At 33.4% G+C, this 111,811-nt stretch overlaps 8 protein-coding genes across 12 annotated transcripts in view; 2 read left to right on the top strand and 6 right to left on the bottom strand.

Moving 5' to 3' along the window:
• The first annotated feature begins 11,557 nt into the window (after window positions 1–11,557).
• On the top strand, window positions 11,558–32,622 carry LOC134278019 (kynurenine--oxoglutarate transaminase 3-like). 2 transcript variants are annotated; one of them, XM_062760328.1, is made up of 22 exons: window positions 11,558–11,745; window positions 11,889–11,956; window positions 14,594–14,645; window positions 14,819–14,917; window positions 15,104–15,253; window positions 15,382–15,468; window positions 15,813–15,929; window positions 16,614–16,734; window positions 17,025–17,191; window positions 17,414–17,600; window positions 17,949–18,025; window positions 18,287–18,373; window positions 21,225–21,323; window positions 21,605–21,758; window positions 25,579–25,652; window positions 25,740–25,856; window positions 26,723–26,843; window positions 28,861–29,027; window positions 31,603–31,789; window positions 32,083–32,159; window positions 32,238–32,324; window positions 32,433–32,622. In XM_062760328.1, the coding sequence occupies exons 1-22, from the start codon at window positions 11,698–11,700 to the stop codon at window positions 32,523–32,525; spliced, it is 2,436 nt and encodes an 811-aa protein (XP_062616312.1). In that variant the 5' UTR covers window positions 11,558–11,697; the 3' UTR covers window positions 32,526–32,622. The 2 variants fall into 2 exon arrangements, with proteins under 2 accessions (XP_062616312.1, XP_062616311.1); XM_062760327.1 differs by lacking the exons at window positions 21,225–21,323; window positions 21,605–21,758; window positions 25,579–25,652; ... (5 more) ...; window positions 32,238–32,324; window positions 32,433–32,622 and adding an exon at window positions 18,589–18,874 and having other exon boundaries at window positions 11,569–11,745.
• A 1,249-nt stretch (window positions 32,623–33,871) lies between these two features.
• LOC134278020 (RNA-binding protein 1-like) lies at window positions 33,872–37,815 on the bottom strand. Of its 2 annotated transcripts, XM_062760329.1 has the most exons (6): window positions 37,743–37,815; window positions 37,293–37,514; window positions 37,050–37,178; window positions 34,875–34,940; window positions 34,448–34,509; window positions 33,872–34,206 (listed from the first exon to the last, which is right to left on the bottom strand). In XM_062760329.1, exons 2-5 carry the CDS (start codon window positions 37,502–37,504, stop codon window positions 34,464–34,466), a joined length of 453 nt encoding a protein of 150 aa, XP_062616313.1. In that variant the 5' UTR covers window positions 37,505–37,514; window positions 37,743–37,815; the 3' UTR covers window positions 33,872–34,206; window positions 34,448–34,463. The 2 variants fall into 2 exon arrangements, with proteins under 2 accessions (XP_062616313.1, XP_062616314.1); XM_062760330.1 differs by lacking the exons at window positions 33,872–34,206; window positions 34,448–34,509; window positions 34,875–34,940 and adding an exon at window positions 35,928–36,205.
• A 189-nt stretch (window positions 37,816–38,004) lies between these two features.
• Window positions 38,005–41,338, top strand: LOC134278012 (oxidoreductase HTATIP2-like). 2 transcript variants are annotated; one of them, XM_062760312.1, is made up of 6 exons: window positions 38,005–38,017; window positions 39,334–39,523; window positions 39,927–40,034; window positions 40,295–40,432; window positions 40,681–40,742; window positions 41,010–41,338. In XM_062760312.1, the coding sequence occupies exons 2-6, from the start codon at window positions 39,335–39,337 to the stop codon at window positions 41,287–41,289; spliced, it is 777 nt and encodes a 258-aa protein (XP_062616296.1). In that variant the 5' UTR covers window positions 38,005–38,017; window position 39,334; the 3' UTR covers window positions 41,290–41,338. The 2 variants fall into 2 exon arrangements, with proteins under 2 accessions (XP_062616296.1, XP_062616295.1); XM_062760311.1 differs by having other exon boundaries at window positions 38,006–38,162; window positions 41,010–41,337.
• A 1,517-nt stretch (window positions 41,339–42,855) lies between these two features.
• LOC134278011 (uncharacterized) lies at window positions 42,856–44,550 on the bottom strand. The gene has a single exon (XM_062760310.1). It carries the CDS (start codon window positions 44,439–44,441, stop codon window positions 43,197–43,199), a length of 1,245 nt encoding a protein of 414 aa, XP_062616294.1. The 5' UTR covers window positions 44,442–44,550; the 3' UTR covers window positions 42,856–43,196.
• Window positions 44,551–51,836: 7,286 nt separating this feature from the next.
• LOC134278017 (flavin-containing monooxygenase 5-like) lies at window positions 51,837–61,624 on the bottom strand. The gene is made up of 9 exons (XM_062760317.1): window positions 61,361–61,624; window positions 58,710–58,924; window positions 58,446–58,602; window positions 58,051–58,193; window positions 55,039–55,133; window positions 54,694–54,852; window positions 54,222–54,528; window positions 53,112–53,277; window positions 51,837–52,445 (listed from the first exon to the last, which is right to left on the bottom strand). Exons 1-9 carry the CDS (start codon window positions 61,470–61,472, stop codon window positions 52,183–52,185), a joined length of 1,617 nt encoding a protein of 538 aa, XP_062616301.1. The 5' UTR covers window positions 61,473–61,624; the 3' UTR covers window positions 51,837–52,182.
• A 9,917-nt stretch (window positions 61,625–71,541) lies between these two features.
• On the bottom strand, window positions 71,542–79,089 carry LOC134278009 (uncharacterized). Its single transcript, XM_062760309.1, has 7 exons — window positions 78,718–79,089; window positions 77,441–77,525; window positions 76,915–77,082; window positions 76,435–76,643; window positions 73,796–73,965; window positions 73,447–73,631; window positions 71,542–71,683 (listed from the first exon to the last, which is right to left on the bottom strand). The coding sequence occupies exons 1-7, from the start codon at window positions 79,021–79,023 to the stop codon at window positions 71,628–71,630; spliced, it is 1,179 nt and encodes a 392-aa protein (XP_062616293.1). The 5' UTR covers window positions 79,024–79,089; the 3' UTR covers window positions 71,542–71,627.
• Window positions 79,090–80,823: 1,734 nt separating this feature from the next.
• Window positions 80,824–94,112, bottom strand: LOC134278008 (uncharacterized). Its single transcript, XM_062760308.1, has 8 exons — window positions 93,810–94,112; window positions 91,266–91,350; window positions 88,058–88,225; window positions 87,672–87,880; window positions 87,303–87,472; window positions 84,100–84,284; window positions 82,471–82,548; window positions 80,824–81,366 (listed from the first exon to the last, which is right to left on the bottom strand). Exons 1-7 carry the CDS (start codon window positions 94,101–94,103, stop codon window positions 82,493–82,495), a joined length of 1,167 nt encoding a protein of 388 aa, XP_062616292.1. The 5' UTR covers window positions 94,104–94,112; the 3' UTR covers window positions 80,824–81,366; window positions 82,471–82,492.
• A 6,360-nt stretch (window positions 94,113–100,472) lies between these two features.
• LOC134278014 (uncharacterized) overlaps window positions 100,473–111,811 on the bottom strand; it is a 105,462-nt gene continuing 94,123 nt past the window's right edge. For both annotated transcript variants that reach the window (XM_062760314.1, XM_062760315.1), the window contains exons 39-53: window positions 111,574–111,752; window positions 110,747–110,893; window positions 110,301–110,472; window positions 109,985–110,114; window positions 109,615–109,736; window positions 109,386–109,525; window positions 108,605–108,752; window positions 106,885–107,091; window positions 106,362–106,583; window positions 105,479–106,264; window positions 104,890–105,108; window positions 102,960–103,055; window positions 102,387–102,718; window positions 101,931–102,138; window positions 100,473–101,402 (exon numbers count right to left, since the gene is read on the bottom strand). In XM_062760314.1, coding sequence (XP_062616298.1) covers window positions 101,113–101,402; window positions 101,931–102,138; window positions 102,387–102,718; window positions 102,960–103,055; window positions 104,890–105,108; window positions 105,479–106,264; window positions 106,362–106,583; window positions 106,885–107,091; window positions 108,605–108,752; window positions 109,386–109,525; window positions 109,615–109,736; window positions 109,985–110,114; window positions 110,301–110,472; window positions 110,747–110,893; window positions 111,574–111,752 — 3,398 coding nt within the window. In that variant the 3' untranslated portion in view covers window positions 100,473–101,112. The remainder of the gene's footprint in view (window positions 101,403–101,930; window positions 102,139–102,386; window positions 102,719–102,959; window positions 103,056–104,889; window positions 105,109–105,478; window positions 106,265–106,361; window positions 106,584–106,884; window positions 107,092–108,604; window positions 108,753–109,385; window positions 109,526–109,614; window positions 109,737–109,984; window positions 110,115–110,300; window positions 110,473–110,746; window positions 110,894–111,573; window positions 111,753–111,811) is intronic.

Below are 111,811 nucleotides of genomic sequence, written 5' to 3'. Positions count from 1 at the left end.
CTCGTTTCTCTCAGTACACAATTTATAACTCAAGCACTACTTTATCCTCATATTACCCTTCGTTGATAATACTGCAAACAAAAAGGGGGGAGCCCCTGAACAATGAACATTTTCTATAGTAAAAAGTTTATGTCTGAAAAAAGGGGACTGTCCCCCATCTCCCCGATGAATCCAAAGCCTTTCTAACAGGCTTTCAAAACAATTTCCTCTTTTAAAACCTAAAATATCTTAAGTTACCTGATTTATTAACCTGACGGCCAATATTTTACTCATTCACCAATCCCACTCTAGATTATTATGTTTTTAATTTGGTAACTATAATAACATATATAGAGAATATTACAGTGTCCATATTTCAGTGAATCATTTCAGCCCTAATATATTGTATTTCAGGGCTATATATATGGATTTTAGTATGTAGTATTCTATTTATCATATATTTAAAGAACTTCATATGCGAGGTCACATATGATGGTTGAAGAATGTTTGTGCTTGTTAATTACAATTTTCTATAAAAATCTAATAAAGCCAAGTTTAGGTAACTAAAAAAAATTAAGACCGCAAATGCCATTAAAGTATTATTTTATATGAATATTTAAATAAAATTTAACTTTTAAACTTAATACAAACGTTACTTCCGTTTGATATGGATTTTCGGCTAAACCTAAGCTGATACGTGATATGACTTTTCGGACCTTTGCTTCCAGTATATGGGGTATTGTAAACATTTCACACCGTGCAGATGTATAAACTACTAAGTATATGATAATAACATTTATTACACACTTAGTAATAAATACAGGTTTTTTGCATATGCGATATGGAAAGCCAATAGCCGTTTAATCTCAGGGCTGATATGGATTTGCGGGGCTGATATCCGTATCAGCCCTGCAAACATATCAGCCCTGCAGGGCTGATACGAATTGTGACGTCAATATCACACCCTTAGTAAATAAAACCACAATAACAGTACTTGTACTCATACACAATTTTTGATTTTTCATATTCTCTTAATTTTAACTTTTTGAAATTAAAGTTAATCTTAATTTACAAATACATGTATATACTATAGAATATTTTCAAATTACGGATCAAGTGCATTGAAATAGAAATAGAAACAAACCCAAATCTTATGAGACATTAGACTATGTATACATGTATGTAAGAAGTCCATGCATGATTATTTACTTATTTTCTTCTCAACTGTATTTTATTACTAAGTATGTAATAAATATAATAAAACATACCCTTTTCCACATCACATCATGTAGCCCTATATCCAATGGCCTTTTTTTTGTTGTCTGGGCTGATACAGGATGTGATATGGAAAAGGGTATGTATTATTCTCTATATATTATACCCTTATCACCAGCAAATGGATTACAGTTGAATCGCCACGCACGACCATGCTCTTCGTATAAACAATTTCTAAGACGAGACATGCAAGCTATTGACGAACAAGTCGATGAAACAAAGATATTATCAGTCTCATATTATATCAGCTTTTCACAACAATGACTGCCAGCAAAAACAGTCTATCATTAAGTCGATTGCTGACATTTACATATACTAGTTAATTGTCTAGCTACAAATTTACGCACTTAATTTTCTATTGATTATTCAGTTTGCCAATTCAATCTATTCACTCAAAACCTGTAAATGGTACATGAGGTACAAAAACATACAAAACATATATACATATAATACAGTGGGTCAAGCAGAAGGTGATAACTAAGGAAAATAGACAATACTATTAATTTAGAAAGAAATGTACGTAATTATTTCAAAGAATCAACACGATTCCCAATGACACGAAGCATGCACACGGCGCGTGTGACTGACGACAGGGAATACTTAATTACTTCATTACACGTACTGATCCCAAGCTGAACCAGGTGACAATACTGATTATTATAGCGAGCGCAGCGAGGCGGCGCGAAGCGCCGCTCGCGTAGCGAGCTCAATAGACTAACGTGTACGAACGGAGGAAATTCGGGTTGAAATCTGCACATTGTTCCAAGAAATTTTTATCTCACCGCGTGAAAAAATTCCAAACTCCCAATAATCCTTTGCGGTGCATAGCAACATGGTGGCTTAAACATAGCAACAACTTACTTGAAAAAAAAATTACAAACAACGATTTAATGTAATCTCCATGCTACAAAACTATCGTTTGCGTTCTAACATGTCTAAGTCAACAGAACTTTTTATTTGACGTCATACTTTCGTCACTTAAACGACTCGGGGATTTCCGATTTTGACGGAAACTTCCCAAAAGTTCGGAATCTCGATCCCGATGCCTGGGAAGTGATTTCTTTTTATTCTTTTCTTCTTTTTTATTTTTAATGAACTGAGGATAGGCAGTGCAATTGAAAGCTGTGTAAAGGTTTTAGTAAATAACTGCGCTCGCCCCAACGGTCGCACCGTAGAACATATTATAGTCTATTTATATTCCCTATATAATCTATACAAACGCAAACAGTTCATAACACTACATATTCACCGGATTTTAGGCCGTATTCACCAGAGGGGCAATGCGCGTGGAACGGCATTGTGACGTCACAATCAAAATATCAAACAACGTTGTAAACAATGGTTGCAACAGCCGCAGCGAGCTACGTATCTGAGCAGGAAAACAATTATTCAAACCTATTTCAGGATTATTTTTTGACATTTAGACTGAGTTACGCATAGCGAAACTCAGAAAGGAAAACACGGAGGTTAGAAACAGTAATATGGACAATTTTCAACAATATACGTAAATTAAAGTGGCGTCGTCATTCAGCATTCAATGTCTTATCTATTCGAATTCGGACTATATAATAAAACAATTATGGAATTTTTGGTGTTGAATATGGTTTGTTATTCACCAGAAAAATGCACACGACCTCGGCTTCGCCTCGGTCAATATGAATATTTTTCTGGTGAATAACAAACCATATTCAACACCAAAAGAGTCCATAATTGTATAATAATGACTGATCTCCAAAACTTTACAAACAATACACAGATATAAACATGGCATAAAACACGACCCCCTGGAATCCCAGAAGTAGGTTCAGGTTTCTAGGACGAGTAAGCATCCCCTGTCGATTTGTCAAACCTACTAAGTCGTACACGTATGTACTGATAAGGTAAGCAAAATCCTTTACAATTGGTGTTAAATACGGCAGCCAAAATACGATCCAATCGTAGATTATATTTGCTAACAACGTCAACGTAACGACCATAGAATGGGGATATTGAAACCCCTGCCAGTAGCTGCCAGTAGCCTGTCTCGCTTTAAAAATATACCATTTTCGAAACATGCATGATGTTTACATAATAAATTTGGAAGCATGAACAATATATGCAATGATAATAAATATTAGTACACTGAATAAGGAAAGCTGATAATGGAAAACCTGTAGTCTTCTCGTAACAGTTTAGTTGTTAGTTATTTCCTTGTCTGTATAGTCAGTAAAATATCCAAATTTGAAAAGGATGATGTGGTGTCATTATGAAGTGTCTTTATTTTCGAGTTCACTAATATATATTGAACCAAAGCATGAAATAACTATTATTAATAATTGATAAAACGTGGTCAATAATCTAATGTTGAGTTGAAGATCCCCCAATAAGTATTTTTTTTCGTCTTAAACTTGAATGTAGAAGTTTTATTTAAATAAATGCAGCTTGATAAGAACACACCGGGGCATATAATAAAGGAGCACAATTAGTGACCACGGTAGTTCCAACAGTCTGTTGAAAGACAATATGACAATTTCTTAACAAAATACCAGTATGATACTTGTTTAGTTACCTCTTTCATGTTTTATCCTATCAATAACCACAACAGTTACTATCAGTCAACTAACTCAATATGTGCTATTATTCAAAGGACAAATTCAAGTCAAAGACCACAGAGAATACCACGAGTACACCTCTCTCTTTTATGTTTCAAGACCCGCGAACATTCTATCTCAGATGCACTAATACAATGAATATAGTCCAGGTAATATTAGTCCCCTGTCAGTGAAACCAGAGGGGACTATAAATTTCCTATGCGCCTGTCCCACTGTCCGTCAGTCTGTCCTACTGGGGTTTCGGCATTTTTTTTATAAACGCTTGCAGATATATTGCCAGGAACACGTTAAGTTCCAAGACAGTACCGTTGTCAGAAACATTTAAAGTTAAGCACTAAAAATGGCTCGTTGTCATGAAAATACAGCAAGCATGTTTACAAACTTTCCTAAGATTGTTCATAAGAAATTTCCTAAGATATATTTTTTTAGAAATAATTTCAACCATGTCTGAAATTGCAATAAGATTATCCCCTTTTGGTGTTTTTCAAATTTCTATCTTAAAATGATAAAAGAGGATCCGTAAGCTAAATGTATGTGTGAATTCATTATGACATAAAATTTATATTTATTACGTAAAATTTTCAAAATTGTTTTTATTTTTGCTATATATAATGCTAAACGTTATTTTACATGTGTTAGGAAAACCTATTTAAAAGAGTGAAAAATTTAAAAAAAAAACATTTGAGTTTTTTTTTCTAATTTATGATATATATAATTATATATTTTTGATTATCAATTTCAATTTGTTAAAGTGAAAATTCGGGCTGGTTTTACACTGTAATATTACGTATATAACAAAAATTATCAAATGTATATGTGCTCTTAAGAAAGAGAAAGCATATTACAGAAAATTTTGAATCTGAAGAGTGTGCCAATTTACACGAGTGATATACGGAATGCAGCTTACCATTCTCTGATGTTTTTTAATCTATAGAGTGCAAACGTAAATCAATTCCTGAAATATTATCCAGTAAAACAAAAATAAAATATTGGAATAATTGGTTAAAAATACAAAATTTTTAATACGTATTAAATTATTGACAAACAAGTTGCTGAAAAACCCATATCAAAAGTCTCTCTTAGAAAGTCATAATTTCAAAAGTTCCTTGGTCCAAGCAATCATCTTGTCAGCAAATACTCTCTCTCTCTTTCTCTCTCTCTTTTTAATAGTAATGATTAGGCCATTTTTTACACATTGACGAATTTTTCACTCATTTCCCGACAAGACAAGGGAACATATGTGTAAACGGCAGACAGAGGATGTTCACTCCTAATTAACAATTTTTTAAATTATGTAAAGAAATTTATTCAAAATGAAGAGAAATATGAACCAATGACTAGAACTTTTACTTATAATATAAGCTCTTAAATTAACGTTTGCATAAAATCTTATATTTCCACAATGATAAAAATAATATAATATATATAATAACAGATAATATAATATTTGAAAACATACTGTTTTTCCTTAATGCCAAGTTATAATTTTCAAAAGTTAACATACCCGAAGGATTTAATATTTTTTTAAATTTGTATAATTTTTCTTAATAATTATGTAAAAACATCTCTGATAACTATAAAAATTTGGTAGAACTTTTGTTTTTCACAAAATAAATCAACACTTTCTGAAAAAACCTTCCGTGAAACAAAAATTTTTTTTTACATTTTGTTCAAAAATTCAAAAAACCTTTTTGTGTTTCATTAATTCCCGTAAAACGACAAAAACAGTACTATCATAGATATGTCAGCACTTTCCAAAAAAAAAAAAATTAAAAGAACTTTATGCCGCTATGAGAAACAAAAATTAAATTTAAAGTGTGCGGATAGTTTGAACTTTTGAAAAAAATCTTTGTTTTTGTTACGAATTTCTGTTACCCTGTTAGTGCGATGGAAAAAACCCTCCCCCATTAATTTTATGGGAAAATTTTTGTATTATTTTGCATTCCTTATTCAAAATTTATTTTTCCATATGAATCACACGTGATATTCAATTGTATATGCTTCCAAGGATTAACTCATGTTATATTTTGTGTATGATTACATGTAAACTGATACATGTATTTTCACTTTCAATTTCTCTGCTACGTACATGTATCAACAGTTTTTGAAAGTGGGGGGGCACGGGTTTTTTTTTTATTTACTTACCTGAAAAAGTTGACAAGAGACCCAAAAAAAACAAAATTCTGTTTATTATGCCTCTGCATATTTTGATTAATTTTTTCAAAGCCAACTTACTATCGATTATAAGATTTTTTTTATCCTTGCTATCACTTCACGTCATATAGCTCCTATCAATGAACATTTACTATAGTAAAGGCAAGTGGAATATTTGGTTGTAACCTTTACCTACCTGCGGAGACGCCACCACTTGCCGGTGGAGAGCTACAAATTTTGTCCTATTCTCGACACTTAGGGCCATTGAGCAATAACTATCTTTCACTCCACCACCAACTGCGACACATCTGTAGCCAATATGTATATTCTATCCACCTCCGAAGGATTTATAGTCTCCATGTCCCTAAACTGTGAAGTGAATTTTCAGCAATCTAACAAATAATTTTAATCAAGGATCAACTCCTTACTCCGCGACTCTCTCAGGTTAAGTGAGATTAAATTTTACTCTGTTAACACGTTACATCTTACTATATGTTGTGCTTCTGCGTGAGGCACTGAATGTCATAAGAATTCTAACCATGGGTATTCTTATGGTCAAAGTAGATATACAGGCACGTAATTTAACATGTTGGGGAAGGGGGTCCAGACATACTATTTACATTATACCATTCAAAATGTTTATTGAAAGATTTCATCACCTCCCCCATGTTTTATCTTGTTTTGTTTAATATCAGTTTGTTATAATTTTACTTGATGCCATTCAAAATGAATGAAATAATCGACAAAACTGCATATCTGTGTTTGGTTATTTTTTACTGTACTGTCAGGCTGATATTTAAATGCTTATTTTTTTCACCAATTTCGGCATTTACAACTGAAACATTACATTTTATTTACATTTATTCTTATAATTTCTTTGTCGAAAAATACCCCTATACTAAAAATTTAATTATTATTAGGTATTTCAAAATATGGTGATCTTTCAATGTAAAACAAAGTAACGTAAGTGCTTGTGGATAATTCACTATATATTTTTCTGGTATCAAAACATTTCATCAATTACCAAGTTTTTCTTTTTAATGTAAGAACTTTTTTATGCTAAATTGCCATTAATATTAAACAAAATAAGTTCAAAATCGATGCTGTGTCCGTGTCATATGTACTTTGAAATTAGTTTTCTATAACTGTGTAAAAGGCTGAAGCCCATATGTATGACAAACAAAAGCTGATATATACAAATATAAAAAAAATCCGTGAATTTTTATGACTAATTAGTTTGAGGCTTTAAAGGTGTTTGAAATATATCAAAGCATTAAAAAAAAAAATAAAATCTCCTTTCATACTGAAATACGTGCGTAATATCATTAATCAGTCAAACTGTATTACATTTGTTTTGATCATGACAACACATAAATTAAAAATTATTTCAGTTTTAATTTGTTTCATTTTGTTCCCGTAAATGCTATATATTTGATAGTGGTACATGTATATATATTTTTACAAAAAATATAACATCTTAGAAGGAAAATGTATGAAATCCACGTCTGATTTCAATTATTCCTATATCTTTTATTACTTCATCACGTCTGATACGACAATTTCGTCGAGCCAGCAATTTCAACATTGGTTGAAATTATTTCTACTTAAAAAATGAAAAACTGCTCACGATATGTCTTCTAAAGTAGTGAAGCTGTCGTAACTTTACCTGTATTTTCATGACAACGAGGCATTTTTAGTGCTTAACTTTAAATGTTTCTGAAAATTAATAATTGTTCCTGGCCGTGAGATATATTGAGCTTATGTTTGGTATGTGATAGCTTCGTAAACATGCCTGCAGGTTTGAATTTCATTCTGCTTCAATGATTTTAGGAAAAATCTTACTTGTTAATTTTTAATGGGAATACATGTAATATATTTTGTAACTTTATAAATCATATATATCGATCATAGAAAAGTTTACGACACTATATGAAGACATATTATTCACAATCCAGCGTCATTTAACTAAGTCTTTTTTCTTTTTCTTTTTCATAAGATTGAACCCTCTGGCCTCCCATCTTTTTCTCTATATCTGTCGAACATACGCGAAAAAAAAATTAATTCGACGAAAAAGACGAAACTTCCCATGCTGGTTGTTGAGAGAGAGAGAGAGAAAGAGAGAGAGAGAACTGCAATTGAACATAAAACATACGATCTTTAGCATGATAATTATTGAATCCATTTTTGATTTGGAATAAAAAACGTCAAGATATTTTTATGTAAATAATTGCACAATAAATTTCTGAAAAAAAAAACCAAAAGCTGAGATAGTGGGGGGTAATTTAAAGGTATTTTTACACTGAAGAAAAATTATGCACATCTTTTTAAATAAATATTGTGAGTTACTTGTACAAACGGTGGTTGACAAAAAAGCCCCCCACCCCTCCCCCTTACAATGAATACAAGAGCCGTTTTACTACGGCGTGTAAAGGAACGGCTTATTCACGCTTCCTCCTTTCCTACGTTTTGAAAATTATTATTTCATAAATAAAACAGAAGGGTATTTATATAAAGACACAATAAAAACTGGTGAAAACAATGCTTCCTCTGATGTCGGAGTAGAGACCTACCCTGCTTTGTATCGATAAGTGAACATAATACACAGACTGTGTATTTTAGCCTTGACGTCGGTGGAGAAACATAAGACTAAAGTAAGTATATAATTTCCCCACTTTAGTATGGAAAAGGGATTTACATTTGTGTTAGATCATTTCATTTTCCCCTTCTCTCAAAAGTTTTAATTCTTACCCAAAATTTTCGAATGACCTTTCTTATCGGGCCAGCGAAAAGGTTTCGATTATCTCAAGGAATAAACAACTCTTAAAATTTAATTCAAACAAAAATATGTTCATTGGTTCATAGGACATATATGCTCGTTCTGGGATTAATTTGTAATGAAACACGAACATTTGTAATTAGTGCATAAAACTTGAAGAACATTAAGTCTTTAAATGGTTTCTTCCGATTTGTATTGTCTGGATGGACTTTTGAGCTTGATCGCTGTTCGTTATCTCCATATTTCTTTTGATGTAAAATATCTTGATTTGTCTCTTTTAATTAAGCTAAACACATCTGAGGTCAATGTCAAGGGAAAAGTCAAGGTTAAAAATATTTATGAAAAAAAAAAATATGAAAAGCACTCATCAATATGCTTAAATTTTTATAGTATATAATAATTTAAAATAACTTGGATAATTTTTCTTTAATTAATTAAAAGATAAATGCAAAGAAGAAAAGATCAAAGGAAAAGTCAGGTCATTTTTTATGCAGTTGTAAGCTTTCACCAAGATATATCAGCATATTAGGTTTGATTAAATAGAAAGAAAAGATCATGGTAAAAAGGTAAAGTAAATCAAGCTGAAAATGGTGATGTAGTTGAACAGCTCTCTTCAGTACATGTTCATATTTAGGTTTCTTTTAAATTGATATGATCACGTATTTAAGAAAAAGTGAGGCCATTTAAAAAGGAGGGTCAGGGTTTAAAAAAAGAAGGTACATGTATATTCAGTTGATTAGTTCTCATCAATATGTTTCAGTAAATGATTTGATAAAATTTCTTTGAAAGGTCGGGGGACGGACATGAAAAACACTATAACTAGTATTCATGGCGGAGCATAAACATTTCATGACACTTGTATATCATCTTTGGTGTGGTCACAAGGGTCAGTGACATAATCTCATCTGCTTGATTTATACATGCAAAAATTTGTATTTGTACATAAAACATATTAATCAAGCGAAGTATGTTACTGGCCTTCCCGAGCCTTGTTGAAATCTTATATCCATAACTCAATGAGAAAATTAATTAATACCTATAGAATGCTTCAAATAGCAAAGAAAATATAGCCAAACATATAGTTTTGTTTAAACAGCTGACCGGCCGTGAACCTACAGGGGTGAGAATCTATTACGTTTAAATGAGGATCGAAATATATTCCGGCACGTGACAACTCACCTAAATTTAGACCCACTTATCAATCCAACATGCTGATATCAAGGATTTTAGAAGTATAACTTGAAATGGGAAAGAAAACTCAAAATGGGGGGAAAAGAGCTCAAAATGGGTAAGAAAATCGGGGGTCTTTGTGCAAATTACGAAGCTTCCATACAATAAAAGGTCTTTCACTTATATTGTCACATTTACATTAATTACTTTTAACAAAATATTTTTTCTATCAGAAGGGGTCTTGGCAATTGGCAATAAGTAAGGTCTTATTTGAAGTAAAAATAATTTTAGAAAGTCTATCATTGAATCCTTATTTGGGAATTTTAAAATCTAAACACCCAGTTTAAAATATTTCTTGTATCTTGATCTTTTCGGAAAATGCGGTTAAAATGTCTCTTGTCAAGCTTTTTACAACGTATAGGGCCTAGAGCTAATCGGTAAGGATAAATAAATAAATAAACAAATAAATAAATAAATAAAATTATAAACAAAGTTATAGCTAGATATGTTGATTCAGAGGTGTGGGTCAAATTTTTCAGTTTCAAACGACAAATAAGTTTAATTTCATCTCGACTTTACCGATTAAGCTGTAATTTTTGACAAAATATGTCAGAGAAAAAAGGTGTAAAATTATTTCTAAAAATAGCATATGATACCTTGATTAAATATTCCTATTTATAACTTGAAAATTTCCGTGTGTAAAAATATGTAGGACTGAGGTTCCAATACACTGAATAAAATTTATTACTTAGATTTTAAATGTTCTTCTGTCGCAGGTAAATTTCAGCTGATTTTGTGGGCGGTTTTTAAAGTTGAATGTTGTTTGATTTGAATAAAAATATTTAAATTATTTTGATATTGTAAGCTCTGGCCATGCAAGTTTTTCTTAAAAGATGACGAGAAACATAGCTTAAAACACATCTATATAAAAATATAATTTAGCATAATAAATAAGCATTACTTGTTTGTGTTGAACCTATTTCTTATACATCTTCGAGAGAGAAATCGAATTATATTATTCACCTTTAACGGCCATTATTAGCATACATTTTATATATGTACATGCACAGCCCAGCTCCCATTGACCAGCAGGGGATTGGTAAGAAGGGGGGGGGGGCACTTATTTAGTGCTGGGGTGTGCATTAAACCAACAAACTTTAGAATACATGTAATTCAGTCAACTTTAAATGGTAAACCTGTCAATACATTGAATAAAATAAAATATCAGGCAATGTAATTAAAATTTATGTGTATTTCATCAGTTTTTAACAAGTCATTTGAATTATTCTACATCTGTATTAAATCGAACGAACATAATACAGCAACTGTGCTTGAGTATGCGGTTTTCCTGTAAAGTATACTTTGTGGAAGAATATATAACCTCACCTTGTAGTTTTGTATTTTAAATCGGAAATTCCACATATATAACACAAAAAGAAATAAAATAGAAAAAAAGACCAACTGTTCAAAGGGCACGCCATTGCTATAATTTTGTTGATGTACTACATCATGTAAATGTATACGCATACAAGGTGTGTCTATATTACCCCCCCCCCCTCTTTTTCTTTTTAGTGAAAAAAAAATCAATAGGAAGTTATCAAACACATGTTCTGTTTTTTCTACCTTATATAATTATATAGATAAAATTTCATATGTTTTTCTTAAGTAAAAAGCGTGAGATAGCTGGTTGGTCACATGATCGTAGTATTTAAAACAAGGTCGAGCGATATTTTTATTCCGGGATAGCCTTGGATGCATCATATTGTGCTAGTACTTTCAGAAGGAAGGAAGCTTAAAATCGTAAGTACAGCTTCTTTTAATAATAAAAAGTACTTTGCAATAAATATGTTTATATTTATGTTTTTTTTAAATCTATATTCATATGGTAGGTTTCTTGCAATGATCTGAGTATTTGACTACATGGCTTTTATTTTTTTTTTTAGGGGAAAATGAATTCCACGAAACATAAATTTTCCAACAGGATAAGAAATGAACAGAAGAGTAATATATGGTAGGTATTTTCTCTCTCTCTCTCTCTCCTTTTTTTTCATACTATAATCATATGGATATATATGCATGTAAACATTTTCATTGATTTTTTTAAACCCCTGAATCTGTAAGTTTCTAATGCGTTTGTAATAAAATAGTAGATCTTTTTTTATAAGAATAATATTGGGTTAACTACCTGAACAAAATTATTATTCTTTCTTTTTTTTTTTTTTGCACAATGTTTTGACAAATTATAAGGTTTTTGGAATCATAAGCATGTTGAAATTAACTGCCTTTAATTTAAGGCTATTTAAAAGTATCGATGGTTTGTGAGCCGCAATATAAAAACATCGCATAAATGTTATCGTTTTCTTTTTAACCAGATTTTATGGAAATATAATGTTTCAAAATTTACATCCATAAAAATTCACTGATCTGGAGACTGAGAAGAGCGGATCTAAAAGGGGAGGGGGTCTGGATCCATCTGAAGTACTAAATGTACATAACACAGTAACTAAAAATGACCCTGAACCCCCACCTTATTAGGAAACTTGGACCATATCAACCGTACATATGGTGTTTGAAGCTTTAGAAAAGCGGCTCTAATTATTATGATTAAACATTTGTTTAAATATTGCTCATAAAAATTCTTGGTTGAATTTATTGGGATTCTCCTCTCCCTCCCGAAAAAAAAGAATTCCTAGATCTGCGTCTGATTAATGTATGGAAATTCATGAAATTGCCATCGTAAATGACAAATATATATATAACGGTTGTTCAGCTGTTTGATGTGGGCATACTTTTTGAGCCCGCGGCAACCATATAACAGTACGTTCGTTGCATTTGTTCTTAATTACTAGTACATGTATTCAGATAAGACAGTTAGGCCAGTTTACAAATTGCATTGACTTCATGTTCACGAAATTTAGCTCGCATTACTTTACTTCGCTCTGATTACCTCATTTGAGCATTCGCGCGAAGAAACCATAAATATGAAACAAGCATTCGTTTGAAAAGTGCATTAAAATGTGCACTCAACAATATACTGCATACACGGCTTCGGCACAACTGCGTGCTAAACGCTGATCTTTATAGATGTAATATAATATTTAAAGTCCACTATGCTCCTGTGGTAGAAGATAGTTCAAGATACACATCATTATTTTTTCTCATGCCCTAACTACAACGAGGCCAGGAAAGAGTTTTTCGATAAGTTCTTGAGATTTAATAAAGTCCATATTGTTGACATTCAGACTTTACTCTGGGGGATACATCACTCAGTATTGCTGAAAATGAATATCTAGAACTTGTGCCCAATCCCATTGTATATATTTAGTGCAATAAAATATGTTCAAATCAAATCATGTGCACGCCCCACCACAACCACTACCACCACCCATTTCTCGAGGAGTTGAAACAGTGAAACCCGAATCAGTAATCAAGCATTAAGTAGAACAATTTTCGGTTTACGGTGCAAGTGCAACATATCAGAAAATTTATAAGTGAACTTTTAATATATTTTTTTCTACAAAGTAATCAAAATTGGAACTTAAATCTACGTTCTTTCAAGTCTGTCATTTCTGTAGTGATTTTATTTTTGTCGCGTTTGAACATTATGATGTTTAATATTTACTGACACATTGTTAAGTTTTGGTAAAGATAAAATACATTGAAAAGTGTTTCACTGACGGATTCCGAAATTGAAAAAAAAAATCAGTTTGCTCTTCTTTAACATGTCTCAGTGGTTTGTTTTTTGAAAAGAAAGCATCCATCCCTGACATGTTTATATTTCTTTATACTGACTTGACATAGCTCTCTCGGATTTGGGAACTTCATAAATGTTTAGATCCTCATCCCTGAAAATGTGCATGACAATCAGATTGTGAATTCAGAAGTCGGTATTAATTCATAAAAAAAATTATGTCATCAGGGTATGGTTGATATAGCTCTCGTTTTCTGGAGGTTGCGCTTGTACTTAAGAAGTGCCTATAAATATACCATTAACATGCTTGGCATGAGAATTCTAAGGCGAGTCAATTTAAGAATTCGTTTCGATTGAATCAACAAACTAATTTACCATTGTATCTTGTACTAGCTAGTCAAACAAGCAAAAATTATCATAGTGCTAATATAGTGGTAAATATCTACCACTTTAAATGCAAAATAAATCATAGTCAACATGCGAGAAAAATACTATGTCGACATGCGACTTATTTTTGTCAATATGCCAGTTATTTATATTAACATGCAAAATATTTATGTCAATATGCATGATTGTAAGTTGCATGTCGACATTATTTTATATCTCGCAAGTTGACGTAATTAAGTCGCATGTCAACTTAGGGACAATTTCCACTTTAGCTGGGACTTTCAGTAAGGCGTGGCATTTTCGACGTTACATAATTAGCTTCTGAAATTAACGCAGCTTTCCTTCACTGTTGAAATTATACATGGGATAAAATTTCTTAACCAATGAGAATCTGTTCGCCATTTGAAGTAGCACCGAGAATGCCACGCCTTACTGAAAGTCCAAACTTACCTGGAAATGGTTCTAATTATCTCACATTTTGACATAAATAAAAAGCATGTTAATATGAACATGTCACATTGCTGGGAAGCTTTGTAAATTTTCTTTAAATTCAGTTTTTTTCGTTTACAGGGAAGAAATTTTACAATTATCGGCCAAATGTGGAGCTCTAAATTTAGCACTGGTGAGTAGAACTAATACCTTCTTAAAGTGCACGTGGTTTTATGGAATACGTTTGCCTGACTTTAACAACACTTAAATACAACATTAAGATTTTTGTTTAATTTGAGATACTTCATGATCCTTATATTGTTCAACTAGTTATACATAAATACCAAAGGATTTGTTTCTTTTTAGGGTTTTCCAGACTTTGCTCCACCAAAGCATATACGTAACGCACTTGAACACGTGACCAATCAATCAAATCACATGATACATCATTACACAAGGACGCTGGTGAGTTACTTTATTTTTTATTTAAAAAAAATTATACTCTCGATTAAGCCTATAGGTTTTATAAAAGTAAACAGACATAACTACAAGAACGCAAAATTCGCTAGAAATTTAACGTTTATTTTTACATGTTCAACGGGTCCTGTTCAACAAAAGTTTAATTGCTATATCAATTTATGATATTATTAGGGTCATCCCCGACTGGTAAAAATTCTGGCCAAACTCTACAGCCGAGAACTTCAGCAGACCTTGGACCCTATGAAGAATGTGGTGACCACCATCGGGGCCTACGAGGCGATGTATGCAGCTTTCCAGGCCTTGGTCAATCCCGGAGACGAGGTCGGTGCTTATATCATACTGCAGATTTAGGCGCATGATAAAACAATACCGACCTTTTGATGTATCTTCAAAATTTGCTGAGAATTTGTGTAGCCTTGATACTTGTAAACGTACCTTTTATTCTATAGGTTATCCTCTTGGAGCCTTGCTACGAACCATATAAAGTTGTGGCCGGGTTGGCGGGGGCAACAGTGCGCTATGTTCCACTAATTCCGGTATGTTCTTTAGTCACATTTTTTGTTGCTTCAAGTTTGGATTTTGGTTTCTAAAAAATCTGAGACCACAGACACTGATTTATTTGTTATTATACATTTTACTCTGCCTTCGATATTATATATCTACCTACAAGTGTGTGTTTTCCATTAATCACGAGAAAAGAAAAATTAGTTGAACACACTTTAACTATTTACATGTATATGTATTACTTGTGGAACATCAAGAAATGCAATTAAGATAAGTTTTTATAGTAACGAAATATGCATGAACCCATTTCTATAGGCATAAAAAAATAAATAATTCTTGTATTTTTGAATCAACAAAATCAATTTCTTAAAAACAGAAAGAAGGCTCTAATGAAAGTGATGACTGGACATACGACCTAGAAACCTTGAAGAGGGCATTTAACGACAAAACCAAAGCCATTGTTGTTAACAACCCCATGAACCCTCTGGGAAAGGTGAGTACATCAAATCTTCGTCCAGGTATGGACAATTAAATTCTAAAGGGAGCATGGTGCACCAACTTAACACATATAAAATAATTGAAAATTTCCATTATATAAAGATGTCGTCAATTCATTTGTTACATACAAAATCAAACAAGGTAGAGCATCTCCTCGCAAAGAGCATACATAAATTAAGGCCGTACTCGATATCGGTCCCGACGTCACTTCGGTTTCGCACAGGGACAAACTAATACACACACACCCCACACACTTTATCCCTTCCAAATCCGTTTCCAGCGGATAATAAAACTAATTTCAGTTTGCTCCATTTACTACGCTTATTAGTTCAATTGTTGATTGCATTTTATATTAAATTGCTAAATCTAGATTTGTTATTACTCACTTAAGGTTGTCTTGCAATGGTAAAACACACTTTTGACACCGATTATTATACAATTTAAACAAGTAAATAGCACTAAAATATTATTAAGTGCTTTCATCTGCGTTTCTTGAAAGTTTTAGATTTGATTATTTTCATAATGACACCATTGCGTTGATGAATAAACATGTACATTAAATTATACCCAAAGTACTTTGTGAATTCAGATACGTTTTTCAATGACTTACCGGTTGATTTTCAGAACCTGAGGAGTGGCGGATCTTAAATAATTATCGTGTATTTTATATTGTGTTCAGGTGTTTACAAGAGAAGAACTACAGGAGATTGCAGACTTGTGTGTACAATATGACGTGCTTTGTTTCTCTGACGAAGTCTACGAATGGTTGATATACGGGAAAAGACAGCTTGTTCGAATGGGTAAGCCTCTTGTCTTATTTCAGTCAGTTACGCATAAAATGTTCAATCGCCCATGTGGTGCAGTAGTTCCAGCATTTGCTCTAGAGCCTCGGGGTAAGGAATACCCGGTAGTTCTGTACGCTGAAGGTTCGATCCCATTGTGGGACATGGAGACCGATCTTTTGGTTGAAACCATATAAGAAGCCCCGTATCGGGGCACAAAGCATGTGCAGAATGCAGTTCTCATAATTTTTGGCGGTAAACTCCCATGTATCTGTTTCCATATTACACACATGTCCTCTCTATTTTAGCAACCCTAAATGGAATGGCTGACAGAACGATAACAATGGGGAGTGCGGGTAAAACCTTCAGCGTCACAGGGTGGAAGATCGGGTGGGCAGTCGGCCCCGCCCATCTCATCTCCGCCATGCATTTATTCCACCATCTTGCCGTCAGGGGAACGCCCTCAGTTCTACAGGTTCGATTTCTCACTTTCAGATAACGATTTGCCGTTCAATATTCAACTCATACATACTTAACATGGAGTAATTCCAAATCTTGGCCAGTTTTTCAATATTGCGATAACAAAATCAAGAAATGCTCAATTTGAATATGTGAAACGGTTTATTGATTACAGAATACAGGTATTGGTGTAGTCTAGACTTATCAAAACATTATTTGTGAAATCTTTATACTGTAGGAAGCCTTGGCAATAGCATTTGAGACAGAGGAGAGTCGCCTCGGAAACCCTGATTGCTACTTTACACTGCTGTCCAAACAAATGGAACAAAAACGTAACGAGATGTCCACGTACCTTAAAGACGCGGGCCTACAGCCCATCACCCCCGGGGGAGGCTACTTCATCGTGGCCAACATCTCCTCCATAGGTAGATATCACAAATTACCACATCAGAAAATATAGTTCTCTATTGAAGTTCAGAAAGGGCTTACATTTGTCTTCATTTCCGTATGAAATATGTATATTGGTTGAAATAACCAGTGGAAAAAAACTGAAAGAAAAGAAAGGATTATAGAGTTTCTTTGATAACCTCTTGTAAGAAGAGTAGTGTATATTTATTTTAAATTACAAAAACAAGAGTTTTTTCACTCTTTATTTTCCAAAAATTAAGTTTGTTATTATACACTAAAAACGATACATTCTTGTAAATGTAAATTCATAATAATGTTTCGTTTTTAAAATTGAAGATTCTAGTTTATATCTTTATTTCCTTCAGACACAGAAGATGGAATCGATCTCAGCAGCCAGGAGGCTTACGATTCTCAGTTTGTCAAATGGGCCATCAAGGAAAAGGTGTGTTAGAATTATAGTGAGCGGGAAATTAGAATGCTAACAGCGTACATAAAAATTAATTTTATCTTTAGAATATATTTCACTGTTCATGTAAAATTACAAACTGAAAATTCAAAGTAAATCAATAAGCAAGCGAAATTAGAAAGCTTTGAAATAGACATTATTTCGCCAGAAAAAAAAATGAATTTGAGCACATTAATTCTTTAAAGCGGTTCTGTGATCTGATTTATTCTAACGATTTTGTCTTCTCTTTTTCTCCAGAAACTCACCTTCATTCCATTATCTATATTCTACAGTGAAGAACATAGGCACTTTGGAGATAAATTTGTCCGAATTTGCTTTGCAAAGGTTTGATATTAATTTTTTTTTAGGTTATTTTAAATCAAATTCATCAAGTTTAAGATAACAAGGCTTGACTGCTTATTACTCCCATCAATGAGTCTGTGTTAATTTTGTTGTTTTATAAAGGTAGCTTTATCAGCTTATCAATACATTTCCGTGCATATAATGGCTGAGTTGTTTTAAAGTGTAGACTTCTTGTACAGATATAAACTTATTTTCAGACTGAAGATACTCTACAGCAGGCCAGAGGGATGCTGAAAGCCTGGAGTGGTCATCAAGAAAACGGCCTGACTAATGGACATATCGGAGTACTTAATGGCCATGGCGTGAAATAACAAGAATCTCTATAGAATCACATTGTTCATAAACATTGGATTTCTTATTAATGGTTTTCATATGATTTAATATGTAGATAGATGTTACTAATGTTTTTCTTTTTCATATACACCATTGTTGATTTATTTATTGTTTGATGTGATTAAACAGATTTACACTGTATATAATTGTTACATGATTACATATAACTGAGATATAAATAAGATAAGGCACGTCTTATGTTTTTTCGTGCTTCTCTAATGAATTAAAAAAGGATATTAACATATAATGTGTTCAAGTGTATATTTCTGGGCAAGACAACTTATTCGATACTCAACAGCACACTCCCAGTACAAACAATTTTCAAACGGAGGCAAGCTACTGACTGATAAGTTGATGTTACAGGGTATACAGCATTTTCTTTGAAGTTTGCATTTTGTAAATGTTGTAGTTGTTATAAGGACCTTGTTATTTATAACCTAGCCATGGATAGTATTTTGGCTGAGTGTTTTTTTTAGCTGACTTCTTAAAAATTTGTATTGTTTATTTTTATTTGTAATAAAAGTGAAATTCCAATTGATAATTTTGATATACGGGGATCTGACCACAATCTTCTCAAAAGCTGATGAATGATATATCCTAAGAAGCCTTAAGAAATTTCTTCTCATAGCAAAAGAAAATATACTAGTATGTTAAATGAAGCAAACAAGACTTAGGGTAAATATTATATAAATATTGCATGAAGTTGAGTGTAACATTGAAAAATTTCACCCTAAGAAAACCATTATCAACCGATGCGCAGCCGAGAAAACCATTTTCAACCGAGGCACAGCCAACAATAGTTTTCTTAGGGGGAAATTTCTCAACTACATGCAATGTTTTAACAGTGAAACGTGCGCGCAGAAATTCTGCGCGGTCACTATTTTTTGGAATAACCCCTTCGTCAAGCAATGTTGACTGTTGCTACGTTGGAAGGTGCTGCTTCATTATTCAGCGGGTAATAGTGTTTTTTAACAAATGTTTCTCGACGCATCAGATTCAACTTATATGCATGAAAAAATGATATAATATTATACAGTGTATTTAAAGTGTTCAATGGTGATCCTAACAATGTAAATTGCGTTGCAAATATTTGTGTGGCGTTTTAGGTGTTTTAAAATGTTATAGTATTCTCTCAAAACCAATTTAGCTTCGAAAATAAGATGTCCTTGTGAAACACTTATGCCCCAGTATGGCAGCTTGTGGCAAAGGTTCAAGTTTTTTTTACATACAGGTCAAGATCATTAATCACAAAAGTTTCCATCCCAAAAAAAGGACCTGTATCAATAATTATACATGTGAAATTATAAAAGCCCAACCACAAAACATTCAAAAGTTCAAAAGTTATACATGTAGCTAAGATCATTTTTTAAATGTGGGTCAAACTCAAAGGTTAAGGTCAAAGGGTCAAATTATTGAATTGATTTTTGCAAAAGTGGGTCAAAGTCCAATGTCAAATTCATGTATGTTGGTACCCAAAGAAGGTATAGTCTCAAAAATACTCATGTAAAATATGAAAGTCGTAGCTCCAACCAATTTAAAGTTATGGTCAAGGTTAAAGTTTTTTGTGGAAAGCACACAAACAGATAGACGGACGGACAGGGTAAAAAAAACTATAAACCCCGAATCTTCAATTACGGGGTAAAAAAAAATTGAAAAGACCTAAATATATGTTCTTGAAATTGAAATCTTCTCAAAACTATGGACCCTTGATGATATAACTTGTAGTGTGACTTTTCCTTTTTATACCCAGGGGCATCTACAAGCAATGCTTAGTAAATGATTGATTAATTTCGGAGTTGTTTTTTTTCATAGTTATAGACGGAATATTTTGATCTTTTTACTAAAAAAAATCAAAAAGTCAAGTTGTTTAGTTTTACCAGTTTTATAAAGGAAAAAAAAATTCACTACTTATTTTTCTCTTTCAGAAACTTCAAAAGATATCGGTTCAAACATCAAATGTCAGTGTTTTCAAAGGCGTAAATGGGAAAAAAAATCACATGACACTGCATCCAAAACTTTAAGGAAAGTCATTGTGTGTTTTAAGTAACTGAGAGTCATTATAATACTGGTACAACAAAAGTACAGAATGTCGAGTCCGACCAGGCATATCAATATGGAGAGAGTATACGGAGGGAGGAAATGTGGAAATATCTGGTGAGTATGATTAAGGAATTCAATTTTGTTAATTAGTTACATTTAAGATACCATCATTGACTTTGTAAACAATAATTTAAATACTTCATTAAGGGAGGATATCATCGTCCTATCGGCTAAAAATGAAGCACTTAACCTGGCCTTGGTAAGTTTTAAATCATTCTATTATTATTTCATTAGTAAAATACAGTTTAGCTATGCTTTCCCGAATTTTGATATCTCGAATACCAGAGAAGTGATTTGGTGTTATAAATTGTGCATTTTCTCTTATGTTTCTCCTCTTTTGGCAAACTGTCTTTTGCTGTTCCCCTATCGTTTTGATCATCTGCTTTGGGGGACTTTGCAGGGTTTTCCCGACTTTGCGCCATCAGATCACGTGGTTAAGGCTCTAGAGGAAGTGGCTACTTATTCTGATCATATGATCCACCACTATACCAGGGCAGCGGTGAGATATCAGTCAGAATTATATCATATAATATAGGGAGATTTACTTTATTGTTCAACAAATCTGTTTTGCATTGCTGAATTTTTACATGAGACTTGATGTATATAAAATAATTCTTCAGTCTTAAAATGATAAAAACTTATACTGAATGGTATTAAAAAAATGCATATTTGCAAAAAACGTCAGTAACTTGCATATGAAATTAACACAAAAGTTTTTACTATGCCATAAATAAAGGTGGGTTTAATTTCTAAATGATGCAAATGAATACTAATATCAAGGGTCACAAACGCCTAGTGAAAGTCTTGTCCAAGGTATACTGCAGGCTGTTAGAGAGGAATATTGACTCAATGACCGACATTATGACATCAACAGGTGCTTATGACGCTCTGTACACAACCTTCCAGGCACTGGTCTGTCCCGGAGACGAGGCAAGTTGTATAAACTGATGAGTATGAAAGGAAAAATCGGCATGCCCTTTGATCTTGGCATTCATGTGATACTGTAAACCAACAATTATTCGCGTCATCTTTTATTCGCGATGCGTTCGTTTGAAAACAATTCGCGACGATTAATTTTCGCGACCAAGGAAACATTCTCTACAAATACTAAGCAAAATTATTGCTTCACGGCGATTAATATTCGCGACAGGGTTAAAGTCGGTCGCGGAACTCGCGAATATTAATTACATGCCAATAAAAGTTGGTTTACAGTATACATGTACATAAGTATCTAACATAACATCAAGCATCTGTTGCAGCATTAATTAAAACATAATTACATGTATATGTTGAATGTTTTAACAAAATAGATATACTGGTGTCAGAGTTGTTTGTGAATTAGGTCGTGTATATAGGCTTTGCTTTGTTTCGAGTCCTTTGATAAATAAAAGAATAGCAAAGTCATTATTTATCCTATTGGTTGAATGTGTAGATAAAGTCATCCTCGCATGGCAGGGGTCCTGAGTCAACACGTTGGCTGTCCAACGTCTTACCTCAGGATTCCAACAGCAACGTGTTGACTTAGGATTCTACAAAGTCTACTCAGGACTCCAACGGCAACGTTTTGACCAAGGATTCCAACGACAACGTGTTGACTGAGGATTCCGCAACGTCCTAACTAAGGACTCCAACGGAAACGTGTTGACTCATCACTCCAACAGCAAAGTGTTGACTCGGGATTCCAACGGCAACGTGTTCACTCATGATTCCATCGGCAACGTGTTGACTCAGCACTCCTACAGCAAAGTGTTGACTCGGGATTCCAACGGCAACGTGTTCACTCAGGATTCCATCGGCAATGTGTTGACTCAGGATTCTGCAACGTCTTAATTCAGGACTCCAACTGCAAAATTTTGTCTCAAAATTCTAACGGCAACGTGTTGACTCGAGATTCCTTAACGTCTTAACTCAGGACTCCAACGGCAATGTGTTGTCTCCAAAGGCAACCTGTTGACTTAGGATTCCAACGGCAACGTGTTGACTCAGGATTCCGCAATGTCTAAGCTCAGGATTCCAACGGAAACATTTTGACGCTGGATTTCAACGTCAACGTCTTAAGTCAGGACCCCAGCGGCAACGCCAACGGCAACGTGTTGATTAAAGATTCCTTAACGTCTTAACTCAGGACTCCAACGGCAATGTGTTGGCGTAGTAATTCCAACGGTACCATGTTGACTCAGAACTCCAACGGCAACCTGTTGACTTAAGATTCCAACGGCAACGTGTTGACTCAGGATTCCGCAATGTCTAAGGTCAGGATTCCAACGGAAACGTTTTGACGCTGGATTTCAACGTCAGCGTCTTAAGTCAGGACCCCAGCGGCAACGTGTTGACTCAGGATTCCAGCGGCAAAGTGTTGACTCAGAAATCCGACAGCAACATGTTGACTTAGGATTCTGCAACGTCTTAACTCAGGACTCCAACTGCAACGTGTTGACTCAGGATTCCGCAACCTCTAAACTCAGGACTCCAACAGCAATGTGTTGACTCAGGACTACAACGGCAACATGTTGACTCAGGATTCCAACGGGAACCTGTTGCCTCCGTAACGTCTTAGCTCAGAACTCAAACGGCAACGTGTTGACTCAGGATTCCAACGGCGACGTGTTGACTCAAGATTCCTAAACGTCTTAACTCAGGACTCTAACGGCGACGTGTTGACTCAAGATTCCTTAACGTCTTAACTCAGGACTCCAACGACAACGTGTTGGCTTAGGATCCATACGGTAACGTGACTCAGAACTCCAATGGCAACCTGTTGACTCAGGATTCCAACGGCAACATGTTGACTCAGGATTCCAATGGTAAAGTGTTGACTCAGGATTTCGCAATGTCTAAACTCAGGCTTCCAACGGCACTGTGTTGACTCAGAACTCGAACGGCAACGTGTTGATTCAAGATTCCTTAACGTCTTAACCCAGGACTCCAACGGCAATGTCTTGGCTTAGTAATTCCAACGGCAACGTGTTGACTCAGGATTTCGCAATGTCTAAACGCAGGACTCCAACGGAAACGTGTTGATGCAGGATTTCAACGTCAACGTCTTAAGTCAGGACTTGATTCAAGATTCCTTAACGTCTTAACTCAGGACTCCAACGGCAATGTGTTGGCATTAGTAATTCCAACAGTAACGTGTTGACTCAGAACTCCAACGGCAACCTGTTGACTTAGGATTCCAACGGCAACGTGTTGATTTAGAATTCCAACAGCAATGTGTTGACTTAGGATTCTGCAACGTCTTAACTCAGGACTCCAACTGCAACGTCTTAACTCAGGACTCCAACGGCAACGTGTTGACTCAGGATTCCGCAACCTCTAAACTCAGGACTCCAACAGCAATGTGTTGACTCAGGACTACAACGGCAACATGTTGACTCAGGATTCCAACGGGATCCTGTTGCCTCCGCAACGTCTTAGCTCAGAACTCAAACGGCAACATGTAGACTGAGGATTCCAACGGCGACGTATTGACTCAAGATTCCTAAACATCTTAACACATGACTCCAACGACAATGTGTTGGCTTAGGATCCATACGGTAACGTGTTGACTCAGAACTCCAACGGCAACCTGTTGACTCAGGATTCCAACGGCAACGTGTTGACTCAGGATTCCAATGGTAAAGTGTTGACTCGGGATTCCGCAATGTCTAAACTCAGGACTCCAACGGTAACCTGTTGACTCAGGATTCCAACGGCAACGAGTTGACTCAGGAATCCGACGGTAACGTTTAACTTAGGACTCCAACGGCAACGTGTTGACTCAGGATTCTAACGGCAAAGTGTTGACTCAGGACTCCAACGGCAACGTGTTGATTCGGAATTCCAACGGCAACGTGTTGACTCAGGATTCCAAGAGCAACGTGTTGACTCAGGATTCTGCAACGTCTTAACTCAGGACTCCAACGGCAATGTGTTGGCTCAGGATTCCATAGGCAACTCGTTGACTCGGGATTCCAACGGCAATGTGTTAACTCAAGATTCCGCAACGTCGTAACTCAGGACTCTAACGGCAACGTGTTTGCTTAGGATTCGAACGGTAACGTGTTGACTCAGATCTCCAATGGCAACGTGTTGTCTCAGGATTCTGCAATGTCTTAACCCAGGACTCCAACGGCAATGTGTTGGATCAGAATTCCAACGGCAACGTGTTAACTCAAGATTCCACAACATCGTAACTCAGGACTCTAACGGCAACATGTTTGCTTAGGATTCCAACTGTAACGTGTTGACTAAGAACTCCAATGGCAACCTGTTGGCTCAGGATTCTGCAACGTCTTAATTCAGGACTCCAGCGGCACAACCTGTTGACACAGGAGTCCAGCGGCAACTTGTTGACTTAGGATTCCTTAACGTCTTAACTCAGGACTCCAACGGCAACGTGTTGACTATGAATTCCAATGTGAACGTGTTGATTCAGGATTCCAACGGCAACATGCTGACTCAGGATTCCAACGGCAACGTATTGTCTCAGGATTTTAACGGCAACGTGTTGACTCGGGTTCCAACGGCAACGTGTTGACTCAGAATTCCAATGGCCACGTGTTCACTCAGGATTCTACCGGCTAGGTGTTGATTCTGGATTCCAACGGCAACGTATTGACTCATGGACTCGTGGCTTGCAAAGATGACATAAAGTATTGTATACAAGAATATTTTAACGTTGTGGAAACTAACGAAAATAAATGTGGGTTCATTGAATAATTTACTACCGTTATCTTTTTATAACAATATTATTTTATAGGTAATTTTAATAGAACCGTGTTACGAACCTTACATTGAAATGGTCCGACTCGCTGGAGCGTCAGTTAAATACGTGCCTCTTATACCAGTACGTAAAGCTCAAAATTTGTAACATTTTTCAGTAAGATCATTTAATACAGCATGTCTTGCATTATATAAACTTTTCTCACCGTAGAAACCTGGATCAACAGACAGTGATGATTGGGTATTTGACTTGGTAGTATTGGAAACAGCGTTCAGTACAAAAACTAAAGCTATTGTTGTTAACACGCCGATGAATCCGTTGGGAAAAGTAAAAGTTTTATTCAAATTAATGGCAAATTTAATTTAGATGTCTCCATAATCAAAGATTTGGGAACATATAGTTTTTGTCCTGTCCATCTGTCTGTCTTTAGCTGGATGTTTATTCATTTCTTTGTCTGTCCGCAAAATTTCAACCTTGTCAATTTTTCAATGACTGGTGCTAGGGCTTTCATTTCACAAGGTGAATTTCTTGTGACGAGATCTTTCTTTGACCTCCAATCTATTTGACAATTTGTCCTTAGCCTCAAAGTTTGACCTACTTTTGCGCTATTTTTAAAAGCTTTAAACTTGGTCGTAACTTTTGCACTATTAAATGAGGGCTTTTTACATTTCATATAATTTATGTATTTCACATGAACAGACCTTTTCTTTGCTCTCAACTTTTTTTGATAATTTGACCTTGACCTCGTAATTAGAAAAAACTAACCTTGGTCACGCTATTTAAACGGTAAGAGCTACAGCTTTCATATCTCACATATAAATTTAATATCTCTTGTGACAAAACCTTTCGTTTGGTACCTGCATTTTTGACATATGACCATCACCTTGGAATGGGACCTAAATAAAAAAAAACCTTGTCCATAACTGTTATATGGTTTGAAATTTTGAAATCCGCCTTAGAGTTTATCCTTCCGTTTAAAAAAACTTCACTATGGCCTTAAGCCGCCATGTTTGGGCATCAGTGTTTCACAAATACAGTTTGTTTTCACATACATGTACTTTACTTTTGAATTTAATTTGTTTATAATCAACATTTTTTGTTCATCACGGTAAGAAAAAGATCGAAACTAATTAATATCAACAATGCTCTTTAAGAAGCTGTCGATAGGTAAAATGCATCTTTTATCTTATCAGGTCTTTAATAAAGATGAACTACAAGTCATTGCGAATCTCTGCATAAAGCACGATACTCTGTGTATCGCCGACGATGTGTACCAATGGCTTATCTACGAAAACAGAAGACATATCTATATGGGTATTTAAGCATACTTAAATAATAATGATTTCACGTAATTGTAGAAATATTGCTCCATTACAAAAGCGTATTAAAGCCACGTAATTGTAATTCTGGAATTCAAACTTTAAAAATCGGTAGTTCAAACTTTAGCACTACAATGTATCCCTTTGGAAAGGAGAAATGTTTTTTGTTAACTATCACAAGTGGACAATTTAACACAAATTCGCGTTAACCGGGGGTCTGCGTTTTCCTGGGGGGGGGGGTCCAAGGTAACTTTTTTTGTTTTAGTATATAAATTTGATAACCTTGGAAATTCCAATCCTGACCCCCCGACCCCCCTCTAGATCCGCGCATGTGAACGTTAACGCTCTTTGATGTCCGTCCTATTGTCCCCCGCTTGAAAAGTGGGGGATATTAATTTGGGTTTGTCCGTCCGTCCGTCCGTCTTTCTGTCTGTCTGTAACGCTTTAGTTTCCACACGATAACTCAAGAACCCTTTTGCAATGATTTTTTGCATAGCAACTCCCTATGGACTAAAGAAGAACCCTATTGATTTTAAGGTCAAAGGTCAAGGTCATACGTTTTCGCGCGATATCTCGAGAACCCTTTGAGCTTTTGCAATGAAATTTTATGCCCTGTTCACACGGAGAGTTTAATTCGAATTAAACGTAAAGTTACTGCGAATTAGCTTCGCTTAGCGTTTATACGGAGACTTTAATGCGAATTAATTTAATTCGAATTAATTTACTGCGCGTTAAATTACTTCACATTAGCTCCGTGTGAACGCTAAGCGAAGCTAATTCGAATTAAATTTTGACGCATGCGTAAGGCCATAATTAAGCCACAGGACACGTGATGGTGGTTATATAGAGGTATTTGTGCTATATTTGGTTCAAAAATTGAGGGAAAGTATGTTAATCACTAAAATCAATGAATACCTGTAGCCACTACATGATGTATCAAAGGATGGCTCGGCATACATGACGTGATTTACAAATGACGTCATAATAGACTTTCTGACGCCTGACTGTAGATGAAAAAATTTAATTCGCACTAGTTTACTTCGCATTAGCTGTCGTGTGAACGCAATTTAATTCGCATTAATTTGATTCGCATTAGTTTACAGCGAATTAGACTCGTCGTGTGAACAGGGTATTACATAACTCCCTGTGGCTTAAGGAAGACCTCTATTGATTTTGAGGTCAAAAGGTCAAAGTTCAAGGTCATAAATGTATACATTCTGTTTGTGTGTAACACTATCGTTTTCGGGCGATATTTCAAGAGGATTTTGAGCTTTTGCAATGTAATTTTATACCAAAAGTCCCTATGACCTCTCTCACCCCTCTCAAAGTTTCCCGACCCGTTTGTTGTATCAGTATTTATTGTAATACATGTCGCTATTTTTAGCACAGGGGCATGAAGGAGAGTTATTACGTATAAAACAGGTTCTCGACGGACTTTATATTCTTCTTACATCTATTAAAACTGTTTAATAAAGGTTAAATTAGACACCATGCATTGTGTAAAATTTTGACAATATATCGAACGTGAATATATGCATGTATGTGACTTCATGTTTGTATATAATTTTCGCCATATTACAGCGGCTCCGTGGTCTAGTAAAGATAAAAAAAAAATGTCTCTCGCTTCACATGTGAGAGGGTCAGGGTTCGTATCCCGGACGGTCCAATTTTTTTTTTATCGAAATACTTTTTTTTTTACTAAATGATAGTATTCAGCATGTGAAATGAACAGTTTATGAGGTCTGGCTTGTACAAACTCATAAAATCATCATTACAGTGTGATAAACATTCCATATAAAAAGGATCTTCTACACACATAATAAAGAATAATCAATCAAACCTTTATTTCCATACTGGCATATTTTATTTCCTTCAGTATACATTTAATAATTCTACAAATTCAGTCAAGGGGAGCCGAACACACACACCCCACCCCCGACCCCCGAACTGCGCATGGTTTACTTTTCCCCTGAGCGGGGGACACAAATTCTCTGAATTAGCTTGTTTTATAGCTACCTTGGATGGAATGGCGGATAGAACAATACATATAGGAAGTGCTGGGAAGACATTTAGCGCCACGGGGTGGAAAACTGGTTGGGCCGTGGGACCCGCCCATTTAATAGATGCTCTACAATGCTTCCATCATTTGTCTATTCGCGGAGGACCCTCGGTCTTGCAGGTGCTTAAATTTGAAATAATTTTTTTAGTACTTAATTAAGCCGAGTGAGAAGAATTGGTAGAATTTTGTGGATTATTGTTAACTTATAAAAAATAAGAGAATCTAAGTACAACATGTTAAATAATAGATTTTTATTTAATAAGATAACTCTCGGACAATTCAACATTATTAATTATCGTAATCAGAGATCAATATGGGCATATTGTTTTTGGTTCGCTGTTCATTTCTTGCGACACCATTCTTTGGGAACCAAACACTCTTAAAAATGTTTTACTTAGTAGTCATTTTTTACTTGAAATAACAAAGATAAGTAATAGATAATTACTAAGCATTTACTTAAAATTTTAAATCAATTACTGAAATATATGTCAATTACTAGATTCAAATGTTTTACTTGATTTTTGTATTTTAAAGAATTGTTTTACTTACACACTAAAAAGTTTTACTTAGTAATTTATATTTACTTAAATTTGTGTATATAAGTAATAACATTACTTGGTTTTTACTTACATTTTACCACTATTTACTATATAATTAATATTTTAATGCCCCCGTAAACGAAGTTTCGGGCGTATATGGTTTTTGTCGTGTCCGTCTGTCTGTCTAGCTGTCTCTCTGTTTGTCTGTTTATCCACAGAAACTTTAACCTTGTCCATAACTTTTGATTTAGCGGAGCTATGACTTTCATATTTCACACGTGTATTCCTTGTGACAAGACCTTTCTTTGAGTATCACCAAATTTGACCTTAACCTTGAAGTTTGACTCACTTATACACAAAAAATCCAAACTTATTCTTTATCCAAATCTTTTGAACAGTAAATACCAGGACATGTATACTTCACATATATATTTTTTGTTGAAAGAACTTTCATTGAATACCAACAACTATGAAATTTTGACCTTGACCTTGGAGATGTCCATCCTTGTGAAAAAAAACTTTAACCTTGACCATAACGTTTGAACGGTAAGGAATAGTGCTTTCATACTTACATATATGTAATCATTTTGAGAAGACCATTCATAGGATACCAAGAACTTTGACCCTTTGACCTTGACCTTGGAGTTTGACCCACTTTTAAAAAGCAAACCTTGACTGTAACTTTAAAAGGATTAGGGTTAGTGCATTCATACTTTACATAGTTCATCCTTGTGACAAGACCTTTCTTTGGGTATCACCAAATCTGTCCCTTTGTCTTTGACCTTGGCGTTTGACCTACATTTCAAAATTGGTAACCTTGACCATAACTTCTGAAGGGTTAAGGCAAGTGTTTCCATATTTCACATATGTATTTTTTTTTTGGCAAGACCTTTCATTAGATACCTATAACCTTGACCTTTTGACCTTGGAGATATCAAGAAATCCCAATAATTTTAATTTGTATATAAGAAAAGTTTAACCTTTGAAATATTGCCATACAGGGGCATAGGTGTTTCACAAACACATCTTGTTTGAATTGTATTTAATTGATTTACTTAAAACAAAAATTTATTTACTAAATCTAGGAGAATTCAGATCAGTAATTACTTAAATATGGTAGTCTAATCACTAATTGTCTGTGAGGAGGAGTTATCTTTCTTCTAAATATTCCTTCATGTGAAAAAAAAGTCACACTAATAAAAATGCGGTATTAAGTACTTGAAATGTTTAACCATTTTTAAAATGGTCCTTAAAAAGATACAACTTATTCAATTTTTAAGGCTTTCGAAGTTGGAATCAAATGTTTTATTGTTATATATAATAAAACAATTACAAAGAAATTGGCAAAAGAAATAGAAAGTATAATTGTTTCCATCATGAGTAGATTTCTTCTATTAAACTATTCAGAGGGCCCAATTAGGGAACTCTGATAAAGAAATCTGTGAGTAGTACTCACATGTCAGAGGGTCGGTACCTTGCATTGTTTCTGGTAAATAATGTCGATTTTAGTAAATATGATAAGTATTTCATTTACTTAGTATTCTTTTGAGTAATAATATTCTAGATTTTAATTAATTTCAGAATTACATTTACTTAGTAATAATTCATAAAATTTAGTAAATAGAAAGCATATTATCTCTAAATTAAGTAATAATAATTGAACAAAAATGAGTAGTTCATTTACTAACTTTAAGTAATACAATTCCTATAATTTAAGTAATTCTATTGATACTTAGTAAATCATTTTATAAGTAAATGAATTCATCCTTATTACTAATTATGTTTACAATTACTAACCATGATAGTCATTTACTTGCTATTCTGACTAAATGGATTACTAATAATTACTAGTTTTTCTTAATCTAATATCTTATTTTAAAAACAACAAGTAAAACTTTTTTTAGAGTGAACCTCATGACACTGACCTTGAGTTTGAACTTTTTCCGTTAAACTTTAACCCTTGACTGTAACTTTCTGCGATTGTACTACATATTTAGGGATTTCCTATTTTCGATAATATGTATATTCTTTCTTTGTTGACGGACGGAAAGACGAATGATACTTAATGACTTTTCAAACGTTCATTTCCAAGGTCAAAGTAAGCATCAACATAAAGTATAAGGTACACTTATTCAGCACTGAATTTACCTTTAAAGGAAGCAGTAGCGATAGCTTTTGAGAGAGAGGAACAAAGACTGGATAGTAAAGACTGCTATTTCAGAGTCTTGTGCGCGGAAATGGAAAGAAAGAGGGATCAGTTGGTTAACAGTCTCCGCCAGGCGGCGCTAAACCCCGTGATTCCAGGAGGTGGCTACTTTATAGTGGCAGATATCTCCAAACTAGGCAAGCGTCATATGCATCTGCTTCTGTATAGAAGAATTCATTTCATATAAAGATAAATTGTATAGAACTCTGGTATTTTCAAGCAAAAAAGCCGGTGAGTCCAAATGAAAATTTGTATTTATATTCTTGAGAGGTAAATTGGCAACATCTCTTGGTCAATCCTTGAGACCAAAAACAATCACGAATAATAAGTAATTTACAGCACTCGACCTATTATGATAAAAGAATAATATTACAGACTGTATCAATTAACACTCACTGACTCTTGTCATTTAAACTGGTTTCTTTTGTAGAGACCAACATCGACAGTGAAGAATCAAATGAGGAGGCGTTCGATATAAAATTCGTCAAATGGGCCATTAAAGAAAAGGTAAACTTGTTTTAACAGATTATGTATATGTCTGTCTTCTGAAAAGTTGTATTCTACCTTGGAGAATTTTATTTGCAGAAGTTCACCGTCATTCCCTTGTCCATATTTTACTGCCAGGAACACAAAAGTCTTGGAGATAAATATGTTCGTATTTGTTTTGCAAAGGTAAGAAAGAAATAAAACTGATGAACGAAAAAAACTTTTTTTGAGTAGGTCTTTACATGTAAATCCCTCTGTAACAAAATCTTCACATTACTATAACCTCCATTGCAGACTGAGGAGACACTGAAGAAAGCAGAGAACGTCCTGAAGAATTGGGGTGGAAGTAAACCCAACCTTCCCAACGCAGTGGAAGATGGAGTATGATGTAGCTGTAATTCTGATAAACTTTTTCGTTTCCGTTGTTGAGTATTTATTCTTAGCATCTAATAAACGATACTAATAAAATCTTGTCAAATGAGGATTTGTGTGTCATCTACAGGAGTACGTGGACAAGTCAGCAATACTTGGCTAACGTAAAGTACATAGTCGTATTTGTGGAGATATCTTTTAATTTTGATCGCTACATCCAACAATTATGCAAAATTTTTAGCTTTCTGACTACACAGAAAAGTTTTAGAAGAAAATATATTTGCCAGTGTTACCACTTTCCCCCTTTATAAAATGAAATATATAAAGATAACAAACAGAATCCAAACTCAAAAGTCCATTCAAAGCACACGAATCAGGAGCAGAGCAAATACGGACCTCTCTAATATCAGGGAGATTACTTACCATGGAGAAAAGAGCTGACTTGTCACGCCTGCTGTGTGCTCCATATTTCCAGCTTGCCCAATATCATCGTACTGTCTGTAAATAAGATAAGCTTGACAAGCTATGAACTACATGTATTTCATATTTCAGTAGTAGTAAGTACATGATCTAAAATTATTGCAACTTGTTCTGAGCACACCATTATGTTGCGACTTTATTGGCTAATGATCTCTTTTTGAACACTTATTAAACTTTATCTTTGACTACATTGATGAAACCCTAATTCTTTTGCCATACAACTTTATTCTGAACAATCAATGGCTCAGGTTTTCCTCAGCCTTCATATATGCAGGAGTAAAGGCATGTTCCACCTTGACAGATATTCTTCCATCATTTGATCTATAGCATGCAATTTGATCCACTTCAATGAAATATGTCATACTTAAAGCTGAACATGACTCATAAATAGCATATGCCATTTTCGATATCATTATTTTCCATACATCACCAGGGTATACTCTTCAGATCCGTCGAGTATCGGCGTGGAAATGGCGACCTGTGTTTGTGCTGGTTTTCTTGCATGACTTTTTTTTTTACATTTTATAGCAGTTACAAGTATCTGTGTTCACTTGTGTACTGCACTGACCTGTACAACAATAATTGTTAGTTTCTTTGGCATCTGACTTTCCTGCATTTGACGAAGTATGACATTATTGTCATTACCGAATGCTGTATAGCATACGTCCTTCTACACCAGTGTCAGCTGATTACACTGAGCAGTGATTAAGTCCTGGCTTTTATACAGGGGTTGCAGATGTATTGAGAATCCGAACAAAAATGGCAGAAACATTCCTTTTAGGAATTGTATTCAACTTTAATGGAAAACCATATGATATGATAGCGTTATTTAAAAAAATCTATGCATACGGTTATAGAAATATTGAAAAGTAAAATCCATATATATTAATTATTTTATTCAACAACATAAGGGGATATAAAACATCTATATAATATATATACACATTTCATTCTAATCTTTTCCTTAATAAAAAGGGGGGTGATTTAACCAATGATAGATGTCACATGAATATCAAGGACACATGTTAATGACAAGTTCTGTCACTTCATACGATAATCTTAATTCTTAAAATCATGATGAAAATTATGATTAAAAACATAAAACATCTTGTGTTTTACACCAATGAAATGATGTTAATTAAAATATATCGACATTAAACTTGAATGTGTTTTTCTTGCTTCATTTCAACAGTTCACACAGCTGGGAAATTGTATTCTGAAAATTAAGAAACACATTTAAAAAAAGTTTTGACAAAGAAACTTTCTTAAAAATAGTTTTAATTTTCAAAAAATATTTAACATTTTTATCTAACATATATTTCATACAAGATGGCCTACATAATACATTGTTTTGCAATATACCCAAATAAAACAGGCATCTCAATCTAAGTTGAGAGCCTACAATTATGTTTTTATATCCTCCAAAACTGCACCCCATCCCATGTAAAGAGACCTACCTGTCTGCAGTTGTTCCTATCGTCTGTCATAGGGAGATCTGGACCTTCTGTAGGACGGTGACCTGTAACATATCAAGGAGAAATTAACTCACCCTTATTTAAAGGCACATATTTTTATAAAGGCTAGCTGGTCATCTGAATCACTTTTGATTAGAAATATTTTATAACGGAACACTTTATCAAAAGGAGGAGGACATGTTTTAGCAAACCTCATGTTTGAATGAAATATGATTACAAGGTTTAAAGAGAGTAATCATGATCAAAAGGTAGCCACGACCTTCTGGCTGATACTTGTCTCAAATGTTGGTTATGATCTGGCAATGCAATATGTCCAAAAACAGTCAAGATCATCAAAACTGATCAGGAACCATAAAGGGGGTTGATGTTTTATAAATCTTATTTGACTATCATTAAACTCAGCCCATACCTAGAGCGACTTCTGCTCCTGCTTCTTCTCCTTGGTGAGGGACTTCTTCGTCTGGGTGAAAAAGATCTGGAAATCAAAAAAACAAATCTTAAAACATTGTAAGTTGCTTTCTTCACAGTCTCTGTTAAAAGATAAAAGGAAGCCTAACAAAAGAAAGCCTTTTGTTAGGTCAAATGACTACCTTAGTACTATTTTAATTCCATGGGAATATACAACATGGCACAATAACAATTCAGATGAAAGGTCTAGAGAAGATTAAAATAACATTTACATGTATATCTGATTAAAAAGTAAGCTCCTTTTATACTGATTTTTTTTAATCGAGAAACAGCTAGAAATAATAAACATAATGCTTCAACTATAAAACTAAAAACACTAAACAACAATTAGAAACAAAACATGGGTTTTAATATAAATTTCCCTTTTTCCAAAAAGGGTAGTTAACTGTTAAAAGCTAGCGCTCCCATGCACTTTGGAAATTTTCCTTGAAATCTTCGCAATTAACTGCAAGTATCAAAATACAATACCGAATTCAGTGATAACTTTTTTAAAAAAAAAAAAAATGAAAATATTGTGAAACTCATGGTTAGTATGAAGCATACAAGCAAACCAGTAGAAACTGGCTGTAACTGACAACCCTGTACCATTGTCAAGCTGCCGTCCGGACGATAAGAGGTGATAAAGTTGAAATGCTGATGCTGACCCACGGAGAATAGGGAAACTAACGTGATGTGTATGTATCGAAGAAAGGCGTTGGAAAATTGGAGGTGTGAAAAAATTTGGGCTGTTCAGACAATTCAACAAGTCTCCTTGAAAAATTCACTGTTTGCTTCTTAAAAATTTCTTTGTATGTTCAAAATGCTTTGAGTTCTAATGTATCTGATAGAAAAATTATGTCTGATTCTTGAACAGCACTCCAAAACAAAAATCCAAGACTTATCTTGCAACTAATTTTTTTTTGGCTAGATTTATTTTTTATAAATCTGTTAGATTATATGTCATGAGACTTTGACCAAATTTCAAAATTCTCTCAAATAAAATTTTAACATCATTTTCATAAATTTTAGAATCCAAACCCATAGAATGTTGAGTATGTCTGAACATGACTTAATTTTAGCTGATCTAGGTGAGAAGATATTGTTCCCCGTTTAAAGTACTGTTGTTGACGCTGATGGGCGTTGTGTTGTAGTGCTGATAAAACAGCTGCTGGTTGATATCAGCTGATAGAAAGTGGGGTGTTGATCAAGTTGATCAGCAATGTTGATTAGGGCAGACGTTGACCAGGGGAAAGAAACGATGACGCCGACTGGCTGGGGGCATAAAAGGCTAGCCTGTAAATGGGTTCATATCAGTCAAGGTTAATATGGCAAGACAGAAATTAATGTGCAGTTTTACAAAATTTTCCTATTAACTTTTAACTTTTCAAATTTTTTACTTTTTTTGCTACCATTTTAATATCAATTTCTAAATTGATTTGAAAAAAAAAAAATTGTGGAACAAAAAATCAAAAATAAAATGTTTGTAGTATATGCACAAGTTGATTTTTAATGAAGATGAAATGAATCTTAATGATGGCTTTATCTACCACAATAAAATGAAGGGACAACAAAGACACATAAAACTTTGATAGTAAGAAAAATTTAAATGTCACCTTTTGCTGAAACTCAATAAATAAATACAACCCCCTAAGAAAAATTCCAGATGAATGAAAACACTGTATTTTAATTTTTTTTCTTTTGGAAAATAAAGCGTCAAAGAACGGCTGGTGGTTCATTGCACACTTGTGCATAATATCATAGAAAAAAAATCTATTATCAAGTTTGATACAAAGACAAGGAGATCTGACATGTAATCCTTTAAGATGAACTTCACATTTCCTGAGATTTTTATTGCAGCAAGTGTTGGAACTTAATTTGCTTCTTCATCACAGATCGGTTTTCTCCAAACAAATACATATAATAAATTACAAAACTTAAATGACAAAAAGCACTTCGTGTGTTTAAAAGACTTAGAAAATCAATTTAGAACCAACAAAAATATTAAATTTTAAATACAATTGTCACTGAATGGTTTTTTCTTCTTTTTGATGATCAGAATATGTCTTATTTTTAATTCCACTGTATGTTGAATGCTAATGTATAAACTATCTAAATAAAATACAAAGAACCCAATCACCTTGATCTGCGTCGTTCGTCTCTGTAACTCCTCCCACCACCACCTCCACGGCGTGTGGGTGGTCCTCTCGAGCCCCAGCGGGATTTTCCTGATGACATTTCTACTCTCACTCTCCTGCCATTTATCCTCCTGCAAAATAAATTAAACCATAGTATATTTCTATTAAAAAAACTTCAGCACTATTATAGCATACATTCCATGATGTATAATGATTGCACTTAATGATAACATCAAGTTACTCACGTGCCGTCAAGAGCTTTTGTTGCATCCTCTGCATCTCTTGGGTCCTGAAACTCTACAAAGGCAAAACCTGGTGGGTTTCTGGCTACCCAGACATTCCTGATGGGGCCGTATCTTGAAAACAGGTCTTCCAGTTCCTGTTTGGCTGCACCATAACCAAGATCACCAATGTATACTTTACAGTCTAGTTTCCATTCTTTCATTCGATTGGCCATTGTGTTTGATCTACAACTAGAGAATATTCATAGTGAAAACGTTTCCGCCATTTTGGAATTTACATGCAAGCTTTACACAAAGTCGAAAGGAATTTTGTGACGCATAAATAATTTCGTTCACTAATAAAATTCTTCTTTTAAACTTAAAGTGCATCCTTCGGGATATAACATAATGATTTAACAGGTATTAAGACTTGCAAGCTAATATAATACCACAACAATTTCTTGACCTACTTACTTCCCTGCGTCGATCTAAGCGAGTTTCTTTACCAAAGGCACAGTTTCGTATTTTCACTCATACAAGACAAGTTGAATTTATTTCACTTGGAATTATGTTGCAATGATTACAAGATATTTTTCATTGATATTCCAAAATAATTTCCCATTAAAAACTATATATGGTAAAAGAATTTAAAATAAATTAATAAATACATAATTCCGGATACACAAGTACATCTCGGTTTAGTTCTGATTTTATCCATTCTACACAATTTTGTGACGTAAACAGCAGGGGTATGAGATTTTTAGGGTTCGACAAAGATTGTCGAGACTGTTTTGCTGGCGTTGCAATTGCGTTTGCAACTTTAGGCGTATTTTGGGCTTGTTTGATTAGTATTTATGATTTAGCCTCTGTGCATGACGCATATTTTATTTACAGGTAACATTATATTGGAAATATGTCTACCCATGAGGTCATTAATGAACAATGTAGTAAAAAGTTGCAATATTTCAGCTTACATAGTTCATATTATGGTAATAGTGCAAGTTTGAAAGCATGATTTTATACTCTTTAGATAACAAATAAAGATTGTTAAAATATGAAACAAAAAAAACCTATATCCATATTTACTTAGCTTTACAGATCAAGGGTCATCTTTACTGTCTATTCATTTATCTCGGTTATCTCATTCAAGACAATTGTGGTACATTTCTTTTGCGGGTCAAATTAATAATGGTTGGCAAAGTTTTTGTGGTAGTTAATTAAATGATATATGATATGTTGAGGGTGAGGCCCTTAAGACGAGTGCAGAGGCCTATCCAGTTATAATTTTAGATCTTTTTCTTCAAACTGCATGTGACATTCCACACATCTAGACTTTGATGTCACATGACGTCCAACCTAACCAAATTAAGCCTAAACAGTATTAATTTTAATATTAAAGAACATTTAATCGGAGAAGTAATTTCTGCAATAACCTTTAAATCTAGGAGAGTTTATTTGGTCAATGTTTTTTTATAACTGCAAGAACGGGATTTTTGGTAAAACGCAGTCCAAATTTCTCTTCGCCCAGGCATTGCTTTAAGAGCTCACTGTGGCAAGAGGCACTTTGCTTTGCGCTCCCCCTTGCAATTGCTATCAAACAGTGGTTATGATGTCAGGCATTTCACCAAAATTAATCATTTTGGCCTGCAAAAGAGCAGTATTGCAGATATTGTAGAACAGTTTATATGGGCAAGGAACCCATTAAAATAAATACTGATCAAAGTAATTTTAAATTTATTATAAAAAAGATAAAATTTCTTTGTTTAAATGACTTTCCTTATGGACACAGTTTGATGATCAGATTCTGTCTTTGGATGATAGCAACATAAACAGGACTGATGCAGATGCATGCAATACCAATCAACATGTATATTATTAACTCTGCAGAGAGTTATACGTCAATTAACCATTGAAAGTAAATTGATGAATTAATATACTTATTTTTGAGGCAGTTTAAAAATGATTTGACAAGTTGTCCATAGCTTGACACAAAATTTCATGTGAAAATAAGTAATATAAAAAATGAAACAGTTTTAAATAAAAATTTATTTTTCATTCCTTATAGCATGGCTTCTGAACGTGAGCAAAACTTAGAGAAGTTCAAAAACGAGGATCATTCTGCATTTGTTGTTGGGTACACAGGTGAAACTGGGAAAGAAATTGTGAAGGAGCTGAACGAATCCAAACCATTCAAGAGGGTGGTCCTAATTGGCAGAAGACAGACAAACATAACTGAGAAACTGGGAAAAGAATTTGTATGCTCATTTTGAAAATAATTATTTTGAAAAATTGTTGCGGTTGTTTTTTTTCTTCATATTTATGAGATGATATGATTACTTGTACTATCTATTATTCTAATAGATTGATTCTTCTTGCATGAAAGCAAACAGACTCAAAATGTCAGTAATGATCAAATTGTAAAAAAGAAAATATAAACATCTGAATTGATAATTAATCATTGAATAATGAATACCAGTAATTTGAAAAAAAAAGATTGTTTTGGAAATACCATATGTATTGTAATGAGTATGTTTATATTGATAAAACTAACTTGTTACATGTAATACAGTGTATATGTGAAGTATATTTACTGTTCATTAGCAAGTGTACAGTTTATATTTGTACATGTTGATTTTTAAGACTTTATGACATTTCCAGGAAGAGAGAGTAGTGGATTTTGACAATCTAGACCAGTATAAGGAAGCTTTTGAGGGATGTGATGTCGGTTTTAATGCCCTGGGAACAACAAGAGGAAAAAGTGGAGTTGTAAGTAGAAACTCACTCTGAAGGAGCTTTGCTTTAAATTTTTTGATTATCTAAAAGAAATACATTTTATAAGTAAATAATTTTATACATACTGGAATTCTTTGGCAGTTTGATTTATCCTTAAAATCAAAACACACTGAGATTATCTTTATTCTTTATTTTAAGATTTCTTTTATTTGTGACCATTTGCATTACAATATATTGAGGTACTAACCACATTACTGAGCACTGTTTTAATCAGTTGTGTTGATATCTATCAGGAAGGCTTTGTTAAAGTGGACAATGACTATGTGATGAAGACAGCAGAGATTGCCAAAACTAGTGGATGTAAACATTTCATCCACTCCTCCTCTCAGGGCACTGATAAAAACAGTTCCTTTCTCTATCCAAGAATAAAGGTAATTTTCTAACATTCAAAAGTAATTCAGGTAAAAAAGTAGAAAATTCAACTGTCACTGATAATCATTCATTTTGTTATTAAATCAGTAAATGTCACAATAAATTTAATATAAAAATGTTCACTGAAATCTGCATCTAAAGTTAATGTCTACTTTCAGTTTTAGAATCAACAATGATGCATTTTCAGGAATTTATACAGGTTAATTTACACATTTTTCTACTAATTCTTATGCCTTTTCTTTTTTAGGGTCAGGTTGAAGAAAGTTTAAAAGTATTACATTTTGAGAGACTGTCAATTTTCAGACCAGGGTATTAAAATATTCCTTTTTTTACAGCTATTTATTGAAATCAGCAATATGAATATTACTGATACATTTTAAAAGATAGAAGTCAGGTGTTTAAATATGAAGCAGTAAATTTTAGCTGATGAAGAAAGATATTCATAGATTCATATTCATAGTATTTGGGGTTTACTAAATGTGCATACATGCTTAAGAAAACCTATGTAGTGGGTTTAAAACTGCATTAACACTTTAGAATACATGTATTTTAAAATTTTTTTTTTAAATTTGCCAGGATATTGATTTGTGATAGAGAAGAGAGCAGGCCTGGAGAAACTGTGCTGCGTACTGTTCTGAAACCCATTTTTTACTTCTTCCCAACTGCAATATCTACCCCCACAGAGATGGTAGCCCGAGCAATGGTGAACAATGCAATCAGTGCCCCATCAGAGAACAAAACAGAATTATTTGAAAACAAAGCCATTCATATGTTAGCAGGCAACTTAAAACCAAAGCCCAGTGAGATGGTGAAACCAAAAAAGAAGACGGAGAGCCAGGATAATCAGGAACTATAACTGTCAAGAGCCCCCCCCCCCCCCCCCCCCCCCCTAAAGAGAGAGGTTAAATCAGGAAACTTTTATCATTTTATGTCTGACCTTGAAGTTATATGTGTATTGTAAACACTGTTAACTTAGTACTGCTGTGATGATCAAAGGATGCAAAAGTGATTTTCCATTTTTTTTAAAAAAGAAATCTTTATTATTTATGAGCTCAAAAATGTTATGTCCTGACCTTGAAGTTATAGGTGTATTGTTAACACTATTAACTTAGTAACTGATGGATACCCAAATATGATAATGTTCTCTTTAGACTTTATTGAGATTTTTGTAAAGGATGGAAATAATATGGAGAATCAGTTAATTTGGAATGTTTTATGTCAACTTTTTTATTTTATAGTGATATAATTAGTGTATGACACATTGAATATATGCCTTGATATCCAATTAATTGCCTAATACTTTTATTTAACCACATGCATGTATACTTTATGTTTGTAAGTTTGATCTTGTTATTTGAAAAGTAACCTTAAGTTATGTGTCTTAAATTAAAGAAATGTTTGCCCAATGTTTCCTGAATACCTATCAAATTAGAAACATTGTTAAATGGCACAGCTGATAAAAAATTGATTTCAGGTTTGGAAGTCAATATTTGTTTTAACTTTAAAAGAATCAGTATTTTGTATATATATATTTACTTTAATCAAATTTGAAATTTAATTAACATATGTGAGTCTAACTCTGGATGATGATGCACGGCAAATGTTGTCAGACAATTTGTTCAAAGTGTCTATCTGATATAAAATTTTTTGGCTTCCAAAGCATGATTAGCTTGACATATTCCTTTAGTTTATACAATCAACAGAACAAGATAGATTCTGTGTTTACTAATGCTTGCTTTCTAATATTTCATTTTATTAGTACTTTGAAAAGTGTATTATATGGTTGACATGATAATTTTGGTGTCTTTGCACTTAATATACACATACTGCAAGGCTATTAAATCAAAGAAACAATTAATATATTATGACGTTTTCCTAGGTAATGAATTGCGGCATAATGGCATAATAGAAAGATATTTGATAAAATTGAATACAACAAGACTTTTAAACATGTAAGTTAGATAATGAATTACCAATTTTGACGTTGCTCCGTGACATGTATATTACAGTGTCTTACAATGTCATCTTGAGTTTGAGCAAAAACATGATTTTCTTACCAAACAAAATTTTAAAAAAGTACCATGTGCTGTTAAATAAGTTTATATGTATTAGAAATATGTGCAATTAACTTTTAAAATGCTTTGCAGTATATGCATAGTAAAAACAATCATTAATAATAAGTGGGCATCTTTAAAGTTTGTGTATTTTGTATTTTTTAAAAACAATGATACAAATTGTCCTCATATCATCATACCTCTATATATTTATGCATTGACACTACCATTTCAATCATTTGTGTATATCATTGTACTTGTCAAACGTCATGATTGTAGATGTAACATTGCTGACCAAACTAAATAGCTTTTGCAATGAAAGGGTGCAGTGTATTTTGAAAACAAAGGAAATACTAAGTCAAGTGCAAATACTTTATTAATATAATTTGTAATGAAAATAACAATACTATTCTCCTCACTATTCCAAGTATTATGATTTCCAAAACATGCTTAACCCATAAATGATTTGTTTCATTTAATACTCTGTTGATAAATATGCAATTGATATCATATTCAGTCAATAATTTATTTTCCATGTATAATAAACCATGACTTTAAGCATGATCAGATTTGCTTATTATTATCTAATGCTTTTTGTCACCAGAGTTTTGAATATTCAACCTGGGGTCAATACTGATTTTAAATACAGAGTCTGGTTTTCAGTAAGATAAATTCATATAACGCAAGGCTCTGTGTCTGATGATAAATGTTACCGCAGATAGGACTTGAGTGATTTAGGTAAAGGTAGGTGCTCTATGTCTTCTGGCAAGACAAAGTCCACAATGACATTGTAGCAAAGTCGCTTTAGAGATTTTACAGAGTTTTGTTGGGATCTTGAATGTTCAATATTGTAGATTTTGCCTGCACAACAAGCTAATGTACCACTAGGAGAAATCACTGGTGCAAAATGTTGAAACTGTGAATGAGAAACATAAGAGAATGACCCAGTCCTCTGAAAACAATCTGGGTCCAAGACGTACACAGTCACAAAGTTATTTCGACATAAAATGGAAATTGTTCTTGTGGGGCTCACAGACCCTAGAACTGCCAAAACTATGGCCGAGCCATCTCGAAGGAATTGAAGATTAAGAAACTTTCCAGGCAATGCAGGAAAATCTTGATTTAGTAGTCCTGTAGTGCACAGAAATGAATCCCTGCTGGCTTTATAAAGTCCTATATGGCCTTTATAGATTTCTCTGTTTAATTTGTCAGGCATTTCACTTGTGTAAACAATCAAGTCACTATCTGTACGAGGGTCAAAGGTCATGGCCACCCTCCCAAGAGCAAGGGAGATAAAACTGTGCAGCAACTCGCATGGTTCCTCGGTGCAAGTCCCAATCTGTAGGTGAATGTTCAAAAGAATAACACTCTCCCCATCTTCTATGTTGCTGTTGTACAAACTCTGGTAAAGCTGGTTCTGTTTTAGCACCAAAAACATCCTATCAGGACTAATGTGACACTCGTACAATTTCAACTTGGACTGAGGTACATATTTATGAGTGTATTGCACTAAGCAGGTGTTCGTTGAAATATCACAGATCAAAAACTTTATCCCATCTTGACAAAAAATCTGGACCACAAGCCATTCATAATGTAGTCCTACGACATTGCAGATTTGTAAGTCTGTATACTGAAGTAACTTTTTAGGTAGAGGAATAATCTCATTTTGAGTCTGAATATCACATATTGTGTTGGTTTTTCTGTGAGTAATATCAATTACAGTCAAGAAAGCCGCTAAACCCTTTTTCTGGATACTGGCATGGAAATGTCTATCACCAATACAGGAAGATTGTAGTTTATAAGAAATACAACAGTTTTCACTGGATAAGTGACTTACTGTCTCCAGAAATGGAACGCATGCCCCCAAACTGGGAGCTATCAGATCACGGCTGTAAGAAGAATGTTGCGCAATGTTTTTGTATTCATTGTATTCTTTTGACAGCGGAACTCCCATACTCCAAATACAAATGAAAATAGAAAGATACTGGAAAGTGATGAATATAACCAAACGTTAACATTCCTTCACTGGTTTTTTTTCCATCACATTGTTTACATTCGTTACACTTTTGATTATATTGCACAAATATCCCGTTCAGAATTATTATTTCCGGATAGACTTCATCAACAGTAAATACCCGGTATAAATTGTGTTCATGAAAGTGAAGAAAAGAAATCTTAATTTTGTGGCAATATACTCATAGTAATCTTAACTGGTCTAAATTATATGATTACCTTCCTATCTAAAATAAAAGTCCTCGGAAATCTGCGCCTATATTATCTTCATAGGCGCTTGGTTTCAGGATGGTGTATTTTGTATATTATGTATTTTTCTATGTGTGTCTGAATGCCCTCATTAAAATAAAAATAAAATTTGCTGAAATTAGCACGTTTTTAAAAAATGAGGGTATTCAGACACACATGTCTACAAAATACACCATCTTGAAACCAAGCGCCTATATGATTCTCTTTAGAGAAGTGGACTGGCTTTCGCCTACATGCATGTGAATGTAGTGGATGTATAGTACGTAGGCCTGACCACTTCTCTAAAGAGAATAATCTGTGCCAAAATCAATAACATCAAAACGTACTTTTCAACGCTTTATACATCATCAATAGTCCTACATGCTTACTTACCTCGTCATAAAGCATTCTCTATCCAGAGTTGTCGTTCCCGCTACGCTCCCAGATACATAAGAATGGTCATAAAGGTCGCAAAACTATTTTGTTAAATTTCTGTTTCTTTATTGATTCACCAAACATGTTGGCATACAACCATGTGTTAAAAGAAATTCTGATTTTTCACACGAGTACTCTATAGTTGATTTAAAACAAGTGCTCTTAGACTAGTAACTGATTGAAAATATGACTTTCTATGTAGCTTTTGAAATAGAGTTTTCCAACAATCTTTCGAAATTCTCAGGGGGTACTACTGTCAAATCAGACATTTTCGTTGGGATTTAATTTTCGTAGTTTTTGAGGTCTGACGAGACCCACGAAGTCCATCATGAAATGTGAAATATTACATACATTGTATAAGTGATCATTATAATTCTTGATCCACGAAATCAAATCCCCACAAACCAAGATATGTTCCTCAAACCACGAAAATTTGAACCCATGAAAATATGTGACTTTATAGTAATTTTGTCCCATTATTAGCAGCCATATTTTTGTGTTCATATGACCCCCCCCCCCCCCCCCCCCCCCGAAAACTTCCGTGTGAAAAGAATTAAACATGTATCTTGCTGTGACCTTCAATTCAACATTTACATTTATCGACGACGTGTAATCTATGAAAAAAAATCATTCCAGCGCTTATTCTATATATTAACTATTAACATTAAATATTAAATATTAACATCTAGTAAAATAGGCGTTGGAACCGGTAGAGCTATAAGGGGGGGGGGGGGGGGTAGATAAACATACTACTATAATATAGGTATTGAAAATTGTTGCTCAGACACTTTTTTCGGTTGGTTTAAGTCCCGCCTTTCAGCTAGCTAGACTTTGCGGATGACCCGCGGCACACCTATTATATACTCAGGCACAAATGCAGGAGAAAATGACAACAGTGGCAGAAACATCAGCACAGACAGGACTCAATATCAATATCGCAAATACAAAATCCTAATGGCAAACACACCATCATATGCTCCATTAAAAACAAAGATCCTAATAATAGCAAACACACCATCACATGCTCCATTAAATATAGAAGGTCAGGAAGTAAAGGAAGTAGAACATTTCACCTACCTTGGCAGTATAGTGGACCAAAAAGGAAAAACAGAAGCTGACATAAAAGCAAGAATAGGAAAGGCCAGAGTAGCATTAATCTTGCAACTTGGAAACATTTGGAAGACCAAGGGAATAACAACATGCAACAGTTAGGCCTTTTAACACCTATATGTTAAGGCTGTGCTTCTCTATGTTTCCGAGACATGAAGGATGACCGTTGCCACAACAAACAGGATCCAGACATTTGTCAACTCTTGTCTGAGACGTATCCTCCAGATTAGATGGCCCGACAAAATAAGTAACACCAATCTGTGGCAAAGAACCAACCAAGCCCCAATAGAAGCAGAAATAATGCAGAGAAGGTGGAGGTGGATATGGCATACTCTACGCAAGCCACATAAGAACATCACAAGGCAAGCCCTATCCTGGAACCCCAAGGAAAACGTAAGAGAGGGAGGCCAAAGAACACCTGGCGGAGAGATTTGGAGGCAGACGTCAAAAGAATGGGGAAGAACTGGAAAGAGATAGAGAGCACTGCTCAGGATAGAGGGACCTGGAGGAATCTAGTAAGCGGCCTATGCCCCAGAAGGGATAGCAAGCATAAGTAAGTAAAAAATTCAACTAGCCCAACACTTTCAATTTGCTTCCGACGCTTATGAGTAAAATATTGAATGCCTTGTTTTTATTAAACATGATCATGCACAGGACAATATACAGATATATACAAAGAGATGGGATAAGTTAAATATAATTAATTCGCCCTATGCCATACACAAGGATATTGTCAAAGAGAAACTCCATCATCTTTTTATATCAACATCAGAATACTCGTAGTCATTTGACTTAATGATAAATACTATTTGCTGACAAGGCCATTGCATTGACCCTCGTTTAAGAAACTGTTCATACGCAGGGCATGCTCTTGCATTTCGAATCAACTGAGAGATATAAACCCCGTGTGCAGGTGTAAGGGAAGTTGACGATTTAAAAATTATATAGTCATCAATTTTTTCACAAAGCTTGGTAGATAGCCTGGACTTTAATTTATTGTGGACAATGGTTGTGTATAAAGTTGAAAAGTCGTATGATGTTGATTTTGATTAAATCTTGCGATTCCAAAATCTCCAACAATTCCTTGCAATTTGAAACCGAATCTTCAATTGTTAAAGTATGGGCTCCGAAGACATAAATGTTGTCAATGAGGAATTTTACTATCAGATTTGGAGTCTACAAAGTGATTTTAACAAAGTCATTTCGTTGATGACTAACCACAAGATAACAAAATTTCCATTTTATTCGAAAATACCCTTGTACATGTGTATGATTTCAAATACATTTTTTAATTCTTCATGAAGAATGGTTGAATAAATTTTGAAAATTTGTATTTAATGTTATTGACTTCTGAAAGATTTGGTGTTTTTAAATTTTCTACATGTTCTATTGAAAGCATTTGAGAACCAACATCTGATTTACACCACTGTTGCAACCACTATTGAAATAACGACCACTATTGAAATATATCAATAGTGGTTGAGAGTGCATTTCAATGGCAAACATAGTTAGTAACCACTATTGAAATAATTATATCAATAGTGGTTGAGAGTGCATTTCAATGGCAAACATAGTTAGTAACCACTATTGAAATACGACCACTATTGAAATAATTATATCAATAGTGGTTGAGAGTGCATTTCAATTACAAACATAGGTAATAACCACTATTGATATACGACCACTATTGAAATAATTATTTCAATAGTGGGTGAGATTCATTTCAATAACAAACATAGGTTGCAACCACTATTGAAATAATGTTCACTTTTGAAATAAAGATTTCAATATGGATAAAATTATTGATTTCAATAGTGCTTTGAACAATTAATCCAATATATATTGAATCAATTATTTCAAAAGTTGCTGACGTGGTGAAACTTTTCTTTCAATACTGGTCGTATTTCAAGATTGGTTGAAACCTATGGTTACTATATTGAAATGCACTCTCACCCACTATTAAATACTTATTTCAGTAGTGCTTGTATTTCAATAGTGATTGAAACCTATGGTTATTATATAGAAATGCACTCTCACCCACTATTAAATAATTATTTCAGTAGTGCTCGTATTTTGATAGTGGATGAAACCTATGTTTATTATATAGAAATGCACTCTCACCCACTATTGAAATAATTATTTCAATAGTGGTCGTATTTCAATAGTGGTTACTATTTATGTTTGTTATTGAAATGCACTCTCACCCACTATTGAACTAACTATTTCAATAGTGGTCGTATTTCAATAATGGTTACTAAATATGTCTGTTATTGAAATGCACTCTCAACCACTATTGATATAATTATTTCAATAGTGGTCGTATTTCAATAATCTTTACTAACTATGTTTGTTATTGAAATGCACTCTTAACCACTAGATCTGTTGATATAATTATTTCAACAGTGGTCGTTATTTCAATAGAATTGCAACACACTCACAGTTCATGTTCTAATAAAGAACTTCTTCAAAATCACACATCAGTTTTTAATACTTCTGGCATTACAGTCAACCAAGATGAGTTTGATCTACCCTACCTATAATGGGACTATTCCTAACCTGCATAAAAGTCCTTACTAACTAAAGAACATTGCAGTGACCAGAAAACACGCAATTTATCAAGATCCTATCAAAATACTCCTTACAAAAATATAAACTGCTATAAAGAAGAAACTTCAAACGAAATGATCTACAACATATTTTAGTGGTTGCAACAGTGAGTGTAAGTTTAATTTCCAGAAGTATAATTAAAAGAAGTTCTAAAATACAGTAACTGTTATGATAATGAACATTATAAATTATTACGATATTGTTACAAGCCTTGCATTACGCATTGTTCAAGTGGTTATTGTAATGCAATAAGTTTTATCACCTCCAAATTAGTGAAAACAGAAGTTTGCATATTGCCTTTGTGCTTTCTCAGTCTGTTTCAAAATACTGGTATATTTCTCTAAAACAACTAACCGATTCTGGCAAAATGTGCAGGTCAGGCTTTCATATTTAGAATAAAATCTGGCATTGTCTTCAACAGAATTCATGAAAGTAATAATTTTTGGCGTTTTGTTATGTTTTAAATATTAATAAAGTTCTGTCTTCCTGTACATGTAGTTAGGGCCTTTTAATATGATTACTCTTGGATTTTCCTGTTCAACTATATTAACATCAACAGTACTTAATGACATGTCCAGCGAGACTGTAGTTGGAAGAGGAAGAACAAGAATACTTGAGAGTATTTTTAATGTTCAATATCTAGGAATTGTAGGGTTTGTTAATAATTACCTCAGCTTGTAATATGGTGGAATGCAAGACTGGATTCTTTTATGATTATGAATGTTACTAATGTTCACAGCATATATTCCTTCTGTTTGAGCCAGAATTAGACAGAAAATTATATATCTTTAGACACACATGCTGGCCTAAAGAGTCTGTACTGGGCAACATCGATAATCACAACACTAGCATATATTTCTGCTATGTTTCACAATTCTATGGTCGATAAAACGACCTTGTCAGCAAATACAACATATAAAGTCAAATGGTGACGGATATTTTTTTTAACTAATTGTCAGGCCGTTATTTTCAGACGGAATTATCTTCGAATTTTTCTGTTTACTCAACCATGACAAGGAGCATACAGCGAGTTTGACCGATCGAACGAAAATGCTTACTCCCCTATAGCACGTAATCCCGCCTCTGATCAGGAGGTTCTAGAGGCCCGTGTTTACTCTGCTCTCAATTAGTACTGTTCAATGGACTTTTGAACTAATCACTGTTCGTTATCTCCATAGCTCATTAAAAAGGTAACTTTACTTATACAGAACAGTTTTTGTCATTGAAGTGTTGAGATTGTTGAAATCTTTTGAATTTTTTAAGTGATATAAAAATCAAATTAATTTAATGTGTTTTGAACGTAGTTTATTGATATCAATCAAAAGGATTGGAAACAAGTTCTAAATAACTTAGTGAATTCCTCTCCTTATATAATACAATATGTCATGCAAAAAGAAAAAAAAATCATACAATCGATACATGAATAAATAGATACAATATAATGTAATACATCATTTGGAGAATCTACATGTTTCGTCAATAAATTTATGAACAGCAGCAAAAATACTGTTATTTATCTGTAAAGGCAAATTAACATCATCACACAATAATACATTAATATCAATAGAAACCAAATCAAGCATGAACAAATGATTAAAAAGAGTACTTCTAGCATTGGAATAATTTGTGCATGCAAAAAAGTAATGATACACATCTTCATTTTTTCCACATAAACATAATGGACTACTTACAATATTTCGTTTATATAGATCATGGTTTAGTATACAGTAATGTCTTAACTTGGTATGAATGATATTTGTGTATCGTTTGCCAAAAGAAAAGTATGGTGGTGGAGTATCAATTTTTGTTGTCAAGTTTTTTCTAAATGTTTTGACTGAAACGGCTTCTCTCGTATCTGTTTTTAATAAATTCCATTGTTTTGTAGCGTCAGGTACGAATGAGTTTCTAAATAGTTCTAATCTACACCTAGGAACAATAAAATCTTGTTTGTTACGGGTATTATAGGTAGATACATGTTCACGCTTATTGGGAACAATATCTTTCAAATATTCCGGTGCTCGTCCCGTATGAATTATGTACAAAGTAGTCATTTTAGCAATATATCGTCTGTGTTTTAAAGTTTCCCACCCAGTTTCAGAATAAAGTGCATCTCTAGACACAAATATAGGAAGTCCGGTTACGATTCTAGCGGCGGTTAATTGTACTTTTTCAAGTTTTTCTGCATCATATTTCGAGCAGCCATCCCAAACGATCGAAGCGTATTCAAGCATAGGTCTGATGAATGTAATATACAGTTTTGGTAAATTTTTTCTACCCATTTTGAACTTTAACTTCTTTAGAAGGCCTAGTTTTTTTATTGGCACTATTTACAACTCCATCAATATATTCAGACCAACTAAGATTTTGCGACAATAGCAAACCCAAATGGCGATGGACTGGAACACACTCAAGTCTATCGCCTTTGAAAAATAACTTTGGCATAGCAGAAATATTTTTCTTGTTGAAATAAACTACCTTAGTTTTAGATGGATTGAATTTGAGTAGCCACTTATTTGACCAAATTTCCAATATGTGTAAATCATGATTCAATTTGTACTCTATATCTAATATATTGTATGATGATTGTTGGAGGGAATTATCATCTGCAAACAGTCTACACATTGAAATAATATTTTCAGCAACATCATTTATGTAAATAAGAAATAACAGTGGACCTAAAACAGAACCCTGAGGTACACCTGCAAAAATATCTTGTTTTGATGATAACAAATCTTTGTACATAACTTTTTGAGACCTTTGACTTAGATAACTGGAAAACCATTGGAGAATATCACCAGATATACCATAAGTTTGCAATTTAAATTTAATGTGTAACAGTCATATTAGTATTGGTCTGATGAAATAGAAAATTATGTTGAAGTTGATTTTACAAAGTTTTCTACCTTCAGTAGTCATCAAAACAAGACCAATTTGCTAAAAAAATGAAATTAAGACCGATGAAATTATGTTTATTATACAAGCCAATAAATATTTACAGCAATATTTCAAGTAAACAAAATTTAAAATATACACAATATTTGAAAGTACTCAATATATGAGAGAGAGAGAGAGAGAGAGAGAGAGAGAGAGAGAGAGAGAGAGAGAGAGAGAGAGAGAGAGAGAGAGAGAGAGAGAGAGTTATCTAATCACAGAAAAACAGAACTTTCAAAAAAGCATTATATTTAAAAATGATTTATGACATATCTTTAAGATTTCAGGAGTATGGGATAAAAATGTCTATCATATACATGTATATTCATTTATTTTTAATCAAAAATACAATTTTAATGGAATAAAAAAGCTCACGACCGCAGTAAGTAATTAGCCACCAGTGCTATGACTAAAATGATAAGACATAATTTCCAGATACTGCTCTTTTGACTTTTTGTTTCAGAGAAGCCGAGAGGTCTTGTGGCGAGCGGGTAATCATTTCTCTTCATCTGAGTGAGTATAGCCTGTCGAGCGCCGTCCCATTTCCCAGGTCCCATAACTCTGTACTGATAAGGCGTCACTGGACCAAAGAATACCATTGCTGCTAGCTTGGGATCAGTCAGCATTAGTTTTCCTGTCGAATGATAACGAATGTGAGTACAGCAACTACATAAACATATCCATTTTTGCTATTTGTTCTTTCTTAAAATCATCATTCTCCATGAACTTGTAACTATTATTTCAAATTGTGATGGCATAAAACATATACTGTTTTTTGCAAACTGATTTGCAAAAGAATATGTTCTTAATAAAATATATGGAGATAATGAACCGCATTCAAGCACAGAAGTCCATTAAACAATACAAAATAGGAGCAGAGCAAACACGGACCTCCAAAACATCAGAGATGGGATCAGATGCCATGGAGGAGTGAACATCCCTTGCCGACTGGTCACACCCGCCGTGTGCCCCTTGTCATGATCGGAAGATAACGGAATGATTGATTGATTTAATCGATTGATTATATGGAAGAAATTTAGAATTCAATTTATGACACTTTTTTTGGAATGAGTTGGAACATTTACTTTAAAATGTTTCAATTGTTACCATTTTAACAAGAACTTCTTAACGCTTAAAATGAAATTAAAACAATTTTATTTGAAAGCATAATGATAAAAATCATATTGTGTAAAATAGTTTAAAGCTGCAACTACAAATAATGGATGAGTATTAATTGCCTACATAAAAGCAAACTTAAAAAAGATGAAAAGTTGAAGAATGATGATTCCCAGTTTATTACCTAAATAGGGGTAATTTCCATTTAGCTTTGACAATTCGTCCATGAAGTTTATGTAATCTACTTGAATAGTGTGCCGTGGGCTATGAACAAATTGTTTTTGCATGGCATCGTGTTTCATTCGGATGTTATTCCACATCTCTTCTCTGCTTGGCAGAACAACGTCTCCCTAAAATGTTTATTAAAATATAAAATACATATATATAAAAAACAAACATAAAAAAATCACATTTGGTTATTAAAACAAGTTCTTTATTAATTTATTAATCTTTAAAAAATAAACAGAAGCAAAATGTTAATAATTAGTTTGAGAGAATTCATCAATGATATTTGTTTTCATATATATATATATATATATATATATATATATATATATATATATATATATATATATATATATATATAATGCGTTTTGGAATTATTAAAATTATTTCTTATAAAAGTACGAAATTTCTTTCCTACACTGTGCTGTATATTGTATAGTAAGGAAACTTTTAGAAATTATTCTTTATATTTGTTTTTCAAAAATATTAATTCATGTTCGTAACAGTTTAAATTTGATTTACCGTCACTAATTACTCCTGATAATCTTTCAAGTTTATCTGATCAAAAGGACTTTTAATTCACAACCAATAAATAAATAAAGCAGTATCCCTCGGGCGTTCTTTTATCACAGGTAATCAATGTCTGGACACACAGAAACTTCAGTGCTCATTGAAATCATTAAAGTGCCATTATGCCATGATATTGATTCTGTTCCTCTTTTGATTATTTGAGGTTTTAGGGACAGGGTAAAAATCTGACCATATGCTAGGACACAATTTTTATAACAAAGCTGGATTCTTGACTTTAATTTTGGATGTGCATTACATTAAATTTCCCTTCTGACTGTGCAGAGTTTTGTTTTTGTTTAATATTTGTTTTACTTTTTTTGAATTATTGAATAAAAATTGTGTGAAACAGTTTTAAAATTTATATCTGATTTCGGATATTCACTGTACCCTTACACAGAAATAAAACAATGTAGAAGTCGATAAGAAAAAGGAAAATCACTCTTTCTTGCGACACCCCCCCCCCACACACACACAGAAAACATAACAAAAAGTCTTTTACCTTGACGACTCTGGTGAAGAGCCTACATTGCTGTTCAGAAATGGGCATTATTGCTCCTAGCGGCTGTATGAATCCAATACAGGCCAATGTGGGCTTCTCCAGGTCAGGGGGAAACATGTACTTGTACAGGTCAACTTTGTTATTTTTGACTTCTACTACGGACTTGTCTAGGAATGGAAACCCAAATATGTATCCTGTTGCTAAAAACACAACATCAATATTATCTTCAAATGTCCCATCCTCGAATTCCACGCCCGTTTTAGTGAATTTCTTGACGTTGGGTTTGATGATAATGGAGCCGCTTATACTGTAAACCAACTTTTATTCGCGTGATCTTTATCGCGAATATTAATCGCCGCGAACCATTCATTTTGCTAAGGATTTGGGTTTGATGAAATTAATCGTCGTAGATTGATTTTAAACTGACGAATCGCGAATAAAAGATGACGCGAATAATAGTTGGTTTACAGTAATTCTGTTAGGGAGTTCATCGTGTACGGTCGGATGCTGGGCTAATGGAGGGTGATTTGGCTGCAGAGAGAACTTAGCGTGGTCAAATCGTTCATTCAGTCTGTTCGCTATTACATCGTTCACGTCTGTACCAAAATAACTCATCAAAACTCCGAAAGCTCTAAAATTGCAAAATGTCGGGATTCCATCAATGGTTTTTTACGCCAATATACATGTCCAGATTACGCTTAAAGAATAAAATAATGAACATAATAGATAAAAGGATGGGATATTTTAATGTTAACTGAAACTCTAGATAAAATATCAAAAATATATCTAAAAGTCTAGTAACGATTCAAAGAAATACCTTAGAGATCTTCTAAAAGCCACAAAATCTCCTGGGAGTCCGTGATCCGCCACTCGATTAAAGATCCAGGATCCTCTTCTTGTGCTCAGATATAACTAGAGTTAACAAAAATATATTATTTATAGGCATTGTGTTGTAAATAAAAAGAAGAGAATGTTAACCTTATACTTGGATTATAAGGAATTGGTTTGGGTTTAGTAGAATCTTAAGAAATAAACTGAGCATGGTACTAGTATATCCTTTCACTACATGTTAGTTATATAAACTATTTTACATTTATAGACATAAAAGTTTAACAAAAGATACCATATCTGTTTCATCATTTTTCATGTTTGGATATTTTACTTGAAAAAGACATTAATGGTAAGCTAACAACAAAGCTTTACGATACATGCGATGACTTAAATTTTCAATGGTTAACTTTCCTTATTTTTTAAGCAATAATTATGCTTTCATCGCCTGCATACGGAGTGGATTCTCTCAGCTGAGTCGATACGCAAGGACATGCTATACATATGAACAATTTCGAAAGCGAGGTAAGTTACTGACAAACAATTTGATGAAACAAGAATATCAACAGTCTCATATAAAATCATCATTTCGGAAGTTCTATTGTCGATACAATGACCATGACAGCAGCTTTTCATTACGTCAAATTATGACTGACGCTTTTCATACTAATTGTTACACAATATTTACACACTGAATTGTGGACAGATATTTCCGTTATTTCTCGATCATGACAAGGAGCACACAGCGGATGAGACCGGTCGGCAGGGGATGCTTACTCCTCGATGGATCTTGATCCTATCTCTGATGTTTTTGAAGTCCGTGATTGCTCTGTTCCATTTGGTTAAAGAACTCTTGAGCTTGAATACTTAAGCAATGAATCATTATTTTTTGATAGATATAGTTTCATAACTGCAACGGTGTGTGCAAACAAATTGAATAACGCGCGTTATGCTTACATTTACATTTTTTAACTGTCTATCTTAACTTCAAATGTGATTTCTGTTTAAAAACCTATTTATTATCCTTCGTGTAAGCTACATTTAATGGATCAGCCAACGTAACAGCTTCTGGTCAATTTGAACGTGATTTTTCGATTTTCGCTTGTGACGTTGCTCTTCCTCGGCGTTTAACGATTATGACGTCAAACTAAAATATTTACATTAGCTGTGTTTTTCTACTAAGCAAACAGTGAAATTGATTTGAATACCATTTTCGTGTATACTCACGCGTAGAAATATACACGGAGAAACGTGCGTTAATGAGACTGCAGCGACGTTAGTAAAAATGCAACGATATAGGGCAGCGAGAAATTTAAATAGTAAGTATATTTTAGTCGCTTCCAAACATGTAAAATGTAAATATAAGGTATGTTTTTACGGTGTGAATTATTGAGTGAGCACACAACTCTTCTATTGTTTTAATTTAGATCGGTGTGTCACAACCGCACGTGACATTTGGTGCATGTTTTAACCTCTGACGTCACATGACGTGTTATGGTGTTTTGACAATTATTTCCAAGATATAAAGCAAAATATATGTAATGAAAGTTAATAAAAAAAGTTATGTTTACAATATTGTTTCTTCAATCTCTCCCATTTAATCAAGGCGATCAACTGCTTTTTGTATAAACATTTGCCGCTCTACTACACCCGTGTAGAACAAGCTGTACTACACAAATTTTTCGTGTTGAGAAGTATATAAATGAAATGTTTCGAATGAGGAATAAAAATAAGTTTGTTATAATATTCGTTAGAAAAAAAAGAAATTCAGAATATTTAAAATTGCTGATTTATATCCTTAAAAATTAAATTTCGGTCAATGTATTTAATTGTATAATAAAACTTTTAAAAATTTTTTAAAAAACTGCATATTTTTATTTTTTCGTTTCATGCATATTTGTACAAAGAACGATGAACGATAACTCTTCACACTTGGGTACTATAAGGTTATGTATTTTTTCAAGAACGATTTCAGCTATTAAAAACAAATAGAAAAAATTAAAAAAAAATCATGGAAAAGCATTCTGGAGTAATAATCATTATAATAGCATTATCATTTTTCATCATTGTGTTAAATTATTGCGTCTAGCGCGCTTCATGAACGTTGATATGACGTCACAGCTGCATCAAAACAAAAATGTGTGATGACACACACCAGATAAATTGTGTTGGACACAAATACTTTATAAATTATTTGTGATTTATTAGATAAAAGGAGCATTGATCAGGTGTACTGATTTTAAAGCATGTTTTTCTTTAACCTCCTTATGTAAGTCAGGATTTCCTCTGTATTCTGTGTTATAAGTGTTTTGAATGCAATGGATTTCCATTCTTTTTATATAAACAAAATATATGTAATGTAAATATTGCTCGTTATCTCCATATATTTCACTTTAAAACTATAAAAGAAATCTATGGCGATATAAAATCACATGAATTTGAGGAAGGAATATACGATATCTTACTTAAAAAACGTTAACTGAATATGATTCGGTTTTTGAGTATAGTATGAAAGCTCTTAAAGTCGATCAAAAGTTAAAAAATATAATAAATAAAATTCAAAGCTGTAAACTTTTGTTGATTTTAATTCTAAGCCAATATATTTGGGTAAAATTATGAGAATTACGTTTTTACCAATTATTGCTTACATGAAATGAAAAACAATGTGAACAATGTAAATAGAATTTTATATCACGTTTATATGAAATTATCATTTTTTATTTTATCTTATAAAAGAGAAATGAGTAATTTTGACGCGAATTCATGATAATTTTAATGAAACATGTGGAGATAAGGAACAGTATTCAAGATAAAAAATCCATAAAACAATACAAAATAGGAGCAGAGCAAACATGGACCTAAAAGCATCAGAGGTTGGATCAGTTGCCATGGAGAAGTAAACATCCCCTACCGACCGGTCATACCCACCGTGTGCTCCTTGTCATGATCGGGAAATCAGAGAAAAATCCACCGACAATTCAGTGTATATTCCTAATTTTACCTGGCTTGCTACACGACTTAATTCCACGGCAGCGTCCACTCCGGAGTTTCCGATGCCGATGAGAACGATTCTCTTGTCTTCATATCCTTTTGTGTGTTTGTAATCATGACTGTGAATCACCTTGCCCTCAAAATCTTTTAAACCTGTCCAAGATGTCATCCAAAATTAAAAAAAAACTTTATCTCGAAATTAGTAATAGATTACATTTGTATACGATATGAAATTTAATTTTACAACTTGAAGATCATGTCATGAAAAAAGTGAACTTGAGATAACGATCGAACACTGATAGATCTCGTTTTTTTAAAAGTACAAATCTGTGAAGAGGGCGTAGATACGGACCTCTTTAAACGATAATTAAAATTAAGAAATTCTGATAAAGTGGAGTTAAATACCAGGAAAGTCTGGAATATTTTTGTCAGCATGATGACCAGTGCACACCATGACGGCATCAAACACGTGATCTTTGGTTTCTCCCGTCGTTAAATCTTTTGTTGTAACGTTCCACTGACCAGTTGTGTTAAAGTCTGAACCCCTACTTACTGATGTCACCTTTGAGAATTTTTTTACTACATTAAAATCTAATAATAACCAATCTGAATATTGAATTTATTGCTATCGGTTAGAAAAGGGAAGAAGATTAAATTCTAAGCTCATACCTCTGTTTTGAACGTTATGTATTTCTTAAGGTCAAATTTGTCGGCGTACATGTTGAAGTACTTGAGGACGTATTTGTTATGCATGTAGATGGGGTATTCCTTGGGAATGGGGAAGTCACTGTAGGTCATCATCTCCTTACTGGTGTTGATGATGGTGGATTTCATCACACAAGCCTGGCCATCTCTGGCGTCGTCTGTGTAGTACCACAGACCACCTTAAAAATAAAACTGAATTATAAATGTGTTTATAAGAGGGCTTTTCAATAGATAATCTCCTCGGTGCTCGGAAAGAAACAAAATACGTTTTCAATGATTTGGTCTTAATGATTTCGCTTAAATACTCTCTTTTAATTAAAACACATGTCCGTAACACTTTTATTTGATTTCTGATTGCTTTTAGAAAACATTTTTGAGTATGGCCCTTTGTATACTGGAAAGTGGCAAAACCTTTGATTTCCTGTACTTGTTTCTTCTTTCTGACAGGTGTTTTTTTTTCAAGTTTGGAAAATGAAACAAGTCAAAGGATGAAAGATCTGGCGAATATTGTTGGTGTGACAAAACATTATTTTTATTTTTTTGTTTATCCCCAAAACTCATTTACTCTTCATGGCGTGTGGGTTTGAACGCTGTCAGGAAGCAATTTTATGTAGTGATTTCCTGATTCTGGTTCCCTCCTCTCAAAAACCTTTCGATTTTTTTTGCAAAAAATTTGCTTTCTAGACTCCTCCAGAAATTATACTGCCTCCCCGAATAAGAATTTGAACAACAAGACCACTAACATTTAAGATACTGGCATATAAACCTGTCTTTTGCTCTTACAATTCTTTGCTCTTCTCAGACCTTTGCTGTTTTTGTCAAGTGTATCGTTTTGTAAATTTGTTTTGAGGGTTTAAAGCAATGGATTCAGTTTTAATTATCTGTTTAAATTGCAGAAAAACGTGGATAACTACAATTTTTGTTTTTTTTAATAATTGTTTTAATATTCTTACACCCTGTCGTTTTCTCTCGTTTTTCAAAATAAAGGGTGACCATTGAGTACTAAGCTTTTTTTACTGTCAAATGTTTCTTTAAAGCAGTGTGAACTATCCCCAAAATAATGCCTATTAAATTTGTTATGAGTCTTAAAGTAAATCAAACATCATCAGTGATAATTTGTTGAATTTTGGCCAAAAGTACATTGGTTGTTGTAAGTACTTGTCGTCAATTGGTTGTTGTAAGTACTCGTTGTCAAGGACGGTACCCATTTTGATGCCCATTATATCATTTTTGTTCATTGAAATCTACCTGTCCATGTGTCTATAAAACAAACATTGGTTGTTGAAAATTTCCCATATTTCAGTGAATATTTTTTTTCGGATTCTTAACAAGTTTTACAGCAGCTTTACATGAGCTTTTAATTTCACTCTATAGTTTACTGGTTCTTTACCATTCATTTTTATTGCAGTGTCTCGAATAGCCCTTGTTTTCCAGTTTCTCATCACAATGAATTTATGTGATGAAAAGTGGTCATATAAATTGTTATCAATTTATTAAAGATTCAATCATGAGAGAAAGTCAAGCTTAATGTCATATGAATTCTATTTTGTATGTCATAGAGCTCAGGACATTATTTATTGAACAACCTTCGTATGTATTTTTGAATGTATTTCATACATTACAACTGTGTATAATATGACAAAAATTCCATTATTTCGAAATTTACTTTAAACATTATATAAAAATCTAAGCAATGAACAATAATTTAGTAAAAAATAAAGCTAATTGTTAAAAAAGGTTTTTGCTTTGGTACATCATAAACCATCCTTTGAAGCACACTTAGTGTCTAGAATATTTATTTTCTTTAGTATTCCAAAGGGGAAAGTTGGAGTGAGAATTACTGCGGGAAAAATCAAACTTTACCGCCATGCTAAACTAATCAGTTCCAGCAAGGTATTTTAAAATTAATATCAATTTGCATTCAAAACTATCATTCCTTCCCTCTTTAATTTTTAAAAAGATTTTTGTCATATAATATGATTTTTTAAGAGATATTTTAATCTAAAATATTCTTGGGGACTTGCACAGTGATACATTTCTAATATTCTCTATACTTTATTAAAGTGTAGATAGGGTTTAACTTTAGAGAGCATTTATCAAAATTCTTTGAAGTATGAAAGTTATGCTTATGTTTGCGTTTATAACAAAACTTTACAGTACATGTGTCCTATATATATTTTTATTTGAACAATAAAAATCGTTATAAACATGTACTTATTACAATTTTCATTCAAAAAATCAACAAAATGACACCCTCTCTATCCCTTTATAGAACCCTTCGTGGGTAAAAATCAATAAATCATATCTCTGCGTAGAGATTGTTTGCTGTTTTCATCAAGTAAATGCAAAATCAAATCTTTATTGACTCTTTGTCAAGTTGACATAAAAAGAAAGTTTATGTTTTATTTTATGTTTGATATAAAGCCTAAAGGTAGAAGACAGAAAACAATATACTTTGCTTTTCTTTATAGTCTTTACTATAACGAAAAATTTTTTCGTCCCATAAAGCAAATCCACTATGGTTAAGGAAGACACTTGACCTAATTACATAATAAACATTCTTCACAACGTTCGTCATAAAATTTGTCAGATATTATGAGAGGGTATGATCATACCTATGTGGTCTGTTCGCTCAAAACAAACTGGATGTAGCCCCTCGTCCAAACAACATTTGATGGCAGTCAGTCCGCTGGCACCAGAACCTATTACTGCAACCTTTTTCGTCATTACGTCAAAACGGCTAAAACCAAACAGCTAAGTTGAGAACAGCTGAAATAATTCTTAAATGAAGTTTCGGCCAGCTTCCAACAAGGGGAAATTGTACAGAAAAATTGCAGGACGATGGCTAATTCAACATTTAAACACGTATTTAAATAATATAAATATAGGTCCTGACTTCTTATCTATGGGGCGCCGTTTTAATATTTTTTAGTTTTTTTTGTGATATCACAAAATGATTTTTTGATATTAGAAATTCGATTTTTTGATTAATAAAAAATATTTTTTTTTATATCAGATAAAAAAATGATTTTTTAATATCAAAAATTAAATTTTCCGATATCAGAAAATCATTGTTATATCAAAAATACGAATTTCTGATATCAAAAAATCATTTTGTGATATCAGAAATTCAGGTTGATTTTTTGATATCACAAAATCAATTTATTGATATCAGAAATTCAACTTTATATAGTCTTAAGGTAGGATTCTTCTCACATTTCTTGTATTTAAAAATTAATGGAAATTTTCACAGAATCAAAAAGACAATATCACTAAGTGATGGTATCAGTAAGATTAAATTTGACCGTTTAATATTAGAGGCAAGGTCAGGTCAAGGTCATTACCTTTTTCCTATACATTAAGAATAAAAAAATTACTGTTTCCAATCTTGCGATCCCTACTTGAAATTCAAAAGATTGAACGTTTTTCTTTTTGCATAAAAAGATACTACCTTATAGGAACTATAAGACGATATTACCAAATTGACATGGATAATTTATATAAAATGGATATTTGTTAATCCGAATTTCATCTACTTTTCTTAAATGTTTAGAGTTTATTAGTTATTTTTATATGCTTCGTATATTTAACTTTTTCCAATTTTCACATTAATTAAAAGTTTTGATCGTATACTTAGAGAGAAATAACACTTTTTACGGATTTTTGGCTCAAATCCGTACTTAGATTTGAAGCATATAAAAGCCAACATAGTTCTAGTATGTGTGAAAAATCTTATTTATATGATATATTTTGAAAACTTTAGTTCCTTATTATTGATTTAACTTACATTTGAAAATTTCGTCTAGTCCTTGATTACGTAAAAAATATGACTAAATTCAATGTTCTATAATAATCCTGAGAGGCAGAAAAGAAGATATTTTCATACGCCACCATTCCGCCAAAAATATAGTCCCTGCTAGATTTCAAATGCAGTATATCATTTCTAATTAAAGATGTACAATTGTGATGAGAAAAGAAAAATATGGTCTTTTAAATCTCTTACATCTAAATACATTAGACATATCAACATATGTACTTTGAATGTTCCATCTAGTCAAAAACCAGAGAAGAATCCTACCTTAAGGCCTATGCAGATAATAAATTCTCCCTGGCCAAGATTGTTTTCACAGAAGCAGGTCATCCGCCGTGTTGTGGAAAGGCAAACTTGTATACATAACAAAATGAGGGTTACAAGTTTTGGTTTTCTGGTGTAAATAAAGATAACTTACTGAATGCATGAAATATTACTAGTTACTCTATTATTTATTGGATTTTCTTAGGAATCTCTTCCCATTATATTGACAACTGAAGGGAGCTACAAGACTTATTCAGAATATCTACAGTGTTGTGACTTTTCAGCATTGTAACTGCATATATAAATTTCTGTATATTTACTGTGGAATCATTTTAATTCGTTGGGGTCACTGTTTGTGGGTAAGCAAAATTTTGCTGGTTCGTAGGGACATATCATTTCGTGGGTATTTAATATTACAGAAGATTCAATAAATAAATATGTTGACATAATAAATGTTCGTGGAGATGTAAATTCGTGGATAAGGGTGAACGACGAAATCCACGTCCCCCACGAAAATAGATGATTCCACAGTATTCATATTTCTGCACTTGTCTATACAAATTCTAAAAGAAACACACACAAAGATTTAAGCTAGACTGAAACAATCAAGAAGTGATTACAATTACACTAATCACAGTAAACAGCAGCGGAATCTGTATTAAATGAGGACACTATTGAAAGGAATAAAGGAGTATTCATTTAAGTAATCTCTATCTATTTCTCTCATATTTTCTGATATCAGAAATTGATTTTATGCCCACCCATAATCGAAGATTTGGGGATATATAGTTTTTGTCGTGTCCGTCCGTTTGTCTGTTTGCTTATTTGTCCGCAAAAAGTTGCATAACCTTACTCATAACTTTTGATTTAGTAAAGCTTTAACTTTCATATTTCACATGTGTAATTCTTGTGAGAAGACCTTTCTTCGGGCAAATTTGACCTTTTTGACCTTGGAGTCTGACACACTTTTACACAAAAATTCCACACTTTTACTTTGGCATAACCTTTGAATGGTAAGGGCTAGGACTTTCATACTTTACATATGTATTCTTTGTGATTAGACCTTTTATTGGATAAATATTTGACCTTTTCACCTTGGCCTTGGAGTTTGACCAACTTAAAAAAAACCAAACCTGACCATAATTTTTGATGGCTTAGGGCTAGGGTTTTCATACTTCACATATTTATTATTTAATTCATGTGACAAGACCTTTCATTGGTTACCAAGAACTTTGCCCCTTTGACCTTGACCCTGAAGTTTGACATAACTTTCAAAAACTTATCCTTGGCCATAACTTTTTATCAGGTGGTGCTAAGGTTTTCTTATTTCACAACTGTATTTTATTTGACCTTACTTTGGGTACCAACATATTTAATTTGCATCCAAGGAGGTTCGATCCTGAGCTTTTGAGCAAATTTTGTCTTTATTTCATAAATTCTGCATCATTTTCAAGTTCTAACATTTTCTCTGAATTCTACAATGCAAATTGAACTATACTCAATGAAAAGTCCGTGATTAAATTCCATTTAAGTGGGATTAAGTGAGGAACTATATTTTGTGGCGGAAGGTTTTTTTTGTAGAAAATGATAAACTTTTCTCTTTTGAACTATATACAAGGGTTGTCCAAAAAGTTCGTGGACAATGACGTTTTTGTTCAAATAAATGATTCTATATATATATATATATATATATATATATATATATATATATATATATATATATATATATATATATATATATATATATATTGTATATCAAAATATTTCTTATGAAAAAACAAGTCAGAATGATTTAGTTTTTATTTATGGAACTTAATACTTTTATAAGAAGTCAGGGTCTTTAAAGGTCGCGGATAGTGCGCACTGACCAGTCTGACGTCAATCTAATTTCATTATAACGTCAACATTTTGATTTTGAAGTTTTTCACATGTTCATGGACACACACTACATTTCTTTTTTTTTTTGGCGACACACTTCCAAGTGCTATCAATAATCTTTAAGTTTCTTTAAATGATAATTTATTTAATTTTTAAAATTCAAAATAATTCACAAAAAATTACGTATTTATGTATACACAAATTGCACGGTCTTTTCCGATGCTGCGCTAGATTTATAACAACGTCATGAATAGAAATTTCCATTTTCAGCAAATTACATGTGTTTTGAAATTCTTTTAGTGTCGTTGAATTTGTACACACCGTTGAAAAATCCTGTATACCAATCTCAAATCAATTAACAAAATATTTTTCAATAATTTTGATTTCTTTTATCAAAAAGTTTGTGTCTTACTCCGTTTCAGCCGTATAAAAACATATTTTTTGATTGGACGCTGCCCCGATCGGACGGCCGACGTCGCTTTTTCTGTCAAATTTTGACAAGTATTTGTTACGGTTTTTGTTTGGTATTTTCAAAGTCTATATAGTAAGCGATACTTTAGATATCAGAAAACGATTAAAGCGTCTTTATTTATTGTACATATAATTTTCATTAAGTTTTGACTTATTTTATATAGAAAATAATCATTTTAATCAAAACACTTTATATCAGATTTATGGCATTTTAACCTTGGTGCGCACTATCTGCAATCTTTAATGACCCCGATTTTTACAAAAATATAGTTCCATCAATAAAAATTTAATCATTCTGACTTGGTTTTCCATGAGAGGTATTTTGATATACAATAGATTTATACAGAACCATTTATTTTTACAAAAATCATTGTCCACGAACTTTTTGGACAACCCTCGTACAGTACTGTTAATTTTAGATTCCTTTTTTTCCATGCTGGTTACACACAAAGTTGTTTTTGCAGTGAAAAGTGTTATGCTGGCTCTGAAATACCTATTAAATTATTTCTTACGAATTCTTTTAAGGAATTGTGTCAAATATGGAAAATATATATATTTTGAAAGTCCTGGAAAAAATGAGCAAGTTTTAACGTAAAATAGACACTTTTTTAGTGATCTCTAAAATTTACATCAAATACCCTCACTTCTGATGTTCTTTTCTAAATATTGAAGTTAACTTTTACCTATCTGCTTAAATTCAGCAAAAGTTTAAGACTTAAAAATAATTTTCTTGTTTATTAAATTTTAAATGCCACAAAAATAACATTTTCTGAGCGCAGAGAGGTTAAATAATTGATTATGCGAAATTATTTGATACTTTTTCTTTGTCACAATTTTAAAGTTTAAAAAAAAAATAGAATTATAGTTTATTTTGTTTCATGCTTTATTTGGATGAAAATATTGGAGGGGAAACTTCGAAGACATACTTTTTGATTAAGACACAAATTTCAGTGCAAAAAGGTCATATTAAATGTACTATATTGCCAAAAGAAGCAAACTGATCTTTATTTTTGATTTGATTTTTAATTAAGCTAAACTAAAAATTAAACTAATTAAACTAAAAATATACATGACAAAAAAGTTTAAGGCTTTAAATACGAGCCGATCTCGTTAAGAACCGTTTAATCTTCGCTATGTTGTCATACGGGGGCATCAGGGTTTCACAAACACATCTTGTTTGATATAAAAAATTCGAACGCATTTCTGATATATGGATTACATAATCAGTACGTATTGGTCCCTGCTGACAAAGTAGATAACAACATTGTCTTCGTTTGTAAGGCTCATTATATATATGGTATTTTAGAAGAACTTGGATTTAATTCTGCAAGTGGTAATCCAACGTATACTCATAGTCCCCTTTCTAAGGAGGGAATTCTTCAAAATCATATGTCAATTTTAATATTTTTAATGATATTCCAAAGAACCAAAATGAATTTGAACAACCATATATGGACTCCAAAACTTCATAACAATCCTTACAAACAAAGATACATAACGGGTTCCAGTAAATTTGCAACCAAGCCTCTTTCTATACTCCTCACTAAGATATTAAAAGAAGTGAAGGAGAAACTTCAAGAGTACTGTGCAACAATATACATGTATTCGAGAAGTGGTGTAAATCAGATGTTGATACTTAACAATTCCAAGGAACGTTTGGAACACCACAAATCACTTCTTATTTCATATAATGCTAATAAGCATTGGTATCTAAGGCTGGATTAAAGAAAATCTTGTTTCTCTAAAACTGTTTAATTTTTTTTTCCTTTTAAAGGGTACAAATGTCAACTTTTATAAGACCTTTTCTAAGACTTCCAAAAACCTTGAATCTTATAAAGACGAATAAAATGAAAATTGTTGCATGGAAAAAAAATTTCAAGCTTCATTTTGATGCATTTCAAATTAAATATTAATTTTTAGAGTTATCCTTCCTAGCTGAGGATCGAATATCCTTAAAAGTGGTTCAAGGTTATCAAACAGAGTGGAGAGGTAAATTAATACACATCACACCCTCCCTCACACACCCTCACAACCAAAGATACTTGAATAGAGGCAGTTAATACAGTTTTCAATCGATTTCGAAGAATAAATTCAAAGAGTAATAAGTGATATAGAGTCAGCATAGCATTTTGTTTCTTGTATAAATGCAATCTTGTAACTGATTAAATATTGATTTAACAATGATCCTTTCAGCTTTGTTAAATAATAACCTCTTACCTCAACTGATTGTCGATCACGAAAAAACACTCTGATAAGAAAGCGCAATCTCTTGATTAATATGTAACACGCTAGATTTTAGAGTGATCTCCCATTACTATTCCGATATGAAGTCGAAAAGGACTCTGCTGCAGATTTTCCTATGTTTACGAGATTGGCTCCTGATATTTATAGTCTTAAACCTTTTTTTCAAGTATATTTTAGCTTCTACACACATACACACATAGCTTAATTAAAAAATGGGGGTACATTTGTATGACCTTTTTGCACTGAAATTTGTGTCTTAATCAAAAATTATATCTTTAACGCTTTCCCTTTAATAATTCTATCTAATAAAAACATGGGACAAAATAAACTATAAGTCTTTTTTTTCAAATACACTTTACATGTAAATGGTGATCAAGAAAAAGTTTCAAATTGCTTCGCATAATCAATTATTTGACCTTTTTGCACTCACAAAATGTGATTTTGTTGGCATTGAAAATATAATAAGCAAAAAGTTTATTTAAAGTCTTAAACTTTTGCTGGATTTTAGTAGATAGGTCATAATCATTTTAAATATTCAGAAAAAAACATCAAAAAAGGGAATATATGATGTAAATTTTTAGAAATTATTACTAAAAAAAGTTGTTAAAAATAAATTTTCCTTGACTATTAGAATAATTTCCAATTTGTTGACTATTAGAACATATTTACCACATTTGTCACAATTTATAAAATTAGTTGTATATAGAAAAATTCTTTATAACTTTTATTTTTTTTCTCTCTGTGCATTTTTTCCTATAATTTTAACAGTATATTTAAGAGATATACATATTTCACTGCAAAAAACAACTTTCACACAGCTTTTCCAATATGAAGACCACCTTTAATCAAAACTATCAAAATGTAATGAAGTGCAGTCATATCCAAATAAATTTATTCAGAACCTAATTTTGTGGTTAAGGGTGGTCTTTTGCTATGGGAAAATATCTAAAATAGAGAATATAAAATATTATTTTTGTGTGCTTTGCTTTATACAATGTTAAAAGTTTACATGCCTTTAATGTTAGAATGTTAGAACTTAAAAATGATGAGGAATTTCAGAAATAAAGGTCCAGAGCAAAATCTGCTCAAAAGCTTAGGATCGAACCTCTTTAAAGATTCATGAAGCCTATGTGAGGGGGGGGGGGGGCGCTGGGCCTCAATTTTTTTTCCACACAAAACCTTTAGCTACTGAAAGAATACATTGAAAGGCTGGATAATGTATTGATAGAGTGTATTTAAAAAATTGGTAGTGAAAGAAGTTGGATTGTGGATTGAAGAAGAAATCATAAAGCTATTATGTCATTAAAAATTAACAAATCACCAGGGGAAGATGATATTATTTCAAATGTCTACCAAATTTATTGTGATGCCATTAAAGACGAAATTACTAAAGTAATTAAACATATTTCAATCACACTTTGAAAACAAAAATTCAAAGTGCGTTAAAAGAAGTGGAGACATCTTACATTATTAAATGTAAATAACTAAATAATAGCAAAAATACGCACTTTGAAAATTTTTTTTCAAAGCGCGTTAAGAGCTTACATCGACATATTTTACCATTGAGACACTTAACGCACTTTGAAAAAAATGTTTAAAACAAAATTCTGGATTTAGATTTTAGTAATGGAATGCATTGATTTGTTATTTAACTTTCGGAAAACTTATGAATTGATTTACTCCCGTCTAGAAGAGAAGACGGGTAGAAGGTCTATCAGCCAAAATCTTTCCGGGCCAATACAAAGGCGTTGGTAGCAGTTTAACGGGGGGAGGGAAGTAATAAACCCCCCAAAAGGTTACCCACATTTTCAGGCTATACACATTGTTTTTTCAAAGTGCGTTAATATGGTCGAAATTAACGCACTTTGAAAAGAAATTTCATTTTTTCAAATGCGTTAGATTGGTCCCAAATTTAATGGCACTTTGAATTTTTTTTTTAAAGTGCGTTGTAACAGTGCTCCTTGTTTTAAAAAAAAAAGAACATTGGCTTGTGCCATTCGCCAAAATTCAAACATTAGAGGTATACATATCCCTGATATTACTCAGCATATTGAATGCAGAAGAATACTTTAAAGTATTAGAAATATTTGAAAAAGCATCAGGTGCAAAAATTAATTTTGGTAAATCAAAGTGCTCATACATTAGAAAATCAAAGGGTAAAACACCTATAAATTTAATAAAATACAGTGGACCGCAACAAATGCTAAAACGTTAGATGTGATTCACAGATATGATATTGACATTTAAGTATATGGATGGAAAAATATTTGTTGACTAGTCACTGTCCCCTTCATGGCAAGGCGGAAGATACCCCATCTTTGACACTTTTTGTAAAGACAATATGTTAATTTATCTTGTCTTATAACTTTAGGTTTAATTATTCTAGTCTCAATACTGCGTGAATGACTTTTTTATATTCTTTTTTAAGGGTTGTGGCATTTTTGGAATGTTTAAGAAACCACAACTCCCTCTATTGAATTATGGTACATGTATTGTGCTTTTAGTTTGTTATATTTTTAACTGTTTTATATGTTTTTCTTTGCATATTACTTTGTTAAATACATGACCATTCCAATTCCTCAACAATTAGTTGTTTTTTTTTGTGTCAAACTGAGTCTAAACACCGCCTTAGCAGATATCCATAGAATAACAAATTGTCTTCATGTTTGGAAGACGTTCGAACGTTTCAAGGGAAAAAAACATGAATAATTAAAAACCTTGTAATTTCTATTATATATATGAGAGGCAAACCAAACAATTTCAACAAAAAAAATAATAACACAATCTGGTCTTATATACTGGCTATTTGGCTCACTTTTATGTAATTGAGGGAGTTTAGTCAGGACCCATCCCTCGTAGCTGCAATACATATCACCTGTTCACTCTGTTAAGTCTTAAAAAAAATAAATGTTAAAAAAGTTTGCTTTTCAGGTTTTTTTTTTCATGTAAGTTAATTTTTTTTAATTTCAGTTCATCTTCATTTCATTTTTATTCAGGTACATAAAAACTTTTTAAAAAAAAAACTTATTTCCAATGGGATCCTCAAATTACGAATATGTAAGTAGCAAAAAAATTACATTAATATCGGAATTTAGCAGGGTACTTTAATAAATATAACATAATTCTTTGAAAATGACATGTTTCACATAACACCTTTTTACCTTAAAAATGATCACAATAATGCTTATAAAACTAAAATAGAATTAAATAGAAATAAAATTTGACTTAAGTAAAGTGACAATCTGTTGTCAACTAACCTTGATGAACAGTTGTCCAGAACAGATTTTGAGAAATAATAGCAGGACCTTTGTGTGCATAAAAATAGCACGATCAACGGCATATAAAATTAATTCACAGTCATCATCAGTACTGACTGCCATAACGTTTACATAAATTAAAAATAAAAGAGGCCCTTTATTAAATACACCTTGACGAACACCACAATTTATAGAATTAAATTCTGAAGAAATGTTGTTGATATGAACTTGTTGTCTACAAGACAGATAAGATTTGAACCACTTAGTGGATAAAACTCGTAAAACTTCTAACTTATCACATAAAATTGTATGGTCAACAGTGTAAAAAGCTTTTTGTATTCCAACATATCCATACCTGAAAAAAAACCCCTTTAAATATATTACTTTTAATAAAATCTAACAAGTGTACTAAAGATGTATCTGTAGAAAATTTGTTTCTAAAACCTGATTGGCTTGAATACGACAAGTGTTTAATGTTTTAAAAAATCTAAAAGTTGAACATGAACACATTTTTCTAAAATCTTTGACATTATACATAGTATACTGACTGGCCTATTTCCAACTTCAGGGGAATTCCTTTTTTTAAGAGAGTATTGACCTCTCGCCATTTTAAAGTCTTCTGGTACAGATCTGGTCAGTATAGATTTATTTAAAATACACATGATAGGTTTCTTAATTTAAAAAGCACAATCTTTTAAAAACCTTGTTGGAATATTATCCAAACCAGTACTTTTATCTACATTCAAATCTTCAGCCATGGGCTCGAGTACAAAAATTTAGTTTTCTCTGTTTTTATCTACATAAAACTGTTTAATAACCCTGGATGTAACAAAAACACATGTGAAGGACTTGGTAACTTGCTTATGTGCAAGGTAACATTGTGAACATTCAACTTATTTTTTCGTTTCCATTAGTGACATAGGGTTACATGGATGAATTTCTCCAGCTGGTCTTCATTCAAATTAAATTCTCCGCCCAAATTAAAACTGAAAATGCTTCTGCTTCAACCGTCTCTGAAAATATAAAAATATTGAAATGTAATAAAATATTAGAAATCTGTTTTATTCATACCTTAAATACAACAGTAATTCTTCCTTTATTTAAAGGTTTGAAGTCAATTGTCTTATATAACTGCACTTTCTAATTTGTTCTTCTTTCTGCAAATATTTATTGGAACTCGTCCAATATTTCCAATCTTGGCGAACAGATTTTCCCCCATATCAGTGGACATATCATAAAACGTAAATTCACAAGTGTATATACACAGGCATGAAAAAAAGTTCTGACACTATCAGTAGCCCTGTTTTCATAATGAGAATACTCATAGTATGTGCTGGAATATAGTTAAAGTTGGGAGACACAATCACCGTATCCAAGCGATAGCGGAATATTTACTATATCATATACTACTGAAAGTAACAAAAAAGTAAATTAAAATGACGCAGATATAATGTGTATTTGCGTCGTCTTAATTTACTTTTTTTTCTTAAAACTTTCATTCGTACAGCTCCATTAAACTCACATGGTTTTTCGCACAAATTAACGTCACATTGTTATTACGTGAAATTGTGTAACGAGACAACAAAATATATTTTAAAAGTGATTTCTAACTTAATTTTAAGATAATTTCACCAACTTAATATATAGCTCAAACATAATAATTGGTATGACCTTGATATACTCAGTTGGCTGAGAGATTATGATACTAGTAGTTCCCAAATACGTTTTCATGTTTCCTCGCTAAATGCAGTCGTCTTTGTATCCGTCCTATTTAAACAAGTCCTTTGCCCTTCCTTGATACAGAAACTGTGCATATCATGTAACGTTTGTATTTTCTGTACATTAACATGACTCTAAAGTGCAAGATGATACATGTAACAGTGTTTCTCATCTGTTCGACTCTTCCAGTGTTAAAAAGCTGGCCTTTTTTAAATTCCTGAATCTAGCACCATGAAAGATTCATCCATCCGAAAAATATTAAAGTTTCAGACCGTAAATGCAAAAGAATTTTCTTTTCAATAGTAACAAATTACTATTATAACAGATAAATAATTTTTACCCTATCTTTTGGCACGATTTCCTATTGCAGCATTGTGATTTTTCGGTGCTAAATTTCGACAAAAAAAATGACGAGTACTGTAGATTCAACATTGTTTGTGGGGGACCAGTGTTCTTGGATTTCGTGGGTCACCCTTACCCACGAACTTACATCCCCACGAACTTTGATTTTGTTAACATATTGATTCATTTAACCATCGATTTACGAGTAACTCATGAAATTACATCCCCACGAACAGGTCAAATTTTGCTTATCAACGAACATTGACTCCCACGAATTAAAATGATTTCACGGTTTTGAAAATGCGCAAGGTACTCTAAGGAGTCAGTTTGAAAATTTAAACTAAATAGTACCAAAGAATTCAAAGCTCAATTACTATAATTTGTAAAAAGGTATGGTAGAATCAAACAAATGTTACATCATAGAACCTTAATTAATAAAGTCCCAATTGAAACATCGATTTTTAAACTTTAAGATAATGAATATAAAGAATATGTACATTTGACATGATATACTAAATACATATTAGGGATTTGTGCCGTTCTTGCGCTAAATTCGATGATGTTCATTTTATTGCAACAAGAATGTGATCTAAAAAATCCGAGCTTAAAAAGTGCACGGAGCTGTATATGTGTCTAAAACAAATTATTACAAAAGTTTTTCTCCACGTTTTTTCTCAAGTTTAGTTGATGAATACTTGAATCTGAAAATACTGACCAGATTCCATTAGACAAGCCGTTGGGGCTGGACACGCCCTAAACACAGGGTAGGGTATTGATGTTTGAGAGGGCAAATCAAAAGAACATCCGGTAGAAGGACTGTGGGAAGAGATGAACCAGCCAGTGTCTCCCGGACAGCCATTATGAATACGCATTATGGACCAAAATCTATTTACATTAGTACTGAAATATAAAATGCATTTTACTGAGTTTACGAAAGAGAATCAAAAATATCCGGTGTCTTTCAAATGATTTAAACTAATTAAACTTTTGTTCCTATAGACTTGAATCAAATGGAGTGAGGAACAAGTATTCCTTGTCTGTACTGTATAAGTACAAGTACTTACTCTTGCCATCCTAAAATACCGAAGTAAAGGTAAGTCTGTGTTGACGTCACATCCGTCCAGGAGGAGTTTATGACCCTAGTTCCGGAGAACCAGTCAATATTAGTTGAATCACGTCCGTTAAAAATGATCTCTTGTTTTGATGTCGAGCTAATCGTCACACTAAATAGAACCTAAAACAGAATATATTTTGAAAATAATGTTATTTCAAGTAAATAAAATGCCTCGTCAGATACTTTTTGCCGGAATGCTAGTACTAACTAGTATATGAAAGTAAAGACACCTTGACTTAAACATTTGCATGAAACATGTGAAGATAACGAACAATATTTATTCAAAAATCCATAAAACATTCAAAATAGAGCAGAGCAAGCACGGACCTCCAAAACATCAGGGGTGGGATCAGGTGCCATGGAGGAGTGAGCATTCCATACCAACCGGTGTCACACCTACCGTGTTCTCCTTGTCATGATCGGGAAATATCGGAAAACTCCGTCCTCAATTCAGCGTGTAAATAATGGACAAACAACTGATTAATTGTGTTTGCTGACAAGGTCATTGTATCGACCACAGAACTTACGAAATGATGACTTTAAACGATACTGCTGATATTCTTGTTTCATCAACTTGTTTGTCAATAATTTACCTCGTTTAAGAGTTTGTTCATATGTAAGAGAATGCTCCTCAGTATCGAATCAGTAGAGATATATAAACTCCGTATGCAGGTGAAAAAAGGTATATTGCTGCATAAGTAAGGGAAGTTAACGAGTGAAAAGTTCAAGTCATCATATTTATCATAGAGCTAGGTTGTTAGATAACCATTAACGTCTTTATTTAAGTAGAATATCCAAGTATGAAACGGATTTGTCACACTCTGTGGTATCTTTTATCTCATGATCACCAGGATATGTCGTATCGACATGAGAATGGAAGTTACCATTGTTAATTGTGGATGATATACTAGTATCTAAATGTCGAGTTGAATGCCACAACAAGTGTTTTCTTCTTTCCACGCATAAGATTTTTCTCCTTCATGTGAATACAAAAATAGGTCTACTAGTAACGGGGCGCAATTGGTACCCATGGGAATTCCAATAGATTATTGGAAGACCTGATCTTCAAAAGCAACATAGATATTGTCAATCAGAAACTCAAACATCTTTTTGATGTCAACTTCAGAGTACTTATGTGTAAAATCAATTTTTTTTAACACAATAATTTTGTAAATGACCAATGACAAGGTAAGTAAATTTACGAGCTCCATTTTTTTTTTTTTTGCATAATGCAGCTGTCAATGATATCGAAAAGCCTGGACGTTGATTTATCGCGAGGAATAGTTGTGTATAAAGTAGAAAAGTAAGTTTTTAAGCTGTTGATTTTGGTAAAATCTGTGATTTCAAATAGTCCGAAAGTTCCTTGGAATTTTTAAGTATCCACATCTGATTTACACCACTTCTTGAAAATATCATTGCATGGTACCCTTTAAGTTTCTACTTCTCTACTATTAATATCTTAGTGAGGAGTAAAGAAAGAGAATTGGTTGAACATTTACTCGAACTATATATACTGTAGACGTACTTTTTTCCATGGGGTCATAATTCCTCGGGATCACAATGTAAGTTTAATCCGCGGGTAAAAATTATGCAGATTCTTGACATGTCAAATAAACAATATAGCCCGATATAGTGCCATACATTGAAAAAATATGAGAGAAAAATTACCGTTGTTTCTATCCTGTGCATATTTGGTGTTTTCAAAGATCAACTTTGAATATAATACAAGAGGCCCTAGGGCCACATCGCTCACCTGAGCACTGTGGCTAGGAAAAAGTAGAAATTGGCTTATTATTGAAAAGTTTAAATCCAAAAGTAGTCCCATGACCAATCAAGGCTTTGCTATTCTTGAGAAGATGATTTTCACAGAATTTTCCTGTATATGTCTATGTAAACCTTTGAGAGGCTCCGCTCTAAAAATTAACAAACTTGAATCTACACTACCTGAGGATTTTTAAATATGATCATTATGGCTTTGCACTTTTGAAAGAAGATTTTTAAAGAATTTTTGCAATATTTCTATGTAAAAATTTGGTCCCACTGATGCCCCGCCCTACCCCCGTCATGATTTGAACAAACATAATCTACACAACCTGAGAATGCTTCCAATAAAATGATCAATAATGGTTTTGCAATTCTTGAGATTTATAAAAAAATTCCTGTATATTTATATGTAAAAATTAGATAGGCCATTGTGGCCCCGCCGCCCTACCCCGGGGGTCATGATTTGAACAAATTTGAATCTACACAACCTAAGGATGCTTCTATATCAATATGATCAATTATGGGTTTGTTATTCTTGAGAAGAAGATTTTTAAAGACTTTTCCTATATATTTCTATGTGAAACTTTGGTCGAAGGGCACATACCTGGATATAAATATGATCAATTATGGCTTTGTTATTCTTGAGAAGTAGATTTTTAAAGAATTTTCTATATATTTCTATGCTAGAAAAATTTGGACCTTTCTTAACTGTCTTGCTTTATCATATTAAATTTCCTTTAAATGAGATATAATCTATACTTTTTTTTTTATAAAATACACTATGAAAAATACAATCCTAGGAAAATAAGTATGACATTTTCTTACGTTTTGAACGTTCAGTTGTTCCCAATCATCGATGAGCCCTGTTCTGTAGGGAACATCACATCCGGTTTCTTTATTCAGACTTACGCAGACGGCGGGAAAAGACACGTTTCTTTCTTGTTGTGTCCCTGTATCATTGAACGCGTTCAAAGGATGGGCTCCACTATTACTCTGGATTTTGAAGGCAATCGTCCATGGACCTTCTTTTTTGTCTGTAAAGTCGTATAGGAAAAACATGGATCAATTTCTTTGACAACACAAGGAGTCTTTATAAGTGTTATGTTTGTGCAGAATAAATTATCGATTCATACTTACATTAAGTAAACTTATTTGTGTTCAAGTTTTCATTTAAAAGAAAAAATATGGAAGCATAAAAATGAGTCTATATAAGTTTTTTTTAAAACCTATAACTAATATACATATGATGTACATGTAAATGCATTTATAATATTATAATTGTATAAATTAAAATTCTATACGTACAGCATACTAATTTTTCGGCATTTTCAATATTCCCGCTACTTAGACACCGGAAGATGACATTTCTTTTGGAGTAACCATTTGCGCAAGTAAAATTTAAAAAATCACCAATCTGCAAACGTGTTTTGGTTATAAAACCATTCCTTATTGATATACTTTGTGTGGAGCATTCTGTAGAAAAAGAATAAGATTTAACAAATCAGTTTGAGAATGTAAAAGGCGAAGATAGCGAACTATGATCGATCTCCAAAAATCTAGAAAAAATACAGATTTATACAAATATGTGAGGAAGACATAATACGCGGACCCCTGGAAGTTCCAGAGGTGGGATCAGGTGCCTAGGAGAAGTCAGCATCCCCTGTTTAATGGTCCCATCCGCTTTGAGCCTTATGTATAGGCCATGAAGAGAAGAAACAAATAAGTCTGAGGATCTCGCTTTTTTACTTGAATGTTTTATTTTCAATGTTCACTTACTTGCGCATTTGATTGTAAATAAACTCCTGAAAAATGACTTATTCTTTTTACTTACCACTGATAATGCATGAGGCTTTCGTTTTTCCGCTAACGCACCGGTGATAGGCAGGGCATGATTTGTTTTTGCAGAAATCTGAAATCTGATTATAGTTAAGCACTAAATTAAACCAGAAAAATTAAATTTACAAACCATAGGTTGTTTTTCAAAATATTTGTATATGATCTGTTTTTCCGTCTCTAAGACTGTGCCGAACACATATGCTTTTAATTCTATGCTGTTTAGAAGTACATATAAAAATCAATTTTAAAAAGTTGTAGATTGTGATAAGTATCTATTTAAGAACAAGATGTGTTTGTGAAACACCAGGGCCCCCGTATGGCAGTTTATGTAATTGTTGAAGTCTTTCAAATGCAATTCAAATTCCAAGGTCAGGGTCAACATTGGTGTCATTCAAAGGACCTAATTGTCACAAGGAGTACACCTGTGAAAAATGAAAGCCCTAGTTCTAACGGTTTCAAAGTTATGGCCAAAGTTAAATATTTTTATACCAAGTAAATGGCCTTGTCAGTGTGAAATCAATATGAAGTCTGAAAACCCTTATACAAACAATTCAAAAGTAATGGCCATGATATTTGGAAATTTTGTGGTAAAATTTGTTCAAACTGCAAAGTGAAGGTTATGATGTCAAATTTGGTTGGTGGTTTTCAAAGAAAGATCTTGACACAAGGAATACATCTGTGATATATGAAAGCCATAGTCCCACCTATACTTAAAAGTTATAGCCAAGGTTAAAGTTTTTGTGTACCAACTGACAGGCAGATGGAAGGACATGGCAAAAACTATATACCCCCGAATTCTCGATTTCGGGGCATACAAATAAAATAATTTTTAAAAATTGAAATATAATGGACTTTCAGCAAAGCAAATATTATTCATAACGCCATGTTCCCTGAATAGTTTTTTCTTACAGTATGATTAGTCGTCACCTCTTTTAGTGTTGTCATTTTATTCTACTCAGTATGTGACAACAAATCATGATGAACACTTAAAGAGGCTGGGGGTGGCAGCCATTTTCAGACTATTTCGATCTCCTTTAAAAGAAGAGCTCCATATAAAGATATACAAAAATGATCAAATTTTTAAACTAAAATGTATGGATTTTCTCATTGCCAAATGATATTTGACAGCTTAAGATACCGTATCTATAAAAATAAGTTAAATCTGGTGGTTAATTTGTTGACCCCCAGCCTCCTTAAAACTTTTGGTTGGGCGAAAAAACACAAAAGGGATGTTTTAGAAGCTGTAAAAATATGAAAAAAAGAATGTCAAACCTGGTCGTTGGGTATGTTATAGATGTGAACATAATCAGCATCATGCTGGAGATACCCTGGATCTTCCTGACCGGAGCGGGTCAAAAGGTCACAGGTCAGCTGGCGTTTGTTAAAATTAACAGCCTTACAATCACTGTGATAGGAACATTGATACACACACATCTTTTGACCAATCAAATCCAGCGTTTGAAGTGAGCTGTCCTTCACTCGTGTACCTGGCATTGACACTAGACTGCTCCCTTGTATACTCACATTCATAAATAATTCAAAAATGAAAACCACTAGAATCCGCATTGTCTTGTCCATCTCCTTCACTTATTTTAAATCAGCGTTAAATTTTAATTGTATTTTAGTGTAGTTTACAGTGATTATTTGCGTAAAATAACTCACATATTTCAATTATAAGTATTCAATCTTACATGGTCAGCAAAAACTCCCATTTTGTTGATTTAAGATTTTGATCTCAAGAGAAAATTTTGAAAATGAGAACATTGTCTTCATTAAACTGAATACCTTCACATTTTTGCAAGAAAAACGAATTATCATTCAAAAATATATCCTGATTATTCGATATCCTGTGTTCATGACTGACAATACATTGTTTCAGAATAAAACACGGCTCCCATTACCAAATCTCTCCAGAACGTAATGAAGAAGAGCTGATAGAAGCTAATGACTGCATAGCTAGGATGAAAGGTTACTATCCATTATTCTTAATAATTCATTTCAGTAATAATTTCATCAATAACTTATCGTCAATGAACCCTCTACTCTAATGTAACTATTCAATATATAAAGCCCTATGGACCTACCAGGCTTTAATAATACAAACAATAGAACTGATTTTTCCATCGCAGAATCAATTATGAAAACAAAAGAATTAAATAATTGACTGTTAATGATTTTTTAAATTGTTTATTAAATTTTTGGTCTACTTGGTTTTTTTTGTTCTTACATATTTGAAATATCAGTGTAAACTACAAACAGAAAGAAAACTATGCTTAACAGAAAAACACATAAAATTCCAGAATATAATTAGTTTTTAAAACATTATGAATAACAATAAACACTGCTTTCTAAGAAAATTGTGCTCCTTTGTAAAGAAAATAAATAAAATATGCTTCCCGGCCTAAATTCCCATACTTCACATTTATAGTAACCTACAATTTTTTTTTGTTTTTGTTTAGTTTCTTATTCACGCATGCCTTTCTAGACCTATTGTTGTATATAAAATCACCTATATGTTTTTGTAGTCTCTGTACGCTATTGTAAAATGGTGAAGAGATTCAAATAAATGATTGATTGATTGTGTAAAGCTACAGTGAATGAAAAAGGATTGATTTCAAAAATTTATAGAAATGTAAAATGGGATATGATTATAAAATTACATAGAAAAACAAATTAATGATTGTAAAACAAAACCCATGAAAATAGTCATCAGGAAAAAAAGACGTTTCATTCAATTGTTCGACAATCCAGAGGAAAGCTTATGAGATACACGTTTCTCTTTATTTTAATAATTGCCACACTGAAGGAAGAATGTTTTTTACTATAGGGCCCTTAAATTAAGTAGAACTAATTCAGTCGATTTGATCACATGATTTTTTTCAGGAGCCCTGCATTACAAGTTCGAATGAAACGCTCTTCTTGGTGACCCACAGATACATTGTATATATCCTTCACTACTGTTAGTATCTTCGTGAGGAGCAAAGAAAGAGGCTTGGTTGAACATTTACCCGTTAGTATACATTGTATATATCCTTCACTACTGTTAGTAAAAAAATCCTTCGTATACATAGGAGTATACACAATGAGGTTCCAGATATTATTTGTAATACTAATCAGTAAATCTATTATTTTTGTGTTTACTTCGACTTATATCAAAAAACGATTTGTGTGTATTTACTAAATTAGAAAAATTCATTATGAATTGCATGAATTTACTAATAAGTGGGTTATAAATTGTATGTGTATACTACAAAGTACAATTCAAATTGTGTGTTTACTAATTAATATCTAATAAGACGATATAATGTATATATTTATTTAATAGTAAATTACAAATTATGCTTATAAACTAAGAACTATATTACAAATTGTTCGTGTCCACTAAATAGTGAGATAAAAAAATGTGTTTTTAAACAATAAAATGCTCTTATTTGGTTCTTAGTACAGAAGTTAATGTTGTAGTTGTTGCAAAAATGGCGTAGGCCGCGTAGATCAAATGAATGCCTCAGAAAGGTAAAACATGGGATATATGTGGTTTATATCATGATAGTAGAAAATGGTAGTTAAGTTTAGAAATTCACAGAAAATTAAGAAAAGAGTCATTTTTATTATTTCTTTTTTGTTGGAAATCTAGAAGTACATAAATAGATTTTTCGATCTTTTTTTTTTTTTTACTATCATTGCCTGAACCACCTTTAACTGATGTTTAAAGTTTCAGAGGCATTCGTTTTTGGATCTTTAAAACATTTTTCAGAGAGATCAAAGAGGTCTTCATAGAATATATTTCATTTCTTTTGACGAAAGATTTCCATGAACAGCAAGAAAACACTGGGAAAACAATGAAATGCAATAAATACACAAAACAAAAAATAAAACTTCAACTCCGTCCACATTCATCAAATATTGTTCACTCTTGGTTTTCTGCAATGTTAAAAATAATGAATGTAATGTGACATATTTTAACGTATTTCTCGAGCCATCATGCTTAAAACATCCCCTAGGGATGCCTGCCCGAGGTTAAAAATGAGCTAACTGTTACGATTTTTAGATTAAAAAAAAACCAACAGAATATTAAAATAGACAAGTATGATATTTCCTTGTCGCATGCACATTAATGAGTTTGAATTCCTATTGAAACTATTATAATTTAAATCCCATCCAAATGATGTCACTTTTTAGCTCACCTGAGCCGAAGGCTCAAGTGAGCTTTTCTGATCACATTTTGTCCGGCATCCGTCTGTCTGTCTGTCCGTCCGTCCGTCTGTCTGTCTGTCTGTCTGTCTGTAAACTTTTTACATTTTCGACTTCTTTTCAAGAACTGCTGGGCCAATTTCAACCAAACTTGTCACAAAGCATCCTTGGATAAAGGGGATTCAAGCTTGTTCAAATGAAGGGCCACGCCCTCATTCAAGGGGAGATAATTAGGAATTTATGAAAATTTGGTGGTATGTTTTAAAAATCTTGAACCATTGTGCCAGGAAAAATGAAACTTATGGGCAAACATCCTCAGGTAGTGTAGATTCAAATTTGTTCAAATCATGACCCCCGGGGGTAGGGCGGGGCCACAATGGCCGACCAAAGTTTTACATGGAAATACATAGGAAAATTCTTTAAAAATTTTCTTCTCAAGAATAACAAAGCCGTAATTGATCATATTTATATGGAAGCATCCTCAGGTAGTGTAGATTCAAGTTTATTCAAATCATGACCCCCGGGGGTAGGGCGGGTCCACAATGGCCGACCAAAGTTTTACATAGAAATATATATTAAAATTCTTTAAAAATCATCTTCTCAAGAATAACTAGTCATGGTTTTACTTTTGGATTGAAACTTTTCAATAATAGACCAATTTCTACTTTTTCCCACCCACAGTGCTCAGGTGAGCGATGTGGCCCATGGGCCTCTTGTTTCCCATAAATTTAACACTCTTGCATAAAATGAAAATGAAAATGCTAGAAAATTGAAATTAATTTGGGAGATAATACTTGAATTACTAAAAATTTGATTGAAGAAAGTTTAAATTACAGGACGAGTTTTGAGGAAAATTCTAACTCAGCTTATCCGCCTTTAGAAGTACAGCAAATGTCTCTGCCTCTACCGTCTCTGAAATTCAAAAACAGAAAATTTTATTCTTACGAATTTTCCTTTCGTTTTATGGCTCTTAGTTATTGCTGTACAACGTTTGCCAATGGTTTCTAGAATCAATTCCGATAAAAAGAAATCTTCAGAAATATTCAAAATAGCAGAGAAAACGCAATGTTCTTGCTAAAAATAAAAAAAAATAAACAATTGATTTGTCTTTCCCATTGCATACCTCAGTCATTCTACAAAACATGCCCAATTAAGATTTTTTTAATCATGTTAATGGCGCGTACAAAAAGATCTTAACTATAAATCTAAAGATGTATGGATCTTCTTATATGCGTAATCACAGCATATCGCTAAGAATCGATTTAAATCAAAGGAAAACAAGAAAAACATTGATGTAACCATCAACTGTCGCCCGGGAAATAAATAAAGAAAACAGTAGAAATGAGTCTTTATCATCAAATCGCTTCGATACGTATGAAAAAAGAATGCGTCTAAATGATGGAGACGATTTTCAAAACTTACTCGTATAGTCGGATGAAAATCGAACAAAAACGATACCCTTTTAAACTTTATCAATTCCTCAAGTAAGTGTTGGCTGCATTAAATATAAATTAAAATCAGACACATGCATTTGCATCACCTGTTTTCAAAATTATTTCACTTTAAGAATATAAAACACGAACTGTGTAAAGTACGTTTTATGCGATAAGTAAAATTCGATGTTCTAAAAAAGGGACTTGTCGTTTTTTTTTTTTTGGATAGTAAATGATAAGCAACTTATATATATATATATATATATAAATATATATATATATATATATATATATATATATATATATATATATATATATATATATATATATATATATATATATATATATATATATATATATATATATATATATATATATATATATATACAGATTCACTTTATGGAATTAAACTATTGTGTATCTCTTAATCTATAAAGGGAAAGAATATTCATATTAACAATCTTTTCAATGTTTAGAAAACCTTTAATTCTGAATAACTTCCGCCACCTCAATCCCCAACACTTAAACTTATATGTATAGAGCAGCCCGGTCCTCCGGGCTGCAATTAAAATTGTTGTAAAAAGTTATCGATGCCAGTTTTGTTGACCTTTTTTTCAAGTTCACTGATATGTACTTTATAGAATTGTTATTCATTTTGTTTGTTGAAACAATTATTTTTTCATGTTTGTACCAAGAATTGGTCTATTTATCGTAAAATGATTGACCTTTGCCCATTCAGTTATAATGAATTTTAGACTGTCATATATAGATCTACATATGGTTTTAACTGGTGTTTGCAAACTGAAAATCTTTGCATAGCATAATTTATTAAGATTATTTTAAATAAAATTTTGCTATATCTAAGCATTTCTTTTTTTTTTTTTTTTTTTTTTATTTTTGCAAATATCAAAAATAAATTAAATACATATCACACTTGTTTAGGAGAATAATACACAATTTCTTTCCATCCGTAAATTAAAAAAAAAAATTAAGTTGGACCGTATGTATTATTTTATCAGTAAATACTCACCAGATAAAAAGTAACAGGCAGTTGATTTAGGACACACTGGGAATGCAGGGTAAACCGTAGGTATATTTGAGGTCATATCAAAGGCACAGCCTCCCGTAGGATTGAAGGACGCGAGAAACCATCCAATATCACCCGCGCACCCATGATATGATTTTATAATGGTCCAAAGTCGAGTAATAGTACTCCTTAAAAATATTTATACTTTTAATATTAACAACAGCTATGCAAATCTGTTATACGGCACTTAAAGCAAAATAACTACCAGTTTCTAAACTTTCACCTTAAAGGAAGACCTTGTGCAAAAGACAAAGTATAATTTTTTTTTTTTTACTTTAGGGACCGTTTCTCTAGAATCGTACCAATTAAATTAACGGTAATTACTCATCTACATGCATTAAAAGACGGGAAAAAACTGGTCTTGTCAAAATTAGCTCTAACAAAAAGAAAGGACGGTTGTCGAGAAACAAGATGAAAAACTGTTAGTTATACATTTTAATGATTTTATGTATCTAAAAAAGCAGCAAATCCGCAATCAAGCGCCTTATTGAAAGCAAGGCACGCGCAACACACCGTAACCTGGCCAAACAATAATATACTTTCGTCACCAGCATACGGGGTATATATACCTCAGTTGATTCGATACGCAACAGCATGCTTTACGTAAGTCTATGAACAATTTCTAAACGAGGTAAATTATTGACAAAGACGTTGCTGAAACAATAATATCATCAGTCTCGTTTAAATTCGTCGTTTTGTACTACATGTAAGTGCTATGGTTGATACAATGACCTGGTCAGCAAGTAAAATTTATCATTTAGTCAAATGCTGACTGACGTTTTTCATACAAATAATTTTGTTAGGCCATTATTTAAAACTGAATTGTCGACGGATTTTTTTTTATTTGTTATTTCCCGATCATGACAAGAGGGATACTGCAGCTGTGACGGTCGGCAGAGGATGCTCACTTCTACATGGGACCTGATTTGATATCTGACGTTTTAGAGGTCCATGTTTGCTCTGCTCCTGATTTATGTTGTTTTAAGTACTTTTGACCGTGAACACGGTTCGTTATCTTCATAATATATATTACATCACATGATAGGAAATTAAATAAAGCATCATTACAATCTGTAGAACTGTAGAAACACTGATAGAATGTACTTATCTTTGCAAAATATGCAGAATGCTAATAATTTCGCAGAAATACGATGATTTCAATTTCCCTCTGCAATTACTTTGAAAATACTTGATTATAAAGGGTATTAAGAAAGTCCATTCCATATTTTTTTCTTTCATTTTCAAAAGGAAATGAAATGAGGAGATATTCAAAATTTGTGATATTTCATGTTCACAGAGTCCATTCTTACTACTAAAAAGGTTTCAACTGAAAAGAAAGGGGAAGGGCAGGTATTAAAACAGTTATGTCTGTGCAGAAAAAAAATCAGGCATGCAGCATAATGTGAGAACTAACATAAGCACTCAGACCATTATATCCTTTCTAATACCAATACAAAATTGATGAAATCAGTAAAAAAAATTCTAATGGAATGGGTCAAAGCTATTCTTTTGGAAAGTAATGAAAGCTATGGAGATAACGAACCGTATTCAAGATCAAAGTCCATAGAACAATACAAAGAAAGAGCAGAGCAAACACGGACCTCTAAAACGTCAGAGGTTGGATCAAGTGCCATAGAGGAGTGAGCATCCCCTGCTGACCGGTCACACCCGCCATGTGCTCCTTGTCGTGATCGGGAAATAACGGGAAAATCCGTCGTCAATTCAGTGTATAAATAATGGACTAATAATTAGTATGAAAAACGTCAGTTAGCATTTGACTCAATGAATAACAGTATTTGCTGACAAGGTCATTGTATCGACCAAAGAACTTACGAAATTATGACTTTAAACGAGACTGCTTGTATTCTTGTTTCATCAACTTGTTTGTCAATAATTTGCCTCGTTTTAGACATTGTTCATACGTATAAGATATATAAACGCCGTATGCAGGTAATGAAGGTATAATGTAGATTCCTAAATATAGGCGTAGAATAAATTATCGCGTAATTTCGCGAGAAGCACCAAACGCGAGATAAAATTACTCGCCTTTATTTTTATGGTGTTGAAATCAAAGTAAAATCTCTTGATCAGCCGTCCTTTTTCGAATTATTATTTTCACGATTTGACGTTGAAGAGCCCATTCGTGATAATGAGAACTCGCAAAAAATAAGGAATCTACATTGAGTATTGCTGCATAAGTAAGAGTAGCTGACGATAGAAAAGTTAAGTCATCACGTTTATCATATAGCTTGGTTGTTAGATTACCATTAATAATGTCTTTTTTAAGTAAAATATCCAAGTATGATCTTTTATCTTAAGCTCACAAGGATAGATCGTATCGACATAGGAATGGAATTACCATTGTTAATTGACAGTGCGTCGTCGATATATCTAAATGTCGAGTTGAAGGACACGTGCAAGTGTTTTTTCTTCTTTTCACGCATAAGATTTTGCACAAATTCTGCTTCATATGAATACAGAAATAGGTCTGCTAATAACAGAGCACAATTGGTTCTCACGGGAATTCCAATATATTTTTGGAAGACCTTTGTTTCCAAAAACCACACAGATGCTGTCAATCAGAAACTCAAGCATCTTTTTGATGTCAACTTCAGAGTACGTCTGTGTGCAATAAGAATGTGATTTAACAAAATAATTTTGCAAATGACCAATGACCAAGTAAGTAAATTAACGAGTTCCATTTTTATCGAAAAAGCAGCTGTCAATGATATCAAAAAGTAACTAATCTTTACTTTAACTAAGTTCCTCGGTGTTACACAAATGTATGATGCAAGATCATCTGTGAAGAAACAATCAAAAATCTGTAATCCTACATTTTCAAACAAAATACCAGCAGCTCTTTCATTTCGATGTTTTAAAGATATTTCTGTATACATTTTCATATGGAAAACATTACATTATTTCCTGCTACATACTTATTGCTATAAATTGAAAGCATAATCTTGTGATTTTGTCCGGCAAGAGAATTAATCTTTTAAGTTAAACACTACTTTGAAATTTTCAAACACATTTCCTTCTTAACACCCCTTGGTATTCGCTCAAATCAGTAGAAACGTGATTTGTCATGAATTGACAAGATTTAGCTGATGTTTGATTCAAATTTAACAAATACATAAGAAATTTACCTTTGATCACCTGGTAAATTGAAATGCAAGTACGTCTGCGTATTTGTGACGTCAGACCACGTGGACGATTTGACACGGCTTCCGGTGAACCAGTCAAAGTTAGTTGAATTATATCCGTCAAAAACGATCTCTTGTGTCAGTGTAGAATTAACAGTTATCACAAAACGAATCTGAAAATACATTTTTGATTCATTGACTATTTTTTCCCTTGCAAGATTGTTTTCTAAGTAGTAAAAAATACTTGAGTACACATTTTCAGAGAATCTTAAAAAGGCTACGTGAATATTTTAAAGATTGTGATATGTTGTAGGAAACTTAGACTGAATCTGTTTGGTGTCTTTCTTGAAAAATGATCAAATGAGGAATTACTTCTTGCACGCCTAATTGTCCCCAATCATCAACGAGTCCTGTTCGATAAGGAGTAGTACATTCGGGTACCTTAGTCAGCGTCATACAGGTTGAGGGGAAAGAAGAGTTTCGTTCTTGTTGTGTCCCGGTGTCAAGGAACGAGTTCAAAGGATGTGCACCACTGTTACTCTGGATTTTAAAGGCAATAGTCCACGAACCTTCCATTTTGACTAAAATTACAATGCTATCATTACTGAAATAAATTTTCCAGACAATTGAAAACACGTACGTTCAAGGATACACTAAAATATTCCAATGAATAATAACTACAAAACATTGATACTTTATTTCTATCCTTTAGTTATGTCTATAGCTTAAATTGTGTTTTTAAAAGAAAAAGTACTCACAGCAAGCCACTTTCTCGGCATTTTCAATTTTCCCGCTACTGAGGCACCTGATGTCTATGTTTCTCTTTGCATATCCAAGGAGACAGGTATATTCCAAAGTACTGCCGACTTGAATCACATCATCTCTTATATTTCCATTGATGATTGTTAATCCATTTGTCTGACACCCTGTCGTAAAAACAAATAAGATGCTTTTCTTGATTTTGATGGAAGTACTTTAGGGAAACTAAATTTGTTTTACATGAAGTAGAGTCAATATATTTCTAATACGTGTAGTATGATTCCTGAAGTCTATAATTCAAAAACAGGTTAAATATTTTTGCAATCGATAAAATCAGTTAAATTCTCAGATCAAAAGTGTACGTTTGAAGGAAATCAAAACGTATATCGCTGTTACAAAAACAGTCGATAAGGATGTCTTTCAGTTTGAAAAATTGCATCGAAATTTCTTACAGCACAACAAGGATTGTGTCTCTATACTTAGAAGATAAAATACAACAATGATTGTGTCTTTATACTAAATAGATACAGCAATAGATGATAGTGTCTCTATACTAAACAGATACAGCAACAGATGATGGTGTCTCTATACAAAACAGATACAGCACAACGATGATAGTGTCTCTATACTAAACAGATACAGCACAACGATGATAGTGTCTCTATACTAAACAGATACAGCGCAACGATGATAGTGTCTCTATACTAAACAGATACAGCGCAACGATGATTGTGTCTCTATACTAAACAGATACAGCGCAACGATGATTGTGTCTCTATACTAAACAGATACAGCACAACGATGCTGTATTCTCTATTCTAAACAAATACAGCAATAGATGATAGTGTCTCTATACTAAACAGATACAGCAATAGATGATTGTGTATCTATACTAAACAGATAGAGCAATAGATGCTGTATTCTCTATTCTAAACAAATACAGCAATAGATGATAGTGTCTCTATACTAAACAGATACAGCAATAGATGATTGTGTATCTATACTAAACAGATAGAGCAATAGATGATTGTGTCTCTATACGAAACAGATACAGCAATAGATGATAGTGTCTCTATACTAAACAGATACAGCAACAGATGATGGTGTCTCTATACAAAACAGATAAGCACATAGATAATTATGTCTCTATATTAAACAGATACAACAATAGATGATTGTGTCTCTATTCTAAACAAATACAGCAATAGATGATTGTGTCTCTATACTAAACAGATACAACAATAGATAATTGTGTCTCTATACTAAACAAATACAGCAATAGATGATTGTGTCTCTATTCTAAACAAATACAGCGATAGATGATAGTGTCTCTATACTAAACAGATACAGCAATAGATGATTGTGTCTCTATACTAAACAGATAGAGCAATAGATGATTGTGTCTCTATACTAAACAGATAAGCACATAGATGATTGTGTCTCTATACTAAACAGATACAGCAAGAGATGATTGTGTCTCTATACTAAATAGATACAGCAATAGATGATTGTGTCTCTATACTAAACAGATACAGCAATAGATGATTGTGTCTCTATACTAAACAGATAAGCACATAGATGATTGTGTCTCTATACTAAACAGATAAGCACATAGATGATTGTGTCTCTATACTAAACAGATACAGCATTAGATGATTGTGTCTCTATACTAAACAGATACAGCAAGAGATGATTGTGTCTCTATACTAAACAGATAAGCACAACGATGATTATAAGGATATAATCATCGTTGTGCTGTATCTGTTTAGTATAGAGACACAATCACCGTTGTGCTGTATCTGTTAATTATAGGGATACAATCATCGTTGTGCTGCATCTGTTAATAAAGAGACACAATCATCTATGTGCTGTATCTATTTAGTATAGAGATATAATCATCGTTGTGTTGTATCTGTTAGTTGTGTCTCTATACTAAACAGATAAGCACAACGATATTTGTGTCTCTATACTAAACAGATACAGCACAACGATGATTGTATCCCTATAATTTACAGATACAGCACAACGGTGATTGTGTCTCTATACTAAACAGATACAGCACAACGATGATTGTATCTCTATACTAAAAAGATACAACATAACGATGATTGTGTCTCCATACTAAACAGATAAGCCCATAGATGATTGTGTCTCTATACTGAACAGATACAGCACAGTGATGATTGTGTCTCTATACTAAACAGATAAGCTCATAGGTGATTGTGTCTGCATGTATACTAAACAGATACAGCACAAAGATTATTGTATCCCTATAATTAACAGATACAGCACAATGTTAATTGTGTCTCTAAACTAAACAGATACTCCTACAGCATAACGATACTTATGTCTCTATACTAAACAAATAAGCACAACGATGATTGTGTCTCTATACTAAACAAATATAGCACAACGATAATTGTGTCTCTATACTAAACAAATACAGCACAACGATGATTGTGTCTCTATACTAAACAGATACAGCACAACGATACTTGTGTCTCTATACTGAACAGATAAGCACAAGGATGATTGTGTCTCTATACTAAACAGATAAGCACAAGGATGATTGTGTCTCTATACTAAACAGATACAGCACAACGATAATTCTGTCTCTATATTAAACAGATACAGCACAACGATGATAGTGTCTCTATACTAAACAGATACAGCACAACGATAATTCTGTCTCTATTCTAAACAGCATAACGATACTTGTGTCTCTATACTAAACAAATAAGCACAAGGATGATTGTGTCTCTATACTAAACAGATACAGCACAACGATAATTCTGTCTCTATATTAAACAGATACAGCACAACGATGATAGTGTCTCTATACTAAACAGATACAGCACAACGATAATTCTGTCTCTATACTAAACAGATAAGCACAAGGATGATTGTGTCTCTATACTAAACAGATACAGCACAACGATACTTGTTTCTCTATACATCTTCGCTAGCCAGGACTTTTTGATACGCTATTCTCCGATTATGAGGAGCTGCTTATCGGAAACCCTTGGCTAGCGAAGATGGTCTCTATACTAAACAGATAAAGCACATAGATGATTGTGTCTCTATACTTAACAGATACAACATAAAGATGATTGAGGATTGTTTTTCTTGCCTTACAAGCAATAATACACTGTCTTGTTTTCTCTTTACTCACCGATATAACTCAGATTCGACATTCGACACACTTACCAGATGTAACACATAGAGATTTTCTTTCTCCATTCACGCATCGATTGTGTGCTGGACACGACGTATTTGCACAGAAATCTGAAATCTAATAATATTGTCTGATCAAATGCAGGTTTTCTTTTTCTTCTTTTTAAAATGGTTTTTCTCCAATCGTTTTTTCCGAAATTAATTTAGACCATTACAATCTGAATCTAGATATGTTTTTGAGAGAATGAAAGCAAAATATTCTGTAAATACTGTTTGCAGATATTGTAGTAATCCTCTACAGTATATCGACTATTGCTTCCAAACTTTTAATAACTAGTAAACTTTACAGGGCCTGTATATCGAATATTTGAAACATGTCCCTCCATCGAGTTCATGTTCTTCTTCACTCTATAACTATAGTCCTGCTGGACACGTTATTACTAGTGACGTAAATATAGTTAATAATGAGGACCTTAGAACACTTATTTTAAAAGATTCCTCACCTGGCGTTAGAATTTCATAAATATTATGGATTCTGTAGAAGATTACGCCAGGCGATGGGCCAGTCATAGAAAAGAAAACGTTAACACCTTCAGAATGGATTAAATGTATCAGATGTACATGTATGTGAAAATTGCGCATTAAAAGATTGAGGGGTAATATGAAAACTATCTATTCCTCTTTTTTCAGTAATCCATAAGTGAAAAAGAGAATTAGATAGATTAGATTATCAGTACTTACTGATCAATGCTGACAAAACAGGTAACAACATTCTCTTTGTTTGTAAGGCTAATTTAAAATATATTTTTGAGGAACTTAGATATAACTCTACAAGTGGTAATCCTACTTATTTATGCTCATTGTTTACTTTTTGAGGAAAAAAATATATGTCAGTTTTAAATACTGTAAAAGTACTTTTTTCCGCGTGGTATTAATTTTCGCTATGTACGCAGTTACAAATTTTCCGCGGAAATTTGTCCAAGCGTACTTAATATAAATGTAAGGCATATAGTGACAATCTAGAAAATCCGCGTAATTTTTTCTACCCGCGGATTGAATAGAAATTGAGATTCCGCGGAATTATGACCCCGTGGAAAAAAGTACGTCTACAGTATTATTAATATTCCAAAAACCAAAATAAGTTTGAATTACCATATCTACGTATATCTCGTATATTGGATTCCGAAACTTCATAAAAATCCTTACTTAAAAAAGGATACATAGCGGGCTCAAGTAAAAAATGTTCAACCAAGCCTCTTTCTTTACTCCTTACTAAGATATTAACAGTAATAAAGTGGAAACTTCAAGAGTACTGTGCAACAATATATTCGAGAAGTGGTGTATATCGGATGTGGATATTTAAAAATTCCAAGGAACTTTTGGAAAATTTGAAATCACAAGATTTTACCAAATTCAACAGCTTAAAAAACTTACGACTTTTCAACTTTATACACAACCATTCCCCGCGATATGTTAAAGTCCAGGCTTTTTGATATCATTGACAGCTGCTTTTTCAATAAAAATGGAACTCGTTAATTTACTTACCATGTCATTGGTCATTTGGAAATTTATGTTGTTGAAAAACATTTTGATTGTACACACAAGTACTCTGACGTTGACATAAAAAATACTTTAGTTTCTGATTGACAGAATTTATGTGGTTTTTGGAGACCAGGTCTTCCAACAATCTATTGGAATTCAAATGGGTACCAATTGCGCCTCGTTATTAGCAGACCTTTTTAGTAATCATATGAAGCTGACTTTGTATAAAATCTTATACGTGAAAAGATGAAAACACTTGATGTGGCTTTCAACTCGACATTTAAATAATATCGACGACGTATTGTCAATTAACAATGCCTATTTCGATTCTTATGTCCATACGATATATCCCGATGAACTTAAGATAAAAGATACCACAGAGTCTGGCAAATCTGTTTTATATTTGGATATTTTACTTGAAAAAGACGTTAATGGTAATTTTACAACCAAGCTCTACGATAAACGATATGACTTTTACTTTTCAATGGTCACTTACTTATGCAGCAATATACCTTGGAGTTTATAGACATTGCATCTCAGTTGATTCGATATGCAAGAGCATGCTCTACAAATGTACATTTTCTAAAACGAGGTAAATTATTGACAAACAAGTTGCTAAAACAGGAATATCGGCAGCCTCGTTTAAAGTCATCATAAGTTCAATGACCGATACAATGACCTTGTCAGCAGATACAATTTATCATTGAGTCAAATGTTGACTGACCGTTTTTCATACTAATTGTTAGGCCATAATTTACACACTGAATTGACGACGGATTTTTCCGTTACTAGTATTTCCCGTCCATGACAAGGAGCACATTGCGGATGTGACCGGTCAACAGGGGATGCTCACTCCTCCATGGCACTTGAATCCACCTCTGACGGGTTCGTTCTTACTCTGCTTCTGATTGTTATTGTTTGGGTGGACTTTAGAACTTGAATACACTGTTCGTCATCAAAATGTATTGCATTGATCTTATTGAAACAATTACCATTTGCTACTTTCAAAATACTACAACCGGGTTTAATACAAACCTGGTCGTTGGATAAGTTGTAGATGTGAATATAATCAGAATCATACTGGAGAGACCCTGGCTCTTCCTGACCGGAGCGGGTCAAAAGGTCACAGGTCAGCTGTCGTTTGTTGAAATTTACAGCCTTACAATCACTGTGGTAAAAACACTGATGCACGCACATCTTCTGCCCAATCAAATCCAGTGTTAGAAGAATATTTTCTCCTAACTTCGAGTTTTCAATTATTGCTGAAGTTTCTGCTTTAAAAACTCCCAAAAGACCAAGGAGTAAAGCGAATATATACGTGTTAGACATCTCACTTTTTGTGTACAGTGTATTTTTATTCTTCCCCGTAGAGTTAATATTTTAAAATAACTAGTTAGAGCACTGACGAGATAATTTTGCTTCGACTTTGTTCAAAAGTCGATTAATCGCCAGGATAACCAAGCGTTATGTTTTAAAATGCGTGGAAATGTATTCATTTGATTGTTTTGTAAAGAGAACATTTAAATAAAAATAAAATAACTATCCCCGTAATCAATTTGTTTTTATCACTGACGATGCACTGTCTAATTGATGCTATTGATCCCCATTATCTGCACATTAAAAAAAAATCAAGGGAAGATCCAATAACATTACAGTTAAAAATACAGTTTTCCCCTCATCAATGAATTCCTATACATCGGTACCACTCGCCAGGCAGTTACTCGAAAAGCTCAGTCAGAACGGCTTTGTTGAATCCCTGCACTCCTGAGAAGTATCGGTATATTTATAATCCGTTTTTTTCCCGTGCATTCATAATTTGTCTGCATGGTCTGAAGAATATGTTTTATACCTTAAAGTTTCGCAATAGATAATGCTGTTACAAATCGAATGTGCTGCAACTGAGGGAGGAGCAGTGTTTTAAAAGAATTTCACAGAATTTCTATAGAAAACATAAAAACAAGAGGCCCAGGGGCCACATCGCTCACCTGAGCAATTGGCTAGAAAAAAAGCACATATCAGATCAGAACTGAAAGTTAACTGAGGGCGGGGAGGGGGAGAGGGGGATTGAATTTTAACCCCCCAGGGGGTCATGATTTGAACAAACTAGAATCTACAATACCTGAGGATGATTCCCTATAAATATCACTAAGCATGGCTTTGAAGTACTTGAAAAGATTTTAAAAGGTTTCCCTATATATTACTATTTAAAACTTTTATCGGCCATTTGGCCCTACCCTACCCCTGGGGGTCATGATTTGAAGAAATTTGAATCTACACTACTTGAAGATGATTCCACATGAGTTTCATCTTTCCTGTCTCAATGGTTCTTGAGAAGAAGATTTTTCCTATATATTCCTATGTAGATTTTTGATTGGCCATTTCGGCCCCACCCTACACCCGGGGGTCATGATTTGAACAAATTTGAATCTACACTACCTGAAGATGATTCCACATGAGTTTCATCTTTCCTGGCCCAGTGGTTCTTGAGAAGAAGATTTTAAAAGATTTTTCCTATGTATTCCTATGTAAAACTTTGATCGGCCATTTTGGCCCCACCCTACCCCCAGGGGTCATGATTTGAACAAATTTAAATCTACACTACCTGAAGATGATTCCACATGAGTTTCATCTTTCCTGGCCCAGTGGTTCTTGAGAAGAAGATTTTTAAAGATTTTTCCTATATATTCCTATGTAAAACTTTGATCGGTCATTTTGGCCCCACCCTACCTCCGGGGATCATGATTTGAACAAACTTGAATCTACATTACCTGAAGATGATTCCACATGAGTTTCATCTTTCCTGGCCCAGTGGTTCTTGAGGAAAAGATTTTTAAAGATTTTTCCTATATATTCCTATGTAAAACTTTGACCGGCCATTTTGGCCCCACCCTACCCCCGGGGGTCATGATTTGAACAAACTTCAATCTACACTACCTGAGGATGATTCCACAGGAGTTTCATCTTTCCTGGCCCAGTGGTTCTTGAGAAGAAGGTTTTTAAAAATTTTTCCTATATCTTCATATGTAAAATTTGATCGACCATATTGGCCCCACCCTACCCCCGGGGGTCATGATTTGAACAAACTTCAATCTACACTACCTGAAGATGATTCCACATGAGTTTCATCTTACCTGGCCCAGTGGTTCTTGAGAAGAAGATTTTAAAAGATTTTTCCTATATATTCCTCTGTAAAACTTTGATCGGCCATTTTGGCTCCACCCTACCCCCGGGGGTCATGATTTGAACAAACTTCAATCTACACTACCTGAGGATGATTCCACATGAGTTTCATCTTTCCTGGCCCAGTGGTTCTTGAGAGGAAGATTTTTTAAAAAACCATTAATTTTTCTCTAATTCATAATTATCTCCCCTTGGAAAAGGGTGTGGCCCTTCATTTGAACAAACTTGAATCCCCTTTACCCAAGGATACTTTGTAGCAAGTTTGGTTGAAATTGGCCCAGTGGTTCTTGAGAAAAAGATGAAAATGTGAAAAGTTTACAACAACGACAACGACGACTACGACGACAACGACGACAACGACAGACAACGGACAAATTTTGATCAGAAAAGCTCACTTGAGCCTTTGGCTCAGGTGAGCTAAAAATGAAGAAAACAGGATGTGTTTATGAAACACTATGCGCCCGGCGGCAACAAAGTTAAAAAAGAACTATTTTCAGCAGATAAGTGAAAGTCAAGGTCACAAGGTCATTGACCTTGGTGTCATTTAAAGAACTTCATCAGTGGAGTATACACACCAAATATGAAGTCTCTATCTCTCATGGTTCAAAAGTTAGGGCGAAAAATTGTAATATCTATTTTTAGCATATAGGTCACAGTCAAGGTCACAAGGTCATTGACCTTGGTGTCATTCGAAAGAACTTCATTGGGAAAGTATGCATACCAAATATGAAGTCTCTATCTTTCATGGTTCAAAAGTTATGGCGAAGGTTAAAGTTGACAACAGACAGACAGACAAACAGACAAACAGCTAAACAGATAAACAGACAAACAGACAGGACAAAAACAATATACGCCTTGGATCTATCGATCCGGGCGCATAAAAAAACCACAGAATAAAATGTACAATTTATAGCTATCAGTATGCCACTGAAACATTGTATTTGAAAGTGCAATATTTTCTTCTACGTACAAGAGTGGAATCGTCATTGATCATATATACGGCATCGGCTACTTGAATCGAAAAATTGTGATAACAGAATTTTTTGGTAGTATTATTTGATAAATTTTACTTGCATATGGAAATTGCAAGACCTTAAAAAATAAAGGGTAAAATCGGCATACACGCCAATATGTATATACCTACTTCTAAGTACTGTGAAATCACAAATTTTCGTGGGTGTTTAATTTTCGTTGTTTTCAAGGTATGAAGAAATCCACGAATTTATGGCCACCACGAAATGTAAAATGTTACATACATAAGTGCTTTTTCCTCAAACCACGAAAAATTGACCCCTCGAAAATGTGATTTTACAGTATTAATTAGAAACTCTCGTTACGAATTTATTTGGAGCTCTACATTACTGGTCAGAAACCATCAAATGTTAAGCCATGGTAAGGCTCCATTACCCACAAAAGTACAGAAATAGAAAATACTGAGATAATAATTTTGTATGGATAATTGATTTTTACAACCATGTCGCCATGGTTACGAGGAAAAGAAATGGAATTTATCCAATTTCAATTTAACTGTAAAAAAAAAGTTGACTAGTGTATTAAAGCTAAACTTGATTCGTAAATAGGCATACGCCATTTCGATATTACTATCTACGATATCGGTACCGGGGTATACTCACCTGAATACGTCATTGTCACGGATATCGGCCTGGAATGACGATCCGCGTGTTCGTGTTGGTTATTTTGTATTTCTTTTGTTTACATTTTATTGCATTTACGTGTATTTGTACTCGTGTATTTTTGCTAAGAAGGACACTGACATTGCATCGATCGTGTATTTGTGTGTGTATACTGCATTGACCTGTGCAACTATTGTTTCTTTGGTATCTTACTTTCATAAACAATATTATGTGACATTCTATAATTAACCCTTTTGTGGTCAAGCCTGATGTTTTCCTGGCTTTTTACGATTTAGATTTTTTAGGTGCCAGGAAAACGTCAGAACCGGCGCCATTACGAAAACTGGGAAATCGCCGCCTCCAACTTGCAATTGGGCCCTCGAATGAGACCCTAAAATTGAGGTCCTGCTCAATGATCATTGACTCAATGTGCCGAGCATAAGTGTTAAAACTGGCAGTCCTCCACCAACATGTGGTGGCATCTAAATATCGAAGCCCATTGAAACAATAATATTGGGAGAAAATCAAACATGGACCTTTTAAAACATCAGAGATTGGTTCAGGTGCCACTGAGGAGTAATGATTTCCTGACCTCGCCGTGTACTTTTTGTTTATATGATCGGGTAAACAGTAAAATCTATCAACAAACAAGCTAATTCAGAGAATTCGTGTCCCCCGCTTAGGGAAAAAGTCGGATCCCCCTGACTAAATTTGTAGAATTAGACATATTAAATATATACATGTATACTGAGGCAAATAAAATACATGTATGTCAATATGCATATACAGATTTGATTGCTTATTCTTTATTATGTGTATAGAAGATTCTTTTTATATGGAATATTTATCACACTGTAATGATGATTTTATAACCTCATAAATTTTTCATTTCACATGCTGAATACTATCATTTAGTAAAAAAAAAAAAAAAAAAAAATGTACATGTATTTAAAAAAAAATAGAAAAGAAAAAAAGAAAGGATCGACCGGGATTCGATCCCGGGACCTCTCGCATGTGAAGCGAGAGACATAACCAATCGACCACGGATTCGCTTTACTCTGTGTGAAGTATATGCAGAATTGAAGTCGCATACATGTATATATTCATGTTCGGTATTCTCAAAATTTTACACAATCCATGGTGTTTGATTTATATAGCCTTTATTAAACAGTTTTAATAGATGTAACAAGAACATAAAGTCCGCCGAGAACCAGTTTCATACGCAATAACTCGCCTCATGCCCCTGCGCTAAAAATAGCGACATGTAATACTATAAATACTAATAAAACAAACGGGGCGGGGCACTTTGAGAGGGGCGAGAGAGGTCCTAGGGAGTTTTGGTATAAAATTACATTGCATAAGCTCAAAATCTTCCTGAAATATCGCCCGGAAATGATAGTGTTACACACAGACAGAATGTATAAATTTTCGACCTTGAACTTTGACCTTTTGACCTCAAAATCAATAGGGGTCTTCACTAGGCCACAGGGAGTTGTTATGTAAAATTTCATTGCAATAGCTCAAATGGTTCTAGAGATATCGTGTGGAAACGAAAGTGTTTTAACAGACAGAATTTGCTTATTTATGACCTTGACCTTTGACTTTTTGACCTCAAAATCAATAGGGGTCTTCTTTAGTCCATAGGGAGTTGCTATGCTAAATTTCATTGCAAAAGCTCAAAGGGTTCTCGAGATATCGTGTGGAAACGAAAGCGTTACAGACAGACAGAAAGACGGACGGACGGACAAACCCAAATTAATATCCCCCACTTTTCAAGCGGGGGACAATAATCAGTGTCAACATGATAGTCTAACAAATAATCAGTGTCAACATGATAGTCTAACAAATTGAATGCAAATTTTGACTTAGCAATAGATTGTTTTTGCTGAGAAGGACACTGACATTGTATTGACCATAAAATTTGTGAAATGTTGATTTTGATATCCGTGTTGCATCAGTTCTCTATTGTTCGTCTATTGCCTGATTTTAATAATTGATCGTGCTTATAACATGCTTTTGTGTATGGAGATAAATTGGGAAATTAATGATATATGCATGCAGTAACGGTATAATGCTTCGAAAGAAAGGGAGCTTATGAAAGAAAAGTTAATACGTTCATCACCTATAAAGTTTAATCGTTAGTTTGCCATTAAGTTTCTTTCCTCCAGTAGACATAACTAAACATGTTACAAATATTTCGGAGTCTGTTGTGTCTTTAACTTCAAGTTCAAGGGGATATTTCGATTCAACAAAGGCCTGAAAATGAAAATACTGTAGAAGTACTTTTTTCCGCGTGGTATTAATTTACGCTATGTACGCGGTCACAAATTTTCCGCGGAAAGCGAGGGGATATTAAATCTCTATCATCTGTCACAAAATCATTAACCTTGGTCACAAATTTTGAAGGATAAGAGATAGGGCTTTCTTTCTTTCTTTTTTTTTTTTTACATGTTTATTACCTGTGACAAGGACTTTCTAAATACATGTATACTTGAATTTTTGACCTGCAACCTTGAAGATTGACACAATATGTCATTAAAAAAACACATCCCATCCACTAAGACACCAAAAACAGGGCACCACAATTCTTTGAATTTGCTTCTTGTTTTCAATCCCTGGCCTAATGGTGAAATGTTTCAGTTACCTGAACAAGAGCTCAATTAATTTTTGCCTGATCCATGGGTGATTTCATCAGTTCAAAATCTGACCTATATGTGAATTTATTGGCTCAGTGATGACTTGACCTGACCAGGTGGTAAATTAATACTTTCATTACCTGCTCAGGACAAGTTTCCATTTCAGTAAATTAATCAGTCTATTTCCTGACTAAGCTACATGCTTTAACAATGAGGTTAAAAATCAAAAAGAGACAAAAATCACAAAATTGATTGTGTTAATTTTAATGACAGAAAAAATAAGTAAAAATTTAACAGGATTGAGCAAGTCAATTAACAATATATCAGTGACCTATCACAGATTATGTAACATCACAGAATTCTAACATCTTGAAAGCCCTATGTACAGTAACAAAGTTGAAAAATATCCTTTAAATGAAGGTAATTATAAGAAAACTTCTTCCTCAGAAACAGAGTTGCATTATTAGTCTATGTATGAATAAAGCTTAACTAAAATTAGATGAAAATTATTTTTAAAGAAATATACAATCCTATAAAAATATATGCATGGAGAATTGCATCAATATATGGTCTATGTGTGTTTAAAATGGACACTATTTGAAAAGTAATGTTTGATATTTTGACTTTATTCCTTGATCTAAGTTTATGGTCTCATAAGAGGACAGCTAGATACATGTAGATGGATGGACAGTAAAAAAAACTACATACCCCTGAATCTTCAAATTAGGGGGCATAAAAAATAACATATCAAAAACATGTTACTAAAAGTAAAGGGATAAAAAAATAAAATTGATATTTTATATACATTGTACAGATTGTAATAATGTAATTTCAGATAAATTTTTCAAACCTTATAAAAAAGAATGTTGAATCTGAGTCATGCCTTTATTAGGCAGGTAAAGTGATGGTTCCTAGTATATCAGTGTAGTCCCCACCAGCAGCTATGGCACGCACAATCATGTAGACCTTGAGTCGGGAGGTACCAGTCACCGAGTCAGGAAGTCCAAATGTAATACTGGTGGCACGGGTCTCCTGCCACTGTATGACGTTACCCCCACCCAGAGCAGTTCCAGCTGATACTTCAAACCTCAGCGGATGATCGGAGGTAAATATCCCATCCCATGATACAACAAATTCTTTGTTTCCATCGTGCCAGCTTAATGAGAGTTGTTTGGAAGCTATAAAGAAAGGGAATGTTTTTTTAAGTGCTTTTGCTTATTTTGCTAATTTGCTTATTTTCATTTTTTTGTGGTAAGCAGATATTCATAAATAAAAATGTTTAGGAAAATCTGTTTAAGAAAAGGAAAAGTAACCAAAGCTGAATTAATTTACCGGGTATTTTCAAATGAACAACTTGAACTTTTTGTTTCTGAGGGCCATCATTAAAATATTTTTCTTTTTGATACACTGACCTATATTTTTCAAGATGGGTAAAAAGGTATTTTAAATTTGCACAAAAGATAGGTCACGAGCAAACAAATCCTAAGTCATAAACAATATTTATGGACCTTTCATGTATTGAGTTTTAGAATTATGGATCAGACACATTTTGACAAGCCCAAAGAGGGTAATCAAATATGCAATTTACTCACCCTCACTCATCTCAATTTATACAAATAAATCACAATGAAATTTCACCCTCTTTTCATATTGGGTGAATAGGATTATAAAGCTTCAATAAATATGCAGAAGACTTTCACACTCACGATCTTTGATGGGCTTGTCAGCGACCACGGTCAGATTATAATGTAGAGGGACGCTGCGCTCCAGGAGTTTGTTTATAGCCTGGAGAGTAACATTTGTTTGTCCTTGACCAAGGTCAACATTGCTAACACTGGTAAAGAGCACATCTTGAGCATCAGAAAATGTAAGCCCCATACCATCCAAATTGTACTTGTTGCTGTTCACAGATATCTACAAAGAAAATTTTCAAACATTTCAGTAGCCTTTAGCTTCTATATTGCCAAACAATCAACCTGGCCATGCTTTCCTCCTTCCTTTAAGGTCTTTCCATTTGCTGAACACATCTTGATAAGCAAAGGTAAGCAATGTCAGAAACTCATGGTTCATGAAGCTTCATTTCTCTAACAGTTAATGGTCTATTCAAAATTGGTCCCAGACTTAGACATACCTGTACCTGTACTGGTACTCAAGATAAATACCTTGTACTGTTGTACTCCAATCTTGTCTGACACTCCACTCCATACAATCCTCAGATTATTGTCTACACTCTGATAATAATCCATAGCTGGGTATTCTGTCACTGACAATGGCCGTGTCTGTATCACAGCAGAAGCCATGGATGGGGGCTGGTCAAAAACGGTCACTCCATCTGAGGATAAACTGAACAGTAGTCCTGCCTTGTTCTGACATTGTATTGTGGAGTATACGGTCCTCCCCTGAAGTACACTTGGATCAAAATCCTTGTAAGATTTTCTATCATCAATTTTAATTTTCTCAAAGCTTTGTACTTCAATGCCTTTTGGTTGATATCCTATGCAAGAAACAGTAAGCAGTATTTTAAATAAAAACTTCCACCATGTTCAAAATCTTTTGCTCATTTCTGTCTATGCTGTTAGTTAACCTGAACATTTTTATAATTGCATATCTACATTTAAAACTATATAATCTTTATATGCATGTTTAATTCTTTTCTTGGAGATAATTTTTGTCCATTTTTGGGTTTCTTTATTTTAAGCAATGCTCCATTTTCTTTCCCTACATCCAATCATTACCTATAGCCCATTCACAGTAGTCCAGACCAGATTCATCATCTGTAACTTTCCAGTTGACATACACCGTGTTCTCCTTCCAAGCATCAAGGTCTTCTCCTGCAACAAAATGAATCCATTGTAAACTTTTTTTCTAATAATAATAATATTAAACAAGCTCAGGTGACAAGATACCCCAAGAAGAAGCCCATGTCCCACACTGCTCTCCTCAGTAACTTGGACTCTTCTGTTGTTTATTTGCATACTTTCCCCTTAAATATTCCTAAATAAAATTAAAAACTGTGCACTCAACCTTACCAAAAGTCCCATCATTCACAGAGGTATCATGATTTTATTATACTGAGACAGAGGATGCTTCCATTATCAACATAACTAATCATGGTTTGTTGTTCTAAAGATGAAGACTTGAAAAGATTTTCCCTACACATGCATTTTCTTATGCAAAACTCTGATTGCCCATTGTGGCTCCATTCTACCGCAAACCCCAGGGATCAAGATTTGAACAAATTTGAAGCTACTTTACCAGCAAGTACAGGTAACTCTTGATGGCTCGAACTTCGATCTCTCCAAGTTCTTGATCGCTCGACGTGAGTCTCCGGTCCCGATTTTTTCCCCTATATAACCAAGCAAATTTACTCTTGATTTCTCGAACTCTTGATTTCTCGATACCCTTGATCCCTCGAAGTCAAAATGCAGTCCCGCTATGCATATTCTATTGAAATTTACCCTTGATACCTCGAAGTGGATATGTGTATACAAGTTACATAATTAGCAACTTTACCTGGACATTTATGGCCCAGGCAGAAGACGCAGGTCTCGTGAAACGGGATGTTTATTCAGGTGACACTGATACTGCAAGGTGATAATTGATTTATAATTAATCTTACGTTGTTGCCTATATGCTATTAAAATATCATCATCGACTGTATTACGATAATTTAGAAACGCAGTGTCACTTAGAAAATGTAATTGCAGATTACAATACGAAACACTTAGAAAATTTAGTTTTTATTTCGAGTCAGTGTCAAAGTTTAACGAAATATGAAAATCCAGAAACAGCCTCAGTGTCAATATGACAACTATTGTTGGACAAATATTTACAGAACTTTGTTCAATGCACGTGTTAGGAAAAATCACAATGCTATGTACCACGCGGCGCTGTAAAATGTCGCTTTCATATAACGAATGCGTAGTATGATGTCCGTATTATAAAGAATAAAAAATAAACATAAAATGACGATATACAATTTTTGACTTTACTCAGATTAATAAATATTCATCTAAAATATGAAATCATATCGCTGTTTTATAAAAAACCATGTGTGAAAAGGCAAGACTAATTTTTAAACCTGCCAAACAAACCTGGAAATTCTGTACTCTTGAAAACTCGAACTCTTGATCTCTCGAAGTTTTTCCTCTGTCCAGCGGACTTCGAGGTATCGAGAGTTACCTGTATTTTCATCTCTTATGACCCCATGGTTCTTGAGGACAAGAGATTTAAATTACCCAATCTTGATCATTTGCCCTTTGAAGAGGATAGGACCCTTCATATGAACAAACCTAAATCCTCTTAACCCAAAGATAATCTGTGCTAAGTTTGGTTGAAATTGGTAGTTTTTCTGGAGGAGAAGATGAAAATTTGGAGAGTTTATGACAAGAACAAGAAAGAGAACAATGGACGAATTTGATCAGAATAGAGCCTTCAATTTAAGTGAGCTAAAAAAACTGCAAAACTATAAAAATCTTTTCAGCTTCACAAGCATAAATATGTAACAAAGAAAGCAGTACAGTTCATTTGTATATCTGGAATGTACAGGTTAATGTATAGCCTAATGTTGCTTTCTTACATTTCACTCAAAATGCAAATGTACATATACCAAATGTTCCATAATTTGAATAGATAACTGTTTTTCATCTGTAGTCTGATATATACCTAACAAATCACCATCCAGGACTTCTTCTATTTTTGGAGGGGTAAGGTCTACCAGAATTTTATCTGAATAAGAAATGCCCCTCAAACCAGCTGAATTCTGGGCCACAGCTGTGATGTATATATAGGAATCATGAGTCAAGGTCACTTGGGAGTTAAAAGCAAAGTTGGAGAGTCCCACACTCTGGAAATTCTGTAACTGTGTCCCTCCTCTTGTGTAGCCTAGATAAACAATTCAAACTGAAAAGTTATCTGAGAACAGAATTTCCTTGCGCTTAAGGAGTATAGGTAAAAACTATCTTTAAAATATAACTTCTTATGAACATGAACTACTGTAAATCACTTTTTATTTGCGAGAACTTTATTTTCGCGTAATTACGCGAGACGGTATGCTCACGAAAATTTCATTCTCGTGTATAATAGAATTCCTTAAGATTATATAGAACGATGACCATAATTCGTGAAAATTTTGTCTTGCTAAAAGAGTCCATGGCTATCTTGCGGAAATAAGGTTCGCGAAAATTAAGTGATCTACAGTAATTGCATGTATAAATAAGTAAAGTGATAATACCACACAGGATGTTTTATTTACCTATAGCCCACTGGTATTCTGTAATGGAGCTAACGTCCTCCACAAAACTCCAGGATCCGTGGACAGAGCCCCACTCATGTAGATAAACAACATGGGCCTGAACATGTAATCCACTTGTTCCATTGTTTGAGTCCCTTTCCACATGCTCTACAGTCATGTGATCCAGAAAAATTCCTGTCTTTTCATCCACACTGCCCACTTGAAGATCAGCCGATTTTTTCATTGCTATAAAATAAAAGGTGTGCTTGTGCCAGGAAATTTCCTCCCTTGCTGTGATTTTATCATTGCCATCTCCCCTGTAAGGCTTGGTGTAGAGGAGGAATACATGTCTCTTGTCTCCCATTTGTATATACCCCTCTTTGTTGGACTGGGTAGAACTGCTAATGGATAGATGGCTGGAGAAAAAATTGACCCTATAAAGTCCACCCATGACCAGTCCAGTCAGTGCCTGGGTCACACTCCCCCGGACGAACAGGAAGGATCTGCCGTCTCTGGCCAGGTTCTTATCAGAGGACACGACGGCCCCACATCCCAGGGAGGACACATTCCAGCTGCTGGGCTGGTAGTCCACGGTCACATTACAAATGTCGGTGGTATTAACATCTGATGACTGCAGCACATTAGGGGACATCTCAAAGGACGGATTAGACAGAAGGTTGTTGCCGGTGTGGAAGAGATACTGAGGCTCAGGAGGGGTGAGATCTATGGTGACACCATCAGAGACCACCACAGAAGACTTGTAGCCAACATTGTCTACAGCATACACTTTATTGTAGTAAGTCCTGCCTGAAAAGAAAGACATTTTCATCGAACAAGAGCCACATATTACATTTCTACTCCCTAGTGTATTAAGTATTACTTTTTTTCCAATTGTTCTACTTACTGTGATTGAGTGGTGTCTGTAAAGTTCTGGACACAGAGTTGTGTAAGCCTACAGTCTCCCAGCTTCGGTAACCACACTCCACATCTCTATGTTTTGTGACAACATCAGGGGTGGATCCCACACACCAGTTATAAAGCTGTACACCTGAACCAATGTCTGAGAAGCCATGCCAGTGAGCTGCTACTATATCTGATGTATTCTGGAACTCCAGGTCATGTAAACCTAATAAAAAAAATCATTTTTGAGCTTTTTCATTTGAAACAACATAAATTAAATGAACAAGATTTTTTCAAGGGTGAAAGATTAAAAGTTATTTAAATTATTCTTGGACAATTGGCATTTTGCCAATAAGAGACATAAGGACAGGTACAAAAATCAAAATTTAGACTTGTACAATCATACAAACTGCTTGGCTCTATTCTGAAATCAAAAAATATAATAACTATATGGATATTTATTTGAGTAACAGATATGCTGCAGATGATAAAAATCACATTAGGATCTTGTACAAGACTTTGCCTACCTATTCCATCAAACACAATTCCTGTGACAGGTTTAGTTTTGTCTGGTTTGAATCCATCGGATGACTCAGTGTGGTGGATGTCAGAGTATCCGTAAGCCTGGATGTTACTGTAGTAGGTAATTCCTGGCAGGAGAATGGACGACCGCATCACGTTATATGATGTTTGTGTACCTTGTAGATCTTCACCAATGTCCAAAATGTCATGACCTGATTTAAAATGTATCAAAACATACTGTGTAATTATAAGCACATACACATGTAGGTATACCTTGGTATCTTGACATTGGCAGCTGGAAAACATCAACATATCCCATGTCAATTTATCAAAGATAATTCTTGAAAAATCAAGATTTTAAAGCAAAACAATGATGTGTCATTCAGTTGATGAATTCAGCAATTAGATATATTTTGTTCTTCAATATTAAGAATTTTACTTGAAAATTAAATTAAAACCCTTTTTATTCTTTAATTTTTTAATTTAAGTTTTCTCAAATCCAAAGTCTTTTATATATTTTTTTTGAATTTTGTCTGTCAATCTTTAAGAATACAAATTTTTATTTACAATCCTGTATATAATGAACGCCTTTTTGACATGGAGGTGTTAATTAAATGTTTACATAGATCCACTACAGTTGAAAGGAAACCCTGTTTCATGAATTATTTGGTTATTAATTACAAAATTATAAACAAATTATTTCGAATTTAAAAGCAAGACAAATTTTTAGAAATTTAATTTATAGATGTTCGTTTCAGTAAGTTCCGATAGACTATGAACTTTTGTTATGATTAAATAGAGTCTAAATAATGGCAGCATGGCATACATTGCACAAGAAAATTCCTTTCTCGAGGACTGAATACCGATTAAGAAAAATCTGGTGAACACTGGTGAAGGTCAAAAGCCGTTAGCCAAACCGACAACTGCTATTCGGGTTTAATTTAATCATGAAATAAGATCAAATAAATACTGAAACTTTTAATTTCGTTTTATTATTCGAAATACAATCATTGTTGTTTATCACGTAAATTACCTGTCACCATGATTGAAAACGTGCAATGACTTTATTTATATATACTGTTATCTATAAAAGTAGATTTATCGGATTTCTCGGTTTTTTTTAACATTCTATCTCTCAAACCCCTCATCTCTCGGTTTTCACGGAAACTATCTGTCAGATCAGAGATCAATTCGTATTTTGTTCTTCAATATTAAGAATTTTACTTGAAAATTAAATTTAAACCCATCTTTAAATCCAAAGTTTTTAGGTATATATTTTTTTACGAAACAAAGTTGTCTGTCAATGAGTGGAAAGAATACAAATAAATCAATCTGATTAAAATCAGATCATTTTTAGATCGCTACACAAGGATCTTTTTGGGGTCATCTCCTTGACTTTTCTAATAAAAATATTCATGAAAATTTTGACCAATCAGAGAGGTCGTACTTAAGCGACTTTCGGAAAAACGAAATTAGATGAAAGTAGCTTTTTATGGTTTCGTACAAAACAAAGAGTTAAAGAACAAGACGAAAGCAAGTACTTATTATATAACTGTAAAAAGACTGTGGTCTTTTAAAGGCTACAAAACTAGGTCACGATTTTTCCAGCGTCATGCCTCCCCTCTCTAATTCAAAGGTACCAGATGACAAGATCCTTGTGTAGCGATCTATGTGAGCGGATCAAAGGATCTGATTTTAATCAGATTGACAAATAAATTTACAAACCTCCTGGATATGTACTGATGTACAGATGGAATGTCTTGATGGCATTCTCAGCATCAAGGAATTTACTGTTCCACTCAACTGTGAAAGGAAACCCTCCCTTCATGAAATCTTGATCTACAAAATTGCTTCCCAACATTTTTTCTCTCACCTGCAAAAGTAATTTAAATAAATTACATCTTTTCCAATTAAAGCTTTTAAAATATCAAAGATTATGCCTAGCCTCTCAGTCAACTTTTCAAGAAACAAAGTCACCATGTAAGCTACGTTTCTGTCAAAAATGATCTGATCAAGATATTAAATTTCTTTATGTTTTTTTTTTTTTTTTACATTCATTCTATTTTACCGTATAATCCCTATTAACCAACCTGGGCGCTTAGAAAATTGCATTTAACTTCACAAAATCTTACGGAAAAAAAATAAATAAAAGGAACCACTAAAATAATGTCTAACTTTAATTAAAGTGAAGATATTCCACCCAAATTATGTTAAATTATTCATTTTCCACTGAGAAATTGGATCATAGACAAGTTTCATTTTCACGTTCTTCAATTTATTGATACGATTCTAGTTGATTTTAATCACTCTGCAAGGGGCTCTTAATTCCTGACAATTTAAAAAGACCTAAGGGGGCGCTTATAGGGGCAGGGGCGGTTAACAGGGATTATACGGTATTTCATTTTAAAAGTATTCATTGAAGATGGACAACAATATCTGCAGTGCAGAGATAATCTGACAAGGACAGTTTAAATTGGGAAACTTAATAGTTTTATGTAAGACTTACTGCACTGCCCCTTATATTTGTTACTGCAGGTTTCTGTGTAGCAATGGTAACTCCGTCAGACTTAAACACTGCATAAGTGTTTTCATCATACCACACTTTTAGGAAGAAGGAATATTTGACTGTTTCCTTGAGAGAAATACCTGTAAAACAACATTTAGTTTAATTCCAAACTCACTTCAATATCAACAGATTTTTTTATTCAGAAATACAGTTACATGTATATATGTACCATATTTTGTTAAAAAGATTTGTTTCATATTTCGTCCAGCATCATGCCATATTCTCTCTGTAGCCTGATTAAATATTCCCTCTGGGGAGGATTTTTCTGTGTACCCCACACTCCATTGATACCTAAAGGGAGATAAATCAGGAGGATACACTTAATAATAGTTAGAAAATTTATATCACTGAATACTTTTATGAATACATTTGTATAAGTTTAAATTTTCCTTTATTTTCATAATACAATGTACAATCAACATTACATTGTTGGTTAAATGTATTCCTCAGTTTTTTAACTAAATTTGGTGAACCTGCACAGAAAACCCTCTATAACTTTATTTGACAGAATGTCAATTGCAGTGTCATGAGTAGCTTACCACTGAGGGGGATTTCCAAAGTTGTTGACAATGGCCCACTGTCCCTGTAAAACGACATTAGACGGGGTGTAATCTACATCACTGGTGCCACTCCCAGCTACATCATACACCTGTAGTATGTTGTTCTGATCTGAAAAGAACAATTTATCAGTAAAGGATGCCAATGTTAGTTTTCATAAATATGTAGAATGCTTCAATTGGTATGAGTATCAGTTATGACAAAAGGCCAATACTAGTATTTATACCGTAACTTATAATTTGTTTGTTAACGGACCCAATTTTCACCATTTTTCAATTTCTTTGAATGGATTCTTACTATTTGAGGATATATCCTGGCATGCTGTTTGTGGAGGGTGACAGACTTTATCTTGGGGGGCACACACACAATGCCCCTCACAGGTCACAGCTTCACACCGTCGAATTAAAAATAGGTCACCCCCTGGGATCTTCTCAAACTGGGAGTGTATGATTGGACTGCTCAACCCTACCTGAAAATTATCAAATTAAAATATCTAATTACATTTTTATATCCACGTTTTAAAGTTTGAGGCCAAAAATAACATTTTTCTATATCTAACAAATCAGGTAGCTTCTGTCTAACTCTAAACTTTAGATTAAAAATTCAAAGACTTAACTTGAGAACCACACAGTTTTGTATATAGCTTTTTGAATGCACAGTCTGGTTGCCCACACTAATTTCAATTCAATGTCAGACCAGTGAGCTACAGCTCTGTAGCTGACTGACTTCTATATAAAACTAACCTTATTAACTGCCCACATGCTGATATACAGGTATTTCTGACTGGAGTCGTAACTACTGGTTTTTACTTTAGAAGTCTGTACGATTCCTTCATCATACTTATCTTCTCCAGTATTCTTGTATTCCACTCTTGTTGGTCGACCTGGCTCCTGAAAAACAAACATTTTTCTTAAAATTGCTTCAAACAACTGGGAAAGCAATTTGGTGTGAACAAACATCACATTTATAAAATGTGGTTTGAGTATAAGTGAATCATTTTAATGTACCACTTCTTCATTACTTTCGGATTACTTACTATTTATACCATCAGAAAATATATACTTTTAAAATGATATGCATAAATAATATGCATCTGTCTTACTCTTAAATTTTTTCTCCTGAGGCCAAAAAAATTAATCAATAGTTTCTCAGGCATCACCGCATCGGTTAAAAAACAGCCGCATTGATCCATTTTATGGATATATTGAAAAGGGAAATAACTCAATTTTCTATTTTTCCAAGTTGAAAAAGAAAATCGAGTCATTTCCTTTTCATAAATGCTAAGATAGACGTTTTTATCAGAAAAACAACATATTTCTTCTATATTTACAGTATTTTATAAATTAACTTTTAAATAAATGTTTGGAATAACACAGGTGTAAAACCTTCTTCAAAAAAAAAAAAAAAAAAGAAAAAAAAGCCTGCCACCTGCATTGAATTTTTAATTTTTTGGCCTGACACAAAACACAACTTATTCCTGTTGCATTTAATAAATTCAAAATCCTCTTCGAAAAACACAGCACACTGTATGCACAAATTCAGATCTATAACTTGAAGAGAAAGTTCCTACCTCGTTCATATCATTGCCCATGAAGACTGAGCCTACATTGATGTAGTAATGGGAGATCTGAGAGTGAAGGTCAGAGAATCCCAGCCAGGCCAGATTGACTGCCGTCTTCTCCCAAGTCATCCAGCCAGCACTGTGTCTGGTCAAGTTAGCAGCATGGTCAGTTTCAATAGCAAACATTCCTGTAAAATACGGAAAATGAATAGTCTCTTCTCAACTTATTCATTACAATTCATTTTTA

The sequence above is a fragment of the Saccostrea cucullata genome, unplaced genomic scaffold, assembly GCF_032062105.1.
Source record: "Saccostrea cucullata isolate Sc308-1 unplaced genomic scaffold, CSIRO_AGI_Scuc_v1 ctg458, whole genome shotgun sequence".
Taxonomy (NCBI): Eukaryota; Metazoa; Mollusca; class Bivalvia; order Ostreida; family Ostreidae; genus Saccostrea; species Saccostrea cuccullata.
This window is presented reverse-complemented; position numbering and strand designations above follow the sequence as displayed.

Bases quoted from the DNA above. Each gene is read 5' to 3' on its own strand.
- LOC134278019 (XM_062760328.1), top strand. From the start codon at position 11,698: ATGCATCATATTGTGCTAGTACTTTCAGAAGGAAGGAAGCTTAAAATC. The intron at 18,374-21,224 runs GTTTGATATTAA...GGGACTTTGCAG, and splicing joins TCCGAATTTGCTTTGCAAAG to GGTTTTCCCGACTTTGCGCC. The intron at 25,857-26,722 runs GTAAAAGTTTTA...TTATCTTATCAG, and splicing joins CGATGAATCCGTTGGGAAAA to GTCTTTAATAAAGATGAACT.
- LOC134278020 (XM_062760329.1), bottom strand. From the start codon at position 37,504: ATGGCCAATCGAATGAAAGAATGGAAACTAGACTGTAAAGTATACATT. The intron at 34,941-37,049 runs GTGATTGGGTTC...TTTGATTTCCAG, and splicing joins GACGAACGACGCAGATCAAG to ATCTTTTTCACCCAGACGAA. The intron at 34,510-34,874 runs GTATGGGCTGAG...GATATGTTACAG, and splicing joins AGGAGCAGAAGTCGCTCTAG to GTCACCGTCCTACAGAAGGT.
- LOC134278012 (XM_062760311.1), top strand. From the start codon at position 38,020: ATGAGATTTTTAGGGTTCGACAAAGATTGTCGAGACTGTTTTGCTGGC. The intron at 40,035-40,294 runs GTAAGTAGAAAC...GATATCTATCAG, and splicing joins CAAGAGGAAAAAGTGGAGTT to GAAGGCTTTGTTAAAGTGGA. The intron at 40,743-41,009 runs GTATTAAAATAT...TAAATTTGCCAG, and splicing joins CTGTCAATTTTCAGACCAGG to GATATTGATTTGTGATAGAG.
- LOC134278011 (XM_062760310.1), bottom strand. From the start codon at position 44,441: ATGGGAGTTCCGCTGTCAAAAGAATACAATGAATACAAAAACATTGCG.
- LOC134278017 (XM_062760317.1), bottom strand. From the start codon at position 61,472: ATGACGAAAAAGGTTGCAGTAATAGGTTCTGGTGCCAGCGGACTGACT. The intron at 55,134-58,050 runs GTAAAATTAGGA...TGTTAACTCTAG, and splicing joins TAAGTCGTGTAGCAAGCCAG to TTATATCTGAGCACAAGAAG. The intron at 54,529-54,693 runs TACTGTAAACCA...GTTGGTTTACAG, and splicing joins GATGAACTCCCTAACAGAAT to TATAAGCGGCTCCATTATCA.
- LOC134278009 (XM_062760309.1), bottom strand. From the start codon at position 79,023: ATGGACAAGACAATGCGGATTCTAGTGGTTTTCATTTTTGAATTATTT. The intron at 77,083-77,440 runs GTAAGTAAAAAG...CTTTTTCTACAG, and splicing joins AGCCTCATGCATTATCAGTG to AATGCTCCACACAAAGTATA. The intron at 76,644-76,914 runs GTACGTATAGAA...ACGACTTTACAG, and splicing joins TGCCGAAAAATTAGTATGCT to ACAAAAAAGAAGGTCCATGG.
- LOC134278008 (XM_062760308.1), bottom strand. From the start codon at position 94,103: ATGTCTAACACGTATATATTCGCTTTACTCCTTGGTCTTTTGGGAGTT. The intron at 91,351-93,809 runs GTTTGTATTAAA...CAATATTATTAG, and splicing joins ACAACTTATCCAACGACCAG to ATTTCAGATTTCTGTGCAAA. The intron at 84,285-87,302 runs GTAAATTTCTTA...AATATTTTTAAG, and splicing joins AATTTACCAGGTGATCAAAG to GAGTACTATTACTCGACTTT.